The sequence below is a fragment of the Diceros bicornis genome, chromosome 19, assembly GCF_020826845.1.
Source record: "Diceros bicornis minor isolate mBicDic1 chromosome 19, mDicBic1.mat.cur, whole genome shotgun sequence".
NCBI lineage: Eukaryota > Metazoa > Chordata > Mammalia > Perissodactyla > Rhinocerotidae > Diceros > Diceros bicornis.
Window position 1 is genome coordinate 31,586,641 of NC_080758.1, and position 122,551 is coordinate 31,709,191.

Below are 122,551 nucleotides of genomic sequence, written 5' to 3' on the forward strand. Positions count from 1 at the left end.
CTTGCCTCCCACACTAGGGCCTCCTTGAAGCCCCCAAACTCCACCTCCAGATGCCAGAGGATCTGCTTCTCCCAATATCCACCTTCTTGGAACCCCCTCTGGCTGGAAAAAGTCTCATTACTGTGCTGATTGCTGCATTGCAAATAGCTCACCTCGCATGTAACATGGACCTTCTGGGTATCCCAAATGCCTTTTATACTTGCTTTCTATGTTATATATACTTCACACCTTCTCCACCCTTACAAATCCTACACCTCGGCTCATTATCTTGATTTACACATCATTTTAAAAGGCAGGATTTAGCTCTTTCCAGTCCCTTCCCACCTTCCCCCAGATGTACCATCCCACCTACCATTTTCTTGATATAATGATGTCATAACGGTTAGATCAGTATTACGAGTTAAGACTGCAAATATGCCCTCCAAGCTAAGCCATGTGATATATTATGACGACATTTCCATCACTAAACAACTTTTTGTGTTCCCTGGAGTTAGTGATTGCCTTGGTTTTCATTGTGGTCCATCTACCATTTTTATCCAGAAGTCAATATTTACTCTTCAACTCCCTTCACTTAGGCTTCTGCCCAAACTAGTCCACTGAAACTCCTGTCATCAAGGTCTTAAATTACCTCCAATTGCCAAATTGGCTGATCATGTCTATCTCTTCATTTTACGTAATCCCCTAGCAGCATTCAACACAGTTGAGCACTTCTTTTTAAAAATATGCTTCATTTGGCTCCACTGACTCCACACTCTCCTGGTTTTTCTTCCACCACTCTGAATGTTCTTTCTCAGTCTCCTTTTCTGGCTCTTCCTCTTTGACCTTGACTTCCAAAGGTTGGAGCCTCCCAAGACTCAGTCCCGCATCCCTTCTCGTCTCCTCTTCCTAGGTAATCACTTCTAACCCCATGATTTTGTATGCTTTCTACAAACTAACGATTCCCAAATTCATATCTCCATCCTGGGCATCTCTCCCGAGCGCCAGACTTGTAGTTACCACTGCCCAATGACACCTCCCCTTGGATATTCTATTGAATATCCAATAGGATTGGTGTCTCCAACTTAACATGGTCAAACTCATCTCCTGATTGTTAGTTGCTCCCCTGCTCTCCCCCAGGGTTCTTCAACTCTGCAATCACACCACCATCCAACCATCCGCTCCTCCTAGGATCTGAGACTCACTCTGGTCCTTCTCTTTCCCTCACTCTTTGTTAGTCTTACCTCTAAAATATATCTCAAATCTATCTGCTTCTTTCAGCACCTGCTTTGGAAGCTCAAAACCTGCTGTTTCCTTGTCCTAGAATGTTCGCCTACCCTCACCCCTCCCTGGGGTTCACTTGGCTGCTTAAGTGTCATCTCCTAAGAGGAGCCGTCCCTGGCCACCCTCCTGGAGCATCCCTCACCCCCACCTCAATTATTTCCTAACTTGGGTCTATGTTGATGGGTTTAATAGCACCTACTGCCGCTTGCAGGTCATTTGTTTTCTCTTTATCCTTTGGTGTGTGTATGGCTGTCCCCCCTCTAGAATGAAAGCCCCAGGGCAGAAAGAATTCCATCTTTCTGTTCCATACTGTAGTCTCACTCCTGGTACAGTGCTTGCCACACAGTGGGTTTTCAATAAATTACGGAAAGAAGGGAGGGAGAGAGGGGAGCCCTGAGTACTAGCTTCAGCTCTCCAGGGAGTTATTGTGTGACCTTGGGCAAGTCGCGTCTGTTCCCAAGGTTACTTGCTTGATGCACTAACCCCACTTCCTATCTCACTGAGGTCTTAAGGGAATCAGATGAAGGTACTATAAAGGATTAATATTTTCTGAAATCTTTACATAACAAAGAGTTGCAAGCCTCGAGATTAAACCCCAAATCTTAGAATGTTCTTTAAAGTACTTCCTTACCCTTAGACCATCTTTTCTGAGAACAAGTAACCGTTAACTGCCCCGTTCCCCCCACTCCTGTTTCTTATTCCTCTTTTTTCAGGATCAGCCCAGTGTCTGTACCATATGACACCCCTGCTACCTGTCGGAAAAGGAGTTGGTCTCATTTTCTTTCTTTCTTTTTTTTTTTTTGTGAGGAAGATCAGCCCTGAGCTAACATCCATGCTAATCCTCCTCTTTTTGCTGAGGAAGACCGGCTCTGAGCTAACATCTATTGCCAATCCTCCTCCTTTTTTTTTTTTTCTCCCCAAAGCCCCAGTTGATAGTTGTATGTCATAGCTGCACATCCTTCTAGTTGCTGTGTGTGGGAGGAGGCCTCAGCATGGCCGGACAAGCGGTGCGTGGGTGCAGCCCCGGGATTCTGAACCGCCAGTAGCGGAGCGCCCCGCACTTAACCGCTAAACCACGGGCCAGCCCTGGTCTCATTTTCAAACGGACTCTGCTGCCAGCAGCAAGGACAGCTTCTCTTCTCGCCTGTTTTCCATTAGTCTGACTCGAGGACCCTGGACAGTATAGACACACAAATGCTCTGTAAAACTATGAAGAGGTGACAAAAGTGAGCAAAACTTGCAGGAGCCCAAGATCTGCTTATTGAATTGAGTCCGAGAGAGTGCACAGAGCGGGATAACGGACGCGAGAAGGCTGGTCCTGAGGCTACAGGGATGCCACTGAAATGGACCCACACGGAGAGTAAGGAAAAAAAAAGCCCTCACTCCTTAATCAAACGGGGGAGCTAACCGTGAATATTTATCAGCTCTCTAGAAGGGATTGCATTAAGCTTAAAAGAAAGAAGAAAGGAAAAGACTTCATAAAAATTCTTACTTGCAGAAAAAACCTAAATAAAAAGCAAAATAAACTAGGAAAAATGTTTTTAACAGACTCTTTTCTATAGTAAAAGCCCGTAGAGCGGCAAGATGGCTGGATTCACATCTGGGGACTCTGAGCTCCAGCTCCAGGTCCTGCGAGGCCGGCCTTGCGCACCCGCTAGGGACAATGGCTGCTGTCCCGGAGGCGACAGATGTTGCCCCCTTTGCTGGGCTGGGGAAGAGCCAGGGGATGTCCACATGCCCTCCCTCCACGCAGCAGCCAGACTAAAGGGCAAGAAATGCCCGTGGGCTGGGGGGAGCAGAAGCGAAAGTCGGAAGAGGACAGGAAGCTTTGTGGGCCTTAGGGACCCGACGGGGCCGGCGCGTGGCGGCGGGGGTCGAGCCACAAATTGGGCGGCGCGGCCTGGGCGCACGGTGCCTGCGCCTGCCGGCTCTAATGAGGCCCGCGGGCCGGCGGCGGGCGAGCTGTGCCCGGACTGCTAAGAGCCGCATGAGCGCGGCGCCCCGGGGAGCGCGGCGCCGGCATCACTCAGGGCCATCAGCCGCGCGGGCGGGGGGGCGGCCGCTCCGTCCCGGGCTCGGGCCGCGGCGCTGGAGCAGAGAGAGGCGGCCACAGCCCCCGCGGCCCCGGCTTCCCCACCCCCGGCCCGCCCTGCCCGGCCTCGGCGGACGGAGGAAACCCGCCTCATCCCAGCGCCCGGCCCCGGGCCCAGCGGCGCCGCGCTCCCGTCGGCGGAATGGGCGCAGAGCGGCCGCGCGCCGAGCGGGGTCAAGGAAGGGCCTTGCGGGCGGGCGGGAAGCGGACGCCCCCGCGCAGGGGTGTTCCCCGTGCATTCATTCGGTGCCTGTGGTTTGGGGATGAAGGTTGAATGGGGAGTTCCGGGAAGAGGGGCCCGGGAGGGCACACCTCGCGGGATAAACAGCTTGTGTGCAAGGGTGTGAAGGAGCAGGATCCAAGCGTGTGTGTGTGTGCGCGCGCGCCCGCGCTCGTGTGGTCGGAACATAACGCAGGACGCACAGGCTGTAGAGCATGTTGACCGCCGGCAACAACAGAAATGTCCACAGCACTAAGTAGGTGCCAGAGCTGTTCTAAGCTTTTTACATACATTTCCTCTTTGAATCCACATAAAACTCTAAGAAGGAGGAAGTATTTTTTATCCTCATTTGCAGACAGGAAACTGAGGGACAGAGAGGTTGAGTAATTTGTCCAGGTGCACAGGTAATAAACTGCAGTCCTGGGATTCAAATGCAGGCCTCAGAGTCTGTGCTAAAACCCAGCAACAGGGGCCGGCCCGTGGCTTAGCGGTTAGGTGCGCGCGCTCCGCTGCTGGTGGCCGGGGTTCGGATCCCGGGCGCACCCACGCACCGCTTCTCCGCCATGTTGAGGCCACGTCCCACATACAGCAACTAGAAGGATGTGCAGCTGTGACATACAACTATCTACTGGGGCTTTGGGGGGAAAAATAAATAAATAAAATTAAAACCCACCAACAGTGACTAAACCATGAGGACATTTCGAATTTACTAGGATTCAAGGATGGAGGGTGGTGGTCCTGTGCCTGGCTGGGGGTTCAGGGATGTCACCCCAGGCTTCCTTACTCCCTTCTGGCACCCTCCACATGTCTAAGTGTATCTCCTCATGGCAAAGGGGGCAGCCACAAAATGGGTCCCCTCCTCTGAGCCTCTCTCTTTTAGGAAGGAGAAACTTGCCCAGCGCCCCCACTCCTGAGCCCCTCCTGGCTGCTGAGGTTCACCCCTGGGGATGGGCATGCTCACAGGCCCCTGCCAAAATGGGATTCTGTTAGTGAGGAGGTGGGGGGGCTGCCAGCCAGAAACAGGGTGTTTGCTACAGGCTCCAGGCTCCATACAGGTCTGCCAGCCAGAAACAGGGTGTTTGCTACAGGCTCCAGGCTTTACATGGGAGGACCCTGTGGTACAGAGAGGCTCAGTGGCTTGTCCAGGGTCACACACCCTAACTTGCTTCAAAATAATATGAGAGGGACAGACTGGGTGAGGGTAAGTATGGAAGAAACAAGACAAGCCTTGAGTTGAGAAGTGCTCAAAGGGGGTGATGGGTGCATGAGAGTTCATGATACTAATCTGTATTTTCCTAGATGTGTGAAATTTTCCATAATAAAAAGCTTTTAACTATCAGCTCCACCTTTTGTGGGAACTGGGGTAAAATATGATCAAATATTTAAAAGTTGTAAGTCAAGCTAACAAAATGTTAAATAAAATCTATTCTGGGGCCGGCCCCATGGCCTAGCGGTTAAGCGTGCGTGCTTCGCTGCTGGCGGCCTGGTCAGATCGGGCGCGCGCTGACGCACTGCTTATCAGGCCATGCTGTGGCGGCGTCACATATAAAGTGGAGGAAGATGGGCACGGATGTTAGCCCAGGGCCAGCCTTCCTCAGCAAAAAGAGCTCAGGGCTGATCTTCCTCACACACACACACAAAATAAAACCTATTCTATCCTAAATTCTTTGGGGGAGTGGCCTCTCCCTGCAGCCTTGTTCGGTCCCACATCTCGAAGGACGCGCACACATGGGACACTCCAGCCCGTGGGTGTAGGCTCCGCTTATGCACCTCACGAGCTGCCTCCCCTTTTCACCACACAGCACATCTGCACACCTGAGAGGTGGTCCATCTGGGGCACAGACACAGGGAAGAGGACTTCTCTAGCCCTAGAAACAGTCGGGGGAAAGTTAGGCCACAGCCCACAGGGTACAGGTTCTGGGTGGGCATATCCCCTGGCCTCACCCTAAGGAGGGCCAGAGCAGGTCCTCTAAGGCATGGGGCCGGGCCAGGGCCTCTCTTGTCTGGGTCTTAGGCATTACCGGTCCTTGAAACCCTCAAATCCTGAAATCCTGTGGCAGCAGATGAGTCTGCCAGACCTAGAACCCTGCCCTTGGGAGGCACATGGCTCCAAAGACTCAGCTGCTTTGTCCCCACTGCTACAGGACACTGGAGTCCAGACCAGAGTATGAACGTTAGTCTCACTGCCTCTGGCCCTTCCTGGACAATCCTACACGCCCCTCATGGTTCTTGAGAGTCTGTTGCTAGTCCTCTACTCTTGGTTTGGTGTTCTGTATTAGGTTTGGAAAATTTGAACAAAGAGAATTTACTGGAAGGCTATTGAGAGCTCACCATTTAAGGGAAGGCTAGAGAACCAGGATTGGAAACTATAGTTCTGGAGGGGCACAAAACATGAACCCAGGAAGTCTCTTGAAATGGATGTGTCGGGGCCTGCCTGGTGGTATAGTGGTTAAGTTCTCGAGTTCTGCTTCAGGGGCCCTGGGTTCACCGGTTCGGATCCGGGGCATGGACCTACTCACCACTCATCAAGCCATGCTGAGGCAGCGTCCCACATCATAGAAAAACCAGAAGGACATACAACTAATGTACTGGGGCTTTGGGGAGAAAAAAGAAGAAAGAGTAAGATTGGCAAGAGATATTAACACAGGGCCAATCTTCAAAAAAAAAAAAAAAAGAAATGGATGTGTCAGGTCCCCTAGAAGATGCTTCTTGTACATGTGACTTATGAGGGAGGGTTCTCAGGAGTGAGTGGAGCTGGACTGGCAGAGGAAGAAGCCAGGCAAAGATGTCGTCTCAGCTGGAGTCTAGCCTCAGCCTGATCCCACAGGGAGCTCCAGAGTATGAGGGGCACACTAGAGTTGCCCTACCACGGGGCAAGAGGGTTGATTTTTTTTGTTTGAGTATTACTCAGTCATTGGTCAAGGAGGTTGTGGGGAGCGAATCTCCCAGGCATTTTCTTGGTGAGGTGGCTTTCATTGGCTGAGGGCAAGTCTCTGGAGACAGACCAGCTGTAAGCCATTAGCAACCAATGCCCACAGCATCAACAGTGTCCACTATAGAATGACTTCAAGTGCCTCCAGTCTTGTCCCTCTGCTCAGATTCACATTCCAGGGAGGGGTGTCTATTTGGCTTCGCTTGGCTCTTGTGCCCATCCCTCAGGTATCTGAATAAAGCTCCCTCAGATAGTATCCACTGGAGAAAGGGTAATGCCTTGAAAGAAAACCAGGGTGATATTATGAAGGGCTGATGTACCCTTCACCCAAATCCACTGAGATATTTTTCAGGAATCAGAATCATAATCCCATCATTCCTTCCCCCACCCCTAACCTTAGCAGAACTGACCTCCTCCTACAGGTCGATGTGGTACCCTAGAAATGCTTTATTCACTGTTTCCCTGTCTCTCCGCACCACACACCACTAGACAGTGTTCCTTTCATCAATGTGTCCCCAGGACCCTGCAATGGTCCCCACACTGGCTCTTCAGTAAATGACGGAGTTAGCGTGCTGGCCAGCTCCGGGGAGCCTCAGGGTCCTCCATCTGTGCTAACTGCCCACAGTCAGGTGTTTGTCAGGATATGAAGTATTAGCATAGGGACATTTTCAGGCTCTCCCCTCCCCTCTCTGCTAACAGGATTCTGTCTCTGCCCTCCTGGTTTCTCCCCCTTTTTCCCCAGCCCCTCTATAGCAGTTGCCTAGGATTTTGTGGTTGTTCCAGTTACTACTGCTGTGTAATACACCAATCCAAAATGCAGTACACAAACCACCACCATTTTATTATGCTCATGGATTCTGAAGGTCAGGAGTCCAGATGGGGCACAGCGAGGACACCTTTTCTCTGCTCCACAATGTGTGGGGCCTCCGCTGGAAAGAGTGAATGGCTAGGGGCTGGAATCCTCTGGAGTCTTCTTCAGTCACATGCCTGGACACCAGGGCTGGGATGACCCAAAGGCTAGGCTCGGCTGGGGCTGCCAACTGGAACTCCTGCCTACCTGTGGCCTCTCTGTTGCTTCTCACAGCTTGGTGGCCTCGGGACAGTCAGACATCTTGCATGGTGGCTCAGGGCTTTAAGAGTGAATGTTCCAGCAAACAAGGCAGAAGTGGCATTTTATGACAGCCTCAGAAATCACATAGGGTCACTGCTGCCACACTCGATTGGACGAAGTAGCTGCAAGCCTGCCCCGAGTCAGGGAAAGGAGCAGAGTGCCCCTTTGGATGAGAGTAGTGCCGAATAATTGGCCACCAATCATTTAAAATAGTCACAGTGATGAGAAGTCAGGAGGAAAGGAGGAAGACTAAGGTTTGGAATAGCAGCTGCAGAGAAGTAATGCGGGAGGCAGACTGGAGGCTGAAACAGGAATTTTAAGGAGAGTTACTGAGTTAACATCACAGTTTGAAATGGCATTTTGGTTGCTGAATCTGTGTTTCTTTTGCTCAGGATCACTAAGACCGAACCACATGGGTCACAGCTGTGCGGGCATTATACAGACCAAGCTGTAGCAGATCCAGGCAGGCCTCGCCCCACACCTGCCCCCAGGTTTCTTAAGTCGGGGAAATTTTCAGGATTTGAGGCACTGACCGTCATTTCCATCATCTCATTAGAAAGGTCAATTTGCCAAGGCCATCTCATGCACAAATACGTGCCCGGCATCTCATTTCCCCTGGTGTTCCTGCTCCCTCTCCCCTTCCTCATTCCCAGGGGTCAGATCCCCCCCCAGCCTGATCTCATCATTTGGGTTGAAGGGAGAGGAAGGCAGGTGAGAGGTGTTCTCTCTGGAGGATCCTGGTTTCTGAGACAGGCTAATTACAGGCTTCCTAATTAATGAGCCATGGGGTTGCATTTCATCAGCTGAGTCACAGTTGATGTCTGGGCCCCGAGCCCAAGGGGAGGGTATTAGGAATCGTGGGAGGGGGGTGCAGCCTGTGTCTCTGTCTTCCCCACCTGATTCTCTCCCTCTTTTCAAACTCAGTTCTCCCTACCAGTTTAGAGGGTGTCAGCAGCTCCCATTCCTCCTGCCTCTGCCTCCTGACACCTTCCTGGGGCTGTCCCCAAGTCTGTCCACCCATCATGCCTTCCCACTCCTCCAGGACTATGCAGGGCTCATTTGGTTACTGTTTCCCAATCACCCAGTTTCTCTTTCAAACTGGATCTCCCTCAGCTACACATATCACACAAATGGGATTGCTCTCTGCAGTGTGGCAACCACATCTCCGTAGGTTCTGGTAGGATCTAGTACCCACTGCCCTTGGCCGCAGCCTGCCAGAGGCCCTCCAGAGCCGCTCTGCTCCTTCCGTCTGGCTCCTTGCTCCTTCCCACACCCTCTTCTTTCAGTAAGTGCATGTGATGGGTACTTTTCCATTCACATTTCAACCAGATTTATCCATTTACATGACGTTAACTCTACTGAGTCTTTATTGGGTCGAAAGCATCTTTTATTTTTATGTCTAGAGTTGTAATACTTTTGAATTTTCAAAAGCTGTGTGGTAGCTTAGTCATCAGTTGTTATTCCATAATTAGACGTTTTTGTGCCTCTGGTTCCGGACTGCATGGTGGACTGGGATCTGAGTGGAGAGGTTCCTATAGGTCATGGAGTTGGGTGGTCTCCCACAGATTAGTGCTTGTGGTGCCCCTGTGCCCTGTGCAAGGCCCTTGTTCAAAGGAGGGATCCTTAGAGGCCCCGCAGTGACAACATTCAGGCCACCCCTGTAGAGGGGACTTGAGTCTGCTCTTTGCCAGCCTCTGCTACCTACAGAGCATCTCAGGGGTTAAGAGTTGGTGGCCTTGGAATCAGTCAGATGAGCTCTTCATGGTACTGAGCCTCTGCTTCCTCCTTCCTCTAAGAGTTGTGAGGATTAGAGGAGATAATACACATAAGGCACTTAGCACGATGCCTGTGTGCTCAATACGTAGAAACTTTTTTCTAAACTTTTGAATGCAAGTTTTTTTTTTTTTTTTTTTTGTGAGGAGATCAGCCCTGAGCTAACATCCGCCAATCCTCCTCTTTTTTTGCTGAGGAAGACGGCCCTGGGCTAACATCTGTGCCTATCTTCCTCCACTTTATATGGGACGCCGCCACAGCATGGCTTACCAAGCAGTGCGTCGGTGCGCGCCCGGGATCCGAACCAGCGAACCCCGGGCCGCCGCAGCGGAGCGCGCGCACTTAACCGCTTGCGCCACTGGGCCGGCCCCCTGAATGCAAAAGTTCTTTTAATACACATGGATGGCCTTCCAAGTCTCTATAATCTCCTTGATAATATATGCAAAATCAGGGTCAGCCCTGGTGGCCTAGTGGTTAAGTTCAGCCTGCTCTGCTTCGGCGGCCTGGGTTAGGTACCCACGCACAGACCTACACCACTCGTCTGTCAGCTCACATACCAAACAAAAGAAGAAGATTGGCAGTGGATGTTAGCTCAGGGTGAATCTTCCACAGCAAAAAATAAAAAAATAAAATAAAATATACGCAAAATCGTGTATGTGTAAACCGCTTGTTCCAGGGCCCATCTTCTGGACACGGCTGGCTCCTCCACGGGCGGTGACATGGCTCCTGAGCTCCCCAAAGACCAGCCCTGGCTGCTCAGGCTGCTGGCTGGTGGGGCTAGAACTGTTCTTTTCATATTTTTGCCAGGGGATCTTTGGGCTTGAATCCTGTAAGTGGGATGGCTGGGTCAGAGGGTACGTGCATTTGTAACTTTGCTAGGTATTGTCACATTCCCCTCCACAGAGGTCTGTACGCCTTGCATTCCCACCAGCAGTGTACATCAGCACCTGTTAATCCACAGCCTCACCAGTAGATTGTCGCCAAATTTTGAAATTTGTGCCAATCTGCTAAACAAGAAAGGGTATTTCAGAATCATTTTTATTTCATCATATGAGCAAGATTGAGCAACTTTTGACATATTTAAAAGGCCATTTGCATATCTTTGTGAATCTTTCTTATTTTTAGGAGCTATATAATAGGGATATTAACCATTGTAGTACAAGTTACAAATATATTTTCCCAGCTGGGAATTTACTTTGCTAATGGTGGCTTTTTTTTTTTTTTTTTTTGCTATGTAAGAGGGTTTTTGGTTTTAATTTTTATGTAGTCAAATTTATCAATTTTTCCCCTACTATATCTGGATTTTTTTAATCAGAAAGTTTTCCTCACTCCCAGGTTTACAGGAATTCGCTCATTTTCCATTTTCTTCTAGTTCTTAGATGGTTTCATTCTTCCAGTGACTCCAGCACCACTTACTGGAAGGTCTGTCTTTCCTCCTCCTTGCTGATGCTGTTGTTACAGGAAGGACACTGGAATTCCATACACACCTGGTTCTGTTTCTGGATTTTTTAATTCTGTTTCACTGGTCTGTCTGTGTATTCACGGGTTAGTTCTCCCATACCCAGCCCAAACTGTTCTTCATTTTCAGGGTTTTCCTGGTTATTCTGGCTTGTTCTTCCAAATGATCTTTATAATAAGAATAGTGTCTAATGACAAGGGCAAATGTTCATGCAATATTGTTAAGAGAAGTAACAGGCAAGAGAACCACACAGTATGTACACATACATTTTTTTCCTTATAGAATATTGAGAGGGAAAAACTGAAAATGTTTGGTCATCTCTTGATCGTATGGTTATGGGTAGCATCATCTTGTTATTGGCACAAATCTTGCCAAGTGCCACAGGGCTGCCTCCTCCTCCTTCCTCCTCACCTCACCCCTGTGCCATTCTGGAGATATCTTGCCATTGCCATCCCCCTGGGGCCACAGCACCTCTTTGTAATGGAGGGGGTGGATTACAGCAGGGTGAAGGTACGGGTGGCAGGCAAGGTTCAAGCACACCTGATTCCCCGCCCCATTAGCCTGCTCTCCATTATAAGCCCCCACCCCATGGAGGGTGGGGGGCCCCCCTACTTCACCAGACAGGTTCATTAGAGGTAAGAGGAACGCCAAGGGCCAGTCTCACCAAGTTCCTACTTTGGCCCAGCAGAACTTTCTGCGATGGTGAAACATTATCTCTGCTGTCCAACAGGGAGCCACTAGCACACGTGACTATTAAATGCTTGAAATGAGGCTGGTGTGACTGAGGAACTAGGTTTAAACTTTATTTAATTAATTTAAATAGTCACATGTGGCTGGTGGCTACTATACCAGACAGTGCATCTTTGGCCAACTCCCAACCCAGCCAATTCCAACCTAGAACTGGAAGGAGATCCTGCCTATGCAAGCGGGCTGAGAGGCCAGGCAGGCTAGTGCAGGCTGGGCAGGAACCTGAGGGCAGAGGGGGCCAGTTCAGCCTGAGGCAGCACCGCCCCTCCCAGTGTCCATCACAATGGCAACCAGCCCGGAATCACAATACCGCAGGCAGGAGGTGAGCAGCAGCCTGGAAGCCGGGCAGGCGGTTTCCTCCAGGAGCAGGTCTCTGTCTGCAGACCTACTTACAGCAACCCAGCTGGCAGAGGACCGGGTTGCTGGGGAATGGAAAAGCACCCAGCAGCTGAGTGGCCTCAAGCTGGAGACCCAGAGGAGAAAGCAGGGCAGGCCTAGGGATGGGGGTGCCTATTTTTGCCCCAAGAGCCAAGTGCTGTAGGGCCCTGTGGCCAGGCTGCCAGGAGATGGAATACTCTGCAAGCACTGATCAGCTGCTCATCTTCTTCCTAGCAATTTGGTTCTTCTACTTCTTCTACCTTTAGGACTACTTGAGTGGCCCTCCCTTTCGCCTGCCCCCTGGGCTGGAGGGTGACAGCAGCAAGGAGCGCGGCCCAGCGCCTGTGAGTGAGGGCTGAGAGCTGGGGCCTTGGCCCTACAGGGAGGACAGCTAGGACATAGGCATGGTCTCCCCCTGTACGTTGGGGATGGAGATCTGTAGACAGCCACCAGGGCCCTGCCTTACAAAGCCTCAGGGCCACGGCCCAGCCTCTTGCTCTCAGAGGGCCCTGGGCTGCAGGTCCCAAACAGCCTTTGTGTTGAGTAAACGATACAGGAGAGGAAAGGACACGTGCCCCACAAAACGCAGGTACCAAAGTCTCCTGTGAGGTTGTCATGTCAAGGGAAGCACCACTGGAGGCAGAAGGAAGGATGCTGAGGCCTCTCCGCAGCTGCCTCTGGGGACGTACAAACTGCCTAGGAACTCTCAAACAGGTGGGTTCTCTAACTCCAACCCCAGATCTCTAAATTCTTGGGTCTGGACTGGAGACCAAGAATCTGAATTTTTAGTAAGTTCCCTCCTTCCTCCGTCAGTATAAGGACTACAGTTCTCTCTGTCCCTCGTGCAAAGCACGGAAGCCGGAGAGAACACCAGCCTCCATCCCTGGGTGTCCACCTGAGCGAAGCAGAGCCAGCAGGCCTGTGGGAGGAGAGGGAGAATAGGCGGCTCAGATTCCTGGGCAGCTGGAGGGACCCCCCACAGCCTGTACACCGGGGCCTGTGATGAAATCTCAAGGATAAACTATGAAGTATCACTGGGCTGCTCCTTCCCAAACGTGCTCAGAAAAGAATAGGGAATAACACAGTGTATTTTCTCACCAACATTCTTCTAGTGACTAGAATCTACTCCTTACAGTAAACGGTTGTAGGAATACATATTTTCCCTCTGGGACTCCATAAAACTAAATTTTGAATGGAAAAATAAAAGGCAGCCTATAACCAAGTAGTTTTCCTGAAATGGGCCCCCTGCAGAAAACGGTGCCTTTTCCCTTAGAGGGCAGCACAGCCAGCTCCGCCACACGCAGCTGAGCACGTGCTGGCCCGTGTGAGAGGCTGCTTGACCCTCCTCACCCGCGTGCACACCCACCTGCACACCCTCACACATCAGACACATCTGAAAATGCGACTTCCTGTCTCTTCAGGCCACTGACCTGAATTATAGCCTGATGGGGTTGCAGTGACTGCTCACTGCTGCCCTGTGACAGTCCCACTTTGTGTGGGTGCAAGTGGGGGACAGGAGTATGATGACACAGACAAGCACTCTGCCAGCAAGCCCACAGTGGACGTCAACCATTGCTTTATTAAGGCTCGGAGTGGTCTGCCAGTTGGGGGGCTGAGTCATTCACTCCACAGACCTCCGCCATGGTCCACTTATGGGTGACACTGAAGGAGAAGGCTGTCTTTGAGATCCCGAGCCACAGTCTTTGTGCTCCACTCATATCCACCCTGCAGGATAGGGGTGGTGGTACAGATAACTTGGGGTGCCCTCAGCAGGGTGGGGCGGGCTCTAGCAGGCCCTGGGCTCTGGAAGGGGGTGGCAGGGAGGCACAGGAGGGCAGGGACATCTCCCTCATCCCTCCCAGCCCAAACTATGGCTTTGTTATCCTATTGCCACTTGAGCAGGAGTGGAGTGCTCCCTTCTCCACCCTTCACTCTCGGCCTGTGCTACACTGTGGGAAGAGATAAAGGGAAAGCCCTCGGGGAAGAAGAGGCCTCTCTGTGCCTGGGACCTGGCCAGACCTCAGGGGAGCTGTGACCCCCACTCCTGCTCTCCCTCAGCTCCTCCCAGTGATGGGTCTTCTCAGGTTGAGGCTGGTCACTCAGAAGTGGACTCGCAGCACGTCCTGGCTAGCAACTGGCCGCTGGCAGGCTGTGCATGTCATGGGCAGGGAGCGCTGCTTCTCACCCAGGCAGGGCCGGCAGAGGAGGTGGCCACAGGGAAGCTGGTACACAGGTTCCTTTTTGAAGTAGGGAGAAAACACTCTTTTGCAGGAGGTGCACTCGGGGCCCAGGACGCTCCCAGGCTGCTCTGGTAAATCAGGGAGGAAAAGAGGCCAGGGTTAAGGAAAGCTACCCCCTGGTCCAGGCTCCATCATGGAGGCAGGGCACGTGCCTGGAGTGGGACAAGAAGCTTCCCCACCCTACACCCCTGCAGCAGCCTGGCTTCATCCCTCCCTAGGCTGCCTCTGCCTGATCTGGGAGGAGAGGATGCCAGGGAACCTGAGAGGCATCCTCTCGATCATCAAATCTCAATGCGCCCGTGAATGCTCAAGAAAAGCTGGCTTCTGAGTACAGCTGGGTAGTACTGGGCCCTTCCTCTTGGTCTCCCAGCAAGAGGTACTTCAGCATTTTATTATGCTCTTGGATTCTGAAGGGGCTGCCAAGGCCAGAGCAAGGCACAAGCTCACCCTGACAACCTTGATAAGTTGCAAGAACGGTGAGATGTGACAAGAAAAGGAAAAAGCAGAAAATGGTCTAGTGTCCCAGGGTTGGGCAGGTCAAGGGGGAAGGGAGGTCATGAGAGGGTCTGTCTGCAGCAGACCCGCTTGCTGAGCCTGGTGCTTGCTTCTCTTCAGTCCTGCAGCCCGGAAGCTCCCCCGACCCCGGGCCTATCAATCCCCTTCTTGTGTGGCAGGCTCTCTCTCCTTCCATGCTTCCCACGGGGCCTCCTGAATGAGGGCCATGGGCGGCAGGTCCTGCCACCCCCCTCCCCAAGCTGCACCCACAGATCTTCCTGCTCTCGGGGTTTTGCCTAAGGAGGCTGCTCTTTCTCCCCCAATCCACATCCCTCTGGAGCGGGCAAGGATGGGCTCCTGGGGGGAAGTGCCATAAGAATGAAAAGAGGCCAGCCATGAAAAGAGTGCAAAGGACAGCAAGTACAAAGAACAGCCGGTCCCTTAAAGAAAGAGAAAAGACACACAGGTGTGATGTGTAAGGTGTGGCTTCAGAGGAGACCGCAGAGAAGGGTGGATGGGGGCTGGAGCATGCAAGACCTCACAGGCAGCAGTTTAGATTTTACTCAAATTCAATGGGATGTGCTGGAGGGATTCTAAGAAGAGGAGTACCATGACTTGGTTACATTACAAGAGGACCTCTCTGGCTCCTGTAAGACACGTGACTATGGAGGGGGACAGTAGGGGCTGCTGCAGGAGTCTGGGGGAGCGGTGCAGGAGCTGGGGCCAGGGTGGTAGCATGGGCAGTGGAGCAGAGAGGACCACTGTGAGATCTACTCTGGAAGAACACAAACAGGGCTTGATGATGAACAGAATGTCAGATGAGCATGTTGAGGGAAACCAAGGATGACCTCCACGTCAGAGGCCTGACCAAAGAGTAGAAGATGCCACTCTCTATCTGTGATGGGGATGATGGGAGGCAGTGGAGGGCAACCTTTGGAGGGCAGACAGCAGTTCTGAGTTAGAATGTTCACTCAAGATATCCATGAGTTTCCCATGCAGAGGCACCAAGCAGCTGTCAGGGAAGTTGGGATCTGAGCCCCAAGGAGAGGCAAGAGCTATAGGTGAACATGGGCAGTCACTGGCCAAGTGGGTTCTCACTTGGGTGACAGAAGAGCACAGAGTCTAGGACCAGAGTCTCGAAGAGGAGAAGAGTTGGCAATGGAAACTGAAGAGGGGCTGCTGAAAATGGGGAGACAAAGAACGTAACATCTAGAAGGCCAAGAGAGAAGGTGTTTCAGGAAGGAGGGGCTGGTTAGCCACATCAGAAGCTGCTGAGAAGATAAGTGGCCACTGTATTTGCGGTCACAGAAATCACTGGTCACTTAGACAAGACAGGTTCTTGGGGATGGTCAGGATGGAAACGCAATCAGAGAGACACGGAGGTGGGGACAAGAGGAGGTAAAGAGGAGGAGAGGCAGACAAAGTAAGATAGTCCGGGATCCAGACAAGAGACGAGACTGGCTCTAGATAGGCAGGAGGAACCAAGTGCACGGCTCATCATTAGTCCCACCAGGTTTCATCTTGTAGAAAATGCCCCAGCATTCTAGTCAGATCCTCTCACTTTATATCCTAATCAATTCTATCATCCAAAGTGGTCTCAGGTTCATTTTACACAAAAATTGGCTCAGTAAGCTACCACCATACTTTTCTACGACTAAGAAAATGTTAACAGGAAGAGAGGAAGATGACATACTCAACCCCAAATCCCTCCACACTTACATAAAGTACCCCAGGCGTCAGACAGGAGACAGACTAGTCAAGAAAAATAACTAGAAAGTACAAACAAACAAAAGTCCTCAGGATAGAATAATTAACATTAGATCTTACCAAAAAACACAGCAGAGAGTAGTCAGGCCCTAAGTCCACAGAATTACTAAGAGTTGACTAAAGAAAGCCCTTCTTGTGAAGAGTTAAACTTCACAGGTAGCCCCTCAACTCCCCCTGGAAAAGGAAAGAGACTGGGTTCTCCTCTCAGGCCTGGGTGTTAGAGCTAAGGAGGCTGGGCATGGAGGTCCACAGAGCCCCAGAGGCATGTCCAGCATTCCGTTCAAGGGCTCCAAGGAGATGGACGGGGCCCATGTTACCCGAGCCTGTGCCTGGCCTCCAGGAAGTGCTGCTCCCTCTTGTGCTGAGGTGCTGGAGCTGTCCCCTGGTCAGCCGAGCCGTGAAGGAGGGCATGGAGCCAAGAGTCGATGTCAAGGCAATTTCCAAGCTTTGTGACAGCTTCTGCTCATGGGACACTGGACCTGTCGAGAGATCCACAGACCACAATATCCAGAGAGAGGTTCAGCAAAGATGATGACCAAAACTCAAAGTCCTCTGAGGACTACAAAAACAGCACTTTCAACTTCAAGTAGACACAAATGTAAAGAAAGTTCTCCCTAACGTCTACTAGTCAATTGTGATGCCAGAATAGAGAGAGGAAAGCCCTGGTGACCCTCGCAGTTTGTACCCATCCCACACCCCTTTCAGGGTTCCTAGGCTCTGCACTAGCTTTCCTCCTCCTGGACAAATTACTGGGTGGCCATGGGCCACCTTGTGGCTCCCCTCCAGAACTGCACCCTACTTTCTGAAGGCCTCCCTCCTGGCCGAGGAAATGAGTGGGGCAAGCAAACACCCAGCCTTGTGCCCCTGCTCCCTGCCCCCATTCCCTCCCCAGCACCCTCAGTTTGCTCTTTCCTCATCTCTTCCCTGCTGGGGCCCCACCACTCTGCAGTGCTGCTGGCCTGTCCTTTCTCTCCTGTTAAGTAAAGCAAAGCAATTATCACTAAGTGGAATAAGGAAGACCTCACTCTGCCCACTCCACAATCTAGGGGACCTTCTCTGTGTGGTCCGCAGGAAGCCAAGCAATGGACTGAGTAAAAGCAATGTGGGAAGGGGGACAGCACCCCAAGAGAGGACCCAGAGACCTGCCTGGTAGCAGGATTCACAAAACTTCCCCAAAGCAGGGAGTGGAACATTCTGTCTACAGTTCGTAGGACATAGAACATCAGCTTGGGGCCCTGGAGCACTGGTCAGTGTGGTCCTGTGTCATCAACATATTTGTCAAGGCCAACACCACTGGAGATCTCCACAGACATAGGGTCTAAGGACCTTTCACCTCGTCTCGCCCCATGGCACCTCAGACGCTTCCAGGAGTTTCTGGGGGTCATGTTAACCAAAATTTATGCTCAAAACCAGAGAAGACACAGATGTAACTTTCAAGCACACTACTTGCATAGGCCTTTTAGAGTAAGAGAGGAAATTAAAAGAATGATAAAATCTAAACAGACTAATTTCATTAAGAAAAAAGAAAAAGTGGTCAAAGAGCTATTTCCAAAAGCACCAAACTCTGACAATCACGGGGAAATTCTGCCAAACATGTGAACGATTCTAATACTGTTAAACCGTTCCAGAGTTTAGAAAAGGAAAATTTCCTAATTCTTCTTATGGAGCAAATAAATCATTGACACCAAAACCTGACCAAAGATGGCATGTGCACGCTTGCACACACACACTATAGTCCAATCGCACTCAACACCAGCAAACAGAACCATACAGCACATTAAGCAAGACCAAATGGAGTTCCTTCCAGGAGTGTAGCAATGGTTCAATATTAAGAAGGCTATTAATGTACTTTCTTACATTAAAAGATCTAGGATGAAAAATCATAATATCATCTCCATTGATAAAGAAAAGTCATTAGACAAAATTCAACCACCAATCTTGGAAAAAACACTGAGTAAAATAGAAATCAGTGGTGTGGGAGAGTGTCTGAAATGGCTCCCAATGAAGCCCATCTTCTGATCCTCAGGCTGCTCTTGGGAACCCCTTCCCCTTGAGCATGGGCTGGACTTGGTGAGCTGTTTTTAAGAGAATATAGCAAAAGTAATAGGATGTCATTTCCATGACTGGGTTCTACAAGACTGTGACTTCCATCTTGTTTGCACACTCTCTCTGGCGTACACAGCTACCATGTTGTGTGCTACCCTTGAGAGGCTCAGGGAAGACTGGCCACGAGCCAACAAGTGCAGCAATTCAGTGAGGAACTGAATCCTGCAACAACCACATGACTGAGCCTGGAAGTGAAGCCTTCCCAAGTCAAGCCTTGAGTTGGTTGACTGTAGCCCAGCCAACACTTTAATAGCAGCCTTGGAAGACCCTGAAGTAGATGACCAAGCCAAGCTACACCTGGATTCCTGTCCAGAGAAGCTATGAGATAATGAATGTGTGGTGCTTTAACCCAGTAAGTTTTGGGGTAACTTAAGCTGGCAAAGCATAAAGCAAAGGGCAGTGGTGCCAAGTGCCACTTGGGAGAAGTAGGGCTGACAATGGGCATGGAGATAGGATGGTGGATTACCCGTTGAGCAGTCCATGTGTGTCAGACCGAGCTCACTGGCAGCTTTCATCTTCTTAGCGGTGTGTTCTGAGGTAGTGGGTGAGACCATAAGGCTTGTGGTAGAAAAACAGGAAGCATTTATACCAAGGCTACCGTCTGGGGCATGTTCAGCCTGCTCCATCTTTCTTTTCCGAGAAGGCAGAGCAAGTGAAGAAGGGGTAACTGCCAACGCAGTCTGTGCTCTCCCAAGCAGGTGGCAGCCAGGGATGGAGTGCTGGAGCAGGAAATGGTCAATCCGGGCCTTCAGGGAGGGGTGAGGCAAGGGCTGGGAGAGTGGAGTAAAGGCTACCCCTGTGAAAGGGTCACTGGGCACTCGGCCCCATGTGGCTTCACTGCGGTTACACTTCTCCAGAGTGCTCTGGTCGATGACCTTGCCTGAGGGCAGGAGCATGGGGCAAGGCATGATTTCCAGGGTGATGGGATCCAGGAACTCCTCAGGCACATCCTGAATTACCTCGGCCAGCTCCTGCAAGCTGGAAGGGGCCTGTGGGCCCTCAGACTGGCCTCCGGGGTCACAGTCGCTTTCCATGGGCATGGCCGGGGCCTGCAGAGCCAAGTCTTGAGGGTGTCTCTCTGAGGCAACCAGCAGGACGCTGTCTATCACCTCCTGAGAGCAGGTTTTAGCCGGCTGACCCCACACTTCCAACCGCTTGATGCAAGGGATACCGCTGCCCGTCACGTGGGTGATACAGATCTTGAGATGGGCCACGTGGCTAAGGGAAAGAGCCCCTTTATTCCAAAGCTCCTGGGCCACAACAGCAGGGGAGGGGAGTGTGGCTTCCATTGGGCCAAAAGGCGGCCTAGCCTTGAAGCCCTTGTGGCTAAACACTACTTGGCTCTGGTTTTTCAACAAGACTTTGCCTACCAAGGTGAACGCCTCCTTGTCTGGGATGGATGGCTCAGCTGGGCCCGGGACCCGGCACTCGAGGGTATTCCAAGATGCTCTGCTGGATAAGGCAGATGTGTACATTTCCAGGCCAGTGACATTCTGGCCTCCCCCAGCTGTGAGGTCTATGTTAATCCTACAGATTTCCACATTGAAGGGAAAGGAAATTGTTACATAGACTGGTGGCTTAATGAAATACTCCGTCCTAAAACCATGACTTCTCTTTGTGAGGTCTTCAGAGATCAGATTTTCTACTTCATAACCATCAGCTGATATCTAGATTTAATGACAAATATAAGACACATTGATTTGATGAGACCCAAATGAAGACAACTAGTTTTCAAGAACTTGCCACTTCTAAGAAAACTCTAAAGAAAGTTTGAAGTTCCTCATTTAAAATTTCCTCTAATACATCGAATTTTCCTGATTTTTTTTGCAGGCATCTAAGATCAGGTCAAAGGCTGGGGGCAACTGTATCCTCAAGTACTGCCTATCCTTAAAAAATATAAGCAACAAAACACACTGCCCAACCCAACCAAAAATCCCTTCAAAATAACATCTCTCTAAAAGGGGGTAGATATACTATTGTTTTTTTTTTCATTATTTCAGAGGATGAAAACATGCCAATTTAGGGAAAAACAAAGATGTTCATTAAAGTTCTCAATTTTGTATTTGGACTCTACCAATTATAACAGTTTCCTTAGGAAGGCACAACAAATAAGCTTCTTGTAAATCTACCACTGATGAAACTAGGTAAAAAAAAAAACAAACGTGTGCACAAGGACAAGAACCACAAAAAACTATGGGACATTTAACACAATGAATGTGCTAGGACAGGTGGGATTGTGAGTAACTTTTTCTTCTTTTACTATTTCTAATATTTGTTATAACCCAATGGAGATTTTCAGCTTAACACCATGGGAACCTGAAATAGAACACTGTGGGCAGAAACTCCAAATCAGGGGAGGGGTTCAATTTTCCCCTTGGAGTTTCCTTATTCCCTGCTCTGAGCTGTGGAAAGATACTCCCCTTGGCACAAAAGGGAAAGCAGCTTAATTCAAACAATAAAGAACAAGAAATCCAAATAACAAATATAAGCCATTATTCCTACCATAAGAAGTTAGCAAGAAGATCAGTGGGGGAGAGAATTTCTACCTTCACTATGACTTTGAGTGGAATCAGAATTTATCATCAGAGGGAAGAGTCAGACCCTTCACAAAAAGAGTCACAGCTCACCCTGTAACAGTGCTGTCTGATTCAAGAGGGGCAGCCTGACCCATGCTTACCTAAATATCATCTGGTGGCATCTAAAACAATGAGGATGAAAGCACATTAAGCCTGAATTAAGCCCACATATACAAGGCAGGAAATGGGGAAAACATGAAAAATAGATACCTTATATTTATTTATGTGCATATACTTGTTTTATTTACCTTGTTGCAGTAAATTCTTGGTCTGAACTGTGGAAGGCAAAGATTTATTACCATCTTTGTGGCTGAAAGGATAGCTTCCAAGCATCAGAAATAGCCTTAAATAAAAAATAAAACTTGGTATTAGACAAGTTAAAACTTAATTCTAAACTTTGAGGAGTTGATTCCTAAGAGAAGAGAATCAAACAAGATAACAACAAAAACTTTAACACACACACTCTCGCGGTCTATACTCACTCTCTTTGTATCCTGTGATGCTGGGAAAAAAATTAGTCACTTAAAAATTGCCGGGGCCGGCCCAGCGGTGCAGTGATTGGGTTCACATGTTCTGCTTTGGCGGCCTGGGGTTTGCTCACTGCTTGTCAGGCCATGCTGGGGTGGCGTCCCACATAGAAGAACTAGAAGGACCTACAACTAGGATATACAACTGTATACTGGGGGCTTTGGGGAGAAAAAAAGAAAAAAGAAAAATAAATGAGGTTTCTGTTTAAAAAAAAAAAAAAAAAACTGCAGAAGAGATTTCTATTGCAGACTGACCAGGTAGGCAAAGGCTGCTGGTTCTCTGGCTGACAGCTGGAGGCAGGGGCCTGTCAGCTCTGCAGGGGGCTATCCACAAGAAAAGGAGGGTCAAAAGTGGCTGAGCTCAGAGAAAAAAACAGGACTACTTAACCAGAGGGTTTAGAACAGAAAGGGTCACAGAAAATAATCATAGTGGTGCTGGGCATCTTTGTCATTTAACACTTGTCAATGCAATTACATTTTCTTATTATAATGAAAACAATTAGAAGAGTCAAAAACATCATTTTTGAGAAATTGAAAATCTTAGGGTTAGAAGTACCTTAAAAGGACATCGAATCCAAACAGTCATTTTAATGACCAAGATCCAGGGTGGGCAAAATGGGTGAAGGTGGTCAAAAGGTATAAACTTCTAGTTGTAAGATAAATAAGTTCTGGGAATGTACTGTACAGCATGTTGACTACAGTTAAAATTATATATTGTATATTTGAAAGTTGCTAAGAGAGTAGATCTTAAAAGTTATCACAAGAAAAAAAATTTGTAACTGTGAGGTGATGGATGTTTAAACTTATTACGTTAATCATTTTGCAATACGTACATACATCAAATCACTATGCTGTGCATCTGAAACTTATACAATGTTATATGTCAATTATATCTCAATAAAAGTGGAAGAAAAAATGACCAATGTCCAAGAGCCTTTGGTACTCCCTGGAGAAAAGCAGGGAAGCCACTAGAAACATCCCTCCCAGTGACAAGCCTCTCCAATGGATCTGAACTCCTTAGGTGAGGCCAGGCCACCTGTTCTGTATTTCCACTTGTCAGACAAGGCCATGAAAAACTCTTGTAGCCTAACAGGGACAGGGCCATCCTCTGGGGTCTTTTGGTTGTCATGATCAGTAGGTGATACTTGCAGAAGCCAGGCATGTTGGGCATCCTGCAACATTTTAGTGGGCAGTTTCTGCAGAGTGAGGATCTGCCATGGGATCTTTTTTTTTTTTTTCTAATTTTATTTATTTATTTTTCCCCCCAAAGCCCCAGTAGATAGTTGTATGTTATAGCTGCACATCATTCTAGTTGCTGTATGTGGGACGCGGCCCCAGCATGGCCGGAGAAGCGTTGTGTCGGTGCGCGCCCGGGGTCCGAACCCAGGCTGCCAGCGGTGGAGCACGCGCACTTAACCGCTAAGCCACGGGGCTGGCCCTGCCATGGGATCTTTAAATGTTTATTATCTCAGCCTAGGCCCCTAACTCAGTTTTACATATAAATACAAAGTATTTTTTAAATGGTTTTAATATATACTCAATTTTTTAGGAAGGGAATTTCCATGTAAATCATAGGAAGATCATACTCTGTTTTGTTCAGATCTTTACTAAGAGGTGTTATCCATTTCTGAAAACTACATCACCTAGAGCAATACTAATAGACTTGATAGTCTGCATTTGCAGCAGTCTATATTCAAGATTATTCTACATGTTGGTAAAAGCTTCTGACTTCTTTATGCCTTCCAGTATGGTCATACCCACACATTTAAACATGAGAATAAATTTTATTATCACACTTTAAAATTTCCCCTTTATATTACTGTTAGGGCATCTGTGACTATGTATGTATGCATGTGTGTGTGTCTATGTATGAATGTGTGTGTGCATACCTAAACACACATATACATGCACATACATTTTTTTTTTTTTTTAAATAATGTATATAGGTAGGTTATATTATCTTTGACTTTAAATTCAGGACAGCAGAAGGAACATTACAAAATATTTATTATTAAAAGAAGGAGATGAATCCGATGGGGCAGAGAACCCCTGGCTTAAAGTCTCCTATTCTTTGTGAACTTGTACTGAAACTCCTAGTGCTTCTCACTTTTTGAGGCATACATGCTATCTCTTTGCCAGAGCATTCTACAATCTGGCCTGGAAGCAACATGGACTAGTTTACAGAATTCCTTTTTTGGAAGATTGCTTTAACAGTGTCTCCAGGCTTCTGACACCTTTCCTGTTCTCCACAATAACTCAAAAACGAGTATCTCAGGAGTTACATCTGCAAATACTCTCAGGGCCCTTGTATGTACCTCCTCTTGGCGAGGAAACCAGAACACATTTAGAGCAGTATTTCCCTCAATTCTCCTGCCCAACTAGGGCAATGGCTTCTTGCTAAGTTTTTGGTTTTGTTTTAAATGTAAAAATAAGCTGTTGACTTTAATTGAATATGTAAGAATTAAAATGAATATATAGCCCAGACCAAAAAATCCAAAACATTTCTCCTTGAAAAGCAAGCCTAAGATGCCAAAGGAAAACAGACAATATATTGACACAGATGGTGACATAATAGATATGTAAGTGCAAAACTGGGCTGGCGCTAGGCAAAACGATGAAGTTAGCCAACTCCAGGGTTCGGGAGGTTTTCTTTTCACTGCCGCAGGCAGTTCTCTCCTCCCCTCTTTGCCTGATGAGAGGGAGCTTTGGCAAGAAAAAACAAAGAGATAGAAACTTTGTTATAATATCAAATTACTGAGAGGTGGTTAATATTAGCAGGATAAAGGTACCACTAGTCTGCGATCATCTCTATCCACATCCTAGGCCTTTCTCTCTGACTTTCAGGGAAACAAAGAAACTCTGGCAGAGGTAACAATGCCAACTCCCTGAAGTAGTGATTTGATTTCCTACTGGGAGACACTGATTTCACTAACATCTACATTCTTCCTATCTCCTTATTATCTTCTTAGACACTTCATACTGTGGTCTTTTAACTTTGATTTATTCTACATATCATGAAATTAATTTCTCTGAGAACCTAAATGCCAGGACCAGAGCAAGTTGGGCAGGGGTCTTCTTGGAGCCATGACGAAGAGCCTTCCTGTGAGAATCAAGCCAAATGGAAAAGTCTTCAAAATTTATCTGAGTACCCAACTCAACAGTAAATGGTAGCATGAGATGGAGTTGCCCAGATGTGACCACCCTCAGGACAACTGCCCTTTGCCTTTAACCCGACTCAGCGATCACCAGACACCAGCTCCTGTGGTTAGACTTGAGAGATAACAGGGTGAGAAGGGCAAGGCTGACCAAAGAGCTTTCAAACTTTTGCTATCTCGTAACTTTAAAAAATGCCACCTCAGATACCTGAAAGAAGAGCATCTGACTGCCCTTTCAATCACTGCAGTAATTTAAAAGGTTTTATCTGCACTGAGTCTCAGGAAACACAGGGCTCACTCTCGCAGTAAGTCATTAGACAAAGAACCTCAAGCAGCAAAAACACAACTCTGGCCATGAAGGCACTTACACAAGATGGGTTAGAGGAGGCCACCAAGGATTTTATTCAATTTAAATCTTACCAACTGGTTAGCCCTAAAGTGGGTACTAATATCCTTATTTTGCAGATGAAGAAACTGAGGCTTAAAGAGAGGTTAAGCTGCGACTCAGATTCCAATCATTCCTAAAACACTCTGGTTACTATCTACTTGGACACCATTTACCTGGAAGGATTTACCAGGAAGTTATACAGATCCTTATAACTTTTTTCTTTTCTCTTACGTGAAGGTTTGGCATCACTCATTTTTAAAAAATAAGTTTTTCCAAACTTAAAATTAATGGGGTTGGGGCTGGCCCCATGGCTTAGTGGTTAAGTGTGCGCGCTCTGCTACTGCCGGCCCAGGTTCGGATCCCAGGCGCGCACCAACGCACCGCTTCTCTGGCCATGCTGAGGCTGCATCCCACATGCAGCAACTAGAAGGATCTGCAACTATGACATACAACTATCTACTGGGGCTTTGGGGAAAAAAAGGAGGAGGACTGGCAATAGATGTTAGCTCAGAGCCGGTCCTCCTCAGCAAAAAGCGGAGGATTAGCATGGACGTTAGCTCAGGGCTGATCTTCCTCACACACACAAAAAAATAAAATTAATGAGGCTATGCTCTATGATGTAGAAATTTGGAAACTTTGCCTGCCCTTTCCAACACATTGGATCAAGCCTCAAATTGTTTTTTGAGGAAAATCCTTAGGTAACCTAGCCTTCTATTCAAGCATCTCACCTCATGAGGCTCCTCAACTTTCATCAGAGGTTGTTAACTCTATTAGTCAACCATTAAAGCATATGGACCCATATCTGACCAGACAGCCTACTTGCTCTCCACAGCACTTACCAAAATCTAATTTGAGAGAATATTTACGGAGACTGTTCAGTCCATCCACGTTAAATTCTTTTTAGTGCCAGCCTAAGTGGTACCTCTTGCCTCCTGCCTGGCATCCCTGGTGGCTGCTGCATTCATATCACATACCACCATCTGACAGACTTCTTAGTACTGCAGATCCCGAGCTGTAGCAAAAATAAATGTAACACATTGATAAAAATTCAGTGGCCAATCTGTGAAGATTCACAGGACACCAGGGTGGCACGACACACCAGCTGAGAACCACAATTTTAGTCTTTAGCTTCTCCATCAAGCTGCCCCTCAGAGCAGTGTACTAGATCATCCTCATTGTTCATCCTAGCCACAACCATCACCACACTCCTCGCCCCACCACAAATACTCTTTACCAAACGGTTCAATAGTTCTGTGTGGCCCATTGGCAAGGAATTTCATAAGAAACAGCTCTATAAAGTTGGTTGCTGTTTTATTAGGTTGTTAAAACCATTATTCTCTACTTTGCACAATATCCTCTCTTTGAGACCCATGGGAAAGTTCTCTCTTTGGTCTCAGTACTAGGAACGGCTGTTTCTTCCAATCAATTCAATATTTTATGGTATGAATATGAATCATATTATTGCTCATGATTCTTTCTTTACTTTGGCTGCTAGAAGGCTCAGAATAAAATCTGTGGCCCATCCCTCGAACTTCTCTTTGCCTGAATTCTTCACTTATTTTTATGTCAAAGTGTATATTATGAAAGCTACCTTAAAATCATTTTGAACAGGATGGGGTATAAATAAACAATAAAACCATTCTCCTTTTGGTGGACATTTAGGTTGTTTGTAACTTTTTACTATTATAATATAAAGATAAAAATCTTAAGTACACTTTTGTCTTTTTTTGGTCTCAGTACAATTTTAACTTTTTTTCTCAAGGAGCCTTAAATGTTTCCTGTTAAGGTTGCTATTTATGAATAGGATCCTTTTATCCCATTAACTTTTCTAACCAGTTATTCTATATATAGGAAAGCTTTTCACTTTGGTCTCTTTATCATGTCTTCACTTGTCTTATTGAACTCACTGATTCAATAGATTTTCAGTTGTTTTCTGGGGGGGGGGTTTCTACAATCTCAATAATAATTAGAGCCTCTTTCTCAAAATTGTAACTCTTATTTCTGTCTCTCATCTTACTACATCAGCTAGAACTTCCAGAATTATATGAAATAATAATCGAGTTGCCATGCTTGTTTTGTTCCCATTAGAAAGTGCCTCTAGTGTTTCATCTTTGAACATAATGCCGATTGTTAGATTGAAATATTCTTTTTATGTTAATAAAGCATTCTAATTTTCATAGTTTTTTGAAAATCAGGGATATGCTTTGAATTCTATAGAGTTATATTATTTTTCTTATATGACAGACTAATGAAATATAGCACATTTTTATAATTTTACACAATCCTTTTATTCCTAGGATAGGCTCAATTTGGGTGTGGCAGATTGTTCTTCAAATTCTACTGAATTTGATTGCTCATATTTAATTTTAGATGAGATATTATTGCACACTCACATAACATTTACAAGCCCTGTGCTAGGTACTGGAGTAGAGAGATAAAAATGAAACAGGTGGTGAAACTATTCTGTATGCCACTATACTGGTAGATACACGACATTATGCATTTGTTAAAACTCACAGAACTATACAAAACAAAGACTGACCCTTCATGTAAACTATGGACTTCAGTTAATAATAATGTACCAATATTGCCTCATCAATTATAACAAATGTACCACACTAATGCAAGACATTAATAATAGGGGAAACTGTGTGCAAGGGAGAGGAGGAGGTATATGGGAATTCTCTGTATTATCTGCTCAATTTTTCTGTAAACCAAAATCACTCTAAAAAAATTAATAATAATAATGAATGACTGGGGGAAAAAGTGACTGAAAACAAATTAGGACTGGAGATCAAATTGAAACAAGTGACTGTGCCATTACAGGACAAGAGTGGCAGACCCTTTTTAAAAAATGTTACAAATGAGGGTATCTATTTCTTTGGGAAATAGTGATGCCTAAACACCGTAGGATTCTATAGGCCTATGGTTGCCATCGAGGTCTTTGTATGATCTTTTCATCTCTCTGGTTCCAACATCCCGGACCTTTTAAGGTCAAGTGCCTTCTTTCTTAAAGCTTACTCCAGAAAAAACAAACGGCTCACCATATGAAAATGCAAACAGACTTACCCAGGAAGACTGCCTCCTCAACCCTGCATAGGAAATGGCCATGTTACCTGAACTCATTGCAAACACTGTCCAGTAAATACTTACAAATTACAGCCTCCTTCTCCAAATTTGGCATCTAAATACAAGAGAGATTGAGTAGAAATTGGGGACCGCAGATCATGGCTAAAGTGCCCTGCAGTTCAGAGAAGTGGCTTGGAGTCAGATAATAATGGCTTTATAAAACAGCAAAATAATAGAGGTTATAAGCAGATAGTATGTCAAAAAGATTTCCTTTTTGTTACAAAATATTTCAGATAAAAAGGCAGAGAACATTATATAGTACACTCTTATACTCACCACCTAGAGTTAGCAAATGTTAACATTTTGCCATGTTTACTTCTCACTTCAGTATAAAGAGCAAAATTTAAAAGATATAAATAAAACTCACCACCAATCCTATTTCCTCTCCCTTTTTACAAAACTTCATCTTCTTTGTTTGTTTGCTTGTTTGTTTTTGAGAGGAAGATCAGCCCTGAGCTAACATCTGCGCCCATCTTCCTCCACTTTATATGGGACAATGACACAGCATGGCCCGACAAGTGGTGCCTCAGTGCGCGCCCGGGGTCCGAACCCGGGCCGCCAGCAGCGGAACGCGTGCACTTAACTGCTACGCCACAGGGCTGGCCCCTACAAAGCTCCATCTTAAGTTGGGTGTCTCTCACTCAAATTAGTATAGGTATGTGTGGATACATAAGCATACAGGAGTTTGTGCATTTTCAATGTACCTTAATGATAATACACCATGTGTATCATCTTGCAACTTGCTTTTCTATTAAGCATTATTATTTTAAGGTTTTCCACTCTGAAATGCATGTCTAGTTTATTCATTTTAACTTTTTAATAGTATTCAATTATACGACTAAAATACAGTTTATTTCTCCATTGCCCTATTACTTACAGTTTGTAATTTTTTACTATGAAAAAAAAAGCTGCAATAAATATTCTCCACAAGTCTTCTTGTGCAAAGAAATGAAATGAAATGGTCTTATACTCAAGTCTTGAGGCATTACAGACTTCCTTCCAGCAGAGGTTTGTAATAGAGCTTTCTGCAGATGACAGAGTGGGCAAGGATGGCCTAAACCAATGTTTTTCAACTTGCGGTTTTGAAATTAAATTATGGGTTGAAGAAAGGAAATATTAACTAAAATAGAATATAAAATACCAAATGCACATAGTATGGACATTATTTCATCAAACTTTTGTTTCAGTTTGCTACAAATACATATAACAAATGTATATACTAGATCCAATATAAAATGAATTTCTTATTGTGGCTCTTAATGAATAAAATGGAAAAACACTGGCCAAAAGTATACCCAGAAGTCAGGGAAGAATTCACTGGAGTAATGTTTGAACTAAAGACAACTAAGACACATGCCTGACCTTATGGGCAACTCTGAAGAGGGACAGATACCACATACTAATGGAACGACAGACAATATAGGCTTGACTATAGGAGCCAAGAGGCAAGAACAGGAACAAAACGGGAAGGGCACTAGGGAGAAGGACCAGGAAGAGTCGAGGCACAGAGATGGGACAGTGTCAGGTAAGCCCAGGAAATGCTGAATACGCCACTTAGCTACAGAGGAGAGGAGGAGGCAAGGCAGATGCAGTCAGATGGAGAGGGATTTGAATGTCATGCCAAGGGGCTTCAGATTTTACCTGGTGGGCTGAGGCAGTGTTTTTCCAAACTGCAGATTCAGAATCAAGAACTCAAATTACTGAACCATAACCAGCATTTTTTTAAAGTAGAACAGAAAGAAAATGTCAGAATGCATCACACATGAGGGTGAAACTCTGAAATAAATATATATATATATACACCTAAAACTCTATTTATTCTAGGTTTTGATTTTTGTAAAAGGCATTTCTTACTAAGAGTTATAAAAAAAAGTTTGAAAGCTACTGGTCAGAAGGCAGTCATAGAAAGCTTATAACCAGGGAAAGAAATGACACTAATGAAAAGTCTGCCATTAACCTCCTAGATGACAATGGCAATTCTGAACCACTTACAGGCAATTCACCCTTCAAGGGGTTTCCCTTTCCTCTGGCTGATGTGTTCCCACTATCTTTTTTGTATTATGTGAGGGGCTATCTTTGCAAATGGCTTCCTGAAGACATCAAAGATGAGCATCAAAGTACAAACCACTTAGAAATAAACTGGCAGTCTCAGTTTTTCCCTTGACATTTTCTTCCTTTAATTTTTTTTTGAGGGAAGGGTATTCTTTAAAAAGAGGAAAGAGAAAAATGAACTATGTATAATGTATCACTAAGCATTTCACAAGGATTTCAAAGCTACCCTCTAAGAAATCTTTTATTTAAAAAAATTTTAATTAAACTTGTAAAGATAATTGTAGTTTCACGTGCAGTGGTAAGAAACAATACAAAGATCCCATATACCCTTTAACCACCTTCCCCCACTGGTAACATCTTGCACGTAGCACATCACTATAGTACATCACAACCAGGAAATTGACAACAATACAACCCACAGATCTTATTCAGATTTCACCAGTTTTACACGCACTCATTTGTGTGTGCCTTTGTGTTTAGTTCTAGACAATTTTACTGCGTAGATTTGTGTAATCACTACCACAGTCAAGATACAGAACAGTTGCATCATCACAAGGATCCCTTGTACCGCCTTTAAGAAGCCTTTAATTTTATAAATCTAAATCTCTATTACCATGGAAGTCTTGAAGTTCTTCACCCAGATGTAAGCCCCTCAACTGAAGACTCTTCTCACTTAATCCCACTATCTACATTGCAAGAAACAAACTTGAGGGACACGTTTATTTTTGGTGTACCTGTCACTTAAATGATAAATATGACCACGGAAAAAATGCAAAAATATATATAAAATAAGAAAAAGAACACAAAATAGTAGAAGTACTATGATCGCACATTTGTTAAAAACCTGTATCTAGGAATATGCACACATGAATGTTTGGGAGGTAATGGTGGACATGCAGAAATTTAAAATGCAATGTACTGGAGTGGTGGGATAAGTTGTTTTTTTCCTTTCATGTGTTTAAAAAGTTGACCTAAGTAGTTAGACAACTGGACTGGGTTCCTGAGGTTGCAGGATGCTATCAGAGAGGAATGAGGCCCTAGATACACGCTCTGAGTATTTCTTGCAGCTAACAGCCCCTACAGAACTGTACGTCCAGATGAAGTCAGACCTTTCTCCTCTGCCTGCCTGTACTGAGGCTGAGGAAGGGAAAGTGCAAAGGAAGGAAGGGATGAGAAGGGATCGAGAGGTAGGGTGACCAACCATTTGGTCTATCCCAAACTGAAGGGTGTTCCAGAACGCGGAACTTGCAGTGCTACGACCAGGAAAGTCCCGGGCGAACTGGGACAAGTTGGTCATCCTATGTGGAAGATTTCTGTCTATGCTTCCTTGGAGGCTAAAGCAGCCAAACCTTTTTGTTGTTGAGGACTCAGAACCTGGGGGTGGGAAAGTGTGGAGGGATAATTTAGAAGAGAATAAGGTGACCATGACACTTTCTGAACACCTGAGGATCCATCTTCCTTTGGCCTACAAAGAAGCTGCCATAGCTGAGTTAAACAACCTGATTTTCGAGTCTCACGAAAATGTAATGGAAAGTAATTCTGGCAGACACACACAATTTTAAAGACTAGGCTCAAACAGGTTACAGAAGAAAAGATTACCTGTCAAATAAGAGAAAAGCATTTAACCTCAAAAAGTGGGCAGAATACCAATGCACTGAGCAATTTTGTAAATTGGGCACTTCAGCTTTTAAAGAAGTCTAATACTTCTTATAATTTCTAAATTGAGTTACTTGTCCATCCATGAAAAAAATGTGACTTGTGTGCATTTTTCTTAGAGCTGGTTAAAATGAAAGACAGCTGTCCCAGCCTATCCCACACAGTCACCCACCAGTGAGAGGTGTCAAGGGAGACAAGAACACAGGTGTGGGCCCAAAAGAAGCTTGTAATCTTTTACACTTGGAGCCAATTCACCCTTCAAGGGCTTAACATGTACAAAGGTCTCTGTTAGGCACAAGTGGACACAGTTTTTATTCTTAAGACACTCACAGGCTCAAAACAAGGCAGATGGGCAAAGGGTTCTAATACCACTCAGTGCCTTAATAGCAGTGCCAACAAAATTGCATGGGAATCCAGGTGAGGAAGCCAGGCTCTTGATGTACAAAACTGACCCTAACTCTGTTCCCTCTCCTCCAGGGCCTTATTCCATCTGTTCTTGCCTCTCTCCTGAATCTTCAACCTATCTCTGACTACTGGACTCTTTCCTCAAAATGTAAACAACATTCCAGTCTCTTCTGCCCCCAAGGGTCCCCTCAAAAAAAGCCTTGCCTTGATGCTATGTCTTTCTTAGGGTTGCCAATTTAGCAAATAAAAGCACCCACTTAAATCTGAAATTTGGATAAATAACGGATTTTTTTCTTAGTAAAAGAATGTTCCACAAGCCAGCCCTGATGGCCTAGTGGTTAAAGTTCAGTGCGCTCCACTTCGGCAGCCCACATTCGGTTCCCGGGAGCAGAACCACATCACTCATCTCTCAGTAGCCATGCTGTGGCGGGGGCTCACATAGAAGAACTAGAAGGACTTACAACCAGAACATACAACTATGTACTGGGGCTTTGGGGAGGGGAAAAAAAAAAGAGAGGAAGAATGGCAACAGACGTTAGCTCAGGGCGAATCTTTCTCAGCAAAAAAAAAAGGAATGTTCCATGTACTATTTGGGACATACTTACACTAAAAAATTATTTATTGCACATTTAGCAAACTATGAATAGAAAGGAACTTCTCAACATGATAAAGGGCATCTATGAAAAACCCACAGCTAATATCATACTCAATGGTGAAAGACTGAAACCCCTAAGATCAGAAACAAGACAAGGATGCCTGCTTTCACCACTTCTATTCAATTTTGTACTAGAAATTCTAGCCAGAGAAACTAGACAAGAGAAAGAAATAAAAAGGTATCCAAAGTGGAAAGGAAGAAATAAAACTATCTCTGTCCACAGATGACATGATCCTATATATAGAAAATCCTAAAGAATCCACACACACAAAAAGAACCATCAGAGCTAACAAAGAATTAAGCAAAATTGCAGGGTAAATTAGTTGTAACTTCTATACATTAGCAATTAGCAATTCACAAAGGAAATTAAGAAAATAATTCCATTTACAATAGCATCAAAAAGAATAAAATACTCAGGAATAAATTTAACTGACAAGGTGCAAGACTTATACACTGAAAACTACAAAATGTTGCTGAAAGAAATTAAAGACCTAAATCAATGGAAAGACATCTTGTGTTCATGGACTGGAAGACTTAATATTGTTAAGACTGAAAAGATGCTAACATCATTAGCCACTAGGGAAATGCAAATCAAAACCACAATGAGGGCCAGCACTGGTGGCCTAGTGGTTAAGTTCGGCGTGCTCCACTTTGGCAGCCCAGGTTTGGTTCCTGGGTCCAGACCTACACCACTTGTCAGTGGCCATGCTGTGGTGGCGGCCCACATACAAAATAGAGGAAGACTGCCAACAGATCTTAGCTCAGGACCAATCTTCCTCGGGGGGGGGAACCCACAATGAGGTACCACTTCACACTCAGTAGGACAGTAATTTTTTTAAAAAAAAAGGAAAATAACAAGTGTAAGCAAAGATGTAAAGAAACTGGAACCCTAGAACACTGCTGGTAGGAATGTAAAATGGCATAGCCACTGCAGAAAACAGTTTGGCAGTTCCTGAATAAGTTAAACATAGAATTAACATATGACCCAGCAATTTTACTCCTAAGTATATACTCAAAAGTAGTGAAAACAAGTGTTCAAACAAAAACTTGTACATGAATGTTCACAGCAGCAATATTCACGATAGCCAAAGGGTCCATCAACTGATGAATGGATAAACAAGACATGGTATATCCAGACTATGGAATATTATTTAGCCATAAAAAGGAATGAAGTACTGGTACATGCTATAAAACACGGATGCTTGAAAACATTATGCTAAGTAAAAGAAGCCAGACATAAAAGGCTACATATTGTACAATTCCATTGATAAGAAACATCCACAATAATGAAAATCCATAGAGACAGAAAGCAGATTAGTAGTTGCCAGGGTCTGGGGGAGGGGGAAATGTGAAATGAGTGCTTAATGAGTATGAAGTTTCGTTTTTGGGTTAAGAAAATGTTCTGGAACTAAAGAGTGATGACTGGTTATACAACACTATCAACGTACTAAGTATCACTGAATTGTACACTTTTTTCCGGTGTGAGGAAGGCTGGCTCTGAGGTAACATCTGCTGCCAATCCTCCTCTTTTTATGCTGAGGATGATTAGCCCCGAGCTAACATCTGTGCCCATCTTCCTCTATTTTGTATATGGGACGCTGCCACACATGGCTTGATGAGTAGTGTGTAGGTCTGCGCCCGGGATTTGAACCTGCTACCCCGGTGTGCCAAAGCAGAGCGCCCAACTTAACCACTACACCACCAGGCCAGCCCCTACACTTTGTTTAAAATGGCCAATCTTCTGTGTCTTTTACCAGAAAACATTATCTGAAATTCAAATTTAACTGGGCATCCTGTATTTTATCTGGCAATCCTAGTCCCATTCTAAATCCTGCTCAGGTTTCCCCTTACCTTCAAAGGTTCTCAAGGAATTTCCTCAACATTTGCAATCCATTCTTTAACTCCCATTCATTTAACAGGTGTGCAATTGGGCTTTTGCCCCGACAATTCAATTCAAACTACTATTGTTAATGTCATCAATGATATCCAAGTTGCCAAATTTACCGAAGATTTTCAAATTCCTGCCTTAATTGCTCTCCCCAGCAACTAACATAGAAACCCTCTCTCTTTTGAAATACTCTCCTTTCCCTTTGGCTTCTGTGCAGTAAAGGTTAACTCGGCAGGTTTGGGGGCTCAAATCCTGTGCATTCAAAAGAAACTGGCCCTTCATCAGCTCCTAGGAGATAACCTCTAAGCCCTTGAAACATCCTGCCTAATGACTGCCTATATACACTTGGGGCCTTGGGCCACACCAGATAGTTTATGCTAAAATGTGATTTATGGTGGGAGCCTTGGGCCATAATCAGCCTGACCTCTGGAAGGGCTGGGAACTGAGCAACTAAGCTCTGCCATGTGGGCACTCCATGCCTATGTGACTGACCTCCAACAAAAATTCTGCACTCAAAAGCTCAGATGAGCTTTCCTGATTGGCAATATCTGTACATGTTGTCAAATACCACTGCTGGGAGAATTAAAAGCTGTCCTCATGACCCACTGGAAGAGGACTACCGAAAGCTTGTGCCTGGTCTCTCCTGGACTCTCCACTATATTCCTTTGCTGATCTTAATCTGTTTTCTTTCACTGTAATAAACCATAACTACAAATATAATAGCTTTTTTGAGTTCTGTGAGTCCTCCTAGAAAGGGTGGTCCCTGGGACCCCTGTCACACTTCTATGCCACCATTTTTTCCTAAGTCTGATTATCTAGCTGTTCTTTTTCTGTCCTTATCACTGGATCTCCTTTGCTTTGCCCTCTCATAAACACTGGTATTCCATTCTTGGTCATCTCCTCCCCATTACCTGCAATAACCTCCTTCCCACCCATCCCAGGCAATTTCACTCATTTGTGGTTCTGTCACCTGCCCTTATCCCCATTTGAGATGCCAGTCTGGACCTTTCTGCCTGAAGGTCCATCTCAGCATGACCAGGGCAGAGTCATCATTAATCCTCTACCCAAACACCTTTCCTGTTTTGATATCAGTTTTAGTTGCTGGCTCCGTATGAATCTAGGCATCAAAATCATCATTCCCCAAACCAATCAATTAGCAAGTGCTGTCTTTTTCCCCTTCCAAACATCTCTGGAATTCACTTTCCATTTCCGTAGTTCTGGCCCTCATTCTCTCTCACATGAGCTCTTGCACACGTGGGTGAAATATTCTCCCTGACTTATCTCATGTATCCTCCATCCCCCAATTTAGTTCTAGCTTGCTTTTTATCTAACATTTCTAAAACATGAATCTACCCAATTATTCTGACTTGGATCCCTTTAGAGGCACCCCAGCCCTTGTAGACTTAGGCTCTTTAGCAAGGCCATAAAGCCTTTGTGACCCAGATACTCTCTACCTCTTTGAACCACTCTCTGCCTTCCTTCCACCTCCAACTCTCCAACAATGTCCAGTCACTCTAAATTCCCAGACCACACTCACTAAACATTATTTTCTATGTGCCAGGATTCATTCCATGCACTGGAGATAAATTACTTAACTACACAAAGTTAACTCAAAGGGCTATCGTCCAAAAAGGAAACCAATAAGTAAACAAATAAAGAATAATTTCTGATACTACGGAGTGCAGTGAGGAAAATAAAGCTGGAGAAGTTGACAGAGCATGATCAAAGGCCAACAGGGTACTGTTTTACTTAGCATGGATGGGAAAGTCCTCTCTGAGGAAGTGATCTTTGAGACCTAAATAATGGTGGGAGGGATCCTTTTTAAAATAAATTCTCAGTCTCCAAGTGTTTACAAATGTTACTTATATCAAGTTACTTACATATATACAATCTCCTTATGTCTGTGGCGCTAATACAACCAAACCTGAAGTCCACTAGACATCCTATTAGAGAAGGTAATATGTTTTCTTCTCATCTGAGCTACTTTTCATGAAAAATATTCTGCCTGGTTGTCAGATGTGGAACCACTGGCCCAAGAGGCACTTAAACAATTCTACTCTTCTAGATCCAATTTTAGGGAGAGAATATCCTGGAGGGGTGAGGGGGGTGGTTAATGCAAGAGAAGCAGAAATGCTGAAGAGGGGGCTAAGAGGAAGATATCAAGCTCACTAATTCTGAAACAGCTCTTTAAACCAAGAAGAACGAGCAACTAAGGACAACCAACCAAATCTAAACAAGAATGAGAAGGACTAATTTTAGAGGGCATGAAGAAAACAATGAATGGGGGAAGAAATTCTGAAATGTAAGTGGAGCTGTAAAAGATTATTTTAAAACAAAGTATATGAAAACTGTTTTAAAAAATTGGTTTTAGGGGGCCGGCCCCGTGGCGTGGTGGTTGAGTGCACGTGCTCCCCTGCTGGTGGCCCAGGTTCGGATCCCAGGCACACACCGACGCGCTGTTTGTCAGGTCATGCTGTGGCGGCGTCCCACATAAAGTGGAGGAAGATTGGCATGGATGTTGGCTCAGGGCTGGTCTTCCTCAGCAGAAAGAGGAGGAATAGCATGGATGTTAGCTCAGGGCTGATCTTCCTTACAAAAAAAAAAAAAAATTGGCTTTAGGCAATATCTGACTACACCTTTATCCTCAAAATTCAAAATAACCATGAGATAAGGCTGGTAAATAGAGAAAGAAAAATGAGATATGAATTACTTGACCATAGCACACTTTAACATGTTTATTATTTACCTGCACAAATTAGTAGCAACTTGTACAACTGGACCAGGTTACAATTAATTCATAGCAACATACACTAACTTCAATATGCCCTAGACAGGAGCACAACGAAGTCTCCTCAACAGGTGATTTTATTATCAAACCTACATTCTGGCTTGTATAACTGTTTTGTTAACAGCTGGTACAGTGCACATCTACAGACTTTATGAGGAGAAGTGCCCCAAAGGCCCTTCAGAGAGCAGCAGTGAACACTTTCTCATGGAGGAATGCCAGCTTTTCAAAGCGAGTTCGTTTCAGTAGTGGGAGCCATTCCCAGTGGGATAACTCTACCACACGGTACCCAAGCCGATTCAGCTGCCGCCTCTTCATATTGTGCAATCCAAGCAAATTCCTGGAACCATAGCAATACTGGTTCTTGTTTGTCAGCTGAATAGCCAGCTTCACCTGTGGGACCTGCATGCGGGCTGGGGGACACAGGCCAGCCATCTCCATGGCCCCCAGTCTGTCTGCCACATTGCAAAGGGAGGCCCCCAAGTGTATGGCTGCTGCCTTCTCTAATTCCATGGGCTGCTGCCCAGTCTCTGACTCAATTTCCCCCTGGAAATGCCCTCTTGATTTCCCTTTTAGTAGCTGATTCATCAAATCATCTGTAAGGCTGACTCCCACATGCTTAAGCCTTAATTTGGCTACATCTTCTGTTGGTGTGGCTTCTCTGTTAAATGGTAATGGCTTCATGTTAACATCAAGCTGGACTTCTAAGTCAGAAGATCGGGTATGAGGAAGAATCATATGGTGCTTGATGTACTGAGGCCCACCCAACACGGTCTCAAGTAAAAAGAGAGCTTCTAGGAATTCAGGCTTTGAGTTCATATCCTTCCTTGCTAAATTCCACAGCATTTCCGACCCCTCTTGCTGAAGGTGAGAACAAAGACGGCTGCCTCTGTACTCTGGACACTCAATGCCAACTGTACCATCAAGAGTATACAGCTCCTTAGTAAGTTCAAACTTACTTCTCTCCTGAGCTAACCTGACAAACCCTGGACTCAAAGCAAAATCGATGAGCTCTACTGGAAAGTACTCAGAAAATGCCAGGCCCAGCAGGCAGGTGAGCAGGTGTTCTGGGTATCTGTTGAACTCCGGCATCTTACTGTGAATCTCATTTATCAGGCTAGAATAAAACTCTTCTGCATTGGGTGGCTTATAATTCAGAGTTCCAAATGACCACAGAATCTTGGCAACATCTTTACTTCGACAGTATGCTACCCTAGGAGGCAAAGAGGCAGCCACAGCATTCATCACCCCTTCATCCAAGATGCGTAAGGCCGAACAGGCAAGAGTCAGGTGCATGACACCCTGAACTCCCAGGGAAGGAATTCGCTGAGGAGCAATCTGTCCAAATTGCTTCATGAAATTTACATGATCCACATGAGTGAAACGAAACATTTTAAGAATATTCACTAAGGCATAACTACTCAGATGCTGCATGTCAGCACAAGCCAAGTCTCCAATTTTCCGCATGACAAATTCAGAGAGACTACTACTTGATTTAAAGAACCCCAAACAGATTGTACCAACCTCCTCTAAATTGATCAAATCTATATACTTGAGGATCAATGACTCTAGTTTGTGCATTAGGTCCTGGGGTACCTGACGACTTTCACCTATAATATAAATTAAGTGAATCAGTTGAGACAAGGATAGATCTTTCCAGTGCAAATTAAGATAACTAAAAAAGATTTTTAAAAATCGAGGTACTTTGCGGCCCAAGTACCGCCAGAGGTCAGCCACCAAGAGAAGTTGATCTAGACTCATCTCCCACACCTTATGGCAAAACTTGGTTTCATACACATCTAGCATTGGATGGGAGTGAGGGATTCCTAAAACAACAAAGGCTTTCAAAATATTGATCAGATCTGGGGAATCAAAGAGTTGTATGTTTTTCACACTCAGCTGGCAGAGCAAAGCAAAGCTGGCACTAGACAGCAGAACAGGATGCTGCTCTGCAGGCAAAGAGCTCAGCTTACAGAAATAATCAGCAATGATTTGAGGCTGGAGATTAGCTTGATAAACTGTGACTTTGTGCAAAATTAGTTCACCTTCTGAAACAGACAGGGGCTGACAAGTCTCAGATCTGTTATAGCTGTGAAGTTGGTACTCTGGTCTTAGCTGTAGGAAAACTCGGGGGTCTTCAAAGGAATCAAAAGCTTCTATATCCTCTTTATCAACTTTCATGGCCCTGGGTGAGCACGGCTTCAACGTGCTGGACTTAGAGGCAGAAGCTCTACTGAATTCCAAACTTGGGAGAGCACTGTTGGTCGTCAGGATTCTCCGAGAAGAGGTGCTACAAATGTTCTCAACTTTCTTGGCAGGATGGCAGAGGCTACTGTGCTCTGGAGGGTCCTGTCCCGTGGGCCATGTGCAGCTTCCCACATTCCAATATGCCACTCTTTGGGTTGCACTGTAGGCAAAAGGATTGCAAAACGCTCGATATACTAAAGGTTGTAACAACTTGAGAGTGGCTGCCATTCTTGTGTCAGTACTGATCGTTTTGGCAGTAAGAACACAGTCCTCACAGGTTTGAGCAGGTACTTTCTTGTTTATATGGTGCTTGATTACAGCTGGACGGGGAGGCGTTCCACAGAAACTGCCTGGAAATCTTCAGCATATCACAAGAGCCATGGATCACAAATGACTGGGCCAGAATTGGTGCCAGATACTGAAAAAAGGGTAGATGAAGAATAAGTGGCTTCCACCTATCACAATACCAAAATTTACACATTATAAGAAATGGATTAAAACTACACTGCTGTCCACTCAAGTAAGTTGAATGCTAGTGAATGTCTAAACCACAAGACAGCATACATCAAAGATATACTCCATGTGCCTTGAATAAAGGCACAGGAAAACCCCGAACCCAAGGTACTATTGGGCAGTTCTCTAGACTGCTGCACAGTCCAGTCTTCCTTCTGGACTTCCTCTGTCCTCTGGACAGACTTCTTTTATTGTAGAAGTAAAGCAGTGATGGTTAGAGAAGAAATGGTTGCTCCGCTAACATCCAACAGCAAGGAGGAAGGTAGATTTCCATAAAAGAAGCTGGGAACAAAAGCAAGCAACCTATTCCATCTCCTTGATATCAACACATAAACGTCCCGCTTGGAGAATAAGAAAGTTGGTAAAAGCTGCCATTCTAACAGCAAAGTAAAAAATGGAATTTGGTGTTAAGTTTAATTAATTATACCCTGTTCCTAAAGCACAAAACTTTTGATTATAGAATTCTGTTGTTCTAATGCTGCTCTTGTACCTTTTAGAAGATGCTTATTCTCCTCTCTAGGCTTATAACAGAGTTTGAGTCACTGTCACACAGTAGTGATGCACTCGGGAAATATACAGCCATGTGTCGTTTAATGATGGGGATATATCCTGAGAAATGCGTCAGGCGATTTCATTGTTGTGTGAACATCATAGAGTGTACTTACACAAACCTAGATGGTTTAGCCTACTACACACATGGGCTATACGGTACTAAGCTTACGGAACCACTGTTGTATATGTGGTCTGTCACTGACTGAAACGTCACTATGTGGCCCATCACTGTACTCAAAAACTCACTCATTTTGGTTTGGGAGGGCAAAAGGCTGAGGACCTGTTCACTATCAATTCATGGGTGAGAAGCAAAGAGCATCTCAAAGCTGGGCTCAGGTAACACCAATTCACATGACTGCCCTACTGACAAACCAAGGCAGCAGCACAGCTTTCCTCTGGAGGAGGTGGATTAGTAATGCTTCCAGTGAGTCAGGCATTGATTATCCTGCCTGTGAGCAGCACAAGTCTCATTTTTCTCCCACGGTAGAAACCATGAGAGGCTATGAAATTGACTCTGCTGTACTCTTGCTTTCTCTAAATGCTTACTGTCTTTCCTTCCACTTGAGAAATGCTAAAGCCTGACAAGCAAAACCGGGGAGCTCTGAGCTGTCAATATATGGACCAGACAGGGCAGTGCTGCAGAAAAACCCCATGAGGGTTCCAAGGATGCCAGATGACTTTCTGAAATGCCTGCCCAACTCCCTATCAGCCCCTTCCTTCCAGAGCCCATAGCATAAGAACTAGACGACCGCAGGGCAGGCCAGTAGCTTCATTTGGGTAGGCCAGCTACATAGGCTTCTCTGGGTGGCAGGAATGTACGCTCTAATTACTTTGTAAACCAGGACAGAATTCTTTCACACTAAATCTTTATATATTTGATTCTTTACTGTGGCCTGTGGACCATTCTGCCTACCAAGTTTCAATCTGTGGGTCCAGATGCTATAGACCAGGTGTTAGCAAACTATGGCCTAGGGCCCAAATCTAGCCCTCCACCTGTTTTTGTAAGTCAAGTTTTATCAGAACACAGCCAGACCATTCGTTACATATTGTCTATGGCTGCTTTCTCACTACAAGAGCAGAATTGAGTAATTCTGAGAGAGAACATATGGCCTGCAAAGTATACAATATTTACTACCTGGCCCTTTACAGAAAAAGTTTGCTATAGACCATCAGCTTATTTCTATGAATGCAGATGGCCAACTTTTTAAAAATTAGAAAACATCAGGAAGATAGTACTGAAATAATTTTTTCTTGAATATTTAGGTGATAATTGAAGATTTATGCCTCAAAATAGTCACTAGCAATCTCAATTAATATTGCAGCACAGGCATAGTGGGAACTCTCCAGTTGACAGAACAGGGCTTTTAAGAAGACCTACTTTGGAACCTGGAATCTAAATTTAGTCCAACACAATGTGCAACTAAAGTCATAAACTGTTCAGATCTGCAGTCTTTCATCTCATATTGGGAACTAGATCTGAAGAAATGACTTAAAAAAAAAAAAAGACTTTTTTTTTTTTTTACTAAATAGCTGTGCTACTCTAAAGAAAAAAACTGAAAACAACCCAAATGTCCATCCAGGAGGCAGGTTTACAGGATAAGTGTGTGGCAGCCATCAACACATGGAAAAGTACATACAAATATTCAGTGGAACAAACAGAACACAAATGAGTAACATCACTTAAAATACACTTATATAAAAAGAAAGTAATTATATAGCTTCTTGGTGGGAGATTTTCTGTTATATCTTTGATAAATTAACTTTTTCTCCCTTTTTATTGGGGTTAAAACTGTTAATAGAGAAGAGTATATGCATTAATTTAACAAATACCTTTAAAAACAATATAATTTTAAAACCACATTAAATAATTTACATTACTTCAATGAATACTACCTAAGAGTACTCAATGAAATTACTGTGAGTGGTCTTGAAATGAACAAAAGAACCACTTCCTGGAACATCAACATTGACTGGTGCAGATCCAGTGTTTTGAATTGATGTGACACTTTTTGATCTGCAAAAACACAGGCTAAGTCCCCAGATGGAAATAACAAGAGCCACAACTGTCTTAGCAACTCCTCCGTGCCAAACCTTGTATGAGCTGTTTTATCTGATTAGTTACAATCCTTATAATCTTTCTGTAAGGTAGGTTTTAACCTCTCTATATTGTTGATGAGGAAAAGAAGACCTGCTGAAGATTACACAACCAAAGGACAGAGTGGGGTTTGACATCAAAGATCATCTGATTTGAAAACTCACATTGCTGGTGTATTAGAGAGATGAGAAGGGGAGCCAGATCCCAAACAAGGGAATGGGGAAGACCCTGAACGATCTATAGGGTTTCCAGGTGCCAGGGAGCTGGAGGGTTAGAACTAGGTGAGCTCAAAAGCCCCTCCCACCTCTAATAGTCTAGGATCCTAGCTATCACTATGGTTAGTTTATACTACTTACAAAAAAGATAAAAAGAAGAACTCAAAGACTGAAATCTACAAGAAAAAATGGGTTTACAAGATGCCTTAATATCAAAGTAAAGAGAACTACCACAATCTTTAAAGACCTGAAAGTTGGCAGAGAGATATGGGATCCAGAATTTAGGGTTCAACATAGGAGAGAAGCAAAGGGAAACCCTAGGCTAATGATGAAGGAACACCCCAGGACTACAGCTGTGAGCAGACAAAGAGCAACCAGTTCATGCTGGAGGAGATGGATATTACCTAGGAGAGGAGACTGATACTTCTAATGGATAATCTGGGGACAAACAAGTAATAGCTAGACAGAAAATCAAGCCAATAACAATAACAAAAATTATTGATTCCAGGAAAACAAAAAATTTGTACAAAACAAAATTTGTTATCATATTATACTCTCTGCTCAGCTGTGAATAACAAACTTTGAGTATTAACCTAACCAAAAATTATGAGCAAATTATATTGTGAGGATGACGACAGGGGAAATGGGGTAGGAGAGGTTGGGTAGTTATAAAAGAAACCTAGAGCCTCAAGGTCCATGATACGTCAAAAGGTTTTATAGATATAGATATCTCCTAAAAATCAAGAAATAGCAACACAAATGTTATTTAGAAATATACTGATAAATGCCAAAATAAACAAATAGTTGAAACTGCCTCAGGGAAACAAAAATAGAGGGAAAAAGGAGAGGGAATTAATATTTAGTGTTATAAGTTATGTCAAACTATTTCACTGTGTAAACCATGTACGTGTGTAACTTTGACAAAAATTAAATTTACAAAATTTAAATGTACTAACAGGAAATTAAGGTGTTCTTCAAGAAGACAATCAGTGCATAGAGAAAGTAACCTTAATATTCAAAGAAAACGTTGAAAAGTTATTTCTAGTGCAAGCACTTCCTACTGTCTACAGAACTTCTTTATGGATGCCCAGTAACAAAGATGACAAAACAAAGAATCTTAGAGGCATGCAGAGCCAAACTGCAAAAGGCAAACAGTAGCTACTCACTTTATCACCATGCAACTTTTAGCCTAACTGTATAGACACCATATCTATATATACAGGTCTGAAATATAACCACTTCAGAAGTTGGGTCTTAAGTACTGTGGGGAAGGAAAGGAATGAAACACAAGGAAGCTACAGAACCAATAAAGCAGAACCATGGGGAGAAAAAGCACTGCATCATACAACCTTCCAAAACTAGATCAAGAAGAAGTAGAGAATTTGAATAGACCAATCACCAGTAAGGAGATCGAAACAGTAATCACAAACCTCCCCAAAAATAAAAGTCCAGGACCAGACGGCTTCCCTGCTGAATTCTACCAAACATTCAAAGAAGACTTAATACCTATCCTTCTCAAACTCTTCCAAAACATTGAGGAGGTGGGGAAGCTCCCTAACTCGTTCTATGAAGTCGACATTACCCTGATACCAAAACCAGACAAGGACAACACAAAAAAAGAAAATTACAGGCCAATATCACTGATCAACATCGATGCAAAAATCCTCAACAGGCCCGGTGGCTTAGCGGTTAAGTGCGCGCGCTCCGCTGCTGGCGGCCCGGGTTCGGATCCCGGGCGCGTACTGCACTGCCTCTCCCGCCATGCTGAGGCCGCATCCCACATACAGCAACTAGAAGGATGTGCAACTCTGACATACAACAATCTACTGGGGCTTTGGGGTGAAAATAAATTTAAAAAAAATCCTCAACAAAATACTAGCAAATCGCATACAACAATACGTTAAAAAGATTATACACCATGATCGAGTGGGATTTATTCCAGGTATGCAGGGATGGTTTAACATTCGCAAATCAATCAACGTAATACACCACATTAATAAAATGAAGAATCAAAATCACATGATCATCTCAATAGATGCAGAGAAAGCATTTGACAAGATACAGCATCCATTTATGATAAAAACTCTGAATAAAATGGGTATAGAAGGAAAGTACCTCAACATAATAAAGACCATATATGACAAACCCACAGCTAATATCATCCTCAATGGTGAAAAACTGAAAGCTATCCCTTTAAGAACAGGAACCAGACAAGGATGCCCACTGTCACCACTCCTATTTAACATAGTACTGAAAGTCCTAGCCAGAGCAATCAGGCAGGAGAAAGAAATAAAAGGGATCCAAATTGGAAAGGAAGAAGTGAAACTGTCACTATTTGCAGATGACATGATTTTATATATAGAAAACCCTAAAGAATCCACCAGAAAACTTTTAGAAGTAATAAACGAATATGGTAAAGTTGCAGGATACAAAATCAACATACAAAAATCAGTTGCATTTCTGTACACTAACAACGAAGTAGCAGAAAGAGAAATTAAGAATACAATCCCATTTACAATTGCAACAAAAAGAATAAAATACCTAGGAATAAACTTAACCAAAGAGGTGAAAGAGCTGTACACTGAAAACTATAAAACATTTCTGAAAGAAATTGAAGAAGACACAAAGAAATGGAAAGATATTCCGTGCTCTTGGATTGGAAGAATTAACATAGTTAAGATGTCCATACTTCCTAAAGCAATCTATAGATTCAATGCAATCCCTATCAAAGTTCCAGCAACATTTTTCACAGAAATAGAACAAAGAATCCTAAAATTTATATGGAACAACAAAAGACTCCGAATAGCAAAAGGAATCCTGAGAAAAAAGAATAAAGCTGGAGGTATCACACTCCCTGATTTCAAAATATACTACAAAGCTATAGTAAGCAAAACAGCATGGTACTGGCACAAAAACAGACACACAGATCAATGGAATAGAATCGAAAGCCCAGAAATAAACCCACACATCTATGGACAGCTAATCTTTGACAAAGGAGCCAAGAACATACAATGGAGAAAAGAAAGTCTCTTCAACAAACGGTGTTGGGAAAACTGGATAGCCACATGCAAAAAAATGAAAGTAGACCCTTACCTTACACCATACACAAAAATTAACTCCAAATGGATTAAAGACTTGAATGTAAGACCTGAAACTATGAAACTTCTAGAAGAAAACACAGGCAGTACGCTCTTCGACATCGGTCTTAGCAACATCTTTTCAAGTACCATGTCTGACCGGGCAAGAGAAACAATAGAAAAAATAAACAAATGGGACTACATCAAACTAAAAAGCTTCTGTACAGCAAAGGAAACCATCAACAAAACGAAAAGACAACCTAACAATTGGGAGAAGATATTTGCAAACCATACATCTGATAAGGGCTTAATCTCCAAAATATATAAAGAACTCATGCATCTCAACAACAAAAAAACTAACAACCCAATTAAAAAATGGGCAAAAGATCTCAACAGACATTTCTCCAAAGAAGATATACAGATGGCCAACACACATGAAAAGACGTTCAAAATCACTAACTATCAGGGAAATGCAACTCAAAACTACAATGAGATATCACCTCACGCCCGTCACAATGGCTATAATTAACAAGACAGGAAACAACATGTGTTGGAGAGGATGTGGAGAGAAGGGAACTCTCATACACTGCTGGTGGGAGTGCAAACTGGTGCAGCCACTATGGAAAACAGTATAGAGATTCCTCAAAAAATCAAGGATAGAACTACCATACGATCCAGCTATTCCACTGCTGGGTATTTATCCAAAGAACTTGAAAACAGCAATTTGTAAAGGTACATGCACCCCCGTGTTCATTGCAGCGTTATTCACAATAGCCAAGACTTGGAAGCAACCTAAGTGCCCATCAAGGGACGAATGGATAAAGAAGCTGTGGTATATATACACAATGGAATACTACTCAGCCATAAGAAACGATGAAATCCAGCCATTTGTGACAACATGGATGGCCATTGAGGGTATAATGCAAAGTGAAATAAGTCAGAGGGAGAAGGTCAAATACCGTATGATTTCCTGCATTAAGTAGTAGATAATAACAACAATAAACAAACACATAGAGACAGAGATTGGATTGGTGGTTACCAGAGGGGAAGGGGGGAGGGAGGAGGGTGAAAGGGATAATTCAGTACATGTGTGTGATGATGGGTTGTAATTAGTATTTTCGTGGTGAACATGATGTAATCTATGCAGAAATAGAAGTATAATGATGTACACCTGAAATTTTTACAATGTTATAAACCAATGTTGCTGCAATAAACAAAATAAAAAGACAACATGGTAGGTGAAAAAAAAGAAAAAGCACTGCAAAGGAGAGGAGGTCAGAAAGTGTTGCCCGAACAGAAAAAACACACCTGAAAGAGACTTAGTTCCTCCTCACTTAAGGACGTCCAGAGAATCTATAAGAAAGCTGGGAAGAGACCACTGAGACACCCAATCAATAACTCCTGACGCCTTCTCTAAAGGTTCAAAGATATCTGATGTCATTTCACAAAGTCCCTTTCCTAGTTTAAGTGTCCTAAGTATACCCTCCTCCCTCTCTCCTCTTTAGGGGTACTAATGAACCAAAATGGATCCTCAGAGACCCCTGGACTGTGGCTGTTTCAAAAGTCACCGCCCAAACCACCGTGAATGATGTGATTTCACAGGAGCGAGGAATCTTACCTTTCCACCTTCCAGGTACAAGTCTGAGCAAGGACGAATAGCTTCGTTCTAAACTACGGTCCAGAAGTTAGAGAAGGGAAGCCAGGTGGAGGAAGGCAGCCATGCTAACTGTAGATTAAGTATATGACACCTTCAGCATATTCAATTTACCAGTTACTGGAACTCATCCTTTAATTCTGATTTCTGATCCTTTTGCTAGAAAGGTTTAACCCTCTTATGTCCTGATAAAATTGCCACAAATAAATGGATACTTCAAACCTCCTTCTTGTCTTACCAAACAATTTATTGAGCAAGCCTAAGAATTAAAAAAACCAAAAAACTAACTAAGTGCTGGAGTCTCCTGCTGAAAGTCTACAAAGCTTTAAAACCCCTGGTAAGGGCTTAGAAACTGACAGTAAGGACCCTTAGCTATTAATGTGGATGCTACCTGGGCTAGACTCTCAACTTCTGTTTCCACACAGAAGCAGAACCTACAACAGAGGAATCTGCTACTACTACGAAGGTAAAGCACTAGGGCAAAGGTGTTGAGGTCAAGTTAAGCATCACCCACAGAGCTAAGACAAACCAAAATCAAGTCTAACGGCCCATCTTCTCCACTTCGTTTTAGTTTCCATGCTTATCAGAGAGAAAACAGCACATCACAATCATCTGTGAATCTTTTTTTAGCTTATATACCCCTCTCCTTCCCTTCTAAGACTTTGCTATTCTTCTATCAGAATAGCGAGCAGGCTCTGGGTAGGTGTAGTCTGATAAGGCCCCACAGATGATTCCATTAGAGCCACTGTTCTTCCAAGGTTTCATAAGACTCTGTTTAGAAAATCTCTGGATATAACAACAGAGAGCAGACAGCCATTTCCTCTCAGCCCATTTAAATGGGACTACTACAGGACTGACAAAATTTAGGCAGATAAAGAGAAGTATCTACCCACAGTCATGTGAAAAAAATTCTCAAATAAATGGTCCAAGTACCTATCACTGTTAACCACACTTGGTTTTATCTGTTTTTCTAGATTTGCAAGGTCATACAGTATAACATTTCAGGCAAGTGGTGGGGGAACTTCAGAAATCTTTGATATCAAAGTTGACTGATTTGCATGATGAATGACAAGGCGTTGTTGGGGATGAGAAAAATAAACCAATGAATGGGTAAGAAAACGATACTGACAAATAAATTAGACCCGCATAACTGCCAAAGGCTTCCTTTTCTCAGTTGTATTATGCAGCGCTGAGTCTTCAGATTTTATTTCGGTCTACCAGGCAGAAGCGAATTCATCCCAGAGCCTGCCCAAGGCTATTCAGAGCAGTGAGTTGCAGAATCTAGTTCTGGGAAGGCGGCTGTTCTTACTACCCACAAAGTGTGCCCAAAGTGCAGAAAACATGAATTCAGATTACAATAGCAACAAATGACTGAAGCACAAAACCCCAGCCATGCTGGTGCTAAAGCACTTGGCTACCAGCTCACAGGATAAAGCACTGTCCAAGGGTCTACAGTGAGTGAGCAAAGAAGCAACATTTGAAAAGATCGATGAACGATGAACGTAACGGGTAGGAGGGCCCAAAGTTCCCTGAATCAGGACTGAAGAGCTGTGTCATGATTCCTACGGAAAGCGAAAAGGGCAATTATTTTTCTTATCCCTGGAGAGAAAAAAGGAGGGGGACACAACACTCTTAGTTAGTCTTGCGCAACCAGACATTGTTAAAAATGGGCCAAAGCTATATATCGTACTGATATTTACTTAAGTCTCACCCCGACCCAGGTACTAAGCAAAATACTTTGCTGTTCCAAGTGTGGCCTGCAGACCAGCGGCATCAGCCTCACCTGGAAGCTGATGAGAGACGCAGAATCTCAGGCCTCACCTCAGACCCACCGAATCAGGACCTCCAGATCCCCAAGGAATTCACATGCACATTAGGCGCGGCAGAATATCTCACTACATTCTCACAGCAGCCTTGGGAGGCAAGTACTGTTATTATCTCCGTCTCACCTAAGAAAAATCAAGATTCGGATAAGCCGCTTGCCCAAGGTCACAGAACTCCGGAATGGCGGGGGTCGCCGAGGTTCTCCCTAGGGCCGGGCCTGCGAGAGGCGCCCGGAGCCCGGGCTGGGAAGCGCGGAGCCGGGCTGCGGGATGCGCCGGCGGAGGTGCGGGTCAAGACCTAGCTCGGCGGGGAGCAGCCGCCGCCACTCACCTGAGCCTGGCGAGCGCGGCCGTCGCAACACTAGACCCCAGTTCCCCCCGGCAACACCGCCACGGCGACTCCTCCAGCACCACCCGGGCCTCACAGCCCCCACTTCCGGCCAACTGCCCGCTACTTCCGGCTGCTGCGCGAGGGACGGGTGCAGCCGAGGCTCAAAAGACTCTGTCAGCGTTTTCCAAGGACGTTTTCCACTGGAGGACGTTGCAGCGGAGACCGCGGGAGTCTAGGACCTGCGGAGGGGAAACACCGCCATGGATGGACCGCTCTGGAAGTCATTGAATAACCTAGACACAGGTTCGAATCCCAGACCGCCACCCAGGGTTTTATGACTTTGGCGAAGTCACGTAAATTCTTTAAACCTGGTTTCTCATCTGTACAATGAGGATACTCATGCATTTATGATACAGATATATCTATAAAGTGCTCTCAGGAGAAGAGTTAGTGATGGATAGACGAGCCTATTAGCACAAGTGGATGTAAGGAGCTGCAGCTTGAGGAGGCCAGTGGTATGGTGGATGAGCTAGGGTGATCCTCTGCCTCCCTAAGTAGTGGGGTTCACACCTGAGTCAGTATGGGCAACTAGGCAAGGAAGAGACTGTACCGAGACCTTCCAGGGGGACCTGGCTGCATACTGCCACTCCTAGTGCCACTAGAGACCTGCTGGTCAGAGTCGTCATACCTTGTCAGTGCCTTGGCTACTGGTTTGCCCATCCTAAGGGATGTGAAGGGGACCTGAGAAATGGTGCTCCCTCCTGGGCATCATCTTGTCAGGGAGACAGAACCAATGCAGGGAGGACACTTCACTGCATGGAGAGCCAAGCCTGGCATCCCAACTCCTGAGCTCTGTAGAGGGCACTGTTTGCCTGGGTGTGAGCATTTGGGGCCCCAGACCACTGACACCACTGCTCAGGGAGGGTTTTCTCACCCAGGCCAGACCAGGGCAAACACTGTTAGTTGCTGATTATGATGTTGTCCTTGCCAGCAGAACCCAGAGAGAGCAGAGGGCCCATCCCCAGAGGATGAACCATGATTGCTGCTAGGCAGCCATGACAATCCTGTTCCTCTTAGCCAAATACTCAATTTCCCAGCCTTCCTTGAAGTGGGAGGAGCATGTGACTTGGTTCTGGCCAACAAAATTTAAAGGGAAACAAGCTGGCAGGGCTCTGGGAAAGCTTTTACTTTCATGATAAAGTGGTGCTGCCCCAATCCCTTCATGGAGCTGTGGAAGCCACCTTGTGGCATGGAAGGGGCAACGTGCTAAGGATGGGAGAGAAGGAGGATGAAAGTCTAGATCCTTGATGAACCAATATCTGTGACATTTATGGTGCCCACATCCAGACTTTTTGTCAGGTGAGGAAAAATAAATGACTCTTTGAGGTCCTGTAAATCAGGTATGTTACTTATAGCAGAATGCATTCTTGACCGGGGGGCTTTGTGAAGATGGCCAAAGGAGTTACTATAAAGGACAGCTCCCTGCTCACAGCACGCTTGGGTCCCTTCTGCCTTTGGGGCCTCACCACTAATTACAAACCCATCCTCAGCCTTCATGACTATGTATTCCACCCTCAAACACCGGCCAATCGCTGTAAGATGGTTCAGGCTGTTGCAGGCTGCATCTAGCTGTCTCGCATCACCTGCCTTCTGGCCAACAGCCGGGTGTCCAGATTTTGAGATGGAACCAGCTTGAAACCCTTTTGGTGACAGTCTGGGCTGAAGAGAAAGCCCCACTGGGCAGAAATGTGGAACTACAACTCCTCCTGGACAACTTGGGCTTCGGGCCAACCTCCTGGCATGGCCCAGTGAGCACCTCCGGTCTCATGCCTCTTCTGGGAAACCTGTTTACTCCAGCTTTGCCCTCCACACCCCCCTCACCCAGGCTTCACTTCCCACACCTGCAAGGCACAAGCAGGCCAAAGAATGCCACTCAAGAGGCTTTCTCCATTTTATTTCTTTGGGAAAAGAAAACGAAGTCTTTCCATCACATATGGTAGAGATATATATTTATATATATTTATATATAATTTCTTTTGTGGTTGGAAGTCCCAAAGCTGAGTCTATTAATATTTTTTTTCTATTTCTTTTCCTACTAATGCCTTCTCTTCCCCCCGCCCCTCTGGCCCAAGTTCTAGGACAGGTGCAGTGAGGGGTGAGTGGAATGGGCAGTGATTGCCAGGACGGCCCCCCACCTAGCTCAGAGATCTGGTGAGGGCCACTGGGAAGGGGCTGTGCAGAGGGATAGAGGCCGCACAGATGGGCACTCCTGTTTTTGTAGGGGACGCACAGCTCGTTAAACAGTCACCAGTCATGGGAGGAGGCTGGTCAGGGGTTGGGGGACTTGCTCACAGTAGTTATCAGCTCTCTCCACCCTGCCCTCCAAACCCAGTCTTGGGGGTGGGAGGAAGCGAGTGAAAGAGAAGTACCAGGGCTGAGGGCCAAGCCTCCTCCAATTGTTATTGCTGGTGAATTAGAAATTTGCCTTTCCCTTCCTGTCTTGGGGAGATGGACTCTGAGAGGGCCCCGAGAGGAAGAAGGAAGTGACACTGGCTGTCCCAACCCCCACTGATGGCCATGCCAGGCCTACTCTGGGCAAACACTGGGCTACCTCAGGGCCCTGTGAACCCAGGGGTCAGTGTTCCTCTCAGGTCAGCCGCCTTCTTCAAGTGGAATCACAACCACCCCTCCACCCCCAAAACAAGGGCCTCAGGCTCAGGCTTGGGCCCAGTGGAGCTTGGAAGTGGGCAGTGCACCAAAGATCAAGCAGAATTTTCTACTGGAAGAAAAAGTAAGGTTTGGGGGAAGAGGCAGCCTGGGACAATGATGTTCTGAGCATGAAAGGAGGCTAGGGGAATTGAGTGGGGGAAGACACAGGAAGACATCACAGACACTCATATAACCTCAAAAACTGGGTGAGGGTAGTGCCTGAGAGGCAGGTAGCACTTAATAGCTGTAGTTAGAGCTGGACAGTGGCCCCGGGTGTGGGGTCAACCAAGCAGATGGGGCTGTCGCCCTGTGGATCCTGGCCAGAAGGGTGAGGGTAGAGCTAAGAAGCCTCCAGGTCACCCTTCCCAAGAACAGGAGGGCAGATCTTCCCTGGGCACTAAGCCTCAAGCCCCAGCTCTTCCCTCCCCCAGCACACACATATGGACCCATACTCAGGACCAGACCAGGCTCTGAGGCCTGGGCCCAAGAGACCTTGCGGGGAGGGGCTGGACAGGTAGCCCTCTCAACCACAGACAGGCCATATGCTCCCACTTGTCCTGCCAGTCTGCCCAGGGAGGGAGACTAGTGCAGGAAGGAGAGAGGCCAGGAGCCCAAGGTCTGTCAGCTTTGGCAGACCCCATGCAGGCCCCCTCAGGCTACGTGGCCTAGGAGGTGAGCATAGAGAGCATCACTGGACACAGGGTGGCCAACAGTAGCAGCCCAGACCCACCTAAGGGTTGGGTCACCTCATGGCACTGCAGGCCTGCCGCCTCCATCTCCAACGAGGGAGGGCCAAGAAAGGGAGCATGGCTCCCCTGCTGCCGGGGCCCCTTATCCCCACTCACTCTGCCCTCCCCCATTCCCTCCTTGGGAAGAGGGTTCGAGTGGGCTGCCCAAAGGGGCAGTGGTAGAGCTGGTAGAGTGGTAGAGGGGGGACCTAGTCACAGCTGCTTTGAGAACCTCTTTGGTCTGGGGATATGGTAGGAGATGTGGGGAAGAGAGATGGCGGGGACGGGATACTGGGGACTCTGGCCTTTGACAGGGCATTTGTCAAAAGGCCACATGCCCAGCTAGGGAATCAGATTTCTGTGGACTCAATGCGCTCGAGGCGGGAGGGGGTCCAGGCTTTCTTCTCCTCGCCATGTTGGGGGGTAGGCGTGCTGGCACCTCCCGCAGCCCCACGCTCTCGCAGCCGCCGCTCCAGCTGCTGGTTGCGCTGGTACATCTCCACATAACTAAGCTGCAGCTGCTTCTGGTACTCGATGACCTTCTCCTTCTCCTCCAGCCACACGCGGCGCTCCTCTGCGAAGCTGGCGCCCTGGCGCTCCCGGGCTCGCCGCTCAGCCGCCAGCTCAGCCTGCAGCCGCCCCACCTCCCGCCGCAGGGCCCGTGTCCCACTCTCCCCACCAGCATCCACCTCCCCATCCAAGGAAACCAAGGAGGCAGCAGCGGCCACCCCAGCCTGACGGCGCATCTTGGCTTCGTCGCTCTCACAGGTGGCCAGAGCATCCTGCGGCTCGGCAGGGTCCACAGGGGTCAACGCCGGCTTGAGGCAGGCCGCAGGCAGCTCGCCCTCCCCCAGCTCCAGGCTGGCCTGTTTGCTGCTGAAGGAGTCCCTCAGGCTGAGCAGCTGCTCCTCCTTCTCCCGCAGCGAGGCCCGACCCTCCCGCAGCTGCGAGCGCAGCCCCACTATCTCACTCAACTTCTGGGACACATCCGCCTGCGAGTCCTTCAGCTGCTGCTTCAGGAGGGAAATCTCCCCAGCCTTCTGGCACACCTGGGTGAGAGGAGAAGCCAGAGTGAAGGCAGAGCTCGCTCACCCCACCCTGAGCCCCATATCTAGCCCCACAGGCACCAAGCTTCCCCAGGGCTCAGGGGCAGCTCCTCATCAGACTGGGTGGAAATGACACTCGGGACACACTCCTTTGACTTGGGACAGACATAGCTGATCTTACGTGACCCAAGGATAGCTCTGGTCCTCACAAACATTCCTAATTGATTTTGTCCGCCCCCCCCCCACAGACACTCCTTTCACTCCCCTCGTGATAGTGGTGGGCTACCGCTCTGGGTTTCTCTGGAGGGGCAGAAGGAAGGGGACACAGAGGCAGAAGGCCCAAGCCCCCAGCCCGCACCTCCCACTTAGTTTCCTCCATCCGGGGCAGGAAGTCGGCCTGCTCCTTCTGGCAGGCCGCCACCTTGTCCTCAAGCTCTTCCCGTTGCCGCATCAGCCGGGCTGCCTCCTCCTGCAGCTGCTTCTTGTCCTGCTGCAGCCGCAGCACCTGCAACTGTAGGCCCTGCTGGGCACGCTGAGCGCCGCGGGCCACCTGCTGCAGCTTCCCGCTGCAGCCCTGCCGCAGCTCGGCCAGCTCGCGCTCCCACGCCTTCTGCCGCTCCTCCAGCACCTGGGCCACCGCCGCCTCGCTCTGCTCCAGGCTGCGCCGCAGAGCTGCCACCTCCTGCTCCTTCTCCCACAGCCGCTCCTCTAGCTCCTGGATCAGAGCACTGGGCGAGGGTGGTGAGCAGGCTGCAAATGGCAGGCCTCCACCTCCGCCCTCCCCCGATCCCAGGTGGCCTGGCCGCCCCATGGATGAGGAGGACCCACTCTTGCTGGAGGCCCGCCCACTGTCAGAGGTTGCCAGGTCTTGGTAGCCCGACCCACCACCACTACTGCTGCCGCTGCCACCCCCATAGCTGGCAGTGCCGATGCGGTTGATGTGGCTGGTGGAGGCACTGAGGGGCGCCAGGTGCTGGCTATAGCTGGAGCTGTAGGTGGGCAGACTTGTGAGTGAGTTCCGGCCAGAGTCTGAGAGGCCGCCCCCACCCCCGCCTGCTGGAGTCATGGTCCGAGACTTGTCCAGCCCGCCCTTGAGACCACCAGGGCCCTGTCGTCCCTCAGGGGTCCCATTGGTCTGCGGGGGGCACAAGTTCTGCATGGAGTGGAAGTTCTTGGGTACAACAGGCTTGAAGGCTGAAGGCCGAACTAGCGGCTCTGAGCACTACATAAAAGCAAGGAAGGGGGAGTGGGCATCAGGATGGGGCCTTAGCCTCAGCCTCAGCCTCCGCCCCCTGGCCAAGATTTGTTCAGGTCCACCTCCCACCCTCACTGGATCTCCATCTTAGAAGTCAATCCCAGCTGAATCTCCACCTCATGCCCCGCTGAAGCCAGGTCTCTCCCCTAGACCCACCCCATGGCTCCCCAGCCCAGCCTCCATCCTGGCCCCTACAACCCGACTTCCAAGAAGACCCACTTTACCCTCCTCTCTGGGCTGCCTCCCATGCCCCATAAAAGGCCCCGGGGACTGACCTGGTCTAGCTTGCCAGAGGTGGCCAGGAGCTTAGGTGGGTGGCTGGGCTCACGATACTGTGGTGGGGCCTTATCACTGCCGCCGCTGCTGCTGCTGCCACCACTGCTGCCCACCACATTCCCACAGACATCTGTGTGGTCACTGCCCCGCAGCTCGCCATTGAGGTAGAGGGAGTTGGCGAGAGCCTTGTCCTCTGATGGGTAGCGGCCTGGCCTCTCCCTGCTGGCCCCACTGCCACTGCCACGGGGGCCAGGGAAACCACCCTGGCTGCCCCCACCCCCTGTGCGGGTGCCCACACTCTTCATGGCGAACTCCTGGGCGTGGGACACCCCACTGCCCACACTGCCCATGGCCAGGCGAGGGTCCGGGGGTCCGAGCTCAGAGGGCCGCGGGGCAAAGGCCAGGAGGGGATCCCGCCCTGGGTCGGCGCGCACAGGCAGTGTTTCCAGCTTCGCCATGACTAAGCCAGGAGGGCACTGTGGGCACAGGTGGGAAGGCAGAGAGAGGTCAGCTCCACCCCCACTCCCACACCCCCAGCCAAGTCAGCCCCAGCAACACTCACACCCTGCCCCTCAGTGTCCCCTTCCCTACAACGGGTACAAGAGTTCCCAGACACCCAAGGTGAAGGAATGGGGCTGGGGTAAGAGTGACAGCTTGGTAATGGGGGCTGCCTGTTGCTCACCTGACAAAGCCCAACCCCAGGGCACCATGCACATACCCTCCTGGCTTTGCTGAGCTCAGCATTCCACTCCTCAACTCCTGCCTCAACCCCACCTCCTCCATGAGCCTCAATTCTTCCCTACAGCCCCCCGAATTTAGGCTGGGTCTGGGCCCCTATATCCCAACCGCATGGGCTGGGGAGATGGGGTTGGAAGGGGACAGCAATACCTGAATCGAATAGGGAACATCATAACTTAAGAGAGGGAGAGAAACCCACCCCTATCCAAAAATTGTGGGTGGGGGTCCTTCCCGGCCCCCTAATCTAGGGCGTTGCAGTCAAGGGCAGAAGTGGAGGCTCACTACCAGCGCAGGCTCCTCTCCTTGCCTTTCCAAAGAGGTGGGGGGCCGACGGGTCCTCAAGCCTGGGACCCTCCGCGGCCCGGTCTGCAGGGGCCATGTGCCTCACTCTCGCAGTCGGGGCTCGGCCCGAACCAGCTGCCCGACTTTGGAAGGGCCGACTGGGCCATCCTGGACTGCAGTGTTCTCCTCTGCGAAATGGGAGGAACGAAGGACACACCTCGCCGAGCTGCCGCGTGCCAGGCGCCCCGCGGCGGCGGGCGCGGAAGGGGACGGGGGTCTCGGCGGGGGTGGGTCGGCGCTGCCGCGGTGGCGCGCATCTGGGTCGCCAGAGGGCGCCACCACGGGCACGCCCCGTCCCCCGCGGACGGCCGGGGACTGCGGCGGCAGCGCGTGGCAAGAGGGCCCTCCTGAGGTCTTCGCAACTCGGCCGCACGGGGAACCGGCACGAGAGGGCCCCCTCCCCACGGCCAGTCCCCTGGCAGAGACCCCTGGGCTGGCCGAGGCCGGGGCAGAGCCGTGCCTCCCTCCAGGCCTGCGTTTCCACAGGTGGGCGGGGACGGGGCGGGGACGGGGCGGGGCCTCGCACCCAGCGGCGCCCGGGAGGATTCCGCGCCCGCAAAACCACTCTAAGAATTCACTGCCACCGGGAAGACTTCCTGGATTCCTCCCCTTCCCCGCTCTCTGTGGACCTTGACCCTGCTCAGTTCACCGTGAAGTCCTCTGAGCCCTTCTGCGGGGTGTGCCTCCTCCCCCAAGGCCGGCCCCCAGGAGCCAGGGGAGCAGGGCCTCGGGTTACCTGTACTCAGGGAGGCCCTGCTTCCTTGTTCCTTTGTCTCAAGTCCGCACCTGGGAACACCTGCCCCAGAGACCTGCATAGTCCAGCCTGGCAGAGGCACCAGGCAGTGCCTGCCGCGGGTGTAGACGCTCAAATGCGTGTATCAGAGATGGCAGGGGACGCCCTTAGGCCTTTACCCCCTACTCAGAAACCAGGCAGGGAGCCCTCCTTCTCTACCAAGGTGAAGGGGCCCAGGTGGCACCCCACAGCCCCTTGAGTGCTCTTCAGACTGTCTTCTACCCAGATGCCCACTTCTAATGCTGTGTCTTTCCTATCAGGCCCCAGACCAGGGGATCCTGACAAAACTCTTGCCCTTCAGGAGTCTTCTAGCCACCACACCTGGAATTACAGCCCTAGGTGGCTGGAAAGTTCACCACCAAGCCAGTCCCGACTGCCTTTGTAAAATTCCATTCTCTCCGTGTCTGCCCCTCACTTCCCCCACCCCCAGGTGCGGAGAACAGCACTTTAGCATCTTCCTCCCTCGGCCAGTCTGTCCCCACATGCAGGGCTGAGACTAGGGTGAGGCAAGAGAGGCACCTAGGGTGCAATTTAAGTGTAGGATCAGCAAGTGCAGGACCCTGAGAGTGAGTGCCTCCTTACACTTGGTGCCCTCATGCCTCACCCTGCTCTGCCTCCACTCCGCAACATATTCCAGCCCTGCTACCCCTCAGCCCAGAAATACCCACCCACCCACCCTAAGCATGACCCCCTTCTTTTGCTATCCTTGGGTGCAGTGTAGGGAGCAGCTGGGGACTAGGAGGATGGAAGCTGAGTGGCCTGAGGCTTGGAACCGGTGGGAAGGCCTGGGCAGGGTTTGGGAGGAAGAACTGACAAAACTTCATAGTGATGGGGTTCAGGGGATGGGGCCAAGTGAGGAATCCAGGCTGGGGTCCCAGGGTGGGTGTGACACCCTTAACATGACAGGGGGAGAATGTGTAGGGGAAATAGGTGCTTTTGGGAAGACCAGAGAAAGTTGTCTCTCACATACTGGATGGAAAGAGAGACTGGCATCACCAGCATTCAAGGGTGGTGTGGGTGGGGCCCAGCATCAAGCTAGGGTGGCAGAGCCCCAGAAGCTTGGGAGGCAGTGGGGGAGCAGGTAAAAGGGAGCAGACCCTGCAGACCAAGATGAGGGGCTTCAAGAATGTGGGAGCAGCTCCCAGTGTTTAAAAAAAGGCCAGGCAAAACTGGGATTGGAGAGCATGCCCTGGATTTGGCAGGTGGAAACATTACCGGTGTCTATGAGAGAATGGTTTCAGAAAAGTGGTGCAAGGCAAAGCCAGACTACAGGAGTAGAGAGGTCTAGAGGGAAAGATGGGAGAATTCCCTGCCAAGAGAGAAGGCCAGAGAAGGCTATAATTTAAGGTGGTTTGGGACCCAAGGGCCCTTTTCTAATTTTAAAATTAAGCATGGTATAAACCTGAGTGTGTTGACATGCCAAAGGAAGGTGCCCAAAGTGAGATTAGAGATCTAGGAATGGGGGCTACGCCAGAGGCCTGGATGCGGACAGGAGAAAATCTCAGAAGTGATCATGTTGGTCATGAGAGCGATAGGGATAATGTTTGGGAAGGTGCTTTGCAAACTGTAAGGTGCAGTACAAACATGTAGTACTACCTTGTCTGAGATCCAGGAAAGGAGAATCTGACCATAGGTTGGGGCTGGTCATATGCCACTCTGCCCTACTGTTTTCCTGGAGTGTGTATGGTCCCCAGCCAGGCTAGGATGCCCAGAGTCCTGGACGGAAATGACATCCCAAGGCTGTCTCCTGAGCCTCCTCTCCCTGTGCTCTACCTAGGGAATCCATGACTGCCAACACACAGCAGCTCTCCCGGGAGCCTTGCTCCCCAAAGTGCTTCTTGCCGTAATTATAACATGTCATGGTCAACCCCATGCAAGCGTTCCCTGTCCCTTGCCTCTCCCAAGCTGGGGCTGCCGCAGCTTCTTTCCTCAAAAGCCCGGCAGGGAGCTTTCAGGACAAGGACGGGCATATGTTTCCGCCTGACAGGCAGAAACTCAGCCCAGAGGAAGAGTCTGAGCTTCATCTATAGGTCAGAGTCCTGAACTGGCCCAGGTAACTGAGTGTGGTCTGCAAAGGCAGCCTCATAGCATCAGCCCAACAACCTGGGATGACAGCCTGTTGCCCGACTCTACCTCTATCTCTGTCCCATCAACCCTCAGTGTCTGGGACATTACACACAGTATTAGCAGTCACAAAGGGGCCAAATGGACTCTACCTGGGAGTTACATAGGCAGATCCCTCCAACCCACCTGGGTGGAGTGACCACCCAGCCCCTCCCTACCTGTGTCCCTCCCAAAGCTAGGAACACTCCACCCTTCTCTTAGGGTCTCAGAGGCCCCAAGCTAAGCCCATTTACCCCCTAAAGATCTCAGCAGCCCCTCCTGCCAGTCCCCCTTGCTGGGGACTCCTCACTCACCTTTCTTCCCCTGCACTCTCTCCTCTGTGCAGCTGCCAGGGGACTCTTTCTAAAGGGCAAAGCCAATCTTGTCCCTGCTCTGCCCAAATTCTTCCATGAGCAGTGCCAAGTGCAGGAGACAGAGTTTTGGAGGCATCAGCTCTAAGTGTAAATCCCAGCTCCACTGATTAGAGGTGGAACCGCATGCAGGTTATTTCACCTTGGGTTCTCACATCTACCTTATAGGAATCTTAAGTAAATGTATTATGGGTAAAATGCGTGGCATTCCTCTCAGCACCCAGAACCAGAGCAGAGCTTGCAGGAGGGCCACCAAGGCCTCTCCTGCTGCCCATCCTTTTTACCCCGACCTGAGCCCCTCTCCACTCCACACACAATCTATTCCCAGCTCTCTGTGCCCATCCTGCATCCTTCAAGGACCAATCTAAATGCTGCCTCTCAGGACAGCATCCCTGATCTCCCCTAGTGGGGAGGGGTCTTGGAACACTTGGCTCAGGCTACTCCAGGGAGATGCCACTCTGAGGTTTCCTTGGAGCTGGCCTGTGGATACCCCAGTGGCACAGATGGCAGAGTCCTGGGGTCTTTTGGCCTGGCACTGAGGAGATGCAGAGAGAATGTGTGGGAATGCTAGTTATGAGCAATGCAAAGAGGCAATGAATCCGGACAGGAAAATCAGGAAGGGCTTCCCGGAAGAAGGACTGAGGGAGAAATGGGATCGGGGGCACTGTAGGGCTTTTGGGGGTGCAGAGGTCTCCAGAACTTCTTGGTTGTGATTTGAGGGGCGATCCATCTTCTCTTGGCGACAAAGGAGAAAGGGGCCCATCCCCTAGATTCTGGCTCTGATGAAGCCCATGTTTCAGGACTGAGGGGGCTGACAGCGCCCCCCCTTTCCCCTGAGCACACACACGCGCGCACACACGAGCCTCCGCGCGGGGGGGTGGGGGTATTCGCCATTCACCAGCAACCCGTTGCCCGCAGCGACAACAGATAGAGACCCCGGCCACAGGCCGTCCCGAGGAGGTGCCCGGGGGTCTCTGCAGTGGGGAAAATCCCACCCGGACCTCCCCGTGCTCCGCACCAACGCGTGTGGCCCCGGGGGGCGGGGCGCAGAGGGAAGAGGTGACATAATCCGGGCCGCACCCCCTCCGGCCGCCACCTCCCCCCAGGCCCCGCGAAACATCCATGACATCATCGCCTCATCTCCACTCCCCTCCCCCCTAGGACCCCAGCAGCGGGACGCGCCCCCTCCTCAGCTCCAGGTCTGGCTGGACGAGCCTCGCGGTGCAGTGTGCACGGCGACAGGTCGGAGCCCGGAGGGACGCCGCGGTGGCCCTGCCTCACTTACTCGCTGCCTCAGGATCTGGCGCGGGGTCTTCGACGAGGGCGCCACCGGCCCGGCTCGCTGGCGCAGCCCGAAGCCCGCCCGGCGGGGCGCGCGGCGCGGGCCCGGCTCGGCTCCGCGCCCCTCCCGCTTCCCACCCGGGCCCCGCCCACCCGCGGCTGCGGCAAACGCGGACCCGCCCTCCGGCCACGCCCCCCGGGGCCGCCAATCCCCGGGCTGGGGCGGGGCGCAGTGCCTTTACCCCTTCGTCTCTGCATCCTGGCCCGCACGTGGAACCCTTCTGGACCACTCACTCCAGCGCGCCACGAGTCTGCTCCGAGCCCGTCTGCTCGTCGCCTGTTATTCCCCAGGATTCTTGGGCTCAGCCCGCAGTCTCTCCTTTCCAACGAAAGCAGTGGAACAGCGCCCTCCGCCACATCTTTGGCGACCTAGAGGAGCCCCTCTGGTTTGGGGAAGGGTCTCGGGACACCCAGCCCCGAGCCCCATTCCTCTCCCGCTACTGCTCTTCCGGACGCGGCCTCCCAGCGGACGCCGTGAGACCCTGCAAGTCCGCAAGGTGGGGGCGGGGCGAGCCATCACGGGTGGATCCCGCACTGCCGAGGGAAGACCGCCCGGGCGCGGGGACCGCAGGCTCGCGTGTGGGAGGCTTCGAGGGGCCGTGACACCCTCCGTCAGCAAACGGAGCCGGTCTGACACTTGCTGCTCGCGGATGCTCACCGTCCGCGGGAAAAGGCGGGCGACCAGGAAAAGACGTTACAATCCAGCAGGGTTTGAGTGCTTTCACCCTGTGCCCCGCACCTGGCACGAGGCTTGGACCCGGCCCGCACGCTGCATCCGGGGATGAGAGGGGACCCGAAGCACCAGCTTCGCACGCGCGTGCCGCGTTCTGTGCGGCGAGTGCTCATTCCGCCCCGGGTGGCCTGGGAGGGCTGCCGGGAGGACTAAGTCAGCCTGGAACTGATGCCTTAGCCTTGAATAGGGCCGGGAAGCAAGCCAGGCCTAGGGTTCAGTATTAGCAAAGCCTGGAGGCACAAAGGGTCTGTCCTAAAAGCTGTAGCGCCTCCACTTTGGCTGGGATTTAACCCATTGTATCTCAGCTGTTACAGCTGATTCATTTGGTCATCCATCATCCTATTTTATAGTTTTTATTTCTTGCTGTTTTCTGTTTTGTGAATTTTTCCATATTTGCTTTTATCTTCTATAGTGATTTGTAAGGCAGAAAGCCTGTTTTTAATTATCCCGGTGGTTGCCTTTATCAAATAAAAATACAGTTTATATTTCACAAATTATTAAAGTCAATGACACACCATTCGTTTTTATATTCCTCTTTATGTAATGAGAAATTTAACGTGTCTTTCAATCTCCTGGCCTACTGTCCTCACACCTTATATTTGTCCACTTAATCCAGGATGATAGACACAGCTTTTGTTTACATTTTTTTTAAGCCACAAAATCCTCTTTTTCAATCGTTTTTGGCTTTTGCCAACCCTTTGTTTAATTGGTGTCAATGTCACTGCCAGTTTTGTATGCTCTAATTTTTCTATTCCTCATTCAGACCCAGCTTTCACCTGACTGGTGATTTCAGGGAAGACTCCTGCATGTAATGTTTTTCTAAGCCTTTCCCTAGGTAGGTGAAAAGGCCTTTCTACTGTCTTTACACACAAATGGTGGCTTGACTGTTTATAGAATTCTTGAGTCTCAAACTTTTCCCCTCAAGACACTCTTGTCCTTATTCCATTGTCTTCCGGCTTTCAAAATGGTGCAAGTACACCTGAAATTAATATAGTGTTATATGTCAATTATATCTCAAAAAAAAAAATGGTAGCAAAGCTGGGCTAGCCTGTTTTAGGTGAGCAATTTCCCTGGTGCTTGTTGGGATTTTTCTTTACCTTCAAAAGTCAAACATTTTGCCAGTAAAAGTCTCAGTGTGGGACTTTTTCTATTAATTTTCCAGAAATAGAAGAGGTCTTTTCAGCTTTAAAAAGTTTTCTTCTAATTTGTTTCTGTCTATTCTGTGAACAGATTGTTTCGGGGTTTTTGTCTCCCCTAAAATTATCACACTGGATCACCACGGTCAATTAGATCTTTGTCCTTTTTCTCTGCATCCTGGAAGAGTATCTCAAGTTTTTCTTCACCATCACAGATTTAATTCTCTTCAGAGTCAAGGGTACTCTTTGTTTTCTCCAATAAGATATTTAATTCTGCTGGTTTTATTTTCCTTTCATTTTAGCCAATTTCCACCCCACCTTTGTTTTGATCTCAATTTAATCTCTTTATAGTTCTCTGTTCCTATTTCTTAGAGAATGTGGTTTTGCATCTTAACACAGGAAAATAAGAGAATACCATATTTGACTGTTCTAACGCATATGAAAACCTTCATAAAGTGGACCATTTTCTGGGAAATAACATTACAAAAATAAGAAAGATGTTGAAAACATTATCCAAGAAATATGTCCAAAAAAAGGCTCTGGGCTCAGATGGTTTCATGGAAGAATTCTTTCAAACTTTCAGTGAACAGATAATCCTGACCCCATAAATCTGTACTAGAGCCCAGAAAAGTTAGAATGCTATTTCACATTATGAAGCCACAATCCCCCTTATACCAGTTCCCCATAAAGACAGCATACAAAGAACTGCAAACCAATCATACTTACAAGTTCAGAGGGAAAAAAATTCCTAAATACAACTCAAGGAAATAAAATTAAATATTATTGTATGTGAAATTAATAATCCATGAGTTCGTTAAATTAAAAAAAAACAATCATCACCATAGATGCCAAAAAGTCATTCAGGGGCCGGCCCTGTGGCTTAGCGGTTAAGTGCGCGCGCTCCGCTGCTGGCGACCCGGGGTTCGGATCCTGGGTGCGCACCGATGCACCGCTTCTCCGGCCATGCTGAGGCCGTGTCCCACATACAGCAACTAGAAGGAAATGCAGCTATGACATACAACTATCTACTGGGGCTTTGGGGGAAAAAAATAAAAAAAAAAAAAAAAAAAAAAAAGTCATTCAAAAATCAATACCCAAAAAGAACTCTCATAACTAACCAGCAACGGCTGAAATTAAGATTCCATATTTTGGGCCGGCCCCGTGGCTTAGCGGTTAAGTGCACGCGCTCTGCTGCTGGCGACCCGGGTTCGGATCCCGGGCGCACACCGACGGGATTTTTTCCCCCTTTGGGGGGAAAATAAATAAATAAATAAAATCTTTAAAAAGATCCAATATTTTGTGCTACCTTGACATCTGGTAAAATCAGGAGGGCCTCAAATGGCCTCAGCAACTTGCCCTAGCCAAACAATTCTCCTTATCAAATGGACCAGGTGCAGTTCCTGCTTATCTCTGAGCAGCGGGTTTCAGCTCTCTGCCAGCCAAGGAACTATTCAAACAAGCCAATCACATCCCCTGCAGCAACCAGGGTCACACCTCACCCACTTGCTGCTACAAAGCCTGCCCCCCACAGCCTCTGGCTGTTCACTAAATTCCCGAGTGCAACGCCTGTGTGGCCCTGTATGGTTTGTGGTGTCCTCCTCCCCTGGCCTGTGAGTATATGTAACTAATAAACTGCTGTCAATCTCACCTGTCCAGTGTCAGGTATTGTGTTTGGCCATCTCCATAACCCTAGGGTGGGAATCCCTCACCAATGGGGTAAAGAAGGAGCAATTAAAACAAGAGTCTATCATCTCAACAAAGCTGGGAAAATAAAAAGAAAGAGACTATCAGATTGACAAAAATGAAAAAGACTGATATCCCAAGTTGGTAAGTCTGTAGATAGGAACTCACACACTGTTTTCGAGAGTATAAATTGGTACAACCCTTTGGGAGGACAATTGGGTAATATATAAAAACGTGTAATGTGTATATCTTCAGACCCAGCAATTCCATTTCTGGGAAGAAATGCCATCACAAGTAACATGATAGATGTACAAAGTCACTGATGTACTGATGGTAATAGCAAAAAAAAAAAAAAAAAATTAAACCTAAACACATCAATTAACAGAAGATTGATCAAATGAATCACAATGTGTCCAATGCAATGTAACAATAGAAAGCTATTTAAAAGAATGACATGGATGTCTATGTATTGCCATAGAAAGATGACTATATTAAGTAAAAAAGCAAGTGGCAGCATCGTTATGCATACTATAATTTTTCTATTATTTTTAAAAGAATATATATGTATATGCATAGAAAAGTCTGAAAAGATACACATCAAACTATTACCAGTGGCTACCCTGAGATGGTGGGATTGCAGGGGGTATGGCAGTAGAGAGGACTCTCTCATTAGGCATTAGGCACTCTGTAACGTTTGCATTTTTTACAATAAGCATGTATTAGTTTTGTAAAAAAAAATTTTTTAAGATAAAAAAGTTTTCCTGGAAGAATAAACAGGTGAGTAAGCTCTGGAAATTTAGATATGACAGACTATTATGATATTAAATATTTGCTCAAAAATCCCTGCCACAATGGAGTTTGCATTCTAGTGAGAGGAGATGGTCAGTAAATACATAGTGGATTAGAAAGTGGTTAAGTACTAAGGAGAAGCTGAGATTGCAGGGGGATCCCAATTCTGGATAAGGTGGAAGGACTTGCCAAGGAAGTGACATTCAAGTTAAAGATGTGGAGTGGAGGGAGCAAGCCAAGTGTAAATCTGGAGGTTTCTAGGATGCAATCATTTTATCCAATAAAATGAGCTCTTTTTCTATATTTTCTTGTTTTGTCACACTAACTACAGCTTCCAAATAGAAATAGATACTTAAACATTTTAGTTTCTAATAAGATCAGTAACTACAAAAGGAATTAACATTATTAAAGATCTACTCTTTTAAATGGCACTAGACCCAGAGTGTTTGACGGCTGAGTTCTACCCAATCTAGAAGAGATGATTCTAAGTCATAGTAAAAGATGAAAAGCTCTCAAATTTGTTTTATAAAGGTAGAACAATCTTAATCCCAAAATTAAATAAAAGAAGAAAATTGTGATTAATCATCTGTCTTCCCCACTAGCTTGTAGCATCTATGTGGACAGGATCCTTTTTTAAAATTCCATCTCCGCATCTTAATACTCTGGTAAACAGAATAGCAGCCCCCCAAAGATATCCCAGTCCTTACCCCCAGAACCTGTGACTATGTTAGGTTACATGGCAAAGCAGAATTAAGGCTGTAGATACTATTAAGGTTTCTAATCAGCTAACCTTAAAATAGGGAGATTATCCTGGATTATCTAGATGGGCCCAATGTAATCACAAGGGTCCTTGAAAGTGGAAGAGGAAGGGAGAAGAGAGTGAGGGGGAGACGTGATTACGGAAGAACGGTTAGAGAGATGCAACTGTAGCTGGCTGTACAGACGGAGGAAGGGGGCCCTGAGCCAAGGAATGTGGGTGGCCACTCAAAGATGGAAAAGAACCTCCAAAAGGAACACAGCCTTACCTTGACTTTAGCCCAGTAAGACCCATGTTGGACTTCTAACCTATAGAACTGTAAGACAATATATCTGTGTTTTATGCCACTAAGTTTGTGGGAATTTGTTACAGCAGCAATAGGAAACTAATGCAAGCACATAATAAGCACTCAACATTCATTTGTTGAATGATGAATGAAATCACAAAAACCCTGGGTCTATAGATAAACGGGTAAAAGACACAAACAGATCATTTACAAAACACAAACGGCCAATAAGCAGTTGAAAACATCTCCAGCCCTGCTGATACTGAACAGATTCAAATCAAAATCAAATTAGCAGGCTATTGTGATCTTTTGGGGTCCTACCCACCAAGTTATCCAGAGGAGAACTCGAGGCCTCTCTGGCATGACTGGGCAATCTCAGTGACCTCCAAACACCAAACTGGGAGGCAGACAAGGCACTTTAATCCATGGTAAAGTCTGGATGTTTGTACTAAAGCTTTTTACAGGTGTGCTTGTTTTATAAGGAAATAAAAACCCCTGGAATTGGGCCAAAAATTTCTGAGAATGACCAGTAAAGGTCTTGGGAGTTATCTAGACCAATATAAAACTGTAACCGAAACGTTACTGCTGAGGTCTTTTACAAGCTGTTTTATAAACTGATTAGCTGATGTTTACACACACACACACACACACACACACACACACACACTCAGCCTGTGAAAAATAAAAGTTAAAGGAAAAATACAAAAAATTATTAGACTGTGTTCTCCTTTTTATCACCACTCTTTACTAATTGCACATTTTACCTAAGATAGAAGATGGTTTATGCTTTTATGTTCCCCAGGGTCCCTCTGTAACTTTTTTTTTTTTTAAAGATTTTATTTATTTATTTTTCCCCCCAAAGCCCCAGTAGATAGTTGTATGTCATAGCTGCACATCCATCTAGTTGCTGTATGTGGGACGCGGCCTCAGCGTGGCTGGAGAAGTGGTGCGTCGGTGCGCGCCCGGGATCTGAACCCGGGCCGCCAGCAGTGGAGCGCGCGCACTTAACCGCTAAGCCACGGGGCTGGCCCTCTTTTCTGTTTTTACATAATTGATGCTTTGTTTATAGCATACTAACAAAGAGACTTATCTGTACCTGTACTGTGTAAACCTCATTGCAAGACAGTTAGAAACAAAGTAAAAAAGAACACAAGTCGCCGCCCCACCCCCCCAAGCGAGCTTTATGTACTCACATCTTTTTGTGAAGCATGTTGATCCTTCTTCAAGCACCAAGCAGAATAATAAAATGATTACTACATCGTGGAAATTATGGTCATACCTAAATTTTTAATCAATTTTATTGAAACATGCAGAATCCAAAAATGTTACCAGATTTAGTATTTGTAAAAGCTGGAGTAAATTCGTCCAGCAGAAAGCCTCCTTCGTAAACTTTTTTACGTGATCATTGCAGACAGACACGGCGGTGGCTAAATGAAACTTTTATTATCTGTCTTTGGGGCCCAAACTTCCCATGTGTCCACTTACCATTTGCCAACTTTTCCTCTCCTGAATTGCTACCACTCAGCAGACGGAGCTGAGATGTAGAAAAATGAGAATTTGCCGACAATGATGGATTATATGTTCAATAATTTCTCATCTATTCATATTTGCTACTACAGTCTATTTTGACATGAGGCAATGCGCACAAACTAAAACGGCATCAAGACAACTGCCAAACTAGACATCAAGCATGTGTCCAGACAACTACACTGTTCTGTGATCTGTGGGGTTTAGCTCCACAACAAAGTGACTTACTTCGTTGATGAGAAATAGCTTAACGAAAATAAAACAGAGGTATTAAGTCTCAGTTACTCAGTTATGACACACTTGGAACATTACTAGTTTTAGTTTTGGTTAGTATTATGGATTTTTTTTGTATTATATGTTAGAAATGTAAGTCAAATGGTAATATCATATAAGAAAATTAAAATGACTAAAACCAGTCAAAGTAAATCTACCAGGTTATATTCAAAAGGTTATATTTAAATAAGTCTAATGTTATAGTATCAGTATTTGGTAGGTTCTCTTACAAGGTTCCCTTATACATTTTGCTGTAATGAATAATCAAATAACATATTAACCGGCCAAAAATTACATATGGTGTCCGAATAAACCAAGTAAAACTATTTTTCAACGTCACTATTGTAGTCTAAAAGGCTTTTGGTACAATTCTGTGCCTATCAAAAGTTAGGTATGGGGCCGGCCCCGTGGCTTAGCGGTTAAGTATGCGCACTCCGCTACTGGCGGCCCAGGTTCAGATCCCGGGCGCGCACCAACGCACCGCTTGTCCGGCCATGCTGAGGCAGCGTCCCACATGTAGCAACTAGAAGGATGTGCAACTATGACATACAACTATCTACCGGGGCTTTGGGGAGAAAAAAAGGAGGAGGATTGGCAATAGATGTTAGCTCAGGGCCGGTCTTCCTCAGCAAAAAGAGGAGGATTGGCATGGATGTTAGCTCAGGGCTGATGCTCCTCACAAAAAAAGAAAAAAAAAAAAGTTAGGTATGATACACAACTCGTCACCCAGATATGAATCCTCAGCCCTGTCCTCAATATAAAAGGAACAAGCTCCTGAGAACCCCATTTTTCAAACTGTACGCTGAGATCTCTTGTGGGTTATAAAATCAGTTTAGTCACCATCAGCAATGAAACAGAATAGAGAAGGAAAGATCAACATACACCAAACCATGACGAGTGAAGGACTACTATGAAGCTTTTGCTTCAGTTATCTCTATGTATGCACACACACACAAAGATATACTGAGTCTTTAAGGTAAAATGGATTTCTTACTAAGAGACAGCGTCAAAAAAGTTTGAAAAACACAGCCTTAGCAGAATAGTTGTCTCTGATCTTGGGGCAGGGGCTTGGGACTGGAGGTATCTGGGACATGCTCGTGAAGGCTCGAAGTGGTACCTGGAACAGTTCAACAGGGGAGTGAAGGGTGTGGAGGGAGGAGCTGATGGAGTAACGATGACTTGTGGGATACGATGTTTGCAAAGAAGTCTTAAGAAGTGAGTTACTGATTCAAAACACTAATTAAACATCCCCCCTTCACCAAATACAGCCCAAATCTCTGGGCTCAGCATTCACTGCCCTTCCCAGCTGGGTCCCAACCTCCCTTTCCACCTTATCTCTCCTTTGCCCCCGCCTTTCTTCCACCCAACACTCCATGCCCCTCAGTGAGCCACAAGCCTTGACATTCTCTGCATGTGTCCTCCCCTCAGCCCAGAAGGCCTCTCCTTGTGAGCCGCTGGTCCCTTTCTTTTATTATGGCATTTGGCCAGGCATCTGGCTGGTTAGATGGTTGGTGGTCTCCCTGTTAGACTGGTACCACTGCCCTTGCCCCCACCATGGCTTCCTGGGTGCTTAGCATTCTGCCTCATACTCGGTAGGCTCTCTGTAGATTATGTTTTTTTAATTTTTTTTTTGTAATTTTATTTATTTTTTTTTTCCCCCAAAGCCCCAGTAGATAGTTGTATGTCATAGTTGCACATCCTTCTAGGTGCTGTATGTGGGACGTGGCCTCAGCATGGCCGGAGAAGCCGTACATCAGTGCGCACCCGGCATCTGAACCCAGGCCGCCAGCAGTGGAGCGTGCGCACTTAACCGCTAAGCCATGGGGCCGGCCCTACATTAGTGTTTTTTAAACACACTTTAGATGTGTTTAAATAATTTTTGTGTTACAAAGATCCAACATGCATCCTGCACTGGTGCCACTGTGGCGACCCGAGGGGAGTCACTCAATTGCGGGATGAGTGGAGTGACTATTGGTGCCCTCATGTGTCCACTTTTTTCAGCCTCTTTTCTGAGGCTTAACTTGAGCCAAGGATACAAGAGGCCATTTAGGGCTCAATGTGTTTAAGCTTTTATGGGAAATTTTACATGTATAAAAACAGATGAGTATAACCTCCGCGTACACATTACCCAGTTTTAATAATTTTTCAACTCGCAGCCAATCTTGTACATAACCGTTTTTGAAAAGACAAGTTGTATTATACGGCTCTCCAACTCTGGGCTTGTCAATAACATGCCTTGAAGGTCCATAAAAAAGAGGAGTGTGATAGAACCAAACTGAACTGGACTGGACTCTATAGGGAGCAAGTGGTATCAAAATAGACCTGTAGGGCTGGGCTGTGAAGATAAGGCCTCCAGAACAAGTATATCAAGCATTTTTGTAACTCGGGAGTTACAAAAATCAAAACTTATCTGATTGGCTGGAGCCAAGTCTAGAGTTTCTGCTGGAGGGGGAAAATTAACTATGAAAGAAGGGCCACACAACAGGAAAAGGACTCAGATAGGGTCACAGGGAAGTCCTGGGTCCCTGGTTCTGCATCACCATTCTCCAGTCATACCTACATCCTCAGCCACCTGAGACAGTCACCCTCGTGCTCCAGGATAAGTGAAAACTGTACCTTCAGGAAGAAATAAAAATAGAGCTAGTGAATAAGCAAATGTAAATGCATGGTATTGAAATGTTATTGAAATGTTTATCATCAGTTTTAATATTAAAACATGTACAAATCAGTAATGTAATCATTATAATACTACGTGTGTCTGGTCTACTTTTTAAGGTGTAAAATCATTTAAAATAATTTTTTTTTTTTTTTGTGAGGAAGATCAGCCCTGAGCTAACATCCATGCCAACCCTCCTCTTTCTGCTGAGGAAGACCAGCCCTGAGCTAACATCCATTGCCAATTCTCCTTTTTTTTTTTTTTCCCCCTTTTTCTCCCCAAAGCCCCAGTAGATAGTTGTATCTCACAGTTGCACATCCTTCTAGTTGCTGTATGTGGGATGCCGCCTCAGCATGGCCGGACAAGCAGTGCGTCGGTGCGCGCCTGGGAGCCGAACCTGGGCAGCCAGTAGCAGAGCGCATGCACTTAACCGCTAAGCCACGGGGCCGGCCCCTAAAATAATTTCATATATTAAATATGGAGACTTTAAATGCTTAGAAGTATTAAGTAACGATTAATGTTTAAATGTTTGAAAAATTGCAAGTTGTTAAACTTGTAAGTTTTCATTTATTTGCTGTGAAAGTGGTTTGTACATACTTAGAAAAATGTTAATCACTTACTATTTGAAGAACTGTTCATTTGGTAAGTTTATTAGTAGATCGATCACTAAATAATGCACAGAGAGTCACAGAGTTTTCCCTCCATAAGCTCCTGGGACATAAAGAATCTTAGAAGGCTTTGGGGACGTGAGGAAGGGATGTGCCTTTCCCCACTCCCAGCCTGTGGGCAGTGTCTTGAAGGTGGAGTGAAGGGGCTGCCATAGCCATCTTGCTACCTGGATGGTGGTGGCTGAGGACAGTTGAGGGAAAGGATGGAAGAGACCTGGAGCTGCTGTGTTGCTCTGTGAGAAGCCCACTCCAGTGGGGAATTTAATTATTTGCAACTTTATGGCCTGCCTCTCCACCCCACCCCTACCTCCCTTCACTGGCTCTCAACCTTGGCTGCACATTGGAATCTCCTGATGCTTCCTGAGTTCCACCCCCAGAGACTCTGACTGAACTGGTCTGGGGTGCAGCCTGGCATGAGAATGCTGAAAACTCCCCAGGTGATTCTAATGAGCAACCAGGGCTGAGAACCACTGTTTCAACTGTAAGCCATCTCCTTTTCCCTTTGTAATTTTATGTGTCTATCTCATACTGTGGGGTACCTATTTTGTTTCTTCCCTCTCCTACTAGACTAGGCTCCCAGATGGCCTTCCAAACAATGCATGTGGTCCTTCCCAGCTCCAGATGACTCTAAGTGCCCACTGCTGATAGAAGTAGGAGAGTCACACCTTACTTAGAATTTAGGTTCTAAGTTAATGCTTATGGCCAAATGAGTCAAATTCACCCTTGACAACCCCTTAGGAAGGCTCTGCCCCAGAGCATGATATCCTGTCTTCCCACCACTATCCACACAGACAGTTTCCTTCTGGGCCGGAACAGAAAGCTGCCTCCTCCACCAGACACCCGAGGAAGTAGGTGGATTATGTTTAGGGGCCACCTTGCAACAAAAATACACATTTAAACACATGCCTCACCCCAAGCAAAGCAGGATGCTCACACCATGAACAGCCCACAGAAACTAGAGTGACTGACCCTACAGGAAACATACACCTCCCATCTCACACCTGCTCCTGAGCATATGGTCTTTACATCCACCACTGGGTGGAATCATCCACACCACTGAACTTTTTGTCAAGGACGTAGAGCTGAATTCATGTGATGTACTGCATGAAGCAGTGTGCCTCCAATGCAAAATTTGATCCAGCTCAAGCAAGTGCTTCCCTTCCTTCTACCTGCCCCACAGCCTCTCTGATCTCCCTTCCCTCCCTCTTAGATATCTTTTTTTTTTCCCCCCCAAAGCCCCAGTAGATAGTTGTATGTCATAGCTGCACATCCTTCTAGGTGCTGTATGTGGGACGTGGCCTCAGCACGGCCGGAGAAGCAGTGCGTCGGTGCGCGCCTGGGATCCAAACCCGGGCCGCCAGCAGCGGAGCGCGCGCACTTAACCACTAAGCCACGGGGCCGGCCCCCTTCCCTCCCTCTTAAAGGTTGACATTCCCTAGGACTCTACCCTTGGTGCTTCTCCTTAACTCTTCGCCCTAAGGGCTCTCAGCCCTCCTTAGGACTCCTGAATCCTATAAAAAAAACAGGGAGACCTCCCTCCCCAGTCAGTGGGGATGTGGCCCAAGAGGTTTCCCACTTTGCTCTGGCCACAGGCGGGAGGGAGAGAAAGACCTCATCCAGGCCTTGGGGGCTGGGCTTGCAGGGCACACAGAAACACAGTAAATGTTCAATATTCTTTTGAACGAACGAGTGCATGACAAGAATGGAACTTCCTGCCTCCAAAGGACCCTCCCACCCATCTCCCCAGATATATTCTGAGGCCCAGATTTCACCTGCTTGTCTGGGATCCTGGGCCAGGGCTTCTGCCACACCAAGCCACACTACGCTCAGCAGTGCTCACAGGCCTTTAATCTAGAACAGCCTGGCCACACTCCATCATGGCCCCAGGATGGTGGGGAAGAATAAAGATGTATGGCCATGTAGGCCACGCCAGCTCCAAGTCCAAGACGGAAGGGTTAGGTCAGGCTGGGGCCTGGGCAGGGGGCTCCCGGCCCCAAGAGATGAGGGAGTTGCTGGCCTGGGCAAGCTCGGCGATGGACACCCGGCCCCGCTGTCGGATAAAGTCAGCCACGGCAGCCAGTTCCTCTGGGGTTATGTAGATGAACTTGCCCCGGTCGTCAATCACACCTGTGGGGACACGCAGGTTGTGGGGCTGAGCCTTCCTGGGCCCTCCCCACCTGACCTGAGATTGCTCACCTGCCCACCCACCCCTTCACAAGTGGCTCAGAACACTCCAGGACTGCCTGCCTGCCTGGCCACATCCATTCCTGGCTAGGTGAGTCATATCAGGCTCCCTTGCCTGTCCTTGTCACCTCGAGCCATCCCTAGGCCTCAGCATGTCCTCCTTATAACTGCGTCCCCCTGCTCAGTGCCCCTCATTGCACAGCCTCCCTCCACCCAGGGAGCTGTCTTGCCTCTGCAACAAGTCCCTGCAGCCCCCTGCAGCTAGACACTCCCCAGGGCCAGGGCCTGGAGTGAGTGATTCTCCTCCTCTCACCTGTCAGAGTCCCCTCAGCCAGCAAGTCCTGGATGCGGTTTATGGTGTCCTACGAGGAGAACAATTTTCAGAGCAGACAGAGGCGCTGCCATCCCCAGAAAAGGCAGCTACATCCTCCCTCCCACCACAGCCAAACCTCCTCCTCTCTTTCTCATGGCTGCCCCCCATGGTGACTCCATGCTTCTCCTTTGGAGGGGCCCAGGGGAGAAGGGGCTCTGGTCTTGGGGCCCTGCAAGACCCCTGAGAGAGGCTCTCTTCCAACCACAGAGGAGTGGTGGTGACATTTGGCTGTGAAGGCTGGTGCAGCCTGTTTGCAAGAGAGTTGTCAAGGTAACTGGATTTGGGCTACTTTAGTTACAGGGGCTGCTGGAGTAGTGGGGTTTGGACTTTTTTCTTTTCCCCCATGCCTGTTCGTCCATCTAGTAGAGAGGCAGGATTCCTGTGGTGCCCAGAGACTCCTACCCTCTACTCCCTCTTGGTTGGGGGTATCAAGACTGCATCTTTAGGGTAGGCCGCCTCTGACAGCCACACAGACCCCGTGGCCACACTCCACATAGCTGGCCACCTTCCAGGGCTTACCTGAGTCCTCAGGCCCACGTGGGAAGCCAGGTCTTCCAAGAGCACAACCTTGGACTGCTACAAGGAGAGGGAGGACAGGGAGAACATGGGCAAACCCCTCTCCGCACTGGAACCCTCTAAGGTTTGCATTCTGATCTGACCTGCTCTGGGTGGCTGGACAAACCCTGTGCAGGTTCCTAGGGAAGACCCTTGCTCCCCCCACACACTCACTCACACCTGCTCACAATCACCCATATACAGAGACACACACACTCATAAACTGTCTCGTTCTCCTGCTTGCAGGGAGGAATCTCCCCATCTCCCTGTCCTGGACCAGGGACCACCCTGAGACAGACACACGTGGAGAGCCAGGCACAGCTGCCACCCTCTCCTCTGCATACAGCTGTATCTTTTTTTTTTTTTTTTTTTTTGTGAGGAGATCAGCCCTGAGCTAACATCCGCCAATCCTCCTCTCTTTTTTTTGCTGAGGAAGACGGCCCTGGGCTAACATCGGTGCCCATCTTCCTCCACTTTATATGGGACGCCGCCACAGCATGGCTTACCAAGCAGTGCGTCGGTGCGCGCCCGGGATCCGAACCAGCGAACCCCGGGCCGCCGCAGCGGAGCGCGCGCACTTAACCGCTTGCGCCACCGGGCCGGCCCCTACAGCTGTATCTTTTTAACATCATGGAAAGGTTGGAAGGGGAAGCACCATAGAGATGAAGCAAGGAGGTGACAGTCACCAAAAGCTATTTTAAAAAATTGTCACCAGGGCTTGTGTTTGCTGAAGACGTGCTAGGACAAGGCGCTGAGGTGTAGGGGATGCAACAGTGAACAAGACATAGCTCCTGCCCTTCAGCTCACATCCTGGCTGGGGAGACAGGCAAGACTGTGGACAAGGAGACAGCAGATAAAAGGCCCCAACAAGTCAAGGTCTCGGTAGAGGCAGGACCGCTCATTCCCACCTCCTCTTTGCTCACTGCTCCCCCGCATGGAGACCCCCACAACACTGACACACCCACACTTCTTCACCCATCCTCTTCACACCGTCGGAGGCACTGAGCCCACCCTTAAAATAACTATCACTAACACTGCTCAGTGCCTTCCCCGCATGGCCACGTTCCACGTGCTTCCTTCATACTCTCAGTAGAAACTTTAGTTCCCGGGGGTGCAGCCGAGGGTGCACTGCTGGGTCCCACACATGCATCTGCCCCTGCCTCCCCGACAGACAGACAGCACACGCCTCGAGAGAAGGCGGTCTTCTGCATTTTTGTGAATCTTCCATAGCAAATGAGCTGGGGGAGGAGTGACACAGTGACACCTCCCCGGCTGCAGATGGCATGTGACTGTTCAAAATGACAAACTGAATGCGCAAGCAGGGAGGCAAGCGAGCAGCAGTTGGGCCGGGGGTGGGCAAGCACAAGGTGACCTGGCCGGCTGGCTTCTACCTACAAAGCAGGGAGCGGGCACTGGGCTGTTAGTAACAGCTCAGAATGGAAACACGGAGTCACCCAAGATGGTCCCTGAAGACCTGGCCTGAGGGGCTGCTGCGGCCAAAAGGGTGTTTGGAAAATAAATCCAGCCCTGGTCAGAAAAGAGAGCAGACCAACAAGAGCAAGCCAGGCCTACGCTTCACATAAACTCTACAAGGCCCAGAAATGTGCCTCCGGTTCTGAAACCCTAAGATGAAAGGGTCCATCCCCCTGGGGCCAGGAGGAAGGCGGGTGGGCTGAATTTTGGAAGGCCTCCTTCTCCCTGCAGACAGCAGCTCTGAGACAATTAGCCAGCACAGGCTGGAAAGACCCCTAAGCTTCAAAAGAGTTTGGAGAACCCCCAGAGAATGGCGCTTCCAAAGAGCCACTGAAAGTGAGGGCTGGAAATGCCCTGGGGGCCTTGTCCCAGGTCTCTGCAGAGGAGAGGGGGAGCTGAGGCTGAGGGAGGAGGGCTTCCTGAAGAAGGGACTCAGGACCGTGTTGCTGCCCACTGGGTAGGTGTGGACAGTAAGTTCCAAACAGCAACAGGAAAGTGTGAGAGGTGTCCTGCCCGGGGCTGCAGCCCTTAATCAAGAGTGCCAGGGTGGAGAACGGGCTCCATCAGAGGGGAATGGTCACAGCCTGAGGGGACAGGACCCTCTAGAAGCTCCCTCCCAGGAACCTCCAGCAGCCCCTCGCTCTAGGAGGTGTCTAAACCCTGTTCTCTTTCGGGAGAGGCAGGGGGAGGATTATGCAAGCCCTGGCTTCTTGGCACCCCCTAGTACCACCCCCACCACCACCCCCGCTCCCTCTGCACTCCTTCCCTCAGCCGCCTCTGCACCTCTGAGTTGCACTTGAAAACCTCTCCCCTCGTCGCATCCTTCGTGGGAGAGAAGTTGCTTAGCAGCAAAGCAGAGCAGGATGTGCTTATGCAACCCGGAGCAGCATCCGGGCAGCCTGTGCTGCGGCTGCAGACAGAAGGGGACACACCTGCCGCCCCACCCTAGATTCCAAAGGAAACGTCATTCTGTTCCCCCCAGAAGACCCAAGTTCCTGGTGAGGAACACATGGCAGGGGACACTTGTTTCAACTCAGTGGAGCCTCCGTGAGACAGAAATGACAGAAAACCCATGCAAAGAAACCCGAAAACACAGTGACTCACTGAGCGTGGGGTCTGAAGAACAGGGAAACTGTCAAACCCTGAGCGTGAGGAAGCCATCAAAGGCTCGTGCCTCCCACACAGACCAGGTCCTTCTCTACCTGTGGAGTCAGAGAACGGACTCTCCTGGCCAGGACCCCAGCAGCTCAGCCTCCCTCGGTCCCCCGACCACTCCTTTTTTTTTTTTTTTTTTTGGTGAGGGAGATCAGCCCTGAGCTAACATCCGTGCTCATCCTCCTCTTTTTGCTGAGGAAGACCAGCTCTGAGCTAACATCTATTGCCAATCCTCCTCCTTTTTTTCTTCCCTAAAGCCCCAGTAGATAGTTGTATGTCATAGTTGCACATCCTTCTAGTTGCTGTATGTGGGACGCGGCCTCAGCATGGCTGGAGAAGCAGTGCGCCCCTGACCACTCCTGCATGAGCTTGAGTGAAACGCCCACAGCCCCCACCTAGGCCTGCTCCCTCTAGGAGAACGCATGCGACACGCACCCGCGAGGCGGGGAGCTGACACCCAGGCTCTGCTCTGCAGCTTCTTACCTTAATGTAGTTGATGAACTCTGTCAGGAAGCTGTGGGACTAGAGCAGCAGAGATATCAGGGTGTGTCCCCCTTACAGGGGCCTCAGAGGTCTGTACTTACCCATCTGCCCACCTGAGTGCCATCTGCCTGCTGCCCGCCTGTGTGCCCACCCAACCACCTGAGTGTGCCACCCACTCACTTGCCTGCCTGAGCAGCAGAGCATCCCATGGAGAGGGTTTCAGAGGCACCACCTCTCCTGAGGACAAGGCCTCTGGCTGCTAGAGCCTGTTGGTCCTGATGCCCACCCACCTCTCACTGCCTGACTGGGGAGGCAGGTGAGGAGCAGTGGAGTGTCTGGGATGGGGTGGCTGGCCTTGGGTCTGACACAGGCCCTGTCATGGTGGGCGCAGGGAGGGGTTTCCCAGGGGTGGCAGGCCCACCTCTTCCTCAGTCATTGTCTCGCCCACACCCTCCTCCTCCACCACGAAGGCCTCCTTCAGTTTCAGGTACTCCTCATGCTCTCGCTGGGCCTGCTCCTCCCGGGCCTTCCTCTCCTCCTCTTCCTGTGGACACAGAGGAGGCAAGAGTCAGGTATTTCGGGGCGGGCATCCATTGCATCCCTATTCTGATCTCTGCTGTCCCTGAAGGGCACCAGGGCATACAGCCCGGCCCTTTCTCAGGGACAGAGCTCCTTCAAGACCCCAATCTCCCTGGCCCCCAAGCGGAACAGCAGGCAAAGGCCCCTCTTCTCATCAATTCCAACACCTCCCAGACAAATGCTGCTCAGCCCCCTTCTTGAAAATCCTCACTCCACAATATCCTCCAGTCACCCCTACCTTCTCCCTCCCTGTCATGTCCCAACTCCATGAACAAACCCCCAGGCTCCATTTCCTCACCATCCATTTGCCCCTCTGGCCCACTCTTATCTTGCTTCTGATACTCAGCGCCACCAAAACACCTCCTGCTACAGTCTCATGCACGCCCTCCATCCCACCAAATCCAAGGGATGGTTATCAGGCTTCATATCCCTGTCCTCTCAGTGGCTTTGGGCAGAGCTGACCATGCCCTCTTCCCTTCCTTGGCTTCCAGAACCCACCCTCTCCTGGATTTCCTCCTGCTCCTTGGACCACTCTTTCAACCTTCTCTGTCCCTCAGCCCTGTCCCTTCTCTCTCTTCCACTCGTTTTCGGGCCACCTCACCATGCCCACAGCATCAACAATCATCTCCTTGTCAGTGACTGCCACAGTTGTACCCTGCCCAAATCTCTCCTCCCAAACATACGACTGCCCATGTGACACACCCACTAGGCCATCTCACAGACACCTCAAATTGAATATGTCCCAGAAAGATCCTGTCATCTACTCCCCACACGTCTGGTCCTCCTCCTGGGTCCCTGCTCAGTGAATCACACAGCCATCTGGCCAGCTGCTCTGGTCAGAAATGAGGTCCCATCTACCACTTCTTCCTCTAATTTCTGCAAACTTCTCACTTCGCCCATGTGGCTCCATCACCACCACTACCTAGCGCAACAGCCTCCCCCCAACCCAACCCATTTTCCAGAGCTCTCAGAAAGATCATTTTAAAACATGAAGCTAAAGCCGGGACAGAGAATACATAAGATGAGCATGAAACACCTTGCAGTGCCAAAAGTAAGAAAGTACTCAAAAAAACAAAATAATGAGGGTATGTCAAAGGTGCACAGGAGCCAACTGAGACAGCTCCCAACGGCCAAAGATGTTGCTTAGAACAGTCTTAGCAACAAAATAGATAAGAGAGTATTGGATTGTAACACAAGGTACAAAATAAATACCGATAAGGCCACGTGGATATAAATAAATGACTGAATATATATAACAGAGAAGAGATAACTCTCCTGCATAAAAGAATTTCAAATACTTTCTGTAGATACTCTCCTCTCAAGAAGGTGAAGCATAACTCCGCACCCCTTAAGTGTGGGCTGTGCACAGTGACTTGTTTCTGAATCAGCATGGAAATGGGGGGGGAGTAACATTACAGTGGAGAAATCTGGCAAACACAACCTTAGCTAGGCGATCAAGGTGAACATCACCAGTGATAAGTCAAGTTGATAACGTGTACCCTTGACATGTTGTACTGAGAATGGCACTTCATTTGCGGTCTTCCTCCCAGAAATCCGTAACCCCGGTATAATCATGAGAAAAACATCAGCCAAACGCAAATTGAGGGACATTCTACAAAACACTTGCCCAATACTCCTCAAACCTGTCAGGATCAAAAGCAAAGAAAGTCTGAGAACCTGTCACAACCCAGAGGAGCCTAAGGAGACGCGACAACTAAGTGTAATGTGGTATCCTGGATGGGACCCTGGAAAAGAAAAAGGACATCAGGGGGAAACTATTGAAATCTCAATAACATGTGGAATTTAGTTAATAATAATGTATCAATATTGGTAGTTGTGAGAAACATACCATAGTAAGGTAAGACGTTAATAACAAGGGAAACTGGGTGCCGGGGAGAAGAGCCCCAGGATTATGTAAGGTGCATCAGGCAGGATCAACACTCAGAAAGGCGAAAACCTCTCTCTGCTAATGCCTCCTCCCTGCTGTGTCTGGCCCACTCCCTACAGCACCCACAGCCAGGCCTTCTGCCCTCCAGTGTCCCTGGACAACAGAGCCAATCAGAGGCCAAAGGCACTAGGCTATGGGATCTTCCCAACTGGGGCAGCCCTGGCTCTCACCCTATATACGCCACATCTTTGTGACATTCCCTTTCTTGGGTACCTGGTTCTCAGAAGGAAGGAAGCACCTGGCAAACAAACGCTCATTAACCACCTTTACCACAGTGGCTCCCATTCCCCAAGTGTCTCCTACATGCCAGGCCCTAAACAAAATCTGGTTCAGGCACGATCCAGCGTCTCTTACAATGACCCTTATCAGCCTCAAAGCTCAGGATCCAGACTCTCCCTTACTCTAAGACCCCTCTCCGTCTTGCTTACCTTGCTCTAGCCACTCTAACCATCTCGACATTTTCCAAATGCTCCAGGTATGTTCAATAAATCACAGGCACAAAAATCCCGTCTCAGGCTCTGCTTTCCAGCAGCAGCTTTACACACATTGCACCTGGAGCACAGGGACCAAGTAAACCCGGGCCTCTCCTGCACCTGGTTCACGGCCCATCTCCTAGGTTGGAGGTGTTGGGGAGCTGCATGGAAGCAAGGCTGCCTGGTGTCAGAAGTCAGGATCGGGGGTCTGCCTCACCTTTTGTTCCTCCTCCAGGCGAAGCCGCTCCTCCTCCTTCTTCCACTCTGCCTCACGCTGGGTCTCCAGGCGTTTCCGCTCCTCACGCTCAGCCTCCTCTGCCTGAAGAGAGGCCTTCATAGGGAGCACATCCCTACCTCCAGCTAGAGCTTGCCCACCTCCCAAACAGGCCAGGGCAGGCGATGCCTGGGCCAGGCCACAGACCAAGGCTGCAGGAGACAGAACCAGGCAAGCAACAAACACCAGCCCAGTGTGCAAAGAGCCTCAAGGGAGGGGGTATGCCATAGGGGACAGGGAAGGCAGGGCACCTTTCCACTTCCCAGAGCTGCACCCCACCCCTCCTGCTTGCCTCACGCTGGGCTTTACGCGCTTGTTTCTCCTCCAGCTTCCGCAGTTTCTTGGCTCCAATTTTCCCTGACAGGTGAGTTTCCACTGGCTTCTCAATGCCTTCTTCCTCCTGGGCTGAGTACGGTCAGAGAAAGACACATCAGGTCCTGGCCAGAGAGGACCAATGATGATGGATCCACTTCACCCTTGTCTTTCTCCTCATGGGGGGTTCCCTTTCCACCCACCTGCAAATATCACAAGGCCAACTCTGCCCTCCAGAGGCATCTGCCATGAATGCAGAAATTCACACTCTGGGTGTGTGTGTTAGGGGTAGGAGAGGGGTGAGGGAACTGTGGGGCAAGGGAATAGAGAATAACTTTAGATGCTGCATAGCCATAAAGAGGGAGCCGCCAGGTTCCAATATATGAATGTATGAAAATCACAGGCAGGACTGTTTGGGCTTGCAGAGTTCCCTGGTTTCTGTCTCTGAGCCAAGCCTCCAGAAGCATGGCCCCATGGGGATATTTATCTCAGCCTCAAATCTGAAATCATCCTGTGATCAAGAACTACTGAGGGTTCTGAGCTCTGCCCCTGGCCAGGGTTATCCCTTTGTCCCACCAGATCCAGGGCAAAAAGACAACCTAAACCCCAGGACTTCCCCAGGACCAGCTAAAATTTAAAGACCCATTGATGCCTGAGCAGCAAGGACGTCTGACTCCAAGTCTGAGATGGAGGGCTAGCACAACAGAGGGCCTCTTTTTTGAGCCAAAGGGGCTAGTTCCCAAGGGTATAAGGGCAAAAGCCCAAAATGCCTCCTCCTCAGGCTCGAGCCAGCTATTGAGTACTGAAGAAGAAATATTCTTTCCTACAATCCTAAGAGCTCTGTTGGTTTCCCTGCACCAGGGATATGGAGGCCTCTGTGAAGACAATTCTGTAGCCTCAAACCCTGTTTCTAGGGTACAGGTGACCCCACTCCAGGAACTGCAAATGCTCTTGGTCAGGCACTCTGGCCTCAGGGTGAGGCCCTCAGGGAATGACTGTGCCCAAACCAGGAAGGGCGCTGGGAGATACGGAATGAACCAAGGAACTCTCTGGGGCAATCTGAAGACCCTTGCCCTCCTGCTTGGACACTGAGAGCCAAGATGAAGGAAGAGGGGGTTGGTGCAGTGGAATAGAGGCCAGCATCCAGAACTGCTGGTCCCCAGGACCAAAGGCTGGGTCCCAAGTCTCCCCTCACTCCATCCTATGGCTCCCAGATATCCCTCCCACACTGTGGCTTTACACCCCACTCTTTCACCCAGTTTTGGGGGTCCTCTCACCTCCTAACCCAGCCCCCTTCCCTACCAGGCTGGGTTCCTCTCACCTGGAATGTCGGCCTCCTCCTCGTTCTCATCTATCTCTGACCAGGCCACCCGCTGGGCTCGACGCTGGGCCTGCAGGCGGCTGCCCAGGTCCCTCCGGCGCCGGGGCCTGCCCCCCACTCTCTGCTCCTCTGGCTCCAGGGGCCGAGGCTGGGCCACTCGGCCTGCTACTACTGGCTCCTCTTCATTGTGCAGTGGCTCTTGGTCTGCTGTAGGAAAGAGAGGAACCATGATGCTGTCCAGCAGCCCAACCCACCTGATGGCAGGGGAGCAACATCTTGGAAGCCTTACCTCTTCCACTCAACTTCCTCCAAGCTTCCGCTGCCCACAGCACAAAGCCCCAGCTTCTCAGACCACTGAGGCCTTTACAACCCAGACCCACACCTTGGTCCTATGCAGCAAGATCACCTCTTCCCTCCTGCCTGTGTGGATACCTTTCTCTCCCCTCAAGGCCCCACTTTTCCAGCTGGCCTTTCAGGAGACTACCCTCCTGCAAGATGGAGCTGAAGCTCTACCTCCTCCAGGAAGCCCACCCTGACCTCTCCAGACAGCATCTGAATGCCCAGCATGGGGCAGCATTTACTTCTTGCCTGACACCACCTGCCACGGTTTTATCTGGCACCTCAACCAGAGACCACACCTGGGGGGGCTGAGTCTCTCCTCCTAGGAAGATTTGTTGGCTATCTGCCTTACCTCAGCTTCTCTCTCCCCTGCCCTTGGAGCGTGCAGGTGCTCTGAAGTAGCTTCTGGACCCAGAGAGGGGAAGAGACATACACACAAACCCATAAGCTGACAAGAAATGGGGGCGGGGAAAGGGAGAGGATGACATGGCGTTCTGGTCGGGGTGGAGAACAGGACGGACGGTGCATGGCTGCATGGGTGCTGTCCTTGAGGGGGAAGGAGAGAGCTTCAAGGAGTTCCCGGGAGCCGCCTCACGCTCTCTCCAGCTCATGGGTAGGCAGAAAACACTCAGGTGGCCCCTTCTTGGCCCTGGCTCTGGATCCAGCCTAGGAAGGATGGAAAATCTCTGCGGCCTCTCCCAGGGGCTCAGAGGGGGATCGTCCCGACGAGGGATGGGAGTGTGTGTCCGCCAGGGCCTGGCCCCTCTGGGTCTGGAAGTCTGGAGCGCTAGGGGGCGAGGCGAGGGATAGGGAGAGGCTGGCTTCTGCGGCCGAGAAAAAGGCGGACGGTCGCGGCCAGCCGGTCCGCGGGTTGGGCTCTAGCACTGCGTCACCCAGCCGGACCCCGTCGCGCACCTATGCGCATGCGCGCGGCCAATGCTGTGGGGCGCCGAAATCCTCGTCAGCCCTGCCAGGCACGCCGGCGCATGCGCAGGAGCCGCGGCGCGACGGCCTACAAAGGCTCAAGCGGCCAGAGAACTAGGCCCCATCTGCCCGGGGGCGGGGGCATCTCCTACCTGCTGGCGCCCGGCCCCGGCTGCGAGTCAGGAAGAGGATAAGGGCAACAAGCAGAGCCGCCGCCACTAAGTACACCACGGGGGCCAGCATAACGACAGCTCCCAGGTGGAACCAGCACGTCCGCCGTGAAGCCCGGGATCTCCAGGCCCCGCCCAACTCCCATAAGGCCCCTCCCGTTTCCCATTCTAGACTCCGCCCAACAGTCGGGGCCCCGCCCGGGCCGCACACTTCACAGCGAGTCCTTAATTTTTTACTTTAAAATGAATTTGGGGGGCGTAAAAAAAACATAATGTTAAGTGGAAATTATTGCAAATAGTTATGCCAGCATGACAACATTTATGTATGTTTTAAAAGTACTAAACAATACCACATAGTGTTTATGGAAACATACATATGTGGCAAAAAAACAAAAAGATGCTTAGGGATGATACACACCAACTTCAGGATAGTGGTCTCCTCTGGGGAGAGAGGAGAACGGATGGAATTAAGAGCAGAGCTTTGCCTATATCTGTGACATTTTATTTCTTTAAAAAGGGAGAGAGAGACCAAATCTTCTATTTAAATAAGTTGTGATTACTTTTGTACTCAGACCTACAACTTTACACCTATTTAAAAATAAAATTAGCTTTATTAGGTTGTACAAGAATTAGTTATCCAATTTTCCATAGTAAACACTCAGAATTTAAATACTCACAGAGAATTTAAATTTTCCTTTAATTCTTAAGAATTTATAAAGAAAACTGGGCACAAATTATACGTCAATAAAGTTGCTTTTTAAAAAACGGGACAATCCCTGGCGCGCACTGACGCACCGCTTGTCCGGCCATGCTGAGGCCGCGTCCCACATACAGCAACTAGAAGGATGTGCAACTGTGACATACAACTATCTACTGGGGCTTTGGGGGAAAAATAAATAAATAAAATTAAAAAATAAAAAAATTAAAAAAATAAAAAACGGGACAGGATGTAAACTCAAGATTTTTAAAAAAGCAAATAACAGCTACTGGGAATTTGCTATTACAGTAGTATGAAGCTTTTTGTGTGTGTGATAGCATAAACAAAGATTGCTGGACCAATGGTGTGTGGTGGGGGAAAAGACTTGAAAAAATATGGTAACGTATTAACATCTTAACATCCGTTAAATTGGAATGGTGAGAACTTGAGTATCTATTTTATTATTTTCTGCAAGTTTAGAATATTTTATAATTTACTTTTTTTTTTTTTTTGGTGAGGATGATTAGCCCTGAGCTAACATCTGTTGCCAATCTTCCTCCTTTTGCTGAGGAATATTGGCCCTGGGTAACATCCATGCCCCTCTTCCTCTACTCTATATGCAGGACGCCTACCACAGCATGATTTGTTGATGAGTGGTGCATAGGTCCACGCCTGGGATCCGAACCTATGAACTCTGTGGAGCGCGCGAACTTAACCGCTATGCCACTGGCCCCTATAATTTATATTTTTTAATTAAATTTTAAACAAGCAAAAAGGCAGGATAGATAAAATAAAAATAGTAAATGTTGATAATTGCTAAAGTTGGGTGATGGGTAAATAGGGGGCTCATTATACTGCTCTTCTCTCTTTTTTTGTAAGTTGACATTCTTGTGTAAGTTTGAAATTTTCCATAATAAAAAGTTTTATTAAAAAGCAAAAATTGGGCTAGCCCCGTGGCTTAGCGGTTAAGTGCGCGTGCTCCGACGCTGGCGGCCCGGGTTCAGACTCCAGGCACATACTGACGCACCACTTCTCCGGCCATGCTGAGGCCGAGTCCCACATACAGCAACTAGAAGGATGTGCAACTATGACATACAACTATCTACTGGGGCTTTGAGGGGATAAATAAATAAATAAAGTTTTTAAAAAAATGTTAAAAAAAAAAAAAAGTAAAAATTAAGGGCTGGCCCGTGGTATAGCGGTTAAGTGCGTGTGCTCCACTGGGGCGGCCCAGGTTCGGATCCGGGGGCGTGCACTGATGGACCCCTTGTCAGGCCATGCTGTGGCGGCATCCCATATAAAGTGGAGGAAGATCAGCACAGATGTTAGCCCAAGGCCAGTCTTCCTCAGCAAAAAGAGGATTGGCATGGATGTTAGCTCAGGGCTGATCTTCCGCACAAAAAATAAAATAAAATAAAAAAAATAGGGGCCGGCCTGGTGGCACAAGCGGTTAAGTGCGCGTGCTCTGCTGTGGCGGCCCGGGGTTCGCCGGTTCGGATCCCGGGCGCGCACCGACACACCACTTGTCAAGCCATGCTGTGTCGGCGTCCCATATAAAGTGGAGGAAGATGGGCATGGATATTAGCCCAGGGCCAGTCTTCCTCAGCAAAAAGAGGAGAATTGGCAGATGTTAGCTCAAGGCCAATCTTCCTCACAAAAAATAAAATAAAATAAAATTCTAAATAAATAAATAAAAATAAAAAAAGTAAAAAGTAAAATTTTTTACATTTTTGTGTGCAATTTGTATGTGCACAGAAAGTTGTCTGGAAGGGCAAAACAACCACCTGTCCACAGAGATAACTCTTCCTTGCGGCCTCAAACAGATTGTATCATTTTTATAGCTTTCATTTGGAGTTCTCAGAGGCCTGGACCCCAAGCATGTCACTTAAGGTTTGTGGGCACACTGGAGGGGGTGGAATATGGCAGGGAGAACAACAGTGAGAGAGCTGCTGCCCTGGTCTGGGTAAGAACAGAACAGGGCCCGATTCGTGAGAGTAGCAGTAGAGGTGGAGATGAGGGCACTGATTCAAGAATTTTTTCAGAGGTAGAATTGATAGGACCTGAGAAGCTCCTTTGAGGGCAAGAATCATCCTTCTTTGCTTAACTGCATTTTCCCCACAATCGAGGGGAGTGCAATTCCAGAGATTTCCTGTTATATTCCTTGCTAAAGAGGATAAAAATTTACATATTTTAATTTTAGCATAGTCTATTTAATGAATGAATGACTAATACAATACCCTTCCTTTTTGTTCAGAGCAACTAATAACTTCACTATCTCTTTATATGTTGGCTCATCAGTTAAGCAAACCAATCAATACATTTTGTTTTGTTTTGCTGTTGCCTAAGAGGATTCTGTCACTTGCAACCAACAGTCCTGACTAAAGGTCACACATACACAAACTTCTGCATACAATTTTGGGTATTCACATATCTCCTCCCTTCCCCAAAGCTCTTTGGCCCCAAGACCTTCAGATTTAGAGTGTGATCTATCTAAAACGAATATCCATTCACAATACTCCCTGCTTGATAATGCTTTGTGGGCTCCCACAGCTTGCCGGGTCACTGATCCGCCTCCCCAACCTAGGTGGCTCTCCCAGAGTCACTGCACTGGCCATAGCACATGGGAATTGTCTGTGGCACACCAGGTGCCTATACCCAGTCTCTGGAAAGCTCCTCCTGGCCTAAGGCTGTAGCTGAAGCTTTCAACAGCCAGGAGGTAAGCTTTGCTGAGGGGTACCTCCTCTGCCCCCCACCTCCCTGGGGATTCCCCATGATTTCATGAAGAAGGAAGACATGACATAGAGGGAGGGCTACCCACTCCCTGAATCTAACCCACTACTTCCCCGATCAACTCCAAGGAACCACACAAATAGCATCATGGAAAGGTCACTGAATGGGAAACTTCAGGACCTGCCCAGGACACAGTAATGCCTTTTGGCCTGTGTAATACTCCCATTACCTAAGGTCACTGAGCAAAGATTTTAGAGAGCACGAAATTTTTGGATATTCCCTGAGGACAAATTCTGGGGTCTAAAAAAAATTCATCAAGATTATCAAAGTTCAATAACATTAAGCAAAAGAACTCATTCAGGCACTGACAGACCTCCAGACTTCCGATACTCCTCTGACAAAAGTCGCCTCACCAGTAGAGCTGGCCCTGAATCTACCCTTGCTGTTACTGAGTCCCTGGAGGAGGGAGACAGGTGACTTGCCCAATGGGGGTGTCAGCAGTTGGTCAAGGCCTGTCGCAGAGGAGGGTCTGCTGGAGCACTGTCTACTCTTCGCAGTGTTCGGGATGCAGAGGTGTGGCTGAGATGGTGGGTAGGGAGAAGGGATGATGGATTTGAGAGGCTGGAGGGATGAGAGAATGAAGGACTCAAAATACTTAAGTCCTAAGCCTAGGAGATGCATGAAATGACCGGGCTTGCTTTAGGCTATGCCAAGTTTAAAACCACAGTCAAGTAGATCTCAGCTGGCCGGCAAGGAAGAGCTAAGGAAGCAGGTCTGAGGGTGAGGTGAGGATAAAGACACAGGTTTGGGAGTGCTTGCCCAGAAGGAAAGAGTTCTTATGGACACCTTGGAGTTGCCGGCGGAGAAAGCGCATCAAGCGAATCGCCCAGAGCACAGGCCTGCAGCTGATGGCCAGCCTCGCGGCAGCGACGAGGCGGTTCTTTGCTTCCCTCGGTGCCCCCGTCCCAGACAGGGGCGAAAGCGGGTGTAGGGCGGTGGTTGGAATGGTCTCCCCTGGGCCTTGAAGAGAGAGTCCCTTGGTGGGAGGGACTGGTCTCGGCGCACTCAACCTGCAGTCTTGGGAAGACCCCAGCAATTCAGGCGCAGGGGGGCCGCGCCATTTCCCTCCCTTCTGGCGCCCGACAGCCCGAAAAGGGGCGCTGTGCTCCCCGGGCGTCTAAGAGGAGACGCCTCTCGCAGGCGTGCAACAGGACCCCCAGGACTGCTGGACCCCAGACCTTAGGCCGGAAACCGAGCCGCCCCTTCCGCCGCCAGCCGGAACTGCTTGCGACTCGAGGCAAAGGCGCTTCCGGCGCGTCTGCCGCCTCGCCGGGCCTCACCATGGCGGCCTGCTTGGCCGGGAAGGAGATCGTGTTTGTCACGGGGAACGCCAAGAAGCTGGAGGAGGTGCCAGGAGGGTGTGGGAGGCCGACCAGGAGGCGGCTAGGGGTAGCACGTGCAAGGCCGGCTGCGGATAGGGCGGAGAAGGGCTTCCAGGCGGAGGGAAGCACGCGGGAGGAGGCGCAGAGGGAGAACGGAGAGTCGGACCGGGAGGGATGGGTTGGACCTGGGTGTGGGTTGGGTCGCGCGGAGTGGGACGGCCACGTGTGCGGAATGGGGGCGGCCCAGGATTAGCCTTGATAGTAAAAGGGCTTTGACAGATCCGGGCTTGTGAGCTCAGGGGCTGCGTGAGCCGAAGGAATGGCGAGGTCCTTAGCACCTGTCTCAAAGGTCACCCATTAAGCTAGACCCCAAACTAGTATTCCGACAGCCCTCTGGAGCTGATCGAGACCGCGCTGCTGGCCCCGTGGGTGGCAGGGGCCGGACAGGCATCCAAACTGAGCCGTCTACGTCCCACTACGGTCCAGAAATGCGGTCCTCAGCCTCTCCCAGCCTCTTTCCGCATCTGTGAGAGGGGAAGGATGTGAGAGGTCTACTTCCCAGCGTAATGGAAAGGAGGAGTGAATGGGGCAAAGGATCCAAAGTTCTTGCTTACAGGGACTTTGTGGCTAGCTGTGGGGATTCTGGGAGTTGATGGAACGTCTTTGGCTGCAAATAATAGAGACACATAGGGAGCTCATGTAAACCACTAGTTGACTCTTGTGGGAATACAGTGTTATGGTGTCCCACAGAACTTGAGGGGTCTTGGGTCTCTAGAGAGGCTGGCCTGTCATAGTTATCTCTGGATGCCCATCCGTTTTCCTATTGGGGTCTTTCTACTTCCTTCCCTCCTGGTGGAGGGGACAGTGAGGCTACTGTGTGGAACAGCAGCTCTCATTGGCCTTGCTTCAGTCAAGGGTTTGCCCCTGCTCAGTCACCTATGGCCAAAGAGGTGGGTCATGTGTGGGGAATCAGGATGACACCCACTAGATACGTCTGAGGCAGCTCAGTGGGATGCAGTCATTAGGGGACACGTCATTTGTCCACAGCATAGGGATTGATGGCACTTCTGTGCCAGTATAGGGTGGCCTTCTCAGGAGCTGGAGACCTGTGCTGATAACAGGTTTGGGATCCTGAAGCAAGATCAGTCAAGCAGATAGGCAGTGCCACCCTGAACAGAGCCCCATGTGGGATGGTGGGTGCCAGCTCCCAAGCCTGTCTCTGCCTATGGTTGAGCACTGGCCCTCCCATGGTTAAAGAAGGGGCTGGAATGGCCAGAGGAGGCTCGTTAGAGAAGATGGACTTGAAGTTAGCCTAGAAGAGGGAGTCTTATCTCTTCATCTCATAATCCCCATTGGCAGACTGATGAAGCCTATGGACCCTTTCTCAGGAAAATATTTTTAGGTGTACAAAGTAAAATACATAGGATTACAAAGGAAATCAATTTTATTGAAGTACAGTTCTCAAAATATTACAAATGTTTGTGAACTAGTTACGTATTCTTTATTAATGCATTAAAGGGTTCAATCTATCAGTGTGTAATTACCATAATTTTGAAATAGGATTATAAATGATATTTTGAGATATCTGCTACAACTGTAATGGGATATAACAACACCTGTGATTTTAATAGGTTTAAAGGTCACAGGAACTGCTAATGCTATTTTGGTTTGTTTTCTATATTCACAATTGAAAGAACTGCAAAATTTCAGCCAGGGGTTAGTGAAAATAAAGAGAGATTTTTTCCTCTCCAAGCTCACAGGTATCCTGAATCAGAATTCTGGGTAACCCCTGATAGAAAATTCCTAGCCTAGAAGGATGGGTAAGGTTTCTGGGAGCATTGAGAAGGGAAGAGGGTGTTCTGGATGGGGGAGTTGGCATGAACAGAGACCTGAAGTAGGAGAGATAGAGTGAGGAGATGAGGGAAGTGACCTGCTGGGGTGAGGCTCATGGGCCTTTCTTGAGGGGAAGTTTGAGGGAACTGGCAGGAGAGTTACCTGAAGAGAAAGGTGGATGACAGTTTGCATAGTAACGGGGAGTCCTTAACAAATGGTGATAAATGTTCTTTCGTTTTGGAACAGGTCATTCAAATTCTAGGAGATAAGCTTCCTTGCACTTTGGTGGCACAGAAAATTGACCGTATGTCTCTGTTTTGTTTTATTTTTAAAAGATGGTTTGATTTCTCTGTCTCCCCATGACCTGACTCTCTGTATCTGTTTCCCTAACAAGTGCCGGAGTACCAGGGAGAGCCTGATGAGATCTCCATACAGAAGTGTCAGGAGGCAGCTCGCCAGGTGCTTGCTCTGCACACGTGTATTCCCATACTCGCTCCTCTTGTCCTGGTGGCTCCTGGGGCCTGTGCCTGCTGGGGACAGGTGGAGAGCAGTAGGGTGGGCACAGTTTGTCATGACTTCAAGGACCTGCCCAGGCCTCGCTAGGCTGGAGTCACTTCATGTTGGCCCTGAAATACTACCATTCTCAACCTTGAATGTGTAGTATCCCCCCAGACCAACACACACACACCTCTCTCCCTGATTTTCAGATATATACGTTCCAGCCCCTACATTCTCCCCATGCACATCTACCCCTGCACCCACATATCTCTGTGGAACTGAGAAAGAGCACTTTATGAAGTCAGGCTGCCCAAATATGAATCCCAGCTCTCCTGTTGCTGTGCCTGGAGCAAGGTTTACAACCTGCCAAGGCTTTGGTGTCCTTGTCTCTAAAATTAAGATAAGAGATTAGCCAAGGGCTGTTCCCTGTAGCAGATGGACCTCCACCTGCTGCTTCTGCTGCAGATCTCAGCTAGCTGTGGGCCTGGCCCCTGCGCTGGGTGGCCTGGGAATTCAGAGTGGGGGCGGGGCCTGCTGCAAGTTGCAGGTCTCAGGGCTGCATGTCCTTGTGCTACAGGTGCAGGGGCCGGTACTGGTAGAGGACACCTGTCTGTGCTTCAACGCCCTCGGGGGCCTCCCTGGCCCCTACATGTGAGTCCTCTCCCACCTCCTTGTTGGGCCCTGCCCACAAAATCATCTAAACTTCGAAATGATTGGTTACCTGATATTGCAGGTCATTCAGTGTCTTGGCATCAACTCCAATATTTCTGATTGTCCTGAGGAAGGATTAGGGATGGGGAGAAGCATGCCTTTCTTTTGTAAAGTGTGAGAATGTGATTGTTTAAGCAGAGATGGGCAAGGGGAACCCTCTGGTTGGAGAGGTACATTATAGGCGGATCAGTTTCAGGAAAGAGGAAATAAGGAAGTTGAGATCTGAAAATGGATTTCTTTAAAACTGTCCAGTGCCCTGGACCCTCTCAGAAGGTCTTTGTGTATCTCTAGGTTACAAATACCCCAATTTGACTACCCCTCCCTGGGCTTGGAGGGCAAATGTGCAGAAGTGCTGTTGCTGGGTCTTGAATACATATATCTTTAACTTTTGAGTTGCCAATTTGTTTGCCAAGGCAGTACACCCGTATACACTTATCCCTACAGTGCACATTGCTCCATATTCTCATCAGCACTTTGGATTATGATGTTTTAATATTTTGCAATGTGGGGAGTGTGAAATCACATGCACTTCTAATTTGCGTTTCCCTAATTACCAGTGAGGTTGAGGCCTTCACTGGTTTATTGATCCTTCTTTGCATTGCCTGTTTGCCTCCATTTCCTTTTTCCTACTGGATTATTTCTCTTTGTTTTGATTTGAGATGTTCTTTATCATGTCCCCTTGGCTGTCCCAGGGCTCTGATCACTGGGGGTGCAGCGCAGAGAAGAAGGTGGTAGGAAGATCTGTGTGCTCCTGGTGTCTGATTCACCTTTATTTCTCTTGCAGAAAGTGGTTTCTGCAGAAGTTAAAGCCTGAAGGTATTATCGCTATTTGTCTCTTTCTTTAGATCTGTTGGGAATTGAGAATCTGGGGGTTCTAGGGGAGGGGCCCCAACTAGTAATCAGGAGTCTCAGGTTCCAGCCCCAGTATGGAGCCTCGGTTCACCTCAGTTTCCCCATCTATAACCTGCAGCTCACAGTTACCCTGGACACCCAGTGGGCTCCAGGGAGCGGGCTGAGATGTGGGAGGAGTGGTGGGAGCTGTGAGTTTGAGGGACAAAGGGGCTGTAGTTGATTCTGGCTCTCTGAGAGGGACTGGCCCGACTGACTGCTTCCTGTCCTTGCCTCAACCAGGGCCTGGCCTGGCCTGGGGGCTGGTGGGTTGTCCCTCCTGACCCCAGCAATGTGTACCCTGTCACCGACGGTTGCATGCCAAAATGCTACCTCTTTAGGTGCTTCTAAAAACACTTTAGGGCTGGCCCCGTGGCTTAGCGGTTAAGTGCGCGCTCCACTACTGGCGGCCCGGGTTCAGATCCCGGGCGCGCACCGACACACCACTTCTCCGGCCATGCTGAGGCCGCGTCCCACATACAGCAACTAGAAGGATGTGCAGCTATGACGTACAACTGTCTACTGGGGCTTTGGGGGGAAAATAAAAAATTAAAAACACTTTATATTATGGAGCATTTCAAACGTGTACAATAGTAGAATAGAATAAAGAACCCCATGTCCCCAGCACCCAGTTTTCAGGGTTATCAGCTCAAAGCCTATCTGATGACATGTAGAAGCCCCCACAGTTTTGTGCCCTTCTGTCCGGGGCCTCGGGGGTAGGGAGTGGAGGCTGGGGGCTGGGCAGCACAGACTGCGCTGAGCCCTCACTGCACCCCCCTGCAGGTCTCCACCAGCTCCTGGCCGGCTTCGAAGACAAGTCTGCCTATGCCCTCTGCACGTTCGCACTCAGCACTGGGGACCCAAGCCAGCCAGTGCGCCTGTTCAGGGGCCGGACCTCGGTGCGTACCCACGCTTGTTCCCCTGCGAGTCACCAGAGGGCGCTGCAACTCAAGCCTGCGGCCCAGGGTCTTCTGCAGGATCTGCACTACTGTGGTGGGAAAGGCAGTGGGAAGGGTGCCTGCGGCCAGAGTTAGTTCCCAGGGTTTTGCCCAGACGTGCCCCTGGGCATGACAACGAGAAATGCTGTCAATCCGGAAACGTGTTTGACCCCTGAGTCTGGTTCAGGGAACCGCACAATGGCTCACAGCTATTGAGGCCTTTACACCCAGAGCTCTGCACTGTGTGCTCGCCTAAGAATGTGGATGTCCATTATTTTTAAGTGTACAGTACAGTAGTGTTGACTGTATGCACATTGTTGTGCAACAGATCTCTAGAACTTTTCGTCTTGCAAAATCTAATGCCCTCCTAAGATGTGGAAAGCAAAGTTGACAGCTCCCAAAGCTGCATCTACAACTCAGACTTCTCCAAGCCCGAATCTCCTTATTCAGCTGCTGAGGCTACAGCTTCCCTTGAATATCATACAGCCTTTCCAACTTCTCACATTCATATAGGATCTTAGTTCTTCCTCCAACTCATTCCTTCCCCAGCTGCCCTTCAACACCCCCACACCTACATTTTAGTCTGTTAGGGTCTGCTGCTTCTCACAGGGTTCATAGCCCCCTCCGGGCTGGCCTGCTCCCTCCACAGCCCATCCGTTCTCTCCTTGTGGCAGGCGTGTGCCTTCTGGCACATCACTCCTCTGCTTAGTCCCTTCTGCTCAAGATAAAATCCAGAGTCCCGCCATAGCCCACAAAGCCCTACCTTAGAGGCTCTTCTGGGGGCTGTCCACAGATGTTTTGTTTTGCCCTGCCTGGTTAGATTTTGTGTGTGTGGTAAAAAACATAACATAAAAATTACTATCTTCACTGTTTTTAAGTATACAGTACAGTAATGTTAACTATATGCACATTGTTGTGCAACAGATCTCTGAAACTTTTTCATTGTGCAAAGTTGAAACTATACCTATTGAACAACAACTCTCCGTTTCCCCCTGCCTCCAGCACCTGGCAACCACCATCCCGCTTTCTGTTTCTAAGAGTTTGGCTACTTCAGACACCTCATATAAGTGGAATCCTGCAGTATTTGACTTTTTGTGACGGGCATATTTCACTTAGCATAATGTCCTCAAGGTTCATCCATGTTGTAGCATATGACAGGATTTCTTTTTTTAAGGCTGAATAATGTTCCATTGTATGTATATGCCACATTTTCTTTATTCATTTATCTGTTGATGGACATTTAGATTACTTCCACTTTTTGGCTATTGTAAATAATGCTGTTATGAACATGGGTGTGCAAATATCTCTTCAAGATCCTGTTTTCAGTTCTTTTGGATATACCCAGAAGTGGGGTTGCTGGATCATATTGCCTGGTAAAATTTTTAAAAATTAGTTACAGTTGTCTGCTATGTTCACAGAAATGTTCTCAAAAATCAGAAGCCTCAGGGCCAGCCTTGTGCAGCAGTTAAGTGCATGCGCTCCACTTCAGCGGCCCAGGGTTCACTGGTTCGTTTCCGGGCGCGCACCGATGCACCGCTTGTCAAGCCATGCTGTGGCGGCGTCCCGTATAAAGTAGAAGAGGATGGGCACAGATGTTAGCTCAGGGCCGAGCTTCTTCAGCAAAAAGAGGAGGTTTGGCAACGGATGTTAGCCTAGGGGTGATCTTCCTCACACACACACACACACACAAAAATCAGAAGCTTGAACAACCACCAGTCCAGCTTCCTGCACAGTGACTGAGTAGCAGCTGCCCTGCTGACAGAGCCTGATCACTGCAGTCCCCACCATTCCCTGTTGTCTCCCCAGCTCTGGCTGCTGTGTGTACTCTGTTGCTTGCCAGCCCCCACTTTACCTGAGGTGGCCTTGCTGCTTCTCTTCTCACCTGTGCTCTCTAAGCCCCAACCACGTCATCCTTTCAGCAATGCATATGCCAAGTTCTTTTCCATGACCTTGGCACCAGCTGTGTTCTCCACCTGGAATATTCTTGCTCCAGCCCTTTATGTGGCCGAAGTGTCCCCTCCTCACTGAGGCCTTCCCAGGGCTCCCCCTCCAAGTCACTCCATCCTGTTATTCTTGAGCCCAGCTCCCTGTTTGTTCCCTTTCGGGCACTTTGCATTTGGTAATCATTAATTTGTTTACTGGTGTGATGTCTTTCTATGAGGGCAAGACTAGGCCTGCTGTGACCCCAGTGCTGAGAACACTGCCTGCCCCACTGTAGGTGTTCAAAAAACATTTATGTGAGGTTCAGAGTGGTTCAGTAATGGGCTTCGGTCACAGCTCTCCTTTAGCAGAATTTGCCTTTGGTCTGAATGACTTGTCATATATGTGGCTAATTCCCATCCTCTGCTGCCTCTTTTGTATTTTTTAAGCTAGTTTTTTTTTACTTTCATGGCAACATGACATTTCATGACACTGGACTATAATTTGTTCTCTTTGTAACGTTTTCCTGTTGGAATTTACCTATTACAGCCAGTAATTATTGAGCTCATTGAGTGTTGAACATTGTGCCAAGTAATTTCTATTATTTCATTTAATTGTTAGAGCCTCCCTTGTATTTTGAGAAATGTAATAGCAGGTGTAGAGTTTGTTTGCAAAGTTCAGAGCCCTCAGCTTCCTATTAGGAGAAAATGTTTTCTGTCAGTTTTTCAAAGTTGACTTCTTCAATGAGGTTACAGTTTGTCAAAACTGTAGAGAGGGAAGGTGGTTCCAAGGGCATCCGTGGGCGGATCAAGCACGTGGTTCCTCCCTGTAAGTGAGGGGAGCTGTCTCGCTCTATATTTTATTTATGTATTCAGCAAACGTTGGCAGGCACTGTGGACCCCTTGAGACCATATATTTTGAGTAAATAGGGTTTAACCAAATTCATAAACTAAACAAACTAAAACTGGCTACAGCCCCCCTCCTAGTGTGTCTCCTCCCAGTGACGCATCTGTCCCCCCTTTCCTCTGGCAGGGCCGGATCGTGGTGCCCCGAGGCTGCCGAGACTTTGGCTGGGATCCCTGCTTTCAGCCTGATGGATACGAGCAGACGTAAGGAGCCCCAGTTTCCTCCAGGGGTATGGGGTTGGGATAGCCGTGGTCTGGGTTGGGTCAGCGCCCCGCCCAAGTACAGGCACGCGGCTATGGGCGGGGGCAGCTCTGAGGGTGCTGTTCCAGCCAAAGGCGGCTCTGCTGGGGTGGGTGTGAGGAATCTGGGTGGCCCAGTTCACTGCAGGAGAGGCAGCCGGGTGTAGCTGGGAATCCTGGGCTCTCAGGCTCCAGCTCACCGCAGAGCAGCTGTGTGACGTCACTGGCTTCCCCCTCTCTGACCTTGGCTTGTCATGTAGAAACCTGACAGTTTTGTGGGGTGATCTTCTGACTCCCCCATCTAGTTTGGAAAATGTTAACACTTTTGCAGCCTTTGGTGGACACCACATTAAACTCCACAGTGCCAGATGTCTCAGGATTTCACACTACCCTCCCTCCCCCGCTTATTTACACAGGACATGTTGGCCATTATTGGAATCAGGTTTTCCAGGCCAGAAGGGCCCTTAGGGAGCGTGGCTTGAGGCCTCACAATAGCGAGTCAGGGCTGAGGACAACACGAAAGAGCACCAAGAATGCTCTTTGGTGACACAAATGGTCTATATCTGCATTGTCCAATCCAGTAGCCACTAGCCACACATGGCTGTGGAGCATTTAAATGTGGTTAGGGCGACTGAGGAACTGAAATTATTTTTATTCGACTGTAATTGATTTAAATTTAAATAACCACATGTGACTAGTGGTCACATATTGGACAGCACAGATCTGAATCCCACAACTAGGGTGTAGGATTCTCACCTCACTGGAGTCCTGACATGGAGGACAGGCCATGGCCAGCTGTCGAGCACTGCCTCCCCCCAACACTACGTTAGAGGAGACTGCTGTGTTTGTTCTGTTCGGCCCCACTGCTTCCTGTCAACAGATGACAAAGCTGATCAAACATGCAGCTCATCCCCCTGTCCCCAGCTTCCCTTAATGACTTTTGGACACTAGAGCAAGTTTAATATCCTTCCGCACTCAATATGGGTTTCTACCTACAGGGGAATTTAAAACTTTATCCGATTTTTAACAAATTAACTCTGGTTGCCAAGAGCTGGTGGCCCCACTCTCCTTTCCTGGGGACTCCTTGAGCTTTGGGCTCCAGGATGGGGTGGGGGGTGCACACCTTCCCTGAATCTGAGCTCCCTCTTCTCTGTCGCCCCTTAGGTATGCAGAGATGCCCAAGGCTGAGAAGAACACCATCTCCCATCGCTTCCGGGCCCTGCTCAAGCTGCAAGAGTACTTGGGCAGCCTGAATCCCCAGTGATGATGGCCGGGGATCCAGGAAGAGCTAGCCTGAAACCTCCTCCATCAGGCTGGCACCCCTCCGGGTACTTCCTTCAGGGTACCACTTCCTGGGGGTGTTGAGATAGCCTCATCAGCCCTATCTGGAGGAGCAGCTGGCACTGCTTGGAGAAACTTTGGCCAAGGGACACCATTTTCTTGCCCTCAGGGAATAAGTGGTCTCTCCTACAGCCTCCAGGCCTGGGATCCTGAAAGGACCTTGGATGTTAAGACTGGCCTTGGTGGGATTGCGGGTTTGGAGAAGAACCATACAAACAGCGTTAGATATTTTTTAAATGTAGCAGATAAAACTTGTGGAGGGCACTTGCTTCCAAAATAAACTGGATATATCTGCTTTGAAACTGGCCTCAGGCAGGTGTCTGTCTGCTGAGTCCCCTTTGGCAGGAGCAGGAAACCTCTCAGGTGGGGCAGGAGGGCTGGGGCGGTGGCAGGACATGGGCAGCGGTGTTGAGGGTGTTTGTGTGCCCTTGCCGGCTGGAATATTACATCCTCTTTCCTTTATTCTTCAAGTGTCAGATCACGGGCTGATCTTTTCCATGCCAGATCCGTGCTGCCCGCCCGCCCAGTGAGTGACGCTGCTGCCCAGCTGGCCTCCATGGTGTTTGTTGCTGGGTTGGGGGACAGGCAGTGTGAGATGTCGAGTGCTTTGGCTTTATCCCCATATACATGAGAGCAGCTACAATGCTGGCTTGTGACTATAATGCCCAGTTCATTTTTATGATAGAGAGGGGATGGAGTCCTTGACCCCAGTTGAGTTGTCATGCCATGGTTCAGCCTGGGTCCTCCAGGCCACTCAGGAGGCCCGGCTCAGCTGCCCCAGACCCTCATTGTTCCCTGGTGAAGCCATTTCCTCAGAGGGACTTTGGGGACCTGGAGTGGCTCCCTTGCCTTTCCTACGGGTGTTTCTCTGGTAAGGAGGAGGTGCCCACCCCTGAGGACGTTCAGGAAAGCCTGTTGTGTGCAGCAGGTCGGGGGTGGGCGGTTGCGGGGGGCGTGGGTGTTCCTCAGTGCTGATGCATCACTCCCAGGCTCCTGTCCTCACAGGCAGCTCTGGAGAACATCCCCTCATCACTGCTCCTCTGTCCTGGCAACATGGCCCAGGGCCTGGGTTTAACTGTTATTTCCTGCCGTAAACTGTGTCAGTGCGCGTGGGTGAGGACGGAACATCATTCCTTTGCCCCTCTTGCCTGCAAGGCCCAGCTGGGTTGTTTCCCCAGGAAATGCCAGTGGCTGTGCCCAGCCTCCTCTGAGTTGTCTCCCTGGTGGTGGTTGATGTCTGGCTGGGGCTCAGACGTGGGGTGCTTGGGGCCTGCCTGCTCCTTGCCTGGTGATTCTGGACATGGCACCACCTGCAGGGAACACTCAGGCTACTGGGAAGGGGGCCCCAAAGAAGGACCACCTGCCACATGGTTGGGGTGGGTACATGCAGCTTGGGGCACCGCAGCCCTGTTTGCTACTTGGCTCCTTCCCCGGAGTTCTAGCCTGAGCCCACAGTATACTTTCTGTCTCCCTTTTTAAACCTTTAGCTACCTATCCCCACAGACAGCACCGAATGTACCCAGCGCCACTTGCCCAGGAGCAGAACTGCTTGGTGGGAGGGTGAGGTGTTTTAATTGTGCCCCATTCTCCACTCCCCCCATCAGTGCATGAGGGCTCCCATATTGCCCACTCTGCCATCCATCCAGCCTTGGTAGACTGATTTTTGCCAGTCTACAAGGTAGAAGGTGCCATCGCACTACTGGGTTGCGTTTCTCAGGTAACTAAGGGGTTTGAGTATCTCTTGTCGTCCCTGTAATCATTTTGGGCTCCCTCTCCCTTGTTCTCAGCCTTTGCCTCTTTTCTATTGGAGTCACTGTCTCTTTGTTGGTTTGCAGGAATTCTTTGTGTATCGAGATGTGAGTCCCTTTTTGGTCTAAGATATAGCAGATACCTTCTGTCATCTGCTCCCTTGGTCTGTGGTGTATTTATCAAGCCAAAGTCCTGTAAGGTGATGTGACGGGGTGCCCCTGACCTAGGTGTTCTGTCTCCCACGGCTGCTGCCCCCAGGTCCACACAGGGGCGCTCCCCTGAGCCCCCGATCCGTATTCCCTGCTGCCTACCGCCACTGTCATGGACCCTGGTCAACCACCAAATGACCAAGCCAGAAACACGCCACCTCCACTCCATCAAACCAATCCCCATGTCCTGTCATCTGGATTCTTCCACTTCCCTCCACCCCCACTGTCACTGCCCTGGTGCGGGGTGCAGCTCCTGCCCCACCCCAAGCCCCCTAGATATAAAATCTAGGATCCAGGGGCTGGCCTGGTGGCACAAGCAGTTAAATGTGCACGTTCTGCTTCGGTGGCCCAGGGTTCGCAGGTTCGGACCCTGGGCGCACACCGACGCATCGCTTGTCAGGCCATGCTGTGGCGGCATCCCATATAAAGCAGAGGAAGATGGGCACAGATGTTAGCACAGGGCCAGTCTTCCTCAGCAAAAAGAGGAGGATTGGCATCACATGTTAGCTCAGGGCTGATCTTCCTCACCAAAAAAAAAAAAAAAAAAAAAAAAGCTAAACTCTAGGATCCATTCAACAGATGGGATAGTTCAAAACTGCCGCTCTGACCTACATGCATCTGTTGCCTCAGAGTCAAGGCCCTTCGCTGTCAGCCCTGCTAATCTCTCCACCACCAGCCATGGCTCTTCCCTGGCCCCAAGCCCTCTCCTCAGGGCCGTTGCACATACTGTTCCAGGAACACTTCCCCTGCAGCTTCCTGGCAGCATGGCAGTGCAGAGGCCTCCTGGGGCTTCCAAGCTTCCCTGTTGGGCCAACATCCACTGTGTGGGGTTGGAAGTGACAGCCCACAGGTGGCATGCAAAAAAATCAGTCCCTTTTATTCCACTTCCCCTAGGAGAGTCCCCCCATCTCCGGGGCCCTCAGGGGGCCTTCAGAAGCTAGAGTGGGGCGGGGCAGCCGGGATGGAGGCGGCACATAGAAGCATAGAAACAGGAGCTTTATTCTCTAATGTGCATACAGCGAGTTCCTTACACAATCAAGGAAATGGCTTCTCTTTCAGGCATCTGACTCTTTTATCAAAAGAAAATCCGTCCTGCTTAGTCCCACCCTGGGCAGAAGCTGCCCTGAGCAGTGTTCTTGACCCAAAGCGAAAGGCTAAAGGGAGAGAGGTGGGCACATACCATGGAACCCTCATAATGCCCAGACACCCTAGGCCTGTTGGGCTGGTTGTGAGGGGACGCAGCACAGAGCAACACCCCAAAAGACACCCACACCTCCCCACACACAGCCACAGAGCCAGGCTGAGAGGACCTGGGGGGGAAAGGATGAACAGGGTGTGGCCAGGGCCTGCCAGTCAGGGTCTCAGTGCTCAGCATCCATGGCATCCAAGTATTTGGCTTCAATGATTCGGGGCAGCAGGTTGTAGCTGCAGGAGAGGGGGGACATGAGGAAGATGAGCATTGAGTCAGAGAGAAGGCAGAGGGCACCCACCCCACCCCAGCCCACCCACTCTCCCACCTAGCTGAGCCCCTCCTGCCCCCTGTCCCCCCTCCCGTACCGGATGGGGATCATGGCCATCATGATGAGGGGAAAGATCATCTTCATGTAGGGCAGGGTGCTCATGCCAAAGGCACAGAGCAGCAGCAGCTGCAGGACCTGCAGGCCTGTGAAGTAGTGGATCTTCCTCTGGGGCACCCTCCGGATGTAGTGGGTGGGTGGGTACGAGGTCTGTGGGCAGCAGGGACCAGGTGTGGGCAGGTCTGGAGCCGTATCCCCCACCCACGCCGCTCAGTCTCAGGGCCAGACACTCACCTGGTCCTTGAGCAGCAGGGCCATGCGCTCGAAGAGCTGGTTGCCATCAATGGAGGTGAGCGCGATGTAGAGGAAGAGCCCATAGAGCACGGGCTTGGGGATCCACTGCAGTGGGAAGGGCAGCAGCAGGAGGGAGAAGCCCACCAGGATGCTGGCGCCGAGGGTGGTCAGCCGCGTCTCCTTCACATTCACGATCCTGCATGAGCCCAGAGCACGATCACCTCCGGCCTGGTCCATGGGGCCACATCCCACCTCAGGTCACACATGGTTCCCGGGTTATGTCTGGGCCCTTGTTCCCTGAGCCACATCCCCCCCTAGGTCACATGTGGCGCAGGGTCACCCCTACCTCAGGGTCCACATGACTTTTGCCTCAAGGGCCGCTCCAACTCACGTCTCATAAATGTGCCCATTCTCCACACGCTCTTCCACCAAAGCCAGTGCCCGGACATGCAACGGGGAGTGGGGGTAGGCAGCGTGGATCCAGGGCATCCCAAACAGAGACAGCCCGGTGTTGATGATGGCCACAAGCAGGAGGTCCCAGTGGTAGGCGGTGCCCTTCACCAGCCTGCAGCAGAGGGGCACATGTGAGCCCCACTGGCCCCTTGGAGAGTTGGGCACATGCTCACCCCTCCCTACCCGGCCCTGTAAACCTGTTCTCTGGTGCATTAGCCAAGGCAGCCACCAGGTTCTGCTCGATGAAGAAGAGCATGGAGAGCAGGAAGCCGAGGCCCATGGCGCTGCCGATGGCGCTCGGGGACAGCGAGTGCATCTTGGCCATCTCAAACAGGCTCTCGCTGGGGTTGTAGCGGAACTTGCTCACTGCAGCAGGGTACAGGCCCCTGTCAAGCCTGCAGCCCGGGGAGCAACCCCACCCCACCCCACCCACCCCCAGCCTGGTCCCAACTCACTCTTAATTTCCCGGAAGCCGTAGGAGCAGATGAGGGAGAAGGTGAGCACTGAGATGGGCAGGGCACAGTCTGACAAGATCTCACGCATGCAGGGGTGCAGGTAGGGGCTGGGGACGCAGGCAGGTGTATCAGTGCAGCCTGGGGGCTGGGCCCCCTTCCCCTCACTCCTAGGTCCCCTCACCTCTTTTTGAACTGGTAGAGGGTGTAGCTCAGCCAGAGCGTGCCCAGCATGATGAGGAGGCTGAGCACAGCAGTCTCCCGACTTGGGTGCTCAGTGGCATGGCTGCCCACTGTGGTCAGCTCCGGCGGGCTGGACAGGAGGCTGGTGTTGAGGGCAGTGTGGAGGCTGGTGTTGACACCCAGCAGGCTCACCAGGGAAGGGCTAGCGGCGTAGTAATTCCCAAGGTTGTGGCCATAGTAGTACTTCTGGAAGACTATGGATACAGGCCGACAGGCCTCAGCCATCTGGGCTCTGGGGCCCAGCTTCCTCCTGGATGTGGGGTGGAGGGGCCCTGAGGGGAGAAAGGGCTTCTGGGGGGAGGATGGGGGAAGTAGCGGGGAGCTGGCTTCCTGTCAGCCAGGACCTCATCAACCTGCCCATCCAACTACCCCCCCCCCCCACACTCTGCCATCACCCCTCTGCTCCATTTCTGACAGGTGTGATACACCTGGCCCAGTGCCTCTGATCCTGCCTGGGGCAGCCCTGTCACCGTCCGGCACATGGGGCTGCTGCTCTCTGCTGGTCGTGGCTCCCCAGAGCACCCTGGACCATGGGAGCAACCTTAGCCTGTATGCTTCTTGGCTGCCCCAGCCATAGCCTGTAGCCCCCATCTCAACTCAGCTCCCTCCTGTAGCAGGTGGCCACCGGCTGTGCACTCACTTTTGACCATGCCCTTGACAGCATCCAGCACGAATGTGATGGAAATGAACAAGGCAATGATTTCCTCCGTCGACCTGCCAGGGAGTGATATGCCTCATAAGATAGGGGTGAGTTGTTTGGTGGGGGCAGGCTTCCCTGAGCCTCGGCATGGTCACCTGCCTCTTCCTGCCACAAAGAGGACCAGGGTTCCAGGCTTTCCCCTTGGGGCAGTGATATGGTGGGGCATTCCATCTGCTCTAGGATTACAGGGCCTCAGAGGCTGACATGGAGGCTGACCCAGGTCCCCAGTCTTGGTCTCCCTCCTGCTTGAGGGTCCTAGCAGCTCAGGGAAGGCCCCGTCACCTCTTGAAGAGACTCATGACCAGGCTGAGGTTGAAGAGGGCATAAAGCGCAAGGAAGAAACTGTTCCACAGGCCTGTCCACGCATAAAAGGTGTTGAAGTCCAGATTGTAGTCGTCACAGATGCCACGGATCACTGCAAGCAGCAGGACGGGGTGAGGGGGGGCGGTCAGGGCTGAACTGGGGCCAGGGACCTCAGGAACCATCTCCCCGCCGCAGCCCCCACTGCACCATGGATGTAGAGGGCCAGGGGCGCAGTTGTCAGCAGCACTACCAGCGGCTGCCCGGAGAAGAGCGCGTACAAGAGGCCTCCAATGCTCTGCCCGGCCACGGTCTTCTGCACATCTGAGGAAGTGGGGCAGTCAGGTGGACACTGCAGTCCTGGGCCCTGCCCAGCACGCCCCCGCCAGCCTCCAGACCCTCACCGATGGCCCCGTTGGTGTTCTCATCGTTGAGGGATCCAAAAGCGATTGTGGGCAGGAGGCAGGTGAAGTAGAGGAACAGGGTGGTGGTGATGTATTTGCCCACAGCCTTGTTTTTCCCAATAATGCCTAGGAATGGGGGACGGGAGAGAGGGTGTGTTGGGGTTACAGGACAGGCACACGTGTTATCCTGGGGCCTAAGCCACAGGCCAAGCTCTGGGGGGGGCCACAGGGCCACGTACCGTCAGTGAAGTCGAGTGGGTACACAGGGAACCTGCGGGCGATGTCCTCCCAGATGCCCTTCCCCACAGGGAGAAAGTCCTTGTGCTTCAGGGGCTGCGGAAGAGGACAGAGAACCTGTTAGCCCTGTGGCCTGTGCCCCTCGCCACCCGCCCAGGCCTACCTTGACCCCGTACCTGTGGGGCTCTGTGGGTGCAGATGGAGTTCATGTGGTAGCCCGTTACACCGGGGGTTGGACACTGGCTCACCATGGTGAGCAGTTGTCTCTGATGTACCAGGGCCTCCTTGAATTCTTCCTCCGTGCGGGTCTTCAGGAGCTTCTGGCGGAAGGTGATGTCCAAGAACATGGTGGCAAACGTGCGCCCCACCTCCGTTGCAGTCTTGGTGCTTTTCTGGGGGTGGAGGATGGGAGAACCATGTCTGCAGCCCCTGTAGTGTGGAGGGCGCCCTGCCCCACCCTTGCCATGCATGGACGTTCCCCAGCACGTGGCAGGCACTCTGTTTATGAATTGGCAGCAGGTTTTGTTCCCCGAAGTTCAAGCATTAGTGGACCTTGCCACAATTCCCACTAGGTCAGCAGATCACTAGAACTACCCTCAATCTAGTTGTTTTCTTATAAACTCAGGTGTTAGTCTCCTCCTAAGGAACACAAATCTGTGTAAGCATGGATAATGAAATCACAATGATGGAGAAAAATGTTTATCCAGCTGCATTTCACCAGGGGTGAAATGCACTGTCTGCTGGTTTATCTGATTTTCAGAGGGGTTCCAGGCCCCTCGGGCCTTCTTCCTCTTGCCTGGCCAAGGTCAACCCTGTCCATGAACTCTGTGTCCAGTTGCCACCATGGCAACTTGCCTGATCTCCCCAACCTAGGTCCCCCGTGAGCAGTGTCTGTCCCTTTGTGCCACCCGAAGCAATATCCTGTGGCTGTACTACACCCACTATGGTTTTCTGTTAGCTTTAGAACAGGCTCCTTCTCCCCCAGAGGAGCCAGGTGTCAGGCTGGTTGGTCTGTCCCAAGGCACTAGTCTAGCCACTCAGCCCTCAGGATACTGCTCCTTCCACTGTTCTGGCCACCTTGCCACTCTCTCTGACCCATGAGCTGCCCACTGCCCTAAACGCCCTTCCTCTCCCACCAGCACTATAACAATGGGGGACGATCATAGCATGTCTACGAAATCCCCAGCAGGGGCATTCCTTCAGCATCCCCTTTGCCTAGAGAAAGCCTGGGGAGGGGACCATGTCAAGCTCTGAGTCTGCACCAGAGGCAAGGGCAGAACCATCAAGAAGCGAAGGGAAACTTGAGGCTCTTCCCAGGCCTGGGGAGGGGCCCTAGCCATTTTGCTATTCACGATTTTAAAATCCATTTCCTTAAAAGAAGACTCCCCAAATTGTATCAGCTTCAGCCCCCACAAAAGCAAGATGCCCCTGACGAGGGGGCATATGGCCCAGGACGGAGTGGGGATCCTTGGCCAGCAAATCATAGTCAGCCAACTAGAAGAAGCGCTAGGGTCAGGGCAGGCCAAGAAGGGCCCCTATGTCAATAACAATAATTTTAAAAAGTATCTCTTTTTTTTGGGTGAGGAAGATTGGCCCTGAGCTAACATCCATGCCCATCCTCCTCTATTTTGTACATGGGATGCTGCCACAGCATGGCTTGATGAGCGGTGTGTAGGTCCACGCTTGGGATCCAAACTTGCGAGCCCTGGGCTGCCAAAGCGAATGCGTGAACTTAACCACCACACCACCAGGGCAGCCCCCAAAAGTATCTCTTTTCAATCAGGAAGGAAATACAACCTTCTGGTCAACTTCTGGGGAAATTAGGGCTTGATGAGGACCTAGCAAGGATGTTTCAGATAAAGCATCCAGTAGGGCAGAGATGAAGGGACAGGGTGAGAAAAAGACCTTCAGAGGCCAGGACTATGGGGTCCTCCAGCACATGGAAGAGATGCCCCCAAGAAGAGGGCAGGGTAACCTGGAACCCTCCTCCCCAGGAAACGGAGCCACCCCAAGACCCCTCCTCACCATCTTGGGTGGAGCCAGCACCAGGATGACAAACCGCACCTCACAGGAATTCTCCCCCCAGTTCTGCGGGCGAACCAGGCGGCTAATGCACACGTGCCGCTTCAGCAGGGCCTTGGAGGTACAGCTGGCAGGGACACGGGAGAGCACACGGCACACAGTTGCCACCCTTGGGAGCTGGGGCTCCCCCTACCCAGAGCCCCCAACTTCGACCCCCAGTGACCTCTGTTAGGGAGAAAAAAAGACCAAATGGGATGGACTGCTCACACCCTCTCCCCACAAACTGGTTGGGGCAGCCTCTGCAGGGACATGGGATGCCCAGCTCCAATGTGACATGTGGGGAGGCCAAATGTGGGGGCCTGGCAACTCACATGATGCAGAGCCATGACTGCTGGTATTGCACCCCTGTGACCGTGGCAGTGACCCCTTGGATGGTATCCGAGAGCACATGGACTGAGGACAGGGCGGAGGGGAACACAAAGGTCAGCCAGCCCACCTCCCTGACCTCCCCTACCCAGGCAGGGAGACAGGCCTTACCTTTTCCCTGCATGGGGGCCCCGGCATCAGTGAAGAGCATGGCCATGAGCAGGTCCAGGTTGCAGTCAGGCTCGGTGTTGTGGGGGTCGTGGGCTAAGCGGCATAGCATGGCCCGCAGCACGTCATCCAGTGAGGTGGCCGTCTCATTCAGGATGATGCTGGCCCGTGCCAGGAAGCCATCTAGGTCCCGGTGCGCACGGATCTCTTCCTCGAAGTTCTTTAACTTCAAGTACTGTGGGGACCCCACACACAGAACCACACAGGCCCATGAGTGAGGCCCACTGTCACTGCTCGGGCCCCTCCTCTGTGGTGGTCCCTGGCTGCCCCGGCCCACCAGGACCAACGCTCCCTTCCAGGAGGGACGACCCAGCATGGCTGGCCCCAGCAGCCAGGCCTCTGGCTAGTGAGAGCCCTGGCTAGTGAGAGGGGAGCAGTGTGAGCTCTCTCAGGGAAGCAGCCACCTCTCCCCGTCTAGTGGCCCAGGACCAAATGTCTCCTGTCCTGCAGATGGCCCACTCACCTTGCGGGAGGTGTGGAGAAGTCCGCAGCCACCAGGCAATTCACTCTCGGCTAGAGAAAAGCGGGAAGGCTCAGGGTGCCGCCCCACCTCTTCAGGGCTCTCTTGGTGGAGTGGGGCCGTACCTGGCCAGTCCCCTGCCCTCCCCGCAGCCTGTCCCTGCTACAACCCCCATACCAGCCTGGGTGGGCTGCACCTCGAGGTTGACGTTGACAAAAAAACGGATGCTCTCGCCAGACACGATGGACGAGTTGACCGTGTCGAAGGCCTCATCCCCCAGGCTCTCCTCATGGGTTTCAGAGGTATCATCCATGTCACACTTGAGGTAGCCTGGAGACCCAACCACCACCGAGAGAGACCCCCAAGAGGGCTTGGTCGTCAGTGCCACACACTGGAGGGAGGGACTCCAAGCCCAAGGAGCAGGGGCCCCTGGGCTGTCCCAGTCGGCACCCTCTTAGTGAGTGGTGAAGGAGGCCTCTCCCAGGAAGCCTCAGGGCCAGGGAGGCAGAATATCTAGTCCTGGCCCAGCACCCCTCAGAGTCCGGCAGCCAGCTGGCAGCCCCCCCCAACGACTTTCTCCAACATTCTTCAGCTGCAGGAACCAAGGCCCTGCACTGTTCTGACCCATGCATATCCTTCAGCTAGAGGAAAATATGTTCAATCCACAAACTTTGGGCCAGGCACATGGTACAGTGACACGGTTAAGGTGCCTGGCGCCTGCCCTCCCAGAACCTCCAGGTTACAAGACCCAGACCTTCCTGGCTCCCCAGATGGGACCCAAGGGAAGCCAGAGCCACTGCAGTATCCACACCCGCCCACCCCCTCGCCTCACTGGCACAGGGTCTGAGAGCTCCTCCGCATGGGAAGGGCATGGGGGTAAAGCATCAGGGCTGAGAGACCCAGTCCAGACATCAGACAAGGCCCAGGAAGCAAGCGGGCCTGAGAAATAGACCCAGGGAAAGACAAGGGATGGAACCCCCAAAACAAGGCGTCATCTGGGGACGCCACCCACGGAGGGCGGGTCATGGTGCCTTGGGACTCCCAGAGCACAGAGCCTGCTGCCCCTTTCTCTTGGTCTGCTTCTCAGTTCCTACAACTGCCCCACAGCACGGGCCCGCTCCTACAGGAAGACTTCCTGGTGAGATGCCAATGTTCCGGTCTTCCCTGAGTCCTGGTGGGGCTCCCCACAGCCTCTGAGATCACAGTCTGCACCAGCCCTGCTACCCCTGACCCCTCAGGCCCAGTCCCACTCCCCACCTCAATCTCTCACTCCTCAGGCCAGCTGGCCAGCACCACAGGCATGCCAGCTCCTGTCCTCTAAGCCAAGGGCTTCCCTCCCTGGATGGCCGCCTTCAAGGCTTCTTTGGAACCCTCCTCCTCTGGCAAGTCGTCCTAGGGACCTGCCTCACTCTTGGCCCAGCCGCCACCTCTTCCTGACTGTCCTGTGGGTCCCCTATGGTCCGCCACTTGTGGATGCTCCCAGGAAAGAGGCCCTTGTAGGCCAGACCCCCCCAATGCCCGATAAACACTTGTGCAGGGACAGGGAAGGGTCAGCAGCACGCCTACACCTGCCAGGCAGTGACTCACCCTGACTCACTTCCACTCCCGCCCGCTGGTTTCCTCTGCACATCCCAGGCCCGGGTCCCCCAGTGTCCTGTGCTCAGCCTGGGCTTTTTCTGGGCAGGAGGTGCTAGGCTTCCCCCATCAAGGCGCCCATGGACTCGGGACCCCTAGCCCCACGTCTGCACTGCAACCAGAGCCCAGAGAAGAGCTATTAGGTCAAGAAATGTCCTCACTTTTGTCATGGAGCTCATGTCCACGAAAAACTCCTTCCTCCCCAATTCCAGGCCCACTTTGCTTAGGTTACCTGATTCCCCCAGCCCCAACATGCCCCAGCCTCCCCTGTCACCCCCACCAGCACTCACTATCCTCCAGCGCTGCCCCTCACACTGCCCCCTTCTCCCCTACCCTGGGCTCTACCTAGGACCTGTCCAGCTGACACTACCAAGTCCCTGCAAGGCTCCTGGGATGCCACGTCCCCACCTCCATCCTATAGTCCAGTCACATACCTAATCTGCCTGCCAACAGCCTGGCACATGCAGTCACCATGCCCTGGGGTCCCCCAGTAAGATGACATCACCACTCTGTCCAAGCACTGTCCCACTAAACACCCCTCTGATGGTCAGGTCAGCTCCTGGGTCTGGGCACAGGAGAGGCAGCACGGAGCCAGCCCAGGGACATGGGAAGGGGAGAGCTAGACTGGGGCCAGCAGGCAAAGCTGATGTACAGAGAGGTTACATTTCTTTAGAGGGACAATGGCAGCCCCTCCCTCACAGGACTGAGCAGGGACCGAAGGCTATGGGCATCCACAACACTTGGCATAGGCTGGTAAGATAAGCAGAGCACTGTAACGGTGAACCATAGGGAATCAGCAGATGGTCCACATAGCCCAGGAGAGGAAGCAATCTACCCTCTCAGGACCACAGGACCTCCAGAGACCTGCCAGTTGACCACGCAGTGCACCAGCAGAGGACCACAGACAGATGGCCAATGCCATGGGTACTCAGGTGGATGGACTGAGTCCCCTAGAGACTTTTGACCAAGGAGCTCTCTACAGACACACACCCACGCCTGAAAGGCACTCACCTGCATCCTCCAAGTATCCATTCTGCGTCATGCCAGAAAAGATTTCTGTAAGGGAAGCCAAAAAATTGTCACCAGCTCCATGGACCAGCCCTGGACAGTCTCCTGAGTCCATCTGCTCCCCACCCCACACCAACCCTGCTGATTCCTTCCTACTCTTCTCAGGGACCCAACCAGGCCAACCTGGGAGAAAAAGGAGCAGGGGACAGTACTAGGGAGGGGCCCTTTGGGGAGCCAGAGGAAGCCAAGGCTTTTCTTCAGCCCATCTGCTAGGGGCTGCCCAAATGGGAGAGGGCAGAGCAAGGGAGATGTTCTCAGCATCTTTTCTCCCGGAGTTATTAACAGTACCCCGTGAAGTTCTGAAGGATTTGGTGGTTGTAGAACTCCCCACCGGCCGCCAGAGCTGGGGGGAAGAGGCCCGTCGTCCCTCCACCCTCCCTGTAGTAGCCAGCGGCGGCTCCCATCTCTCGCTGCTGTCGCTGCTAGGCTGCCAAGCCCAGCACCTGGGCTGGGGCCCTCTTCCAGGAGGAACATCTCGCCTGTCACTCTCCCGTAGGCCCCTGGGGCCATCAACACCCATCACACGTGCAGTCGCCCCCAGCCTCACGCCCCCGGGGTCATGGGGCTGGGGGTGGGCGGACCCGGCAACGGCCTCCTCCCCTCAGCCTCCTCCCCTCAGCGCCACCCGGCGCCACCCACGACCCACGTCCCCGGCCTCCTGGGAGGTGGAGCCGTTGGTCCTCAAGGGAGATGCGGGGTGGGGGGTGGGGAGGGAGCTGTGCGCGCTCCTCGCCGCGGGCCCCGGATGGTCCGGGCTGTTTGTGCCGCGCTGTGCCAGGAAGGAAGCGACAGGAGGTGCCGGTGCACGAGAGGAAAGCGCCTCCAGACTCCCAGACCCTGCAGGTCGGGGGGCAGGATGCGGACAGACACGCAGGGCGGGAGCCCGGACTGCATCCAGAAGGGAGGGGCGGGGGCAGTCAAACTAGCACCCGAGACCGCAGGGATGGACAGAGGACGAGGGTGACGAGAGTCTGAAAGAGTGGGCATAGTGCATACCCTGCTCACATCCCGGGCGCCCCCCGTGCAGGTCAATAGTCGTACAAACTCCTGGCTGGCCCTCAGGTGTCAGAGCCACGAAGGAGAGACTGCTGCGGCCGCGCAGGGGACAGTCTGAGGCCCGGGGACCCCTAAGTGGGCAGGCTTCCTCGCAGCGCCAGGGTCGGGAAGGTGTCCCGGCAGGACGTTAAAGTGAGGCTTTCCGAGGCGGCAGAGTGCCTGGCTCTGAAGAGCGCGGCGCTCGGGGTGTTGGGAACCCCACAGCTCCGCCCCGCCCACTTCCAAGCCCCCAACCCCTCCACCGGCTACCTCAATGGCTCAAACAGTTAAGGATTTCAAGACGGCTATAGCACAGCATTGATCAAGCGCGCAGTGCCTACGGAGCTGTCCCTGGACTCCCGCATACCCACCCGGACTGCCACTCCCTCGTGGCCAAACTCACTCCCGGACTGCCCGCCCCGGCTGGGAATCCCCCACGACCCTCTCGTCCACCATGCCCGCGGGGCATGAAGGCCGGCGGCATCCGCGTTCCCGCCAGTGCCCCGACGGCTCCGCGTCCTCGCCTAGCACGCCCTTGCCGTGGAGACCGGACGGCCTTCCGCTCAAGAACCCACCGCACGGCTGGAGATGGAACATGCGCCTGGTGGCCATGGCCCCGGCGATCGGCTGCCGGACGGCTGCACACACGCGCGCACGCCTGGGCTCCTCACCGGGTCCTTCGGGACCTCAAACTTGGCGTCTCCGGCGGGCCAGCGGCGGGAGCCGGCGACACACCTCCGCGCCGCGCCTGGGTCCTAATGCCGCTCAGACGCCCCGCCCCGGCACGGGAGGCCGTGCGGCCGAGGGCAGGGTCCTGTCTGCCCGCCCAGCGCCCTTACCCGCGCTCCTGTCAACCCCAGGCTGCTCCCGGGAGCCTGCAGCGACTTAGCCAGTACGTGTAGACTGGACTCCTTCGGGCCCGCGCGCCCGCCCCGGCGTCGCCTGGTGAGGTGCTGCGTGGGGCTGGGAAGTTTCTAGGAAGAAGCTCGATGGCCCCAGCAACCCACGGAGTTGTGCCACTGCGGCGGGTCGGGGGAAGGCTTCCCGGGCGTCGGCTTTATGCGTGCTGCGGGCCCCCGCCCCCTCCTCTCAGCAAGAGGTCCCAGCAAGCCAAGCCCGCCGGCTGCCCCGCCCCCTCCATTCATCTCGGTTGCTCGTGCAGAAAACCCTCCTACTCCTCCTCCAGGAAGCGCGCCCCGACTAACTAGACGGGCCGGCGCGCATTCCGTGGGCTACGCCCTGACCCGCGGAGCCGGCCGCCCTCCCGGCTCGGCGGCGTCGGGTTTGCTCGCGGCGCGCCTCGCGGTTTCTCTCCTGGCCTCGTCGCGCCCTCGGCCTTCTCTTGGGTCAAGGTCTTGGCTCGCGGCTTCTTTCCTTCCCAAGATGGCCCCGCCGCCCAGTTTTCCTTCCCGGAATGGGGGAGCCCGGCCCCGGGACGCGCCGTCTCCGGCGCCTCGTCTTCTGCGAGAAGGGAGAGAGAAAGTGTGTGTGTGTGTGTGTGTGTGTGTGTGTGTGTGTGTGTGTGTGTGTGGTGTGGTGTGGTGTGTGCGCGCTCTTGTGTAGGGAGGCAGTGGCGCGCGCCATCAGGCAGGCGCGCGCTGCGATGAACCCCTGGCCTCAGCCTCGGTGGCTTCTCAGCAAATGATTCCACAACCTTCGGGCCCCGGATTGACCCAGGAACTCTCCCCCAACAAAGTGTTAACCCCCATCCCCTCCACACTCTGGCCGCCAGCGGGAGGACTAGTAGTGATTCTCCCCCCTCATCTGCTGCTGGGACGGAGTCCTTGGCCGTTGTCCCCCAGGCGTGGAACAGGGTGAGCCCAACTCTGCCGAGGGACTGCCCTGCAGCCCCCAAGGGCTCCTGGTGCCTTGGGGGAGCCCAATGCACAGACCGAGTGAGTGAGGCTGACCCTGTTTGCCCTCTCAGCATGATAAGAGTGCATTAGGAACGAAGCCACTGAGGTGCCCCTCTTGGCAAAAGAACCACCTGGTCGCGGGGATGTCCCTGAGCACCCTGCTCCTCTACTACAGGAAAGGCTGTAGACCATACGTACTCCACTAGGACGACTAACTCCAGGCTGGCCTCCTGCTTCTTTCCTTGGGTTGAGCAGGGCCTAGGAGGGGAGATACGGGGCCATGGGGGAACCCCCTCCGCTCCACTCTTGGGACTTTCTCTAGATGCCCTATAGCTAGACCCCCAGCCCAAGTCACAGATTCCCAGAGTCAAGGGAGTGGGAGATGGAGGTTGAGGGGGAAGAACAGACAGGCTGATGGCCCAGGGAGCAAGGCAGGATTGGGGGAGGGGAGGTGCAGGGGCTGGACCCCTGAAAAGCCACCCATTTTGCCCCAGCCCCTCCCATCTGGGAATGCCTAGGCTTCTGCATCTGCCTCCTCGTGTCACCAGCAGCTCCCAAATACCTGGACATTCCAACCCACCTGTAGCAGGAAGCCACTGTGGACTGGAGGGGCAGCCTCCCATTCCCCTTACTGCAGCCTCCTCCTCCCTCATCTGAGGACCTCACTTAGCTCACTGAGGAAGCAGGAGTCCACAGCCAAGGCCTCCCCCAGTGGTCCATGGACCTGACCCTCAGAGGAACCGATACTCACCCCTTCCCTACTACAGCCTCCTGCGCTTTGCCCTTGCAGGTTCTGTTCCCCTGGAGAGAGTCCCCTATCCTCACACCCCTCCTGCAATGTGAGAAGCCTTAGTCCTCCCACCCACCACCTGCCCTCTGTGGATCAGAGGCTGAGGGCAAATACAGGTGCCCCAGGTCTCCCCACCGTGCCCCACCTAGTCCACCGAGGCACACACATACCCTCACTTGAGGTCTCAGACGTTATTGGGCTGTGGACACAACCATGAGTGCTGGGTTCCACAAGGCACTTGATGGCTTTCCAAAGTACTTTGAACTTAGTTTTCCCCTTATGCCACTTATTCCCCTAGATTTTAGAATCTGGAGTGAAAAGTAACTCTATAGTATCTCATTAAAAAACAAGACACTCCCTTGAACTCCCCTGCAGGTACCACTCAATTCCTCAACTGCACTTCTGAGCAAATTTCTCTGAAGCATTATCTCTAATCCTGTCTCCACGCCGTCTCTCTGCTTCTCTTCTACCCACTCATACCCATCTTTTGTCCTCATCACTCCACTGACACTGCTCTTGTTGAGGTCTGCCTCAGCTTTCTTGCCAGGCCCCTCCCCCCACCAGCAGCACCCAGCAGCATCAATCTCTCCTTTTTCTTGCAACATTTCCTTCTCTCCCTCCCACCTCCTCCTCTGATCTAGCTTTCAGTGTTGGCCTGCCCCTTCTTCCCCTAGATCCATGGGCTCTCTATCAGCCACAGCTGACCATTAGATTTCATGACTCCTGTCACTGAGCTCCTGACTTCAACGTGCCAGAGCCTACTTACCTGTCCCCTCCTCAACTTGGAGGGCTAATAGGCAATTCAAATGAAATTCAGGCAAAATAGAACTGGGTCCACCATCTACCCAGCTGCTCTAGACCTGGGAGTCACCCCAACTCATCCACATCTGATCCATGAGCAAGTTTTCTTGGGTTTACCTTCAAAATAGAGTGTGATTCTGCCCCCTTGCACCTCCAGCCTGGCCCATCATCTGGCCTTCATCTCTCTACGTTCAATGGCTTCTCATGCATTTAGAAAAAAAAAAAAAAAAGCAAAAGCAGGCTCCCTGCTCTGGCCTAGGTGAGCAGGGGTGTGGGGTGGGGGGTGCTGTACAACCTGGGCCCTGCCTATTTCCCACCTCATCCTATCCCTCCTGCTCCCAGGGGAGTGCTGCTCCCACTGCCCAGGGTAGGCAGTCCTGATCAGCGTTCCCAGCCCCTCACAGCTCTTCTCTGGCTGCAGCTGCACTGCACCCTTGCCATTTCTAGGAGGAGAGAGAATGTTCCTATACTATCCCTCTGGTGATGCTGGTGGGGGCTAGGGGAGGAAACATGGCCTCCACTGGCCTCCCCTCTTTCCTGGGGGACATGTCCAGGTCCCATAGGTGGATGAGAGGAAGACCCTTTGGTGCCCAACTAACAGAGCATTAGCCCTCTCCCAGTTGCCATCTACCCCTACTGAAAGGGCAGCCAGGAGGGCAAGGAGCCCTCTGGAGGGCCAACAAGGACCTGCTCCCCTCAGGATGACATCTCTCTGTGCTCCCCCTGCCCCAACTCACAGTCAGAATCTAGCACTGGACGGAGGTCTAACGGCTCTTGGCTCAATGATTCTATCTGGCCAGCAGACTATTGGGCAGGAAGGTTCCAGGTGTCCCACGGCCCTCATGTCAGGCTCCTCTGCTCTCTGACCTGGGTTTCAGTTGCACAGCCCAGCTTCTCAGCCAAGAAACCCCTGGCAGACAGACAGCACAAAACACTGACCTACTTTTGCCCACCCCACTCCTGAGGCCCCTAGAGATGCTTGCTCACCACCCTACTGTGTGCGTGGCAATGCCCAATGGCTTCCCCTAGCAGGACCCTCCAAGGCAGACACACATCATGTCAGAACTTCCCAAGAGTTGCTGAAATGCAGATTCCCAGGCTGGGCTCAGGGATTCTCATTGAGTAGGTCCTATGAGGGGGCCAGGAATCTATATTCCCAACAAGCTTCCCAAGGCATGCTGAGGGAGGCAGCAAGTCTTGAGACAAACACTGCAGGGATGGCCCCAAACTTCCCCACCCTCATCTACTCCCAGGCCCTACTGCATTTCAATCCCATCACCAGCCACCTGAGGCTTTCCAGCAGGTGACCTGAGTCCAGGGGACCTGTCCCCCTCTTGGCCATCCTTGGCCATTCTGTGTACCCCATGTCCTCCCATGCATGGCTCTCATTCTCACTGGCCCTCCTGTGTCAAGGGGCTGCCCAAGGTCCTGCCTTGAGCCCACCATTCAGGGCTGACACTGCCTGCGGCCCCCACTTCAGACCACCCTTTGCAGGAGCTTTAGCTCCTTGCAGGAAGCTGGAGGCACAAGCTAGGGAAAGTTAGGAGGAAGGCGCCCACCCTCAGGCAAGACCTCCAGCCTTTTGGGTCTCTGATTATTTTTATCTATAAAACAAAGAGGCTGAAATGGAGTCTTTTTAGCTAGAAAATTCCATGAATTGTTGGTTATCAAACCATCTTTCTTCTTCCTGTCGTCCTTATTTTGCTATTATTTGTACATTCATCCAGGCATGAAATTTCAGAGTAAAGACGTAGTTGCTTAAACATTTGAAGCCATGAGAGGAAAAAAATTAAACTTTTTTGGTACGGGAGAAGCAGTAGTAATTGTAGGATAAAATGGAAACACATACACACTTTATTTGGTTATCTTTTTTTTTTTTTTACAGATATATCGTCATCTATTAGTTTGACATAAAATTTGTTGACGCTGATGCAATTTTTTTTAACCAAATTATTTTGGCTGGTCAATTTTGCACTGCAGAGCCCTGGGGAAAACAGGAATAGTTTATGAATAAACATTTATTTTTCTTCAAATTTTTGGAGAATGAAACAAAAAATTTTTGGAACTGTTTCAAAACATTAGGTTTTTTCCCACTTTGGCTTTTTCCACTTCTACCTTGAGGTCATCCCCTTTGCTCTTGTCTGATTAGTCATTTTGTCTTGTCAATTGTTCCTTCAAAGTCTCTCTCTAGTTGGTCCACTTCTCACTCCCACCAATGTGGAGCAGCAGTTCACTCCCACATTACAGTCTACATAATCTTTCTTTTATTTAGGTAAAAGAGATTCTCAAACAGGCTCCCGTGGAACACTGGTATCCCTGGGTGCCCTGAGGCACTATAGAGCCTTTCCTCTGTCTGCAGGGGGGGAATTATCTTAGTGGATAGAATGTTTTCAATTTGAAATTTTTCTTCCCTTTGTTAAAAATCACCACTCCCATCACCACCACAACAGAACAAATTTGCGTTTGCTATCACTTATACTAGAAAAGACTAGCAGAAAGCAAAAATTTTAAAAATCAAGTAGGTATCTGATTTTAACAGAAAAGCTCAAAAATGGCCTGCAGGGGGATGTGCCCTGCTGGTCTAGGGGAGCAAGCCCTTCTTTGGGGAACCCAGCTCCCATGTGGTGTTGGGTGCCCTTGTAAGTGTACAGTGACCCTTGGCCAGGTCAATCAGAATACTTGTGACCATTGTGACTGATTCAGGGATGGGAATGTGACCCCAGACTTTGGGGCTGCCTCTGGAGAGGAAGATTGGGTCTTGCCTTTGGGGTGTTAGGCTGCTGGTGGCATAGAGGAAGCTTATTGCCAGGGGAGAGAGAAGCCACCAAGGATGGAGAGAGGGCTCTGATCACACATGAGTGCCTGGGCCCAGCTGACGTTGAAGCTGGTACCAACCTGGACTCTTCTTATAGCAACCAAGCCATTCCCTTTCTGTTATGGGCTGGAAGTGGGGCATATGGTCATGTTTTCTTTGGGCATGACTGTTCCCTAGATTGTATGATAGAAATTAATACATCAGTATTTCTCCATGGTCCTCAGAGAGCCCTGAGATTTTCAGCAGCTCCACCCAAGACCCTCTGCTCCAAATCACTTTCCACATGTGTATCCCACCAGGATTCCCTGATTCTGGGGCTCTGGTCTGTCAAGCATGCTCTCTCGTTTCAGTAGTCCCCTGCCCCTTCTGTGGGCTCCAGGTGGGGATGGCCCCCCTTCCCGGGTCCTCAAGCTTCCTGGCCTCTAAGTCATCCTGGCCCTCAAAAATCATCCAGCCAGGAACCCTTCGCCATTTACCATCTCCCTCACCTCCCTGACAATTCTTTGGGGGTAATCCCCAAAGCCAGGCTGTTTCTGGGAAGTGCGAGCACAGGAGCTCCATCAAGGTTCAAACCTGGCCCTGCAGGACGGGGGGGAGTGGGAGGCTCTGGGGAATGAGGTTGTGAGGAGGGTGATACTGCTGCCAACCCCCCACCTCCTATTCTCGGGGCCCCGCACATGCAGTTTTGCATTTGGTTTGTACACGACTAACTGACCACATAGAACTTCCAAACCCAAGACCACCACCTCAAACAACTGCGGGAGGCTGCCTGAGGAGGCTGCACCCTTCCGCTCGGGCCAGCTCCCAAATCTTCCCAGTGGGGCACTTCCCTTGTCCGGCAGCTGCGTTGAGGGGCGGACAGGAAGCAGGGTCTCTGTGGACGCGCTGCCTCGCGGCGGTGCCCCTCTCTAGTCAGCCCTTTTCCCGAAACGGCAGAGACCCCTCCTCGCAGCCCAAGTCGGGAACGTGAGCGGCGCCCCCGGGCCGCCCTGAGCCCGGCGGACGCGGCCCGCGAGGCCCCTGAGGAGCCAGGTCCCCGCTGCCCGCAGGAGGCCGAGGGCGCCCCCTGCGGCGGGAACCGCGCCACCCAGGCCGGGGGTGGCGCGCCCGGCGGAGCGCTCCCGGCCTCGGCCGACCTGCCTCAGGACGTGCGGTCCCGGGCGAGCGCGAGGAGGCCGGACGGCTGCCTCCGATGGACGGGGGCGAGGGCGGGGCTCTGTCACCTGGGCCAGTGACTGGACCCTTCGCGCCTTGGTCGTCCCCCATGTGTAAAGTTGGACCGCGTGGCCACTCGGCGGAACTTTGGCCGGGATTAAACGAGCTGACCAGCCTGTGAGGCAATGGTTCCTGCTGCAGCCTGGCCCAGGCGGGGTGCAGGGCCGCGAACCCACACCCGGGCACGCCGTGCAAGACGAGGGCGAGGGGCGGCTTCTCACAGGGACATCACAGACGTGATGGAGGCAGTGGGAGGGCTTTTCTCTGGGGCTCTGGGAGACCCCCGTGCCCACAGCCGGCTTCCTCGAGCCCCTCGGGTTCTGGGACTCCCCGAGAGTGCCTATCCCCAAGCCAGGGTGGTCTCCTCAGAGGAATTTTATTCTCCTCCGGGCTGTTCTGGGGTCTGGGGAGGGGAGTGGGAGCCCCAGCGAAGAGGTATCCCAGGGGAGGCTGAGGGAAGGTCCCCAGTCCTGGGGGGCAGGCCACTTCAACCCGGCCCTGGGACCTCTCAGGACTGAGTCTACAGCGACAGGCAACTCCGGGAGGCCTTGCTTGTTCAGTGATAGTTTACTGGTCCTTAGCATTACATCTCAGTTACCAAGGTAAATAAATTCACATACACAACTGCAGGTAAAAACATGTAAAATAATATAAAAATAAATTGAAGGCTACTTTTATATATTTACTGAATTAAGTAGTGTAATAAATACTATAATAAGCAAAAAGCTTCAATCACACAGTTCAGTTTCACTGAAGTTACAGTAGTGTTTGTAAATATGAGTTTTAAAATTTAAGTTACAAATATTAAAGCACTCAAAAACTAGTATAAAAGTGAATTTTGGCACGTAAGTGAGCTCTTCTGTCATTAGTATTTGACAACCTGGAACAATGAGGAAGTCATTTCTCACCTACTTTTTGAGGTACAACTATCCGACAAGGTCAGCAACACGGCTGGAATACTTAATAGTTTACAATCTTTGAATTAACTTTTCCCTTTTGAGAAGCCCAAAGAACAACCCAGAGCTTATTACTGTGCAAAAATTCTCCAAAATCCTAATAGAATTTAGGAGGAAACTATTTCTTGCGAACTGCCGGGCCCAGCGTCCAGGCCTCAGGTCAGAGAGCCCCCAGGGCCTGGTGGGGCCAACTAGATTCCTTGCCAGCGGCCCCTTCCTAGGGTGATCCCTTTTCTCCAATTTCTGCCTCCTCCTTCCAATCAAAAAAAGAAAAACCCCACATCAAAACGTAAAATAACCCATAACTTCAGCGACTTCAACATTATCACACTCACTCAGTGATATAAAACTGAAGCTGCTAACAGGAAAGTTGGCAAAAAGCATGTAAGCCCCTGGAGGACTTCTGCCCGTCCCTGGGAACCCACACCCCCTGTCTCTGCTGGGTCCCTGGTATCTACCTCTAAGGTCAAAATCTAAAACTGCGTCATGGACCTTTCTCTGGAGACAGCCTAAGACCCTGCCCCTCCACCTGCCCAGAGGAGTCAAGTGGATATTAAACTTCACAGTCAGAACCCAGAGGCCCCGCAGGTTCCGGAAGGGGCAGTTCTGGGAGGAGGCATCCTCCCGGTCTCAGTTCTCAAAGAGCTCACACTGTGCACAGCTAGGGTGCCTCTTCACCAGGGGCACCTTGCGCCCCAAGGAATGCCCTTTCGCCAATGTGCCCCTTCACACTCCTGAGCCAGCTGAGGAGTGTTTACGGAGGCCTCAGCCAGTTTTGCCTTTTTGGCTTTGAAACAACGTTTTGACTTTTTTCAATCACAGTTTCATATTCAAGTTGAGGTAATCACAGTTTTCCCTCTAAGAGGAATTGGGACAGTAGGGCAAGTTGGTGAGAGAGCATTTCTATGGACAATGGTCAGAAACTAAGACCACCACGTAGTACAGCCCTACGTAGTGGGAAGGCCCGCTTTTATGGGCGGGCTCTGACCTCCTTTTAAAAACTCTTTTGTGCAGCAGCCAGGAAATGGCTCGAGCTCCTACATCTAGAGCTTTCACTTAAAACTTCACAGCAATCCACCTGGAGGAAATGGTTTATGGTACCCCCCCACCCCCCTCCCCTCTCTCCCTTTCTAAGGCTGCTCAAGTTTGAGTTTTTAAAAAGAGTTCGGTAGAGCTAAAGGAAGCTACAGTAACTCATTGCTTACTTCATCAATTGCACTTAAGATCTATGTTATTGATTCTGAAGCAGAAGCAGGCCCATTGTGGACCCCAGCTTCTGGCCAGCTGGAAGTGAGGGGTCCCAGACTTGGGCTCCACGCCTGGGCCTTTGTTACCAGCAGCTTTGGGAGCTGGGACTGGAGCCTTTACAGAAGACTTTCTTCATGCAAGATTTCTTATTCGATGGTATTTGGAATTTTGTTCATTTGGCTTCAAATACAAATTGTTTTTTTCTAATACAAGTACATTTTACTGACAAGCTCTTAACAACTGCTTTACTACTTGTACACAGACCAAATGTGCTCCATCCTTTCTCTGACTCTCCTCTGTGCCAGGGGCCTTTCTCAAAAACCCCTCTATATTACCGGC

The 122,551-nt window shown here is 49.8% G+C and overlaps 6 protein-coding genes across 23 annotated transcripts; 1 reads left to right on the top strand and 5 right to left on the bottom strand.

Moving 5' to 3' along the window:
* Positions 1-13,531: 13,531 nt before the first annotated feature.
* Positions 13,532-50,391, bottom strand: UBOX5 (U-box domain containing 5). 9 transcript variants are annotated; one of them, XM_058563102.1, is made up of 6 exons: positions 50,304-50,391; positions 26,066-26,238; positions 21,405-21,499; positions 19,047-20,247; positions 16,792-16,953; positions 13,532-14,280 (listed from the first exon to the last, which is right to left on the bottom strand). In XM_058563102.1, exons 3-6 carry the CDS (start codon positions 21,456-21,458, stop codon positions 14,072-14,074), a joined length of 1,626 nt encoding a protein of 541 aa, XP_058419085.1. In that variant the 5' UTR covers positions 21,459-21,499; positions 26,066-26,238; positions 50,304-50,391; the 3' UTR covers positions 13,532-14,071. The 9 variants fall into 9 exon arrangements, with proteins under 9 accessions (XP_058419085.1, XP_058419090.1, XP_058419088.1 ...); XM_058563107.1 differs by lacking the exon at positions 50,304-50,391 and adding an exon at positions 50,099-50,163; XM_058563105.1 differs by lacking the exon at positions 50,304-50,391 and adding an exon at positions 49,971-50,035.
* FASTKD5 (FAST kinase domains 5) lies at positions 37,732-50,388 on the bottom strand. 4 transcript variants are annotated; one of them, XM_058563098.1, is made up of 2 exons: positions 50,304-50,388; positions 37,732-40,461 (listed from the first exon to the last, which is right to left on the bottom strand). In XM_058563098.1, exon 2 carries the CDS (start codon positions 40,269-40,271, stop codon positions 37,977-37,979), a length of 2,295 nt encoding a protein of 764 aa, XP_058419081.1. In that variant the 5' UTR covers positions 40,272-40,461; positions 50,304-50,388; the 3' UTR covers positions 37,732-37,976. The 4 variants fall into 4 exon arrangements, with proteins under 4 accessions (XP_058419081.1, XP_058419080.1, XP_058419078.1 ...); XM_058563097.1 differs by lacking the exon at positions 50,304-50,388 and adding an exon at positions 50,099-50,157; XM_058563095.1 differs by lacking the exon at positions 50,304-50,388 and adding an exon at positions 49,933-49,994.
* A 1,845-nt stretch (positions 50,392-52,236) lies between the features above and the next one.
* Positions 52,237-62,012, bottom strand: LZTS3 (leucine zipper tumor suppressor family member 3). 3 transcript variants are annotated; one of them, XM_058563099.1, is made up of 5 exons: positions 61,950-62,012; positions 57,363-57,525; positions 56,317-56,793; positions 55,145-56,008; positions 52,237-54,789 (listed from the first exon to the last, which is right to left on the bottom strand). In XM_058563099.1, exons 2-5 carry the CDS (start codon positions 57,432-57,434, stop codon positions 54,091-54,093), a joined length of 2,112 nt encoding a protein of 703 aa, XP_058419082.1. In that variant the 5' UTR covers positions 57,435-57,525; positions 61,950-62,012; the 3' UTR covers positions 52,237-54,090. The 3 variants fall into 3 exon arrangements, with proteins under 3 accessions (XP_058419082.1, XP_058419083.1, XP_058419084.1); XM_058563100.1 differs by having other exon boundaries at positions 57,341-57,525; XM_058563101.1 differs by having other exon boundaries at positions 57,338-57,525.
* Positions 62,013-74,339: 12,327 nt separating this feature from the next.
* On the bottom strand, positions 74,340-85,213 carry DDRGK1 (DDRGK domain containing 1). Of its 3 annotated transcripts, none has more exons than XM_058563114.1 (9): positions 85,059-85,213; positions 83,644-83,850; positions 82,303-82,415; positions 81,954-82,055; positions 79,158-79,280; positions 78,737-78,775; positions 75,590-75,646; positions 75,011-75,059; positions 74,340-74,640 (listed from the first exon to the last, which is right to left on the bottom strand). In XM_058563114.1, the coding sequence occupies exons 1-9, from the start codon at positions 85,147-85,149 to the stop codon at positions 74,474-74,476; spliced, it is 948 nt and encodes a 315-aa protein (XP_058419097.1). In that variant the 5' UTR covers positions 85,150-85,213; the 3' UTR covers positions 74,340-74,473. The 3 variants fall into 3 exon arrangements, with proteins under 3 accessions (XP_058419097.1, XP_058419095.1, XP_058419096.1); XM_058563112.1 differs by having other exon boundaries at positions 83,644-83,847; positions 85,059-85,209; XM_058563113.1 differs by lacking the exons at positions 78,737-78,775; positions 79,158-79,280 and having other exon boundaries at positions 85,059-85,209.
* A 4,601-nt stretch (positions 85,214-89,814) lies between these two features.
* On the top strand, positions 89,815-99,465 carry ITPA (inosine triphosphatase). The gene is made up of 8 exons (XM_058563119.1): positions 89,815-89,910; positions 91,965-92,022; positions 92,113-92,177; positions 92,794-92,867; positions 93,712-93,743; positions 94,599-94,714; positions 97,706-97,782; positions 98,983-99,465. Exons 1-8 carry the CDS (start codon positions 89,845-89,847, stop codon positions 99,080-99,082), a joined length of 588 nt encoding a protein of 195 aa, XP_058419102.1. The 5' UTR covers positions 89,815-89,844; the 3' UTR covers positions 99,083-99,465.
* Positions 99,466-101,868: 2,403 nt separating this feature from the next.
* Positions 101,869-113,539, bottom strand: SLC4A11 (solute carrier family 4 member 11). Of its 3 annotated transcripts, none has more exons than XM_058563117.1 (20): positions 113,371-113,539; positions 111,440-111,484; positions 108,971-109,123; positions 108,797-108,846; positions 108,277-108,508; positions 108,111-108,192; positions 107,743-107,866; positions 105,894-106,109; positions 105,720-105,813; positions 105,481-105,606; positions 105,287-105,400; positions 105,059-105,191; positions 104,717-104,790; positions 104,018-104,270; positions 103,837-103,943; positions 103,579-103,747; positions 103,320-103,493; positions 102,929-103,124; positions 102,675-102,844; positions 101,869-102,542 (listed from the first exon to the last, which is right to left on the bottom strand). In XM_058563117.1, exons 2-20 carry the CDS (start codon positions 111,468-111,470, stop codon positions 102,479-102,481), a joined length of 2,562 nt encoding a protein of 853 aa, XP_058419100.1. In that variant the 5' UTR covers positions 111,471-111,484; positions 113,371-113,539; the 3' UTR covers positions 101,869-102,478. The 3 variants fall into 3 exon arrangements, with proteins under 3 accessions (XP_058419100.1, XP_058419098.1, XP_058419101.1); XM_058563115.1 differs by lacking the exon at positions 113,371-113,539 and adding an exon at positions 113,107-113,204; XM_058563118.1 differs by lacking the exons at positions 103,320-103,493; positions 113,371-113,539 and adding an exon at positions 113,107-113,205.
* Between the last annotated feature and the right edge of the window lie 9,012 nt (positions 113,540-122,551).

Bases quoted from the DNA above. Each gene is read 5' to 3' on its own strand.
- UBOX5 (XM_058563108.1), bottom strand. From the start codon at position 21,458: ATGGTAATAAATCTTTGCCTTCCACAGTTCAGACCAAGAATTTACTGC. The intron at 16,954-19,046 runs GTAATCCACCAT...ATCTCTCGACAG, and splicing joins ACACATGGACTGCTCAACGG to GTCCAGTGTCCCATGAGCAG. The intron at 14,281-16,791 runs GTAACATGGGCC...CTGATTTACCAG, and splicing joins GAGGCCAGGCACAGGCTCGG to AGCAGCCTGGGAGCGTCCTG.
- FASTKD5 (XM_058563098.1), bottom strand. From the start codon at position 40,271: ATGGCAGCCACTCTCAAGTTGTTACAACCTTTAGTATATCGAGCGTTT.
- LZTS3 (XM_058563099.1), bottom strand. From the start codon at position 57,434: ATGGCCCCTGCAGACCGGGCCGCGGAGGGTCCCAGGCTTGAGGACCCG. The intron at 56,794-57,362 runs GCAAGGAGAGGA...CTGTGCCCACAG, and splicing joins CCCCCCACCTCTTTGGAAAG to TGCCCTCCTGGCTTAGTCAT. The intron at 56,009-56,316 runs GTCAGTCCCCGG...GCTTTTATGTAG, and splicing joins CCTCTGGCAAGCTAGACCAG to TGCTCAGAGCCGCTAGTTCG.
- DDRGK1 (XM_058563114.1), bottom strand. From the start codon at position 85,149: ATGCTGGCCCCCGTGGTGTACTTAGTGGCGGCGGCTCTGCTTGTTGCC. The intron at 82,416-83,643 runs GTGAGAGGAACC...GACCGTACTCAG, and splicing joins GGAGGAGGCCGACATTCCAG to CCCAGGAGGAAGAAGGCATT. The intron at 75,060-75,589 runs GTAAGCCCTGGA...TTCTCCTCGTAG, and splicing joins ACGTGGGCCTGAGGACTCAG to GACACCATAAACCGCATCCA.
- ITPA (XM_058563119.1), top strand. From the start codon at position 89,845: ATGGCGGCCTGCTTGGCCGGGAAGGAGATCGTGTTTGTCACGGGGAAC. The intron at 93,744-94,598 runs GTATTATCGCTA...ACCCCCCTGCAG, and splicing joins GCAGAAGTTAAAGCCTGAAG to GTCTCCACCAGCTCCTGGCC. The intron at 94,715-97,705 runs GTGCGTACCCAC...TTCCTCTGGCAG, and splicing joins TGTTCAGGGGCCGGACCTCG to GGCCGGATCGTGGTGCCCCG.
- SLC4A11 (XM_058563115.1), bottom strand. From the start codon at position 113,143: ATGGCCACCAGGCGCATGTTCCATCTCCAGCCGTGCG. The intron at 108,509-108,796 runs GTGAGTGGGCCA...GGGTCCCCACAG, and splicing joins TTCTCCACACCTCCCGCAAG to TACTTGAAGTTAAAGAACTT. The intron at 105,401-105,480 runs GTGAGGGTCTGG...CCACTTCCTCAG, and splicing joins GAACACCAACGGGGCCATCG to ATGTGCAGAAGACCGTGGCC.